Genomic DNA, 144,179 nt, shown 5'->3' on the forward strand with positions numbered 1-144,179 from the left:
TGTGAGTCACCAGTGAAAGTCTTATGATGAGTCTTATGATGGGAGGCAACCAATTCTACATGAGACAAACATCACATCAATTAAAAACTAGGGTACGCAAATGCCGGCTGGCAGTCACGATCCCAAATCCTTGATCTCTACCCACATTGATGCCATACAGCACCAGTTTGATTGGAGCAACACAAAAATCATCGGCCACGCTATCACCCACCATGCTCATGAGTTCATGAAACCTGGCACTCCACAAGCAATTCCATCAACAGACACATTGACCTACAACCAGCCTACGAACCCCACCATAAGACCCTCATGGGGTCAGATATGAGGTTGATACACCCACACCTGGCCCATCACAAGACCATGACTGAGGGGATCCTCACCTGATGTGACCTCACCATCACATGAAGCCTTTATAAACAGAAGAACACTGACACTGACATCTGCTGAAGATGTTACCTAGACTGGTAATGAAACATTCAGAAACTAACCTGATTGAAAATCAATCAGAAGCTACAGTTAATCCAAAATGCAATGATGGGTGCACCATTACTATGTAGGATAAGTGGTTGTTTTTTTCTTCCTTCTTGTGAGACAGGTCTATCCCAAATATGGGATGGAACATACTGCTTCCGCTTTTGCTTTTCAGCTCCAATCCAAGAAGCCTTCACAGGCAGCCGCTTTCGCGACAAACTATTTTTGTGTTGAGTTTATATTTACTGACAAAGAAATAGCAATAGCACTTAGACTTATATACCACTTCACAGTGCTTCATAGCCCTCTCTAAGCAGTTTTACAGAGTCAGCATATTGCCCCCAACAATCTGGGTCCTCATTTTACTGACCTTGGAAGGATGGAAGGCCGAGTCAACCTTGAGACTGGTGAGATTCAGTCTGCCAAACTGCTGGCAGCCGATGATCAGCAGAAGTAGCCTGCAGGACTGCACTCTAACCTCTGTGCCACCACGGCTCTAAATAAAGGGAGACTACCATAGTATAGATCTATTTCAAACTATTTAGCTCTCATCAAACCTTCTGGGTTTGGCTAGCTGATGAGAGCTAAATAGCTTGAAATAGATCTATACTAGTATCCCTTTATTTATTTTTTTTATCAGTAAATATAAACTCAACACTATGTAGGATAGTTGCTAGTGGATTTTCAGGTGAAATTCAAATACTGGTAGTAGTCTATTAAGCTGTTCATGCCACAAGGCTTACAAATTTGTGGGGCCATCTATCCAATTAACTCTACTAATCCAAATAAATCTCACAAGCATGGTCTGGGCACCAACAATTAATTAGCAATAAATAATGGTATCCAGGAAGTGTTCTTCTTCTGTTGAGACTCTGGCCCTCAGAATAACAAACCTCCCAAAATTGGGGTGACTTGACCCTGCATATAACTACAAAGGCCTTGAAGATCTGGTTTTTTTTCTACAAATATTAGGACAGATGTTAGGAGAGTTCATTTGTGTGTGTTTGTGTGTCACATAACCTTTTGGCCATGTTTCTATTGTAATCATGTCTGATTGTGAATATGATTACAAATTACTCCTGGCTATTTAAATCATTATATATACTGAGTAAATAGCAAACTATTCTATGAAGCCATGGTTTGCAAACTATATATGTAATACTAAATCATATATCAGAGCTGGAAAATCTGCTGGTATCTAAGGATACATTTAATTTGCTTTGGATGGGTGAAAGCCTACTTATTATGCAAAATAGGCAGTCTCACCATAAACAGGGAAAATGTCAAAATGTCCCATTTGTAGAAAGGACAACTATATACTAAGCTAATTTTGCAACTCACGGAACATTATTTTTCCTTTCCAATTTAAAAATATCAGAAAAGAGATTACTGATTTTCACACAGAGGACTCTGGGAGATTTTGAACCCAGCTCTAGATAAATAAGCATGCAGGTTTAGACTCAGTATGCATTGAGATCATGGGCAAAAGTGAAGATTTTTTGAGAGGGAGGTACCAAGTATGAGTGGCACAATTAGGATACTGTGGTTGCAGAAAAAATGCTTTTTGGTAGCTGTGGGAAGAACCTCTTCCCTTCCCTTCCCTTCCCTTCCCTTCCCTTCCCTTCCCTTCCCTTCCCTGTAAATACAATCAACTTTCTTTTATAAAGGACTTGAACCATAAATGCTGGAAACTCACACAATTGGAGAACAATTTATAGCAATGATCTAGCATTAGAATATTGCATTATGATTTCTGTGCCACATCTGATCCAGCGCTAAGCCTACTTTTATTTCAAGAAACTTGTTTCTTTTTCCCGTGAGAGATAAGGAAGGAAAATAGTATTGGTTTGCCTTCATTAAATAGCAGAACAATTCAGTGAAAAGCCAACCATTTCTTGTAGTCAGTACAACCTGCATTAAACCATGACCAGAAATTTTTGTTTTTGTTTGATTCGGTTGCACATGGGTGCGCATATGTGTTTGGTCTAAGAGCAGGAGAAATGTCAGCACTGAAATGTAAATTTACAGTCATATTTTGACACACAGGGGAAGCATCATTATTTTCCCATTTGTTCTTCACATAATTTCCAAAAATTCTTGCCTGTGGTAAAAGTAGTGAATTCTAGATGGGAAGGCTATGAAATTAAATTCTATATTTTGGCTGTTCTCACAAACATAAAGGGTATGTTTAACTTTCTAACTGGAAGAAGATGACCCAGGGAGCATACTGCTTAGAGAAATGGAAATTCTTATCGACTTATGTTCCACCAAATTTCTAACTAAAATGGTTTAAGCCAGTGATGCAAAATAGGGTTGCCTTCTTTGGATTATGTGACATTGATATAGCTAATGCCTACATCTGTGATTATTTTTATCAGCAGTAACAGCACTACTTAATGCCTTGGGACTAGAAGCCTGGGCAATGACTCCATTTTAATAGTACGTTGGAAGACTGTGAAATAAAGCAACTGTTTTAAGTTTAATGCTGGAGGGACAAATTTGAACATGTGTGTAAGGGAAATTGGGTGGGCAAAATTGGGAGTAATTTGCAAGCGCTTGATTGATGTTGAATGCAATGCATTTGGCAAAGAGGAAGGAGAGAGGAGGGAAGAGTTTATGGCAAAGCCAAATTGCATGGATTACAGGTTGATATGTGCAATTAAACACTAACCCAAAGGAAGTTTTCCCCTTTTTTGGCATATTTCATCCCATTTGGTCAGGAAATAAAAGAGTACTGATAGAAGAAAAGAAGATTAAATTGTAGCTCAGGGTTGGAATTCTCTAAGCTTGGTAGTTTTCTTGCAAATGTTTAGTTACCAAATTAGGTAACATGATCAAAGCTGAGCATTAGTGTTAGGCATACTGATCAGTAGTGGGTTTCAAAAATTTTTACTACCTGTTCTATGGGTGTGGCTTGGTGGGCGTGGCATGGCATGGCTTGGTGGGCATGGCCTGGTGGGCGTGGCAGGGGAAGGCTACTGTAAAATCTCCATTCCCTCCCCAATCCAGGGGAAGGTTACTGCAAAATCCCCATATCCTCCCGATCAGCTGGGAATTGGGAGGCAGAGAATAGATGGGGGAGGGGCCAGACAGAATTTTTACTACCGGTTCTCCGAACTACTCAAAATTTCCGCTACCGGTTCTCCAGAACTGGTCAGAATCTGTTGAAACCCACCTCTGATACTGATGTCTAACACTAATGCCCAGCTTTGATCATGTTACCTAATCTAGCTAGCACTGATGAGTTTACCAATTTTGGTAATGAATCATCTGCAAGAAAACCACCAAACTCAGATAGCAACAAGAACCCCAGAAATAAAAGAGCAATTGACACATTTAAAATCAATTTCAAAAGCATGCAGTTCAAATACTGCATTTATTTTGGGAAGGTGTGGTGGGTTCTCACATTCTATTTACTTATGGCTTTCAAACTTTTTGTAGATTTTATTCATTTCAGGGTGAAAAATGTCAATATATTTCAGCTGCCTGAGCTTCCCATCATAGTCACGGAAGACAAAGATCTAGAACCACACTGGCTCTCAAAATAAATCCCATCTCATTAAGCTTCTAGAATATTCAGTTAGAATTAACAAGTATCTCAGTTGGGTGATCAAACATTCATTTAGATTTTTATAGCTAAAGAACTCAGTGTAATAATCTGTTGCATTGTTTCTTAAACTGTAATCCATGGACCCCTGGAGGGCTATGTTGACAACACAGGAGGTCTGCAAAGACTTGAAGAAATGTTATGATTTAAATCTTGAGTTAGGTCTTGGTGGGTCCATGGCCCATGATCCATGGCCACAAAAGGTATTTAAATGGGGTCCATGGTGAAGAAAAGGTTCTATAGCAGAGGTCTTCAAACATGGCAGCTTTAAGACTTCTGGACTTCAACTCCCAGAATTCTCCAGCCAGCATAGCTGGCTGGAGAATTCTGGGAGTTGAAGTCCACAAGTCTTAAAGCTGCCACGTTTAAGGACTCCTGTTCTATAATATTCCTTGTGATTTGATAATTATTAAAGCAATATCAATATCAATTAGATTTATATACTGCTTCATAGTGCTTTACAGCCCTCTCTAAGTGGTTTACAGAGCCAGCATATTGCCTCCAACAATCTGGGTCCTCATTTTACTGACCTAGGAAGGATGGAAGCAGTGGTGGGTTTCACATTTTGTTACTACTGGTTTGCCATCCCCCCGCACTCAGTTTGCACGTGTGCCAGCCTCCGCACATGCACCTAGTCTTCTGTGCATGTGCTTTGCTGACACCTGTGCCTTCCGCGCATGCATCCAGCCTCAAAAATGTATCTAAATAGGACAGCATAGAGCCAGGGCAGGTGGGTGGGTGGGACCCACAATTTCCACTACCGATTCACCTGAACCGATCTGAACTGGCTGAGTACCACCTCTGGATGGATGGCTGAGTCAACCTTGAGCCTGGTTGATTCGAACTGCCAAATTGCAGTCAGCCGGCAGTCAGCAGAAGTAGCCTACATTACTGCGCATTAACCTCTGCATCACCACGGCTCTTAAAGGACTTATTATGGAATGAATTTTCATGAACCCCACCCCTTAGGGAGATTTATTCTGACAAAGATTTATGCCATATAAATTTGGAATTAAACAAGTATGGAGTGGTGATATCATCATTAGAAACAGAATCCCAATTTTAGATATAAATTGTAAAACTGAGTGGGTGGTGATTAACCAAGAAAAGGAACTTCTGTCTCTGCCAAAGAATTTAATTAAAAGATTGGCCTGGGATGAAGCACTGTGAAAAAGCCAAACTTTAGGGAGTTCATTAGTAAAGGAATGAGAAAGAAAACCATTCATAAAATAATGATTTTGCGCTAACTGTTGATATGGGCCATTTTGCAAGTGTGAAGTCTCCAGAATGATACTGCAGAGCTGGAAAAAAACCAAGCAGTTTATCCAAATGATCAATTGAGGAAGCAACTTCCTAGCTGAAGAGAGAGTGAACATTTGGGATATATATTAGCTTAGGGTGGAAGAAAGCAAATAAAATTTGGGGCCTGATAAAGATAATGGTAATAATATAGAGCAAATAGTTATATTCAATATGTTCAAACTGAGTCTGGGGATTCAGGATAAAAGAAAGCATGTGCTTTTGCATACACTACATTATTGAATGATGGAATTTGTCTACGCAGAATGAAATGACAGCTCTCAGCTTGTTCTCAGCTCTCAGATGTAGAATATTGATGGCGTTAAAACGGTACATGCCTGCGGGCATCTGAAGCTTTGACCAAAGAGGATGATTGGAGTTCTTTTACAGTCCCATAGATATATATGGTGTGTGTGTGTGCATGTGTGTGCACGCAATGGCTCAGCAGATAAAGATACTGAGCTTGTCATCTGACAGCCCTGGTTCGAGACCTGAGTGCTGTGCAATGGCATGAGTTCTTGTTACTTGCCCACCTCACATTCCAAAGCACGCAAATGCGAGTAGATAAATAGGTACCACTTCAGTGGGAAGATAACAGTATTCCATGTGCCTCAGCATATACAGTAGCCATGCTGGGTGTATGACCATGGAAATGTCTTTGGGCAATTCTGGCTCCCTCAGCTATGAAATGGAAATGAGCACCACCCCTTAGAATTGAAAATGACTGGAGAAGGGAAATCTTTACCTTTTAGTTATAAACAAAGATTTTTAGTTGAAACACAATATTAGAAAATTTAATATTTTGCATACATGTATTCCCAGTAATAGTATTAATGTCACAAAGCTAAGGCCAGATTAATTTTGCCACATAATATAGTATATGGTGCTCTGGTTTTTGCAAAAATTACATCATTACAATGTCTGGAAGTACAGAGTTATAGTTTATTCTTTCCGTCTGAATTTTCACAGCCTATGCCAGGAAACACAATGCTACAGAAGAAAAGGAAGAAGTAATTCTAACATAATGAATGTAAACAAATAAAGTTGTCAAAAGATCACTTCCAGATGTAAGTAGGACTCTTTTGAACCTACTCTAATAGTCTGAAACATAGACAGATGTTCATCAGGAGATCCGATTGTGGAAAAGAATTCAGTGCAAAGACTAATCAGATCCTGAGAAGGATTCTGGAAATCAGCCTGGACTTTTCTTGACACCAAGAAAAGAGAAATTAATCTTGCTTTGAACATTGTCTAATAATGTCTTATCCCGATGGAAACTTAATGACCACAGCTCTTCTTAGTCCCACCTCTGAAATCATTCTTGTCATTCTGATTATTCAGAATTAATGACAGTTGGGCTGGTTCTTTAGGGTTGTAAGGATTATTATTTATTTCTACCTGTAGCGTATGAGTGCAAGTAAAGAAAAAGTAATCATTATGAGGAGTAGATATTCCAGTGATGCATAAGTGAGAATTAGAAATAAGAAAGAGGAACCACAACCTCACAGACATTTATAAACTGGAGACACCCATAATCTCTGAACCCTTGATATGGGCCCTTGCAAAATGGCCCATATTAATAGTGCAAAGTCATTATTTTATGCATTGTTTTCTTACTCATTCTTTCTAAGAGCTATGGTGGCGCAATGGTTAGAATGCAACATTGCAGGTTAATTCTGCCTACAGCCAGGAGTTCAATCCCAACTGGCTCAGGATTGACCATATTAAGCTACAGTGAGGCAGCTGCCTTGATTCCAATTCTGCTAAAATTTCACGATCTTGGTTTTGTGATATAATGATCCAAAGGCAGATATAGGATTGTAGCTTGTTCCTCTCAGTGGCCAATTATTTATTTATTTATTTATTTATTTATTTATTTATTTATTTATTTATTTATTTATTTATTTATTTATTTATTTATTTATTTATTTATTTATTTATTTTATTCAATTTGTATACCGCCCTTCTCCTAGTGGACTCAGGGAACCAAAGGGTGGAAGTTTTACAACATCTAAACTTGAAATAAGAAATAATTTTATGGTTATGAGAGCCATTAAGCAGTGAAACAGCCTCCCCTCTTGAAAAATGGATGTTCTGTTCCTGTGGGTTTTCAAATAAAGATTGGACAACTATTGTTCTGACATAGCATGAAGGTTTCTGCTTTGTACAGAATCTCTCTTTCAAGCCTTTGATTCCAAGGGTTAGCTTGGCTTTCTGCCATATTTCCTGCTGACCACATCTGAGTCTGATCTGGTTAGATAGAAGAAAGGCTGCTAAATTGTTGTTTTAATATATATGTAAAATGGTGAATCTGCCTTATTGTTAACTCATATGAATGAATTTTTGAGATCTGTACAATATGCAGAAAGCATTAACTCAGCCCGAGTACTATCCCCATAGATATACTTCAATTGAAAGGGACACAGTGGCTCAGTGGCTAAGATGCAGAGCTTGTCAATTGAAAGGTCGGCAGTTCAGCAGTTCAAATCCCTAGTGCCGCATAATGGGGTGAGCTCCCGTTATTTGTCCCAGCTTTTGCCAACCTAGCAGTTCGAAAGCATGTAAAAAATACAAGTAGAAAATTAGGGACCGCCTTTGGTGGAAAGGTAACAGGTTCTGTGCGCCTTTGGTGTTTAGTCATGCTGGCTACATGACCATGGAGACGTCTTCGGACAGCGTTGGCTTTTCGGCTTTGAAACAGAGATGAGCACCATCCCCTAGAGTTGGGAATGACTAGCACATATGTGCAAGGAGAACCTTTACCTTTACCTTTTTATACTTCAATTAGCTCAATCATCCAACTATTGCTGAAAATTCTAGAAACAGAATCTATCCAGTTGGGATGTCCTGAAGTTGGAGAAAGATCTCTGACTGTTTATAATTTATTCCAAAAGTAGAATATACTGGCACAATTCAATCAAGAATGTTCATGCTTTAATATTTTGCACTCACTTTTACTTAACATTTTAAGACACTGTTTATTCCATTGTTTTTAGTGGCTGCCAGGGGGATTCCATCTGTAAGAAGAATAAAAGTTGCAAGGTCTGAGGGCAGCCTTTTTCTTCAATTGTTAAACAGCCGTGTATAAAATATTTATACATAAAAAGGAGGGAAGTCTTTGAAGGGAAGATTTGAGAAATGCTTCCAAAGAAATAAAACCAAAATAAATGAAAGAAAGAAAACAGCAGAGTACAAAAGAATATTTAATTGAATTCTTATCTCAAAGATTCACTCAGCCATTTCTGGCAGTATCCACTTTCATGCGCTACTTTAAAATTCTTGGCCGTAACCATGATACCACACCTGCAGAATGAGACAGGAGTACCCTTGCTTTTTAATTAGTAGTTTAAGCTGGCAAATTTATATGAGCATGGTTGTGAGATCCAAATTGTGAAAACAAGCCTGTGAGCTTGAAAGAGCAATAACTTCACACAATATTAATCTTGCAGATATTTTTTGTTTGTTTGTTTGATTGTAATATTTTCCATTCTACAACTTGACTTTTAACCTTCACGGAAATAAAAGCAAATGCAGTTTGCTTCTCTGACTGTAGCACTGTTTATATGCTTGTATTCACCCTGGAAAAATATTTACACCTAGAAATGCCATCAGTGGAGAGAGAACTATTTGTCAAGTTTAGATTTTAACTTTTAGATACCAACGTTAAATTCGGCCGTTACCGGAAAATCCCTTATGACAAAAGAACATGTATATGTGGGGCAAATGTCATGGAGGATATGGCGCATATAATATTTGAATGTAGGCTGTATGAGGAAGTAAGAAAACAATATCTGTCCCCAATTATAAATAAATTTGCCCACTGGAATGTAAGGCATAAATTAACATTTCTATTGAAGGCAGACTCTCCTCCCCTGGTAAGGGCTATCACTCGCAATACAGTGAGACAGCAATACGAGCCAGTTATATTGAAAAGAATTTCATTGATTGTAAGAAAGACGAGCTGAGTTAGAGAGGAGCTATCTTATTTGGGTTATCTAGTTTTGGAAATTTAGTTATTGAACTTTGATATTGTTAAATTTTAATGCCATATATCATATATTTTTACACTGTTATTTCTGTAACTGTTTGCTTTATCTTTCTCTCTCTCTTTTTTTTTCTTAAAGGCCTTTGGGCTATTCAATAAAAATACACATAAAAATATGCTTGTATATGTTTAATTCTTAGTTATGCAAGTATTAGTAATTTTATGTTTCTGATGCAAAAACCTCATGCTGTTATAAAGCCTTCGTAAGACCACTATTAGAATACTGCATCCAGATTTGGTCACCATATTATAAAAAGATGTAGAGATGTAGGGGAAATACAGAAAAGAGCAACAAAGATGATTAGGGGGCTGGAAACTAAAGCATATGAAGAACGGTTACAGGAATTGGGTTTTTAAAGTCTAGTGAAAAGATGGGCTAGGGGTGACCTGATAGCAATGTTCCAATATTTGAGTGACTGCCACAAATATTGCCACAGAAGTGGGGGTCAACCTATTTTTCAAAGCACCTGATGGCAAGATAAGAAACAATGGATGGAAACTAATCAAGGAGAAAAGCAGCCTACAACTAAGGAGAAATTTCCTTACAGTGAGGACAATTAACCAGTGGAAGGACTTGCCTTCTGAAGTTGTGTGTCTACCATGGACCATTTTGTCCTTTAAACTGAATACATTTTTTCAATAAAGTCACAACTAATTTATTCTATTTGATATTAGTGGGAATTAATTTAATTTCAGTTAATCTGGCTCTGTCTCATTATGTTTAAATTCACAAGATGTCTGCATTCAGCTGTTCTGTTTTTCCCTTAATTAATTTCTATGCTTTTTGATGTAAAATTTCTGAAATGAATTAAATATAGTTTGGTTGCTGTCTTCAGTTTCACTTTTTCAGTACCACATGATATGCTCTAGTTAAGGACTTGGAGTTATTTTATAACATATTTCATCGGAAAAAAACATTGTAAATGTGAATGCACTCTAACTATAATGTGCAATGGCACTTTAGATTTTATATTGTGATTTGAAAGGTTTATATTTTTAACTGTGAAAGCACTATTTCAAATTTCAATGATAAAGAAAAGGATTGCTTGCAAATATTGAAGAAAGACCTAAATATTTAGGCAGAGACAAAATATTGTATATACCTAGTTTTAAAGCTAGGTGTATGGTCCAAGATAAAACATTAGACAGATATAGGAGCAAAGGACCACTATTGTATGATGTTAAACTAAATATTACAAATTTGTATGTTGAACAGCATAGTTATACAAATACAGTCAAGGTAGTATCATGAGTATCTCAAGGATATAGCTTGAAATATGTATAAATCAGTGGCAAATGCTAGTAATAACACACATTTTTATGTAGCCCTACCCTTAGTGTTTGAAGTATTTCTTATACACGTCTTGCAAACTATATAGCCAAAGTAAAGTATCCAATTCAAATGGTGTGACTAAGAGAATTGGAATCAGCACATGTACAGATTTAATCACATTTTTTTTTCTTTTGAACTTTCATTTTATTTTAATGTACAATTCAATGAAAAATGAGATATTCTTTATCTGAGTAGGCAGATTAATAAAAATTCAACTAGGAGCAGATGTTAAATCCATAATGAGAAGAAGAACCAACAGCATTAAATAAATTCCTAGGTTCAAGCAATATATCTTGACTATAAACTATTTGAGAAATATGTGGAACGTGGAGTATAATTGGGCATCTTTTTAAGGGAACATAAAATCCCACTAATCAGCTGTTTGACAGGACAGTGAGGAGGCAGAATGAGCAAATAACTCTAGACATCCTCACAGACATCCAAGCAAATAAAATATTCAGTCATTGCTCAGTACTAAAACATGGATTTCATGTATGAACTTTTGTATTTATTTTTCATTTCTCCAATTTAAAGTATACTTACGGGGGGAAACACCCCCCCCCTGAATTTTAGAGAAGTCTGAACTTAGCTGAACAGACTACTGGATTAACTTTAAATGGCAATGTTCATTACCATCAACCCTGGTATCTTTTGGAATCTACTTAGACTGTTGAGTATGAGTTTGTTGTGGCCTGTTGGCTGCCAACCCCTCCAGCAGTCGAATCAGTGGAAGAGGAGGCGTGGGAGTCAGGGTCAGCATCAAGGCAACCTGAGAGCTCCGAGGGGGAAGAGGGAATGGAGCTGTCAGAGAGAGAGAGACAGAGGCAGAGCCTGGGCCATCTGTCAGCCCTCAGATGGTGAGTCAACAGACTCCAGGTCTGGAAGTGGCTGATGAGGAATAGGAGAAACAGCTGGGTCCAGTGCCTGATGCACGGATGTGCAGAAGGCAGAGAAGAGGAGAACAGTGGAAATCTATGGGCTGGTCCTTGGGATGGAAGAGCCACTGCTGCTAGCGAGGCGCCACCCTAGCTCTAGGGATAAAAGGCAGGGGGTGGAGATGAAAAGATGTGGAAGACAACTATTCATCTTCTGGCTGGATGGACTTGTTAGCCTGTGGCTTCAAGACAGAAAAGTGTTGCTTGTGCTCCTGGCACTCCTAATAAAGGAATCTTTGAGTTAACTTCAGAAGGTTTGTCACGTTTGGGGAGCTGGGTCAGAACAGAGTTGCACAGTTCTGTACTAGTTCACATCCTTCCACCAAAGCTGTTCCCAATCAGCATTGCTCCTGTTTTTTGGGGTGCCACAGGGCTCAATGCTTTCTCTGCTTCTTTTTAACATCTACATGAAACTGTGGGGTGAGATCATCCAGCACCATACTGATGATACCCAACTCTATATTTCCATCCCGGGTAAAGTGGAGGCTATATGGGTCTGGATGGGACAATAGACTTTACCTAAACCTTGGTAAGTTGTGGGGCCCTCTGCATCTGGGAAGTTATCATCTTTGCTCTTGAATAGGATTGCACTATCCCAAACAAATCCGGTGTGGAATCCGGGGATCATCCTGAACTGAGGGCCCCTGCTCAAAAAGCAGGTGGCAGTCATGACTAGAAAGACTTTTGCTCAATTTTGTGTTGTGCACCAGATACACCCTTTCCTCTATAGGGGGGCTCTCTGCTTGGTCACTTCATATTCAGGAGTCCTAGGGAGGGCCTTTTCTATGATGCTTTCTTGGGTTACAGTTCTGTTCCAGAATCAGGTTTATGTCCCTCTTTAGGTTTGTACTAGTGTAAGGTACACATTAAAAGGGGGCAAGGCTGATTGACAAGTATTGTTCTGATTCTGACACTTCACCCCTGTACATATTTCTGAGAAATTTATGAAGAGTAGAGTTTAACCTGCTAAATTAAATGATGCATATCACAAGGAATTGGAGGATAATTACACAATTTTAATGCATTTGCATAATCAATCATGCAAACCATTGATTTAATATGTGCATGTTCAGTAAGCTTGGTTGTACATTGGGTGGAAACAATATTTTCCATTTAAAACTATCCTTGTGATTGCTTTGAACTTTCGATTCCTGTCTCTCCCAGCCATTGTTTCCTATAGTTTTCATTCCCAATGTCATGTATTACTTTTTGGATTATTTACTGTAACCCCAGTGGAAAACTAATTCTGCAAGAGTTATGATAAGCGGAAATATTCACTTTTAAAGCTTATTTTTATCTAAAGTTGAATTTTTAAGGAAAAAAGAAAAACAAGGATTAGGGTGACCTGTGGCTCCAGAAAAAGTTCACCTTTAGAAGACATCAAAATTGAATCCTATTTTGTACCGGTTCTATGAAGTAAGGACTGAAAATATCAAAGAGTATTCCAAATTACTATATGCAGTGCATTTCATCAATGAAAAAATAGAGCCATAAGGGCAGGAATTTGTATACTTTGTTTCCAGTCTTTACAGCAATTTTCCAATTGTTGCATCTGGCTGGGGGCGTGGGTTGGCATCCTTGAGAACCAAGCATTGTGATTCATGGCCAGGATTTCCTTCCAAGGGTATAGGAAGCATTAAAACAGGGGTTCTCAAACTTTTTAAACAGGGGCCAAGTCACGGTTCCTCAAACAGTTGGGAGACCGGATCAGCTGGGTGGGCATGACTAGGTGGGCATGTGACTGGATGGGCATGGCCAATTTAGCAGTCCATTAAACAATACATACAAATTAAACTTTGTTATTCTCCTGGGGGTGGAAAGGTGGTTAGTGAAGGGATGTGGCTGCCTTGGGGGGGGGACTTCTGTTTGTTTGTGTGTGTGTGTGTGTGTGTCTCCCTCCCTCCCTCCCTCCCTCTCTCTCTGTCTCTCTCTGTAGGCTGGGGAGGCCAGAAACGGGCCTGTTTTTCCCGAGGCCTCCATGCATCCTGTTTTTGGCCTCGGCTTCCAGAAAGCGGGTAGGGACTGGTGGGTAGGTGGGGCAATGTGGGTGGGGCAACCTTGTGGGCTGGATTAATGGCTTCAGTAGGCCGTATCCAGCCCTCGGGCTGTAGTTTGAGGACCCCTGCATTAAAAGATATTTTCTCTTTCTTTTTTAGTGTGGAAAAGTTAACCAGCAAAGTAAAAACTCTAGCTATTGCCCAATTTTGTTTCTTTGACATTACAATCAGTATCTAACAATCAACTTTTCCTCATTGAATCAAAGAAAATTTCAAAAGACTACTTTTGATCTGAGACAAACCTTTTCACTCTCTGCTAACATGTTAATTTTGGATAAGACTTTTATTCATCTTCCATTTCTTTCCATTCTCTAAACAACGAGATGACCTTTTCTAATGTTAGCGTGAATTAAATAATGCAGCAGCAATAATTCCCAAAACTCTTCATGACAGACAGATATTTTGTTTTCCCCAAGGAAATGATAACTGATTGTCTTCTGGCATTTTGCAAGGAATCGACCAAAGTTGTATCCTTGTATAACATGACATTTTTTTTAATGAAATGATGTTGTGAAATTAGCATTTGTGTATTTTCAGCTCATTAAAAATAACAAGGAGACAAATCTTTGGTCTCAGCCTAAAATCTTAACCATGAAGATTAAGAGACCACTCCTTAAAATCAGAATTTTTTTTTTTTTACAGTAAGTCTTTGGTTACTTTTACTAGCATTATTCTTTCCCTAGATGAATTTTTTTCTGTATTTTTACCATTATTTTAATTACTATTTCTTTTGGAAAAAGTGGGCAATTAGACTCTAGATCTTAGTTCCATCTTTAGCTATTTTAAGGCAAAAAGTCATGAAGTTTTCTTTAAAAATAAGTAATAATTGCCTTCCCTATTTATTGAGGGGCTAAACTTATTCATGTCATAAACAACTTTATGTAGTATTATTCCTGAACTGCAAAAACAATAAATCTAGACACGACTTACATGATAGTACAGTCTGTATTGCTTTTCTATAACGGAGACCAAATATATTCAGCCTGAATAAAGTATGCCTAAAAGTTTATCTAAGCCATTAACTAGGAATTACATAGAGATTTATATAATTTAACATGGACAGATTTCTTGGGGAAAAAAAGCAAAGAAAGTGTTATAGTACAAGTGTAGTACTTAAGAGAGTTATAAAGCATATAATGCTTCAAAATGCATCTCCAGAATGTGCTCTCAAGAGCTTAGGACATCAACTATAATCTCTGTCTGCAATACCTTAAACCAGACAGGAATTCTTATTTATTTTTATTTTATTTTTTGTCCTAAGATCAAGAGACCATTACACAGGAAAAGATATGATTCTCTTAAAATAGACAAATTCTTACAGGCTCAAGGCACTTTTGGAAAGCTGAATCCAGACACTTGGAAGCTCTACAAATTAATTATCTTCCCGATGATTAAGGTGTAGAATATGTTGGCACCATTTTATATTCAGAAGCTTGTTTTAACATTGGCGATGGAAATAGAACAGCAGCTTTCACCTTAGGTGTTATAACGTGAAAGGGTAATTTCTGCTTGACTCTCACCAAGATCATTGGCTGTGCATGAGCATTTCCCAGAACAACATGACAAACTTGAACTCTGGGCCCTAAAATGAAATTCAGTGTAGAGAAAAGTAAAGTCTTACACTTAGGCAAGAAAAACCAAAATTACAGCTACAGATTGGGTGAAACTTGGCTCAATAACAGTAACCGAGAGAGGGATCTTGGAGTCCTAGTGGACAATCATCTAATATGAGAAAACGGTATGCAGTATCAATCAAAGAAGCCAATGCAATCCTTGGCTGCATTAACAGAGGGATAGAATCCATATCATGTGAAGTACTATTACCATTTTACAAAGCCTTAGTAAGATCACACACTTGGAGTAATGCATCCAACTTTGGTCACATGGTTATAGAAAAGATGTTGAGACTCTGGAAAGAGTGCAGAGAAGAGCAACAAAGATTATTAGGGTTTGGAGGCTAAAACATATGAAGAATGTTTGCAAGAATTGGATATGGCTAGTCTTGTGAAAACAAGGATCAGGAGTGACATGATAGCAGTTTCCAATATATGAGGGGCTGTCACAAAGAAGAGAAGATCAACCTATTTTCCAAAGCACCAGATGGCAGGACAAGAAACAATGGATGGAAACTAATCAAGGAGAGAAGCAACCTAGAACCAAGGAGAAATTTACTGACAGTGAGAACAATTAACCAGTGGAACAGCTTGCCTTCTAATATGGTGGTTGCTCCATCATTGAAGGCTTTCACGAAGAGACTAGACAACCACTTCTCAGAAATGGTATAGGGTCTCCTGTGTGAGCAAGAGTTTGAACTAGAAGATCTCCAAGGTCCGCTTGAACTCTGTGATTTCTCTATTCTGATAGTACCTAGGTAATCACCTTTTTAGAAAGAGGAAGGAGGTGAAAAGTATTAAGGGAAATGAGAACAGCAGTTCAGGAGAACTGTTGGTTACTGAAGGAATACTGTTTGTGAAGCCATCAACATGGTGACAGGAAGGAAGGGAGGGAGGGAGGGAGGAAAGAAGGACATCATAAAGTTCAAGTCTCAGAGAAAGAGGATAAATGGTGAACTGAAGGAAGGAAAGTGCTATTGGGAATGAAGTGGAGATTTAACCAAAATTAAACTAAGGAAGAAGAAAATCTTCTAGGGAAGAGCAGTCAATCTTGTCATTTCCTTAATCCTTTGTCAAATATTAAGAGTGGTGGAAGCTGCTAAAACTGGAGAAAGAAAAAACTGGAAAACAGCTGTGTGGATTCCACAAAGATTTAAGAAAAGGAAAAGCAAGCCAGCACAAGAAAATCTCTATTCACTTAAAGACTGTTAGAGACATGGTTAATAACTGAAGTCTAACTACAAGAATTACCGGTAAATTAAAAGATGGAAAACATCAACTCCTAAATATATAATTTGACAAATTTACATTAGAGTACAACTTAAAACTGCTGCCTTTTAGCATGGAAAAATTCAGATTGTACAAAAGCAATCTAAAACACATAGGCTTATTATACACTGTGGTAGATAATACAATAGGTTGCTTTTTTGAGATCTCACTTAAATCCCCAAATATCAGCTTTTGCTGATACCTATAACAACTGACTAGTGATAGTAGTAAGATAGTAAGACCAGTGCTAAATGGCTTTGTCCTTGGTTCTGTGCGGAATATAAAACTTTTGTAGATTAATTTACAGAAATTTCACTGGTTGTTCATATCATTGGCCTTTGTAAATGTAAATTGCTGCCAATTTGACCTTTGGTAACAATATCTGTAGACTTTTGGTTTATCAAGAGAAGCTGACTGAATATTGCTTCAAACATTAGCAGTCTTATCATGGGTGGCTGCCATTATGGCTTAGCTATCTGCTATATTTGGCTTTGAGCTGGTCTTTCTTTTCATCAGCACATTTTAATGATATCACATGACTGTCATTTAGTTAAGCATTTAGAACAGAGAGAAGCTGTGACTGCAATGTAAAGCACATTGGCTGAGGGCTGAATTTCTTTCAGTTGATTATAAGATTTTTCTACATTTTTTTCTCCACAGACTGTATAGGACAGGGCTGTCAAAGTCGCGGTCTGGGGGCCAGATGCATCACACGCTGGCCACGTCCATGTCCAGTTTAGCGAAGGGAAGAAAGTCACATGATGACGCCATTACGACATGAGTTTGACACCCCTGGTATAGGATAAGACTTCAATAAACTGCTCCTATTTAGCAACCCCAGTCCTTCCATTGGATTTGTCATTAAGAAAAAATGTTATTAAGCAAAATTGTGATGATCACAGAGAGAGACAAGCTTCTCCTTCATAAACGGCTTTTCTCCACATCTCTAAAAAACATGTTAAACATACATTAACAAGTTTAGCTCTCTAGCCTTAATTTGTTGACTTGAACTCTCTGACATATTGATGCTGGTCCCTGAAATTGACCAGATCTTAATCAGTTTCACATTGATTAGGATGCTAGTTGTCGGGTATATGAAATTAGATAACAAATATACACACTGGTTGGAAAATGTTTTTTTTTATTATTATTACTGTCACATTTGTGATCACTAACCAATCTAGTTGCTAAATGAGGACTGACTGTGTTTGCATGCACCTCCCTCCCAAATTATACCACGGGATTAAGACTTAATATCATTGGTCTCAAAAACCAACTACCGTATTTTTCGGAGTATAAAATGCACTTCCCCCCTCCTAAAAGAGGATGAAAATTTGGGTATGTCTTATACACCGAATATAGCCCCATCCACCCACCAGCCTCCACCCTTCAGCCATTTTTGGCCTCTGCACACTGTTTTAGACTTTTTCCAGGCTGTGGGGACTGCCACAGACCATCGCCGCCTCCGTGCCTCGTGTTTTTGGCCTCTGTGTCTCACATTTTTTGCCTCCGCACATTGTGTTTTTGGCCTCTGAATGCTCTGTTTTAGATCTGTTCCAGGCTGTGGGGACCACCACAAAACATTGCCGCTGATCGCCACCTCCGCACATTATGTTTTCAGCCTCCATGTGTCGCATTTTCAGCCTCCAAAACCCCGTTTTTGGCCTCCATACGTCACATTTTCGGGCAGTTTCAGGCGGTGGGGCTGAGACGATAAATGACAGAAAATAGACAGATAAGTATGTAGATAGATGAAATGAGGGTAGCCTTATCATACTTTTCATAATATCTGCTCTGGATTTCTTTGGGAAAAAATATATTCGTTTAAATATTGTTTTATGCACTAAACTACAATCCAGTCCACTTTCCATTTAATTTAATTTCTGATGAGTTTTAGATAATTTCATCCTATTCTTCTGAAATTACTATCTATCTTACTCAGCTATATTTAAACAGTTGATTTAGCCTAACATCCTTCTTACATAAGAACTACTAGAGTTTTAACATGATGTTGACACCCAGTGTTCTTCCTCTTCTTCAGCTTTCGCAAGAACATGCAATTTATTTCTTCTTATTTTAGCTGAAAAAAAAATCAATAGAAAATATTCTGGTTCCTAGTTACTTTGCAAACTAAAATTGCATTATGTAGGCTTTATGTGTCAGAGAAATGAGGAAGAGCAATAAAGATAAGCTTGGGAACCAAGTTATATCGTTTACATTATGATATTAGTGTGATGGAGTGCCAGTAACAGGTTCACTTGTTAATTTAATATAATATAAGAAGTATGAGCTGTAATAAATATAATCCATTTCAGTTTCCAGAATGTTGTTAAGAGAGAAGAAATAATTTTCCATGTTATTGTTTGGAACAATAGCATCTTCCCAATATATTGCAGATCCCAATCAAAAAGCTATAAGAAACAGCGAGGAACATCACGATTCATATTTTCTTATTTAATAAAGTTAATATATTCAGTTACTCTTCTATGATTGCTTCTTTCATCTTTTACAACCTACTCCTTCCAAGAGATAATAGCATATGATGTGCTGAACTAATCAGAGAATAGTTAGGTCAGCGAGCAACTATGTCTCCTTCCTTCTTTCTTTCTCTCCCTTCCTGTCTCTTATTAGATAGATAGATAGATAGATAGATAGATAGATAGATAGATAGATAGATAGATAGATAGATAGATAGGACAGGACAGGACAGGACAGGACAAGACAGACAGACAGACAGACAGACAGACAGACAGACAGACAGAATTCTTTATTGGCCAAGTGTGATTGGACACACAAGAAATTTGTCTTTGGTGTATACTGTATGCTCTCAGTGTACATAAAAAGACAAGATTCATCAAGAATCATAAGATACAACACTTAATGATAGTCATAGGGTACAAATAAGCAATCAAATCATACTAGGAAACAATATAAATTGTAAGGATACAAGCAACAAAGTTACAGTCATATAGTCGTAAGTTGGAGGAAATGGATGATAGGAACAATGAGAAGATTAATAATAATAGTATTGCAGTCTAATGTGAATAGTTTGACAGTGTTGAGGGAATTATTCGGTTAGCAGAATGATGGCATTTGGGAAAAAACTGTTCTTGTGTCTAGTTGTCTTGGTGTGCAGTGCTCTATAGCGTCGTTTTGAGGGTAGGAGTTGAAACAATTTATGTCCAGGATGCAAGGGGTCTGTAAATATTTTCACAGCCTTCTTTTTGACTTGTGCAGTATACAGATCCTCAATGGAAGGCAGGTTGGTAGCAATTGTTTTTTCTGCAGTTCTAATTATCCTCTTAGCCACTTGCTTTAGCCCAGATCTGTTCTTGAATAAAGTTTGGATCTTTTTTCCATAATGCATAATGCATTTTGCAATTATTTATAGAGATCAATATCTATTGAAAGGTATGAAATATAAAATGGACTAAAAAGCCAAGAAGTGTTTACTAACATGTAAAATTAAGCCCTTCCATGAATGCCTTAGAAGCTGGAACTTAGTTTAATGTCCAGCTAATTTTTTTACAGAGGCAGTAGTATTGATTTCCTGCAACAAAACAACAAGACTGGTGACATTGTAAAGAAACACACCTATTGTAAGTTTTCTTAGATGACCCCTCTATTAAAGTAAGGATTTAAAGCCTTTTCCCTAAACGGAAGAAGAATGGTAAAAACTGCAGAAGAACTTACAAAATAGGCAGTTTTTCTTATTTTCTTAATATTTTCTACTTTAAATGTTTACACACTGGATGAAATGGACAGTTAGTGTAACAGCTGTATAATTATAGTAATTAGGTATATAATTATATGATGCATCTAAATAAAAATTAATACAGTCCTTGCTAAAAAGCAAGTAAAATATAATTTTAAGAGTCAAAGGCAAATGAAATTAACCAGAGAGGACATAAATAAGATTAATGTGCATTCCCTAGATGCACGAGGAGGTATAGGTCAGTTTTAGATTACTAAACTGTATAGCATGAATGACCTATTATTGATATTTGCTAACTTCTATTTCCTGAAGAACCTTGCTAGGTTTCTATTAAAAAAATAATAATTTGAAACCAAAATATTGTGCCTTCTCTACCAAATTTGAAGAATTTAAATAAATATGCATATCATTTAACAAAGATCAGAGAATTCTGCAAAGACCACATAATGCCTCTCAGTGCTTTGATGGAAAATCACACAATAGGGGATCAGATAATCTAGATCAGGGGTATCCAACATTTTGGCTTGCCTGGCCTGTGATGAATGAAGAAGAACTGTCTTGAGCTGCATATGAAATATATAATATAATATACTTAATGTATGTAAATAGCAAATTTCCCTTTTTAATATTTTTATTCTATCATTGTGGGACTGCAGGGTTGCATGCTATCGGTTGGACACAGCTGATCTAGGATGAGTTTGAGTTCCCAAGTAGAACATACCTAAAAGGTAAATTGGGAAAATTCAAAGGCAGAAGAGCCTTTATTATTGTTGTTATTGTTGTTATTATTATTATTTTTTACTTTATTCATTAAAAATGAAACTCAGTCAACTGAAAATTCAAAAATGCATCACAAATACCATTGACTGGTGCTAATGGTTGATACGGTTTGCTGCCAGCATCCTAGGTATCAACCAAGTACCTTCTTAAGATGTAGGATGTTCCAAGTAATGCAGTTTTTTGCAGTTCTGCTGATGTTATTGCAGGAAGCTGCAATTTGTTGATGTATCTTATAAAATTCTTGGACATGGTACCAAGTGCTCTGATGACAATGGGTATCACTGTTACATGTTTCATCCATAGCCATGTAGTTTCAATGGCCAGGTCACAGCATTTCACGATTTTTTCCAGTTCTTTTTCTCTGACTCTGGCGTCTCCTGGTACAGCGATGTCAATAAATTGTACATTTTGGTTTTCAACAACTGTGATATCTAGCGTGTTGTGTGTCCAAGTGACGATCCATCTGTATTCGAAAGTCCCACAAGATCTTCACCTTCTCATTTTCTATAACTTTTTCCACTTTATGTTCCCATGACTTTTTGGATACAGGAAAGTCGTATTTTTTACATAATGACCAGTAGATTAATTTAGCAACTCGGTCGTGTCTAGCTTTGTAATCAGTTTGTGCAATTTTGCCGCATTCACACATTAAATGTGAAACAGTTTCGACTTTGTTGTTGCAAAGTTGGCATTATATATTATATAATAATATCATTTATTATTATTATTATTATTATTATTATTATTATTATTATTATTATTATGCGTTTGATTCAGTTCCCCATAGCTGGATCAAGAAATGCCTTGAAATCTTTGGCATCAGCAGCAACATACAAAAATTCATGGAATCTTCAATGAACCTCTGGAAAACGAAACTTATGGCTAATGAAGAAGAACTGGATGAAGTTGAAATTAAACGAGGCATTTTCCAGGGTGATTCCCTTTCACCCCTACTTTTTATACTCTCAATGCTATCACTGACAATCATTTTGAAGAAGATGAAGTGTGAATACGAACTTGCAAAAAAAGGACTGAAAATCTCGCACTTGATGTACATGGATGATTTGAAGCTCTTTGGTAAAACAAAAGCTGAACTGAATTTATTAATTGAAAACACAAAAGAATTCAGCCAAGATATCGGTATGCAGTTTGGAATTGACAAATGTGCAACAATAGCAACCAAAGCAGGCAAGATCATAGAAGAGGATGAAATAGAACTAGAGAATGAAGAAATGATAAAGGCAGTAAAATCAGAAGAAGGCTACAAGTACTTGGGGATTTTAGAAATCTCTGACTTAATCATAATAAAGTCAAGGAATTAACTTCAGCCAAGTACATTCGGCGAATTCATAAGATATTAATGTCCAAATTGAGTGGAGGAAACATCATAAAAGCCATAAATATCTCGGCTATACCTGTGATTCGATACTCTGCAGGAATAATTGACTAGACCCAGATGGAGTTAGACAATTTGGACAGAAAAACAAGGAAGCTTATGACAATGAATCATGCCTTGCACCCTAAAAGTGATGTTGACCGATTATATTTACCAAGAGCAGAGGGTGGTCGAGGACTCCTACAAGTAAAGCAGACTGTGGAAGAAGAAAAATGCAGCTTGAATGATTACATCCAGAAAAGTGAAGAACCAATAATTAAGGAAGTAAATAAAGGAGGCATAAAGGAGTTGTCTTTAAAAAGACAACTAAAACAAAAGCAGAATATAAGAAAGAAGTAATTGAACAGCGAGCTGAAAATTGGAAAAGCAAAGCTCTGCATGGCCAATACTTGAAAACTATTGAAGGCAAAGCTGACCAGAAACTAACTTGGAACTGGTTAAGATCAGGAGTACTGAAAAAAGAAACAGAAAGCTTTATTTTGGCAGCTCAAGAATAAGCCCTAGCCACAAACTGCATGAAGGCAAAAATTCAACATGTTACCATCAACAACAAATGCCGCCTCTGCAATGAGAAAGATGAGACAGTCGACCACCTGATCAGTGGGTGCAGCAAAATTTCACAAACTGACTACCTACAACGCCATGACTGCGTTGCTAAGATCATTCACTGGAAATTGTGCCAGAAGTTTGGATTTGAGTACAGCAAAAACCACTGGGAACATCAGGTTGAGAAAGTTTTAGAGAATGAGAAACTCAAGATCTTGTGGGACTTTAGGATTCAGACTGACAGGCACTTGGTCCACAACACACCTGACATAACAATAGTTGAAAAGAAAAAAGTATGGTTCATTGACATTGCAATACCTGGTGATGCACGGATTGAAGATAAGCAGCAAGAAAAGATCACAAAGTACCGGGACTTGCAAATTGAAGTTGAGCGACTGTGGAAAAAGAAATTGTGTGTTGTCCCAATTGTAATTGGAGCCCTTGGAGCAATACCCAAAGGGCTACCCCACTATTTAGAAATTCTAAATTTACCGGACTTGAACATTTTGACTCTATAAAAAACCACTTTACTCAAAACAGCTTACATCCTCCGACGATACCTTAACAGTTCCTAGGTCCTTGGTTAGGACTCGAGCTGCTGAGCTATTAACCAACCTCAAAGGCTGTGAATCTCACTAAAGATTAAATAATAATAATAATAATAATAATAATAATAATAATAATAACTTTTATTCATTAAACATGAAACTCAATTTCTGAGTTTACTGAGAGAATGATGATGATGATGATGATGATGATGATGATGATGATGATGATAATGATGATTAAGCCAGTAAAAAGAACTAAACTCATAGATTTTGTATGCTAGTGCCTATATTATTCCCTTTGATCAAGGGTAATGCAGGAACCAGGAGACTAAATATCTGAACATTTGTCTGTTTGGCCAGAAAGATCTGGTGCTACTATATACTTCAGATAGTAACAAATAGTATTGTATGATTTCTATCTAGTCTTGCTCTGAAACACCTTCCTGTCTCACACTGTCATTATATCTCTTTCCCCCTTTTAGATGGAAAATAATTTAAACATAGCAAAAACCATATCTTATTACTTCTCTTATATATTTCCTGTATAAAAAAATATCCCTTCTGAAATGGCCTCTTTTATATTTCTATCCAGCATTTTCTCCTTTATGTTAATTGAAAGCAACTAAGAGTAATTTATACATTTAATTCCATTCAAATTATAAATTGGACAACCTGAGGCTACCAGAATTCCTATGGTATCTATCAGCCCCAAGGGGTGGGGGTCAGCCCTCAGGGATGGGCTGCTGGGGGTTCACAGGGATTCGATAAAACCTCTAGCTAAGATTCTATGCAGTTTGGAGAACCCCCCCAAATCCCACTCCTAACTGGCCCCGCCTACCCCACCCCACCCTGCCCTGCCTCTCCCAAGAGTCCGCATGCAGCCTGTTTTGCAGGGTGCAGGGTGCAGGATGTGCATGAAGTTCGGGGAAGGTGAAAAACAGACCTACCAGAAGTTAAGGAAGGCCAGAAATGGGCCTATTTATGGCCTCCAGAGGGCCTCTGGAGCTTGGGAAGGCTGTTTTTGCCCTCCTGGAGGCTCGAGGAAAGCCTCTGGAGCCTGGGGAGGGCAAAAATGCCCCCTTTGCCATAGCTATCTAAGTGGATCAGAATGAGATGTCCGTATTTTAGAATCCTCAAAGTGACAAACAGCTAACCCAGATGATATGAGTTTAGATGACAATCAATGGTTATGCAATGATATGAATTTGTCACAGTGTCACATACCACAGCATGAAAACAAAACTTTCATTACTGAATGTTTAAAAATAACTGTTACAGACTGTTCAGAAAACACTGGACTGGTCTCATTTTAGAATTGTGTCATAAGCAAGCAGATGCTTACTTGAGGAAGTTAATAAATTTATGTGGGTCAACATTACCGAAAATATCTGTAATATCACAGTGGCTTTTTTTTTTAAAGTGACATATATATTAGGCATAGCTGCTCAGTTTTCAGATCTGGGCTTAATTGTTATTCAGGAGGTCAGGTAAAATAGTATTTGTTCCAAGCTTTATAACTGCTTCCAGATTTCTGATATGTTACCACAAAATGAGGAAATCCTTATTTTGGGGGGTTGTTCTCCTTTTTTTTTTTAAAGCATTGTGCTTCCTCTATTTAGCTTCACATATTTTAAATTCACATAAATCATTATATCATTAGTATAAGAATAACCCTGATTAGGATGATTTTGATGAAAGAAAGTTATTTTCTTTTGCAGCTCATTTTATTTTCTTAAAAATTGGCATAAGTTGAAGTTTTGTTTCTTAACATAATAATAAAAAAATCTTGTGGGATTCTCACTGTCAGGGTTCCGACAGATGCCCTAATTAAATCATGAGTCTTGAGCCAAGCTTCAAAAGAAATCCAGTCATTTATTAGGAGTTTCATGTCGGCACATTCCCAAGTGAAGCCAGCTCTGACCCTATGTAATCTATGCTACAATTATGACCCTGTTTCCCCCTTCCCCACCAGGCTATGTCATCAATAACATTCGCCAATGGAGTAATTTCATGGGTGGTATAGGTCACTTCCCTTCGACTACTGAAGGTATCCCTGGGATACAGCCTCGAGGGAGATAAGTGTGCAATGTGCAACTGTTTTTGGCTGCTGTGCAGTTTCGCCAGTTTCCCACCCCCCATCCCCCACTGGCCTATGGCAACTCGAGAGCAGGCCAGGGATGCTTTGCGAGTTGACACTAACTTTAGGGAAACAAATGAAAAATTTACTCCTTGGATCTGAGTTAGATTATGACTCCTATATACTTCCACTATTCCAAAAGAAATAGAAGGATATATTTTTAAAAAAGTATGTCAGTAAAAAGTATGTGTGGTATCTTTTTTGTCCCTCTTCCATTTAATCATGCCCAATTTTAAGAAACTGTCTGGACAAGTCCCTGAAGTTTTCTTTGCAAGATTTTTCAGAAGTGCTTTACCATTGCTTTCTTCTTAGAGCTAAGGGATAGTGACTGGCCCAAGATCATCAAGCTGATTTCAAAGCCAAGGAGGAACTAGAACTCATGGTCTCCTAGTTTCTAGCCTGATGTCTTAACCACTACAGCAATCTGACTCTTGGTATATATTTAAGCCATCGTAAAGTTTTAACTTTTGGCTTGTAAATTAAACCAAAACGGTAGTTCATCTGATCACTTTCAAAAAATGTTTTAGCTTTATTGGGGGATCAGGATGGATTGGAATCATACAAAACTTTTCATGTAGGTTGGCTAAAGAAAACATAATTCAAGAAATCCTACTAAAATTATAATATACAAATTATTGGCTTATATATCGTTGAAGCAAATTGAGCTTGCGTGCATCCCTTAAACTCCTCTGGCCAGAATTCTCCGAACTCAACCGCACATTTCCCAATTTTTCTGAAGCAGAACAAACAAATGAAAATCCCCAAAGCAACACAAAATAAAGACACAGAGATATACTAGGAATGACATCATTATAGAGAAGTCAAGTTCGATTTCTGATGACCGTGTGAAGTATTGTTTTCTGTAACAGTAGAGAATTGTTTTGCTATTGTTTCCTTTGAGGATGTTTTTGACTTTACAGATTAATCAAAATCCCTGGGATTTCCTGGTTATCTCTCATCCAAGTACTAAGTAGATCTGGTCTGATTTAGATTTTTAATATCTGTCAAGGTTGGTTTGGTTTTGGCTTCTGCTATAAGCTAAATTTCTCTTTAAATGGAAGTTGACTCATGGGGGCAACATCAGGGGTGCTATTCAGCAGGTTCTGACAGGTTCTGGAGAACCAGTAGTGGAAATTTTGAGTAGTTTGGAGAACCGGCAAATACCACCTCTAGCTGGCCTTAGAGTGGGCTGGGAATGGAGATTTTGCAGTATCCTTCCCCCAGGAGTGGGGAGGGAATGGGGATTTTGCAGTATCCTTCCCCTGGTGTGGGGTGGGAATGGAGATTTTGCAGTATCCTTTCCCCAGGAGTGGGGAGGGAATGGAGATTTTGCAGTATCCTTCCTGCCTTGCCCACTAAGCCATGCCCACCAAGCCACGCCACACCCACCAAGCCACGCCCACAGAACTGGTGCCCACCACTGGGCAACATGAATATCTACATGTGGTTTTCTTGACAACTGTATGGATGTAGCTTGCTACTGTTTTTTTCTGGAATGTATATGTAAATACCTTTGTTTGCCTGTCTACTTGCCTACCCACCTTTCCAATACACCTGGGATTGTCTAGTAGTTTAAAAGATGGCAAGATTTTAGCTAGATGTCATTCTGCTTATATATTTTTTTTAACATCAGACCAAGTCAGCCTGATGACACAACCTGCAGTGACATAACAGAATGTATTAACCCTAAACCTCTCTCATGCCAAATACATGAATTGTTCTTGCTGCTGTTTTAACCATGTAGTCTGGGTCTGATTCTTGGTGACTTTATAGGCAAGTGCTTTCCATGCTGCCCTATCAAGCACAGCTTCTTTCAGTTGTTGGATGTTCCTCTTTGTATCAGTTTCAATGCTATCTAGCTTTGGTGGCCCCATCTTCTTGTTCCACTAACCATTCCCAGCACCACTGCCTTTTCCAATGAATTTGCACATATGATATGGCCAAATTAGATCAAGTGTAGTCTTATAATTTTAACTTCTAGTGATGCGTCTGTTTTTATACGGTCTAACACCTCTCTGTTACTTACTCTGGCTGTCCATGTTATGCACAATAATATATGCCAGCAGCACAGTTCAAAGACATCAATTTTTCTTTAAACAGCCTTTCTTAGCGTCCCACTTTAAATACATGGATACAGTGTTTCAACTTGTATTTATTTATTATTTATTTATTTAATTTGTATACCGCTTGTAACTTGTAATTCTTTTGCTTCCGTGTCTTCCTGAGTCACTGGATATAATTTCTCCAGGATTACCTGTTAGCACCTTTTTAAAAAACTTTCTTTTAAACTCATAATGTTGTTACCAGAGGTAATATCTAGTTATCGTCTGCTAGCCTCTAATCCAGGGCTGTCAAACTCACAACAACATATCGTCACATGATGTAGCACAATTTTTTTCCCCTTCGCTAAACTGGGGGTGGGCGTGGTCAGCACATGACGCATCCAGCCGCGGTCCACGAGTTTGTCACCCCTGCTCTAATTAAAACATCAATAATCTCATAAGAGCCTTGGTGGCGCGGTGGTTAGAGTGCAGTACCGCAGGCTATTTCTGCTGACTACCAGCTGCTTGCAATTTGGCAGTTCAAATCCCACCAGGCTCAAGGTTGACTCATCCTTCCATCCTTCCGAGATGGGTAAAATGAGGAGCCAAATTGTTGGGGGCAATATGTTGACTCTGTAAACCACTTAGAGAAGGCTGTAAAGCACTGTAAAGTGGTATGTAAGTCTAAGTGCTATTGCTATTGTTATCTAGTTTCTAGATGATATGATGCATTGAAATATGACATTCCTCTGATACAAAGAGATCTCTTCTAGGCCATTTTAGTTCATTTATTTTCTCTTTGTTAGGGACCGTAGCTGATTTCTTGGTTCCTGTCTCTACTTTTACTTGTTCCTTCATTTCTGTTAACTCACTGGAGGCAGAAGAAAGAAAGGTAACCTGTTCATAGCTCCACATGTCACCCTGGCCATCTGCCACTTGTATTCTAATCACAGGTTATGCTTTCAATCTAGTTTGGCCCTGATTCATGTCTCAGCTGTTTAGCCAGCTGCTCTCATGCATAGCAAGGCCAGATTCTTAGCAAAAGCCAATAGGTGTCAATATTGCACTATATCCATTTTCTTTGTCCGTTTTTTCTTTGATGATCAAGTTGCATTTAGAAATGCAAAAGTCGCCATTGCTTTTTTTTAGTCTCATTTTTTTTTCCTCAGATTGCCTCAATTGTAACTCAGCATAAGAAGAAAAGAAAATACTGTACTGCCTAATGTACTTGACTATTGAAAATGGGCCCATGAAATCCGACCTTTGCCTGCGGAATGTAAAGAGTATAGAGTTTTCTTCCGCTGCCAGAGAAACTCACCTGATACATTGTGCGAGAATTGTCATGTAGTTGTACTGTGAAATCCCAATTCTATAGCACTAATCTCAGTTTGCACAGTATGCTCTAAGAAGATTTACTCAGTGCTACAGTAAAACTAATACTTCTTTATGGTTACATTTTTTTAAAGATCAAAAGTGTTTTTAAAAGGTATGAATTGCAAAATAGTTTTTAAACAGAGGCATTTGAATGCTGAGTTCTTGTGGCATCCAACCGCTTGAATTTTAAATTCAAAATCAAGTTTGAGATTTATTTTATTTTATTTTATTTTATTTTGAATTTGTATACCGCCCTTCTCCCTGAGGACTCAGGGCGGTGAACAGCCAAGTAAAAACATCAAATACAAATATTAAAATACAATTAAAAATATATAAACCGGTACAATTTTTTTTAAAAAAATCTGTACTGACAGCAATAATGCATTACACAAATATGTATATTTATGCTGTCAAATAAGCAGTTTTGAACGTTGCATAACTACTAATCAATTTATAGCTCACACACAGTGAAATTAAATTATAAACAATAATGGAAAGATCAATGAAAGCAACATTAAGAGGCAATTGGACATGCACACACACACACACACACAAATAATATGAAAAAACCTACCGTATTTTTCGGAGTATAAGATGCACTCTTTTCCCCCCAAAAAAAGGGTGAAAATCTGGGTGCATTTAATACTCCTAATGTAGCCCCGCCCAGCTTCTCAAACGGAGGTTTCAGAGGCTGAAAAAAACATCAGAAACGAAGCTTCAGAAAAGCCCCCAAACAGAGCTTCAGAAAAAAAGCCCCCAAACAGAGCTTCAGAGACTTTTTTTCTGAAGCTCTATTTTGGAGGCTTTCAGAAGCAGGAAAAAAAGTTTTTTTTTCTGAAACAGAAGTTTTCATAAGTTTCAGAGGCAGAAAAAAAAAAAAAAGCAAGACACAGAGCTCACAACCAAGGAACCTGTTGCTAAAATTCACCTTTGGGAACAGCTGATTGGGGGTATTCCGGGAGGCCGATCCACCTGCCAATCAGTTTTTTTTCTTATTTTCCTCCCCAAAAACTAAGGTGTGTCTTATACTCCGGTGCGTCTTATACTCTGAAAAATATGTTTAGTAGATCCGAGATATAAACAAGATGCATGTAGTGTCATATACTCCTAGGAAAATAAATGACTGACAAAATAGAAGTTCATAAATATTGTGTGCAATAAACTGGCTTTGTCTTTCACTATTTTTAGTTTGCTTACTCAGTAAATACAAAAGAGGTCATGGAGCATTAGAATTTCATTTCATGCATTCAGAATATATTGCTTCCAAGGTCAAGTATTAGTAGAACAAGATAAATCCACACCACTGTTCACTTTAAAGAAGAACTTTCTTATGTCAGAAGTTTCTGGACTGTCATGACTATGATTATTTAAAATACATGATCCATACTGTATATGTTTTGCTACCTGTGTTTTCCCAAAAATAAGACCCTGTCTTATATTTTTTTGAATCCCAAAATAAGCACTTGGCCTTATTTTCGGGGAGGTCTTATTATTTTTGGGTGTGTAGAGCAAGATGGGGTTTCTCTTGCCATCTTACCAGATTTCCAGCTCTGAGTTTAAATATTTTTGGGGAGGGCTAATTTTCAGGGAGAGGCTTATTTTAGCGCATGCACTCAAAAGCCCAATTGGGCTTATTATCAGGGATGTCTTATTTTTGGGGAAACAGGGTATTACATTTCATGGACTATTTTTGTATAAAAAGTTTTTTTAAAGGGAAACATCGATTTCAAAATTAATTTTTGGAATATTCAAAATTAAATCAGGGAATTTTGATTATTCATGATAAGATAAAAAGAGAGAGAAATATATTATAGACTTACCAATATTGGAGATAAAAGACAATTCTCAGATTGCTGGAACAATTTTGTCCAAATACTCTTTGGCCCAGTGCTAATTGGGACTGATATTGAAGCTATTAAAAAGCTAGAAAATCATCATCATCACTACCACCAACATCATCATCATGTATGATGATGTTCCTTGTTCAGTGTTCATGAATAATCAGAATAAACTACAATGAAAGTTTATGTTAAAATTCTGCTTTGCTAATTATAAGTTCTATTGTTACTATATCAGTGTTCAATGCCTGTTGCTGAGTTTGGGTACCTAAAACAGTACAGGGAATGTTCTTTAACTTGGGTGATTAGACATTATTCTTCATGAGATAGTAGGATAGATACTTGAAGTCCTCAACAACATTGAGCTTGCACTGTCAAAGATACTCCCTTGATCTGTTTCAGTTAATATTTGGCCCCACATAAAGCAGAATACATACTAACTTTGGTTTCTGTTCAAGGGCAGTTAATTGGGGATGGGAAACATTTATTATTAGAAACAAATGATCCTCAGTTATAAATGGGAAGCTAGCACCAATTTCTGTTATAATGAAAGACTGTCCACTATATAGTCCTGTCCAGAGATCTGATGTTTCCAAAGGGTTCCTAGTACTTAGAACTTCCAAATTCTTTCTGTAAGTAATTGAAGCCCTGGCTGGTCTAAGGAATACTGAGATAGTGAGGGCAGATGATAGACTTCTCTAAGTTCAAGTGGGATGAGAGACTTTGAGAAAGAAACTAGGGCAGGAAGAATAACTTCTGGCAGGTGTATGTGATTTATCGACTGATTAACCAAAGTTTTCTACCTATTTTATTGATTGGGCTATCTTATTTTAATCTGGTGGGAGATTTTTGGTTGTTGTTTACCATGAGGAACTATTTTAACCCATAACCATAGACCTGTGGTCATAGTGACCACAACAGTTTTCCAAAATGTTCGGAACACCCCTAGTTTTAGAAATAGACCATTCTGGTTGCAAATAGCTTTTGTTTTCCCACCAATAAGAATGTATGCAACATCACACTTGAGTCAGTTATTTGGTGTTTTCTGTAGCGGCATTTGAATTTGAGTTTTGGTCATTTTGACCGCAGATCTTTGTTAACGTATTTTTTTTTTAATAATGTCAGGGCCAGGTTTTCTGCCAAAAAGAGTGTGATTTGGTGATCCAGATTTCAAAGAAACTGTTCTAAAATGGTATGGAGAAGCAGAGAGTGATTGAGTAAAGTGGAATCGGATTGTGATGAAAATTTTGTATGATGAGGAAGCTGCTGCTGCCGCTTCTGACATCAATGATGATGAAGCTCCCAATGAAATTGATGACCAGGTACAATCTATGTTGTGCAATAATTTATATGGCAAGAACAAATTCAAATGGTCTTCTGCACTTTTTGGAAGCGATAGATCCAGAACCGCTAATCACCATATTGTTGTGCAATTACCTGGATTGCGGCCAGCAGCTAGAAATCTCGGAAATTCACCTACTCCCCTAGAGATTTGGAAATTATTATTTTATAAAGAAATTATTAGTTCCATCATTCAGTGGACCAATGTAAAAATTAGAGAAGAAAGATTGAAGTTCAAGGATGGAGAAACAAAAAGTGACCTGCATGATGTGGATTTGATAGAGATCAATACATTTTTTGGTTTACTGCTCTATACATCGATTTTTAGATCCAACCATGAAAACATCAAATGTCTTTTTGCTACTGAGGTCATTATGACCTCATGTTTGTAATAGCATAGCCGAAATAATACGCCTGTGGTTAAGGGTTAAAAATCCATTCCAGTTTCCCTTCACCTTCTCTTGAAAAATATTGATCTGTACTAAGATTGCTTGAGTCATGAGGTGGTGTAGTGAGTATGATCTTGATGGAAAGGGAGAAGATCCAGTCCCAATAGGACAATCAGATAATTGAGACTTGATCTCCCTCCCCTGCCTTAATTCACTTGAAGCTGAAAGAGAGAGAAAGGGAAGCACATTCGGACTTGCAAGAATGGTGTTAGCCTGATAAAGTAGACTTAAATCTATTTTTATTAGAACAGTTATATAAATAGGAACAAAATCTTGCAAGTCTCCTTCTTGAGCAGGGAGTTGGAGTAGAAGACCTCCAAGGTCCCTTCCAACTCTGTTATTCTGTTAAGTCTGAATGAGCTTCTTTTCCTCCCTCTTTTATCAAATTGGGGGAGGGTGTCTCTGGCAATTTTCTAAACCATTTTCTTGTTCTTGGATCAAGCCTCATTTCTCTGATTTTTGTCTTGACAATAGATATTCCCTTTTTACTTCAAGGCCATCCTTAATTCCCACTATGGATGAATCCATTTATATTAGTGTGTTGCGTCTTAGTTATGTAAGTTGGTAAGAATGATTCCTGATATAAAGATTTCATACATTTGATATTTTCTTTGGCATCCAGATGGATTGATAACTTTTTGGTGCCCAACGTATTCCTTGGATACTGAAGGAAGACAACTACGACTAGAGTAGCCTATAGTATAACTTAGAGAGGGCTGTGAAAATATTTACAGACCCCTCACATCCGGGACATAAATTGTTTCAACTCCTACCCTCAAAATGACACTATAGAATACTGCACACCAAAACAACTAGACACAAGAACAGTTTTTTCCCGAACGCCATCACTCTGCTAAACAAATAATTCCCTCAGCACTGTCAAACTATTCACTAAGTCTGCATTGCTATTATTATTAGTCTTCTCATCATTCCTATCACCCATCTCCTCCCACTTATGACTGCATGACTATAACTTTGTTTCTGGTATCCTTACGATTTATATTGATATTGATTGTTTCCTAGCATGATTTGATTGCTTATTTGTACCCTATGACTATCATTAAGTGTTGTACTTATGATTCTTGATGAATGTATCTTGTCTTTTTATGTACACTGAGAGCATATGCACCAAAGACAAATTCCTTGTGTGTCCAATCACACTTGGCCAATAAAGAATTCTATTCTATTCTATTCTATTCTATTCTATTCTATTCTATTCTATTCTAGGAAGGTTACTATTACAGGTAGTCCTCGATGTACGACCACAATTGAGCCCAAAATTTCTGTTGTTAAATGAGACACTTGTTTGCCACTTTTATGACTTTTCTTGCCAGAGTTGTTAAGTGATTCACTGCAGTGCTTAAGTTAGTAACACGGTTGTGAGATGAATCTGGCTTCCCGATTGACTTGGCTTGTCAGAAGGTTGCAAAAGATGAGTACATGACCCTGGGACACTGCAACTGTCATAAATATGAGTCAGTTGCCAAGCAGCTGGATTTTGATCACGTGACCCTGGGGATGCTGAAATGGTCGCAAGTGTGAAAAACGGTCATAAGTCACTTTTTTCAGTGTTGTTGTAACTTCAAACGGTCACTAAATGAACTGTTGTATATTAAGGACTACCTGTACTACTACTAGAGTAGCTTATAGTAATGGCTATAGTATGTCAGTGCAATGGGAACAAATGAACCTTTTTATTGTGTACATAAGATTTACAGAAATTCAAGTCTGATACAAGTCTGAGGAAGCCAAATCAACAAAATACGTACCAGAAGTGGTATTCAGCAGGTTCTGACCAGTTCTGGAAAACCGGTAATGGAAATTTTGAGTAGTTCGGAGAACCAGTAAATACCACCTCTGACTGCCCCCCCCCCCCATCTATTCTCTGCCTTCCAAGTCCCAGCTGATCAGGAAGAAATGGGGATTTTGCAGTAACCTTCCCCTGGAGTGGGGGAGGGAATGGAGATTTTACAGTATCCTTCCCCTGCCACGCCCACAAAGCCACGCCCACAAAGCCACACCCACCAAGCCATGTCATGCCCACAAAGCCACGCCCACAGAACCGGTAGTAAAAAAGACTTTGAATCCCACCACTGATACATACATAGAGACCTTTCAAAATCATAAAACTTTGGAAAACACATCATGATATACCTAACACAGTTTTCATCACATCATCATGAGATCCTTCTTGACTGTTTTGACTGTATCCTGAGATCACAACTGCCTTCACACCAACCAGAACTATAACATGAATCACTTTCTCTTGCTCTAATTTTTTAATATTTATTTTAGTCATACATTTTTTTTAACATATATAAGTGCTTAGTAAACAGTGTATTATCTGAGTCAATTTACCTATACAATTTCTAATTTCTATCTCTATTGTCTAATCATTGATAAAACAAATCCCATGTTAAAAAAAAGTATTTTGTATCTTCTTTATCCTTTATCTTTAAGGTCAACCTATCCATTTCTGCACAATCTAGTATTTTTTTAAATTATGTTTTCTTCTGTAGGTGTTCCCTCATTTTTCCAGTGTTGTGCAAATTCTCGCTGCTGTCAAGACATGTAATATAGAATATACATTTCCTTTATCATATTTTTTTCTGGTAAAATGCCTAACAAAAATATTTCTGGCTTTAAATCTATATGTTGCTTTTAACATCTTCTCTAACCATGTATGTATTTTTGTCCATTATTTTCCTGTTTTTGAGCATGTCCACCACAGTGGTCTTCCGGGTGCGCTTCAAGGTTTTGGTTACTATCTTTAGAGCGCTCCATGGCTCAGGACCAGGGTACTTACGAGACCGCCTCCTGCCACCAATAGCCTCTCACCAACCAGTTCGCTCCCATAGGGAGGGACTCCTCAGGGTGCCGTCGGCCAAACAATGTCGACTGACGGCCCCCAGGGGGAGAGCCTTTTCTGTGGGGGCACCTACCATCTGGAACGGGCTTCCCCCGGAGTTACGAAACATCCAAGACTTACGCATATTCCGCCATGCCCTGAAAACATTTCTATTCCAACAAGCTGGTCTGGCCTAACTCTCCCTTTTTAATTGGCTTTTAAACTGGCTTTTAAATTGGGTTTTAAACCTCTTTAGATAAATTTGGATGTTTTTAATCTTTGAGCCTAAATTATTTAATCTGTTTCTTAATAGTTTTTAACTTCTATATGTATTTGTATTTATTATGGCTGTTCACCGCCCTGAGTCCTTCGGGAGTAGGGCGGTATACAAATATGAAAAATAAATAAATAAAAATAAAATATGGTAGCAAGAGCGTGGTGTCTGGTTGCATTTCCAACATCTGGTGGACATGTTTTTAAACATCTTTGCTAGCCTTGCCGGTGGCACTCTTGCTCTAATTTTTAAGCAGCAGTAAAATTGGGGACACTGGTAAAGAATACATTGCAGTGACAGATAATTTGTTTAAGTGTCCTATATTACGGACGAAGAAAAAAAGGAAAGTAGAAAAAATGGTTCTTCATTAAATTTATCCCACACTATCAGCTCTTTTCTCAAAACAAAATTTCATAAAAGTTATTATATTGGGAATAGGCTTACAGTACATCTCCACCTTGCGTGGCAATTCTTTTATTTATTTATTTTAACGTTAGCTGGATTTACATCTTCCTTCTCTTTTTATAAGTGGTAGCCACTCATACTGCACTTTTTGTAGATAGTTAGGGATTCTAGTACGCATTTGAGGATTGCACATTATGAAGTAGGCATAATTTTTTACATGCTATATCTTTTCCTGGCCAGGATATCTTAAAACCTTACTCAGCAACATGGTCCATTATAACATTAAATTCTGACGAAGGACAAGTTTTTAAAGTTTACTTTTCAGTTAAAAATACCTCAATCTTCTTGTGATAGAAACATTCATTAGATCTTTGGGCTCTTTTACTAAATAAAACAGAAACCATTTTTCATATTCGTTCATTCATTCATTCATTCATTCATTCATTCATTCATTGGGTACGTATTAGATAATATATATATATATATATATATATATATATATATATATATATATATATATATGCATGAATTGAATACATAAAATGATTACAAATAAAGGGAACATTAGGACAGGGACGGTAGGCACGCTGGTGCTCTTATGCACGCCCCTTACAGACCTCTTAGGAATGGGATGAGGTCAACAGTAGCCAGTCTACGGTTAAAATTTTTGGGGTTTTGGGATGAAACCACACAGTCAGGTAGTGCATTCCAGGCATTGACCACTCTGTTGCTGAAGTCATATTTTCTGCAATCGAGTTTGGAGCGGTTCACTTTAAGTTTGTATCTATTGTGTGCTCATGTATTGTTGTGGTTGAAGCTGAAGTAGTCATTGACAGGTAGGACATTGTAGCAGATGACTTTATGAGCTATGCTTAGATCATGCCGAAGGCAGCATAGTTCTACATTTTCTAAGCCCAAAATTTCAAGTCCGGTGGCATAAGGTATTTTGTTGTGAGTGGAGGACTCTTCTTGTGAAATATTTCTGGACATGTTTTTAATAGTATGCTTATTTTTTTCCCTTAAAGGTGCTTGCAGTGCTGGACAGATTTGCAATTTTGGGAATAGGAGAAAGGAAGACATGTAAGGAATGTAAAAGGAGGGAAGAAGGGTAGTGGGTCTAGTGGAATGTGGAACATTGGACAAATAGAGGTGGAAGGACAACCTGCAGAGAAACCATGACAACTTCTGTGTTTTCTTCACACACATCCTTCCTTTCCAAGATCCACAATCCTTGCAACAGAGAGCAGCAAGATGGAGAGAGGTGCTTATGCTCTCTTGCACAAGGTAACAATATCTCTTGCAAGGGTGGATAGAGGCAGGTGTGGGCTTCAAAAATTTTAGCAAGGGGTTCTCTGCTTGGTTGCTGGGTGGGCATGGCCATGATGGGCATGGCCTAGTCAGCCTCCTACACCATAGCAGGGGGAGCATTTTTGCTTTCCCCAGGCTCCAGAGGCTTTCCTCGAGCCTTCAGGAGGGCGAAAATGGCCTCCCCAGGCTCTGGAGGCCGGAAATGGGCCCATTTCTGGCCTTCCCAAACTTCTGGTAGGCCCGTTTTTCACCCTCCTGATCTTCTGCATGCACCCTCCACTTACCTGCATCCAAAACGGGCCACGGGGGGACTCCTGGGAGGGGCAGGGTGAGGTTGGCGGGACTAGTGAGGAATAGAATTTAGGGGTTCTCCGAACTGCACAGAATCTTAGCTAGAGGGTCTCCCAAACCCCTGTGAACCCTCAGCAGCCCACCCCTGGAGAGAGGTTAGAATTGTTAAACACGCTGAAGAACAAGAATTATTCAGAATGCCTCTTTGCAATTGGCGATTGCTCTTCTCCTTTCTTGCCTGTATACCAGACTCTCCATTTAAATTTGGGCCTCTAATTTTCTTTTATTTCATCTTCTGGTGTGCCTTGATTTTACTACAGCCGCTGGCTTTGGTGCGATCTTCCCAGAAAGGAGCAATAAGTATGGGAGTTGTGATGTTCTCTACAGCTTTCCAGTTTTTGTATACACATTCTGACAATGAGCCAGCATGTAGAAATAAACCCTGGGAAAACTGATAGTCTGTCCACTTGAAGGTGGATGGCTGCCAAACCTTTCCAGTCTGCTTGGGCAGGCTGTCAGCTTTGGAAGCCATATTAGGCCGGAAGCTTCCATGCTGCCACCTTCTTATGTGTGGGAAAGTAGGAGGGGGGATTTAGTAGAAGGGATTTCTTTAGTCATAGTAGCATTCTTCCTGTCGGCCAAGGTCAGATGATCTTGCATCTGGAGAAGGAGTGATCAGAGTGCTGTCTCGAGATGGAATGGATGGTGATTGGAGCATGTGATCGACTGAGGAGTGAGGGAATGGTTTACTGAGGGAAAACCCGGACCTCTCAGATTCAGGTTTTCCCAGATGTGCCAGTTTACCTATTCTAGTAAATAGAACTTTGAAAAATGCTTGCTTCAGAGTTTTTACTTGGAGTTGGGTTTTTTTCTGGAACACTGACACAGGCTGTCAATGGGACCAAGTTCTGATAGGCTTTTTGTGCAGAAAGTGAGTGAAAAAATGGGATTAGAAGCTTAACTCATAGTTAGCCCATTGTACCAGTGAGCAGGATCTCAATAGTATTATGGGTGGGGGAAGACACACATATACATTTATTTATCATTTTGGACCCTCATGGTAGTACAGTGTTGGGAAGTCCTACAGTGTGTTGTGAGAGAGAGAAAGGAGGGGGGAGGGAGAGGAGAAAATATTGCATCCTTTTCGTGCCAAACGTTTAATGCAAAATTTTGCTGATTTCTGCCTAAAATAAGGATTAAATCAATCTGCAGTCTTCCTAATTTCTATATAAGAAATTGTTCAGCCACTTGGAAGAACATATTATTTTCCTTGCTGTTTGGGAAGAAAGAGAGAGATAGAAAGCGGGGGTAGGGGTGGGTGGGAGAGCCTGAAAAAAAATAAGGCTGTAGGAATTAATTTGAACAATTTTCCTACTAAATGCCCATCAGCTATGCTTTTGCCCCCAAATTCCAGTTTAGAAAAGATATTTATGATATATTTGTTTATGTTTTATTTATTCATCCCTTTTATATACTGGGCTGGTTTCAAAACCCATCACTACCGGTTTGCTCGTGGGTGTGTGCACGCTTGCATACACGCTGCTTCTGCACAGAAGCATCCGGTGCATGGGCGGAGCTTCCCACCGCTGCCGCTATCGGTTCTCCTGAACCGGAGTGAACCAGTAGCAACCCACCACTGTACGTAATCAAATATAGCAAGAAGAACAGATGGCAGGTGGACCAAGAAAGTCATAGATGGATCCCACTTGATAAAAAGCATCCACTAAAGAAACCTAAAACAAGATGGACCAATGACATCAGTAAGTATTGCACGCCCAACTGGCAAAAGAAAACTCAGGACTATATTGGTTGGAAGCATGCAGGCCTTCATCCTGCAGTGGATGGACAATGGCTAAAATGATGATGAAAAATGTTTATAGTTTCCAGCCAATATATATCTATATATCGATATCTATATAGAATAAATAAGAGATGGAACAAACCTAACCAATGAACAATAATTAATGCATACTACTTCTACTACTATTATTACTACTGCTAAAGATGGTAATAACATTTTTTTTTCTAGGTAATGCTCATTATTTTAGAAGAAACTGCCTGGAATAACAACTTTCAAGCACTTAAAGAGAACTTGGTTTGGCTTATCTTGTCATGGTGAGTTAAAGGATGATAATGCAATAACACCAAACACTTCCACAGAATTATATTTCATTAAAAATTCTGGAAAAAAAAAGTATTTTGGAAAAACTAATATCTATTTTACAAACCAGGGGTGAAATGCTCCCGGATCGGACCGGACCGCCCGATCCGGTAGCAATTTTTCTCTGTGGTTTGGTCATCGCTGCCCGGGTGTCATTACTTCCTGGTTTTAACCAGGAAGTAATGTTTTTTAACCTTCTGCACATGCGCAGAAGGTTTTGCGCATGTTCAGAAGGTGTGTGCACGCACATGATGTGCATGCTTCTGAACCGGTAAGGAAGGTAAGTAGATTTCACCCCTGTTATAAACAGAATATCTATTTTTACAGGCTGACTTTGAAAATGTGTACCTATTTATTTGAGAACAGAACCATTGAATTAAATTGAATGCCTAAAACAATGTTCTCAACATTTTTCGCTTTATGGATACTCAGCGGGGTTCCAAAATTGAAGGGAAAAAACTAGTTTAGGCATTTATCTTTCTCAATATTCAGCAAATCTGAATTTACTAACATACCCTCTAGACAATGACATCCTTTGCTCCAAAGTATCATTTTTTTTTTCAAAATAGTAAAATATAATCCCCTCTAAAGGCTTACTTATTAAAGTAAATCACAAACAAATGACGGTTTGTAATTAATCAAAACAATAAAAAGCTTCCAATTGTATTCCTTTAAAAATAAAAGAACAGCTTTAACTGATATAGGTTATGAGAAGCAAATATTCTATCAGAGTAATTTTTTAGTCTCCTTATGGCTGAGCTGAACACGCACCACTGGGTTTCAAATCTGCTAAAGCATTCATCAGATCATCAAGAGTCCTTAGCTGCAACAGAGATGTCAGCAGGAAATGTGTAAGAACAATTTATGATTTTGGCAACTGGAAAAGTAATACATTAAGATTCACTTGGTAGGTAATATAAATAGTCTTGATTATGATTCACAACTTTTATGCACCGCTACTTATGGACAAGTCATGCCCTTTGGGTCAACATTTCAGAAATATTTCCTTAGCTAAACAGAGAAGCAGATTCACGGTGGGTGGGCAAAAATGAAGTGGGATTGAGAGTGACTTCCAATTTCCTACTGGCTTTCCCATTGTTTGTTTGTTTGTTTGTGTTTTCTTGTGAGAAGCTAGCAGAGAGCATCAGAAATCTTCCTTCTTTCCTCCCTTGAATTTATGATGACTTCTCCACATACTTTGTGGGAGAAAGTGAATGGGGAAGCCAGTAAAAAGTTCAACTCCAAGGCCACCAATCAGTTAAATTGCTGTTCTCGGAGGGAAGGAGCAAAGAATATGTAAGGGTTCACATTAGAAATGGTACATGGGGGATGCAGGAGAGTTTCTGTGTGGATTGGAAAGGCTCCATAGGTGTGTGCAAAAGATGTTCTTTGTCAGAGAAATCATGACTGGCAGAGACATGGTAACAAGATCAGTCAATGAATAGGCATAGTAACTAAGTCAGCCAATGAGGACTGTTTAGAAACTGAAACTGGAAGGAGCCTGGGTGTGGCTCTGTAGCTGAGTCTGTGCAAAAAGGAACAAAACTAGTCTATCTGCTCTCTGAATTGAAAATTGAAAACTCTTCTCTCCTCTGCTGTTGGTATTGTATATTTACTGCATGTGTTATATTATGTATAAAGAGAAGTTAATGGATCTTGATGAATCAGTTACTTGTGTGTGCTTTCTGAATTTGATTTCTGCAACAAACTCTGAGATTCATCATATTGGGGAAGGCACATATGGAGATGGCACCGGTCAAGGGAGCGTGCAGGAAGCGGCATGGAATGGGAAGGATAAAATGGGGTTCCTTCTTGCCTTCCCTTCTTTTCCCTTTCCTTTCCCTTCCCACTAGGTAGTTATGGGGTTGCTGTTGGGTGGGGGAGAGACTAGGTTGAAAACTGTCACTGAGCATCATATGACCTTTCCCAAATTTCATTCCATTGGGAATCATGAGTCCTGGATTTAAACATAATTTACACATTCTGTAAAGTAGCCCATTGGAAGAACCTTGGTTCAAAAATTCTTGTTCTATAATACACCCAGTTAAAGGTGGCCGGAATGTGATTTTTAGTGGCATATAGATTTGAATGAATGCAACCATATATTTGGATTCTCTGACAGTAACTGAGAAGTCATTGGGATTCACAATTGCAGAAAGGTAACCTTAATTATATGAATTTCTTGATATATTTTTTTTAAGAAACATTATTCTCCCTAAAATTCTTTTACAATATTGTCTGAGAAACACAGGAAGCTCTGGGGTTTGTTCTTTTACCAGAGCCTATGAAAAAAATCAGATGTTCTATTTTATCTAATGAGAATATTCTATTATGTCTGTCTGTCTGTCTGTCTGTCTGTCTGTCTGTCGTCTGTCTGTCTGTCTACGTACCTACCTACCTACCAACCTACCTACCTACCTACCTATGTATCATCTATCATCTATCATTTATCTATCATCTATCTATCTATCTATCTATCTATCTATCTATCTATCTATCTATCTATCTATCTATCTATCTATCATCTCTATTTCAGAAATTTTATATTTTATATCTCTATTTCAGAAATTTTATTATCCTGCCTGACAACAATAATCAGTCAATCAAATAAACCATTTGATGATTTCATTCCACTCTGGGCACGGCAAAATTAGTACTAAAGAATACAGATTCTCGGTTTTTAATATATTTTTATTAACAGTACAGGGGTGAAATGCTCCCGGATTGGACCGGATCGCCCAATCCGGTAGCAATTTTTCTCTGTGGTTCAGCAATCTGGTAGCAATCGCTGCCTGGGTGTAAAAAAACACCTGGGTTTTTTACCTTCTGCGCATGCACAGAAGGTTTTGGGCATGCACAGAAAGTGTGCGTGCACATGTGATGCACACACACGGAGCATGCGCTTCTGAACCGGTAAGGAAGGTAAGTAGATTTTACCCCATAACATCATATATACATATGGTAATGAATGTATGTCTGTTCCAGAAAATACTCTATTCAGGGAGTGTATTTTCTTTATGAAAAGCACCAAATGTTCTGTTCTATGAGAATTATACACCCACTACCCCTGAAATTGTAGTTAGAGAGAAAGAGGGGAAAAGAGGGAGAGGGAGAGAGGGAGGGAGGGAGGGAGGGAGGGAGGCAGAGAGAGAGAGAGAGAGAGAGAGAGAGAGAGAGAGAGAGAGAGAGAGAGAAGAAAGAAAGAAAGAAAGAAAGAAAGAAAGAAAGAAAGAAAGAAAGAAAGAAAGAAAGAAAGAAAGAAAGAAAGATCTCAGAAATCTTGAAGAAAAGCATAGGAGGGGGTATGTTATTTAGTTCTTACAATACAGTATTAACTATTTCTAAGAAATCCTCTGAGAGAGATTATATTTCTATAGTCTTGATTAAATATTAAGCCTTTAAAGTACTACATGACAGTTGTCTTTGCATTATTGTCCCTAAAATAAAAGCTTTCTTTTTGCATTATTTTGAGATATGATTTGTTTCTTTTATATTTAATCCCAGTTGTTACCTGGTACCCTTTGACAATTCCCTTGGTGATATAACCTTGAACTACCTATTTTTAACAAAACAAAGGTACATTTGCTATTAGAGATGATATATTAATTGTAGTGTCTGGAGAGATCTGAGCAATAGCAGTAAAAATATTGTTCAGACAGACTAAAGCAAATTTGCTAGGTAATACATTCTCTGGAAGGGGGGGGGAATAAAAATCTCATATATTAATGGTCTTTAAAGAGTAAGTAAGACTTTTAGAAACAGATCCTTCCTATATGATCAACTACTGTTAGAGAAAGAGAGGAGGGAGGGAGGGATATAGAGGGAGAGGGAGAGGGAGAGGGAGGGGGAGAGGGAGAGAGAGGGAGGGAGAGAGAGAGAGAGAGAGAGAGAGAGAGAGAGAGAGAGAGAGAGAGAGAGAGAGAGAGAGAGAGAGATTTTCAAAATAAATACTGCTATGAAATTTCTGAAACTTGAAGTCCCAAATAACTACCTTTAGCTTTCTAGGTGTTGACTACAGAACTCCAGTCTGTAATCTAGAAAACTCCAAATTAAAAATAATTGTTTTACAGCTTCAGACATTCTATCATCATATTTTGGTTTTGTGTGTGTGTGTGTGTGTGTGTGTGTTGACTTTTTAGCAAGTTATCTTTTCATTCAAAGGTCTGTCTATGTCTCCAGTTGAAATAGAAAATCATTCTGAACATTGAAATAGAAACAGTAGAAAACAGTGCTGAAAAATGATTGTATGAATGCATTGTATGAATATTTCTCTTCTCTCAGATATATTGATAGACATATATACCAATAGAAAATAATATTTGTAGTGTAGGGTTGAACTGTGAGGTCCTTGGTGCTCTCTGACTTTGGTTGTTTTCTTGTAGATGTTTTGTTACCCAATTAGGTAACATCATCTTTGCTAGGATGAAGTGGGGTTTCCTTCCTTCCTTCCTTCCTTCCTTCCTTCCTTCCTTCCTTCCTTCCTTCCTTCCTTCCTTCCTCCCTCCCTAACCCTTCCTTCCAAACACACACAAACACACACACTGTTTATATACAAATGGTTCTGCTTGTGATAACAGATTTTCTACATACATAATACATACATAATACATACATACATACATGCATACATACATACATACTTACATACATACACACACACACACACACACACACACACACACACACATAGTGTGCAATATCATCTTCAGGTATCCACCAGTTTATTTTCTTAGTGTGTGCAATATCATCTTACTTGCAAAATTTAAAGAATGGAGGGTGGGGAAAGCAAGTAGGTCAAAGGGAGGGTGATTCTTACTCTCCAGAACTATACTGAAGGAAATCACGTTCTTGTTTAACATGGATGCTTTTAGCAAAGCAAGAACATATCATTGTTAGTGCAGAACATACTACTTGAGAATAGAACCTGGAATCATTTATATATATATATATATATATTTCTGTAAGAAAACAAATTGCTCATGTTTTAAAGAAAATATAATCTTCTATTCTGGACCTTTTTTTTTACCAGCAAATTTATAAAGGGATTAAAATATATGTGAAAAATCACAGTAAGACAGAAGAGAATGGTTTTTAAAGAAATTGTGTATTATATGCTATTTAAAGTGATGATTAACAGTGGGCACAAATTCACAGTTTTCATACAGATAAAGGATTGCTATAATATTAACTTAGCTTACTTCCAATAATGCCTGACACCTTATCTTTAGCTACCATCTTTCACCGTGAAAAAAAAAATGTTTGCTTTATATATCATTTACTACATTTTGCACTGTAGGAAGTTAGCACCCACCCCTCTCCTAGAAAAATAAAATATTCTAGGAAATATTAAAAAGGCAGAATATTATATTTCCCTGGGTGAGAAATGGAGAAACATGTTTTTTTAGGCAGGAAGCAGACTCACTCTTAATAGCAGTTAAGCATTTAAGAGATAAAGGGATAGCTAGGTCTATTCATAGGCAAATGCCCTCGCCCAAGATCCAACAAAGGTAGGATTAGCCCTTTACCCATCTAGCAACAGAACTCACCACATGGCACCTGGGGAGATTACATCACCCAGCAAGACTAAACCAAGCTTGGGACTCAGGACAGCCTACAGAGTTGCCCCTGCATAGCCCCATGGGAGTCTGACAACCAATCAGTATACAAGCTCAAATTCAAAGCCCAACAGAGGACATAAAACCAAGACACTCTCAGCATCTCTGCCCTTTTCTGCTCAGGAATTCAAGCATGTGATCCTGTTCATCAATAAACCTTCTTTCCAAGAAATTTCCATGAATCCAGTGTCTTTTTCCCCACTTGGAACTGAACCCAGAAGGATATTTCTTCCAACAGCACTTTGCAAATAAATAAATAAAATCACCACTAAAGTGCATTAATCCTTTAGCAAGAATTTGATAATTTAAAATAGAAGCAAGAAAATTACTCCTCTATGTCAGTACCTGGGAGATTTGAGAAAATTTCCAAGAAAAGTCCTTCCCCTTTGCTAATAATATCCTTCTCCCCTTCCCCTTTCAGCTTCCTTATAGCAATAGCACTTAGACTTACTGTACATACCGCTTCATAGTGCTTTAAGCCCTCTCTAAGCAGTTTGCAGAGTCAGCATAATGCCCCCAACAATCTGGGTCCTCATTTTACCAACCTATTGCTCTCAAAGATCACCGCAGATAGGGACTGCAGCCAAGAAATTAAAAAATGCTTGCTCCTGGGAAGGAAAGCTATGGCAAATCTAGACAGTGTACTAAAAAGCAGAGACATCACCCTGCCAACAAAAGTGCAGATAGTCAAGGCTATGGTTTTCCCAGTTGCAATGTCTAGCTGTGAAAGTTGGACCATAAGAAAGGCTGAGCACCAAAGAATTGAGGCCTTTGAACTATGGTGCTGGAGAAGACTCCTGCAAGTCCCTTGGACTGCAAGGCGATCAAACAAGTCAGTCCTAGAGGAGATCAACCCTGACTGCTCTTTAGAAGGCCAGATCCTGAAGATGAAACTCAAATACTTTGGCCACTTAATGAGAAGGAAGGACTCACTGGAGAAGAGCCTAATGCTGGGAAAGATTGAGGGCAAAAGAAGAACGGGATGGCAGAGAATGAGGTGGCTGGATGGAGTCACTGAAGCAGTCGCCGTGAGCTTAAATGGACTCCAGAGGATGGTAGAGGACAAGAAGGCCTGGAGGAACGTTCTCCATAGGGTCACGATGGGCCGGACATGACTTCACAACTAACAAGGACAAATTGCTCTAAAAATAATTTTGCCCCCTGTTTCTGATTGCAATCAGACAGGAGCAGCAGTTCTCCAAAGCACCAGAAAGCAGGAACAAGGAGCAATGGATGGAAACTAATCAAGCAGAGTTCCAATCTAGAACTAAAGAGAAATTTCCTGACAAAACAATTAACCAGTGGAACTGGTTGCCTTCCAAAGTTGCAGGTGCTCCATCACTGGAGGTATTTAAGATAGTGGACAGACATTTCTCCTGCTTGTGAGGGGATTGGACTAGAAGACCTCCAAGGTCCCTTCCAACTCTGTTATTCTGTTATTTTCAGTTCTGAACTTTGGAGTACAGCCAGTCCTAAATATTGACAGAGCTTTGCAAGTGGAGAAGTAACAGTGATGAGTATCACTTTTTACAGTTGAGAGCTGACATAGTGGATAATGAATAGAATTAAACAGCCATCTCAGGATAGAGAATGCTGCAGTTGTTATGTTGCCTATGTTGGAAGATAGAGTCTTATGAGCTTCCAACATACCCTATAGCTCCTTCAATTTAGCCTTCTGACCTTAGATATGATGAAAAACTATTTTCGGTTGCCATTGTTAAAATACGATTCAGTGTCCAATTTGCTTTTGGTGTGGGCTGAAGAGGGAAAGATTATACCTTCATATACCCTGCTTTTGAAAGTAGTGTAGTGGCAAAGTTTTGGAACATACAATACTGAGAACTAGACAGAAGAGTATTGCTTATTAAAAAGACAACACTTGAATGGAAGCAATCCAGAGATTTTTCCAAAGTGGATGAGAATCCTTCTAAATGCTAATATACTATTGGCCAAAGATACAAGTTTCATTTGGAAATCCTCAGCAAGCTGAAACATGATTCTTTATGTGTTGTGGCCCGCCGGTAGCCAGCAGAACTGGCAGCAGAGTCAGACAGTGAGGAAGTTGGGGAGGAACATGGGCAAACTCGGACGAGGGCTCTGCATTGGAGGCAGAGAGGGAGCTAGACAGCAGTGAGGCAGAGGAATAGCTGGAGCCTGTTCCCAGTGTGTGCATGTGCAGAGCTGCCAGAAGACAAGAATAACTAAGAAAGCAGGGTCGATTTAGGAGTAAAACCACACCTTGGAGGTGATTGGCCCCTCCCATAGGAAACAAAAGAGGAGCGAACGGGGAGTGGGCTTTTGCAGGAAACAATTTGTTCGTTCGATTGTTTCAAGAGTGGGAAGATCGGTCCGTGACTCTGTACCAAGTTTGACCTTGCACTGCGTTTGGAAACTATTGACATGGCAGCTTTCCAAGTGAGATAAGGTCTGTGTTGATAAATATTCCTCTGAAAGACTATTTGCCAGGCCTTGCTGACTGTGAATGAAAGGAATTCACAATTGTGTGAATAAAAGAGGTTTTGCCAGGACCAAGACTCCGCTTCCTGCTTTTTAAGGAAGCCTAGGTCAGAACATTATGTTATTTTTGTTTGATTTTGTAGGAACACATTCTCAATGAGAAGATTATAATAGGTAGGGCTGAAAAACTACCATGCCAACAATATGGGTAGGAAAATGTTACCGCTAAGATTTAAAATTTAAAATATTTAATATTTAAAATCATGAAATAGTTTTCTGGTATTGTGGGGGAAAGAGAAGAACAATTAATGGAAGTGTCTTAAATGCCTATCAGTGCATTCTGCATACCTCCCACTTGATGAGATACATATGTTGTCCTGTTTATCTTTAGAGATCAAAGCTTGCATTAAATAGTATGACCATGCTGGCTATAAAACTAAGCCCAAACTGTACACAATGTATCCTTCAATTAACAAGGAGCATTGCAAGAGTCATTGCTATGTCACTACCTCCTTAATGTCTACTTTGGGTCTACATGGCTACAGAGAAAAATCAGGAAGAAGGTGTGATTTTAAAGAAACTGCTGACAGGTACAGCAAACGCTCCAAGGCTCAAGGTTGACTCAGCCTTCCATCCTTTCTAAGGTAGGTTAAATGAGGACCCAGTTTGTGGGGGCAATAAGCTGACTTTGTATAAATATACAAAAGTATGAAGGCTATTGCTTAACGCACTGTAAGCCGCCCTGAGTCTCCGGAGAAGGGCGGCATATAAATCAAATTAAAAAAAAAAAAAAAAACACACCTAGGTTAAATCAGTTGTTCCCTTCTGCTTCAGATCTCAATAGTTGCCCGTACTGAACTAGGACTAAAGCTGGTAATCTACTTTGACATTTCTTTAGCTTAGTAAGTTATGTAAAAGCCTCACTTGACCCAAATCACAGCGGATGGGGAAGATCAATATTTATGGGCCGTGCCGGTGATTATCATGTCACTCACCTTCCCATGTCTCTTAACAATATCCCTGGAGATTTTGCATTCACTCCTGTTACCTTTCCTTGGACTAATGGAAGAATAATTCCTACAACTGTCAGGCACAGATGCAGCTTTCAAGCACAGGTTAAACCATACATGCAGAGATTCCATAAGTAAACTACAGTAGTGGCCAAAATTGTGGAACCTTTTGGAAAAAGTGTATTTTCCAAACCAACTAATAACACCACTTTTTTTTGGAGTAGTACCATAAAATTATATATCAATGGAAAGATAATTCAATCAAGAATGTAATGCAATAACTTTTATGAAGGATTTGCTATTAGAATAGCAGTTACAGTATAAAGAAGAAAAGTGAAGTACGTAGAAAAAATGAGATATACAAAAATTATCACCATAGAAAAAACGAGATATACAAAAATTATCACTATGACAGTTAATAGTTGGGTAATCTTTAGCATGAATTATGGCCTTACAATGTCTTCCCATGGAGTGAACCAAGTCTTTTAGTTCTGCAGCTGTTATAATGTGAAACCAAGATTGAAGGATTGCTTCTATTAACTGGGTTTTATTGCTGGGTCTCTTCTGAGGAACAAATTTCTTTAGTCAGCTCCATAGATTTTCAATTGGGTTAAGGTCTGGGCTCTTCCCAGGCCCAGCAGTGGAATATGATGATCTTGAAACTCCAAACAAAAGTGGTGTTATTAGCTATCAAACCTCAACAATACACTTTTCCCAAAAGGTTTCCACAATTTTGGCCACTACTATATGTTGCTATTTTAAACATTTTTTAATAAACTCTATAAAGTAATATCAGCGTAAGTCAAAGTTTAAATCAAGAATTAAATCTATATATCATTCTTCTTCAATATTCTATTAAGTTTTTCAGCAGGCATGTTATTTTATATATTTTCCTTTTCTTCCCTGCCTCTTTTGCTTCATTATTCCAAGTATTCTTTTATTTTATTTTTTTGTACTTTATGCTAGTCATAGTATAATTGTAGACTTTTTTTTCTGAGATTTCATAACACAATTCTTTTCATTCAGTTCCAAACAGCTTCCACATATTATTTTCTTTTACATTTTTCACTTATTCTCAAGGGATAATTTTTTTCTTATAATAATTTTAATTGTAGTATTAATATTTCCTCTTTCACATTTTCTTTACTGTCCCTTCTTCACCCATCCTAAGAATCATTTTTCAAATTACCAAAAACAAAAATAAAGATTAAAAAATATATCACCTTTGTACTTTTTATCAATTCTCTTTTTTTATCATCATCAAATAAATATGTTCTTTGGCATCTATACATGGTCATATAGTAATCAACTTATTTGAAATGAAATGAACAGATAATTTCATCCACTTTTGAGTTTTGAATGTCCCCAAAACATTTTCTGTATTTGCTTGTCAATTTCCCACCCAACTTTTTATATCACGTAACATATTAAGTCTTTCCCTGGATCACATTTATGCAGAATATAGACTTTTTTCATGAAACTCCTATTATTATCTACTACATATTACCATACTATACTACTACAGCAAATTGATTCCTATTCACCAATATAAACAGAACAACATATAATTTGTGTGTGTGTGTGTGTGTGTGTGTGTGTGTGTGTGTGTGTGTAAAGAAAGAAGCAGAGATTCTGCGAGCTCCGGAACTTATAATTTTAAAATAATTTAAAAAAAATATTCTACTAAACTTTCATCAGCCATCTGCTGACATCATCAGAGTATTAAACTACCATTACCGAGACCTTTATATGCCATTAATCAATTCGGCCATGTCGGCCGAAGAGGTTATAAAAAAATGCTTTTAAAAGAAAAAAAAGCCTCTGACAATCCCAGCTGAGTTGCCTGATCATCAAAGTTTTTAAAAGCATTTTTTTACAACCTCTTTGGCTGAAGAGGTGTAGAAAAAATGTTTTTAAAAGAAAAAAAAAAGGCTCTGACGATCAGGCAACTCAGCTGGGATCGTCAGAGGCTTTTAAAAGCATTTTTTACAACCTCTTTGGCCGAAGAGGTTGTAGAAAAAAATGGTTTTAAAAGTAAAAAAAAAAAAAGTTGGCCATGCCCACACAGTCACATCCCCCCCCCCCAAGCCACGTTCACAGAACCGGTAGTAGCAAATTTTACATTTCATCACATTTCACCAATTTTACATTTCACCACATGTATGTGTGTGTGTGTGTGTGTGTGTGTGTGTGTATAATGTATGTGTATTATATGTATTTAGCCCTTTCATTCATAATTTAATGTATTAATTCCCTATACATTACAACTTTACACTTGTATAAAATAATTAATGAACTTCTACTAATGCACATGTGTATTTATTACCCACAAAACTTTTATGTAGAATTAATAAGGAGTTGCTACAAATACACAATTTGTACAAATTATTGATCACAGTTACCAGCATATTCTTATACCCAAACATTTTAATAAGGTGAGAAAGTATTATGCTCCCTTAGAACTTAGAGAGGTTGTTTAATTCAACCTTGTGTATTCTGATAAATAGATCTGCTTTTTCTGTAGAACCCTGGCAATTATTTTCAAAAAGCCAAGGAGCAATTAGAGAACTGAAAGGATATAAATATTCCCAATTCGCTTAGCAAGGTCTTTTTTCTTGAATTTTCATAATTCTTATTAGAATTTTAACACACAGCTGGTTTTCAACTTTCTTTCACTCAAGGCGCACATACAAACACACACTCACAAGCACATACCTATGATACTTTTCTCTTTCAAGTTGCAAAACATAGAGTAAGAAATAGTAAACAAAAGAAATTAAACATATTTCTAGAGCAGCAAGGCAAAATTTTACTACATCATTGCTGGAAGATAGGAAATAATTTGGTGGTCATCTCCCCCTGGGAATTCTTTTATATTAATAAGAATTAATATATTAATTAACATCAATAACTACTGTAGACAGTCTATTGAAATCAGGCAGTGTAAATGCTCTGTAATGCTTATTAAGGATTGGGAATCATCAGCTAGCTTGATGGTAAGCCAATCTCCAAGACTTATGTAGCCTTAGTGCTAAACTGAGATCTTGGTTCCATCTCTTATGAAGGATCCAATACTTGATCTTGACAGCGGACAAGAAACTTTTTCCTCTAAAATTGCTTGCCAGCAATTTAAAGACACATTCCTTCCAATTCAATACAGACAACGCTTGGCATTGTTATCACGATTGCTATGATTGAGATTTGTATCATTCCTATATAATTCTGGATAGCTCGCAAGAAAAATCATTAAGAACAATAACAAAATAAAATAATAAAAAAAGATGACAAGGGTGACAAAAACCAAACAGTAACAAAAACAGGGAAACTACACAATCCATAGGGCCTTTATGCACCCTTTCCAAAGGCCTGGGTCCGTGGTGGGATTCAAATTTTTTTACTACCGGTTCTGTGGGCATGGCTTGGTGGGCATGACAGGAGAAGGATACTGTAAAATCTCCATTCCCTCCCCACTCCAGGGGGAAGTTACTGCAAAATCCCCAATTCCTCCCGATCAGCTGGGACTCAGGAGGCAGAGAATAGATGGGGGCGGGGCCAGTTAGAATTTTTACTACTGGTTCTCCGAACTACTCAAAATTTCTGCTAACGGTTCTCCAGAACTGGTCAGAACCTGCAGAATACCACATCCGGCCTGGGTGAAAACACAGGTCTTTATGGTTCTTTGAAACTCTAGCAGAATGGCTTCATCTGGATCTCAGTGGGCACTTCATTCAAGAGACACTGGTACAGAGTAGGCACTTTTCTGGATTCCCAAAACATGGCATTGTTTAATGGAAAGAATCTATACCATACCAATCCTGCCACTTTGAATGGGGGGAGGGGGAGATGGAGAGTTTTAAAGAAAACTCTTTAAAAGTTTTTTTTTTTTTTTTTTTAAATAGAGGAATGGAGGGAAGTGTCAAATAGCTGATTGTGGGGAGTATATTTTAAAGGCAGGGATCTTGTTTGCCATTTTTATTTCTTCAGGCTATTTGTGTATGTGAGCAGATTGAATGTTAAAAGGAGTTTCTTTTTCTTAATTTTATTTCTTTTTTTTTCCCTCTTCTGATTTGTGTTTTTCTTTCTTAGCGCTTTTTATTCTTTCCATTTTTTCTTTTTCTGAGATTAATTTCTATTTGCTTTTACTATTGTATTTAAAAATCTTTAATAAAATAAAATAAAATTCAAATTATAGGTAAAATATTTTTATACCTCCCCCCCCAAATGCTTTTAACCTCAAAGCAACCTTTTTGAGATTTTCAGAATTAAGATATATGAACTCCAAGTTTTCTATTCTGAAATTGGAATAAAATCAGGGGTGCTATCCAGCAGGTTCTGACAAGTTCTGGAAAACCGGTAGCGGAAATTTTGAGTAGTTTGGAGAACTGGCAAATACCACCTCTGGCTGGCCACACAGTGGGGTGGGAATGGAGATTTTGCAATATCTTTCCCCCAGGAGTGGGATGGGAATGGAGATTTTGCAATATCCTTCCCCTACCACACCCACCAAGCCACACCCACCAAGCCACACCATGCCCACAGAACTGGTAGTAAAATAATTTGAATTCCACCACTGAACAAAACAATTTTTTTCAGTATGGTTATTTCAAGATTTCTAGTCATCGCCACAAAATGTCGTTTCAACATTAAAATGGGACCTTTGGAACATGCCATGCCATGCCATGAGACTTTTATTTTTAGAATACAATTTTTAAACCATTTTCAGCTAACCTGGACTTTCAAAAATTGATTTTGCTTTGAGCTCAGAATAAAATATATTTGCTTTTTGCCTTACCTTAACAACAAATCTTTTAAAAAGACTTTGTTTTTATATATTTAAGCCAAGATAGGTAGCAACATATGGATTTTCTTTTTCTTTTTATGACTCTGTAATCCCTTTTATTTGCTTGGAGTTGGGGCAACTGAATAGAGCTGAGTGTTTACTGGCTGGATGCCCTTCCTGACACCTAGCTGAGTTTGCAGCAGATATTTTCTCTTTGAGCTCTGATAGAGAAACATCTGTCGTTGCCTAGGATTGAACTCTCAACTTTCCATGTGGTAGGTGAGGGTTTTCACCTCTAGGTCATCGCACCACTCATAGCAACATATGGAATACTGTGATGATAATCATAACATAGAGAAGCTTAATCTAGAAATAGAATAAGAATGAGCCTAGGAACCTCCCCGACACTGTTTAGTATCTTCTAAAATAACTTTGTAGTTGTGAAATAATGTTTATGCAAAAGGATTTTTTTTTAGGTTAAAGAAATGTTAGCAATTTCTTTTTTGTTTGCTATATCAGAAATGTATACATTTTTAACAAGTGTTAATCCACAAGTTATTAGTATAACTGTCACATATTTAGCTCAGTAAATAACTGCTTCACTACTGAAGTGTGAAGACAACTGCAAGGGGACAGTTAATTAGATCATTTATAACTCATTAAGTAGCAAACGACTCTACGGCTGTTGGTTACTGTTAATGGAAGTGGGAGGAGATAAAGAAGAGTAAACATTGATTCTGACATTAAATTAAGTTTACATAATTGAAACCGATAGTGAGAGCTGGTCCATTTGTTTTAATCATATCTCTTCCCAATCAGTCAAATTTACCTTGAAGTTGTGCGTAGGAAAAACTTAGTCCAGGCAAAAAATGTTCTTTTATCATCAATTATTAAAATGCATTTTGTAGGCAATTATGCGATAATGTTCAATTCTGATTGCCTACTGTTATGTGAAAGTCTAGATAGGAAACCAATGATGTCAGAAACTTGGTAGATTTGAAAAGAAAGCTTAAGATTTCATCCTGGCAAAGAGGAGGATGTAATTAAGGGAAATGTGTTCATGTGTTTATCTTTTGAGATTTGCCAATAAAAAAAAATCAGGGTTTATTTGGGGCATATATTTAAGCCAGCTATGGCACGTAAATAGGATGAGTGCTAAGAGATATTGTTTGCCTCCTAAAACAGAAATAAAACAGCAACATCCCTTCATTCATCCAAAGAAGACGATAGTGAATTATTGGGTAGAAGCATGTTCTAATCATATTGATACTGTTTAACACTACCTGACATCTGCTATCTGAGTAGCTGCCTCTCTCTCTGTCTAATGGCTGGATTAGCCATATGTAATAAATAATGGAATATTCAGATTCCCATCTGGTTTGCCCTCGGTCTCATAAAGTAAAACCATTTGAAGTGATATTTCTGAAAGCTGATTCACTTTTAATTTCTACTGTTTCTTCTTTCTTAAACTCTAGCACCTGTCTAATTCTCCTCTTTCAATCATCTTTGCAGGATGTAGTTTTCCCCAAAAAGCTGCAATCTTTTTGGGGAAAAAGGGAGAAAATATACCTGGGTATAAAGCAGATGGGAAATCCCTAGAAGGTTCCTGAACTATGACTTTACTTGCAAAAATTGGGAGGGGTGGGGGACAATCCCAGAAGAAAAGGGGTAAAAAAGCACTTTATATAAAAACCACATTAATGTATCCATAAAGTCATCAGGGATTCATCTTAACCTGATCCCAAAGTAGATTGTACCTTTTAAAATGTTCAGCAATTTTACATTTGCTCCTTAAATTAATATTTATTATGAAGCTTTTTAGATGTTTATGTTCTGCATATCCGTCCTACCTTTCCTACCATTAACAGCATGCATTTCTTCTTCATTGTACACGGAAGGATGACAATTCTAAATTTAGATCCCAAAGTCTTATAATTACTATTTAAAATAGATTCCAAACACAGCTGCTATTCTGATGGTCCTTTTGCCATAGAACTAATTGAATGGAACAACACTGAGAGAAGAAAGGTTTACAATGATACTGTAGATACCTGTAGATGAAGAATTACATCTCATCAAATTTTGGTTGAGGACTAAGCCTCAAGTAGCATCTCCTAAAGCAACACATCAACATCAACAAGCAACGTCTGGTTAAAACAAAAACAAAAAACACTATATCTGCAAATTTCATCTCTCCTGAGAAATTAGCTGCCTTTCCCAATCACGATAAAACATTCTAATAGCAAAGAAAGCTAGAAAGAATCAAACTAGTGCCATTATTGAAGAGCATGGGGCCTTGAGTGCTGCCCCCAAATGTCAGTTTCTATCAAGCTACCTAACCTAATTACTGATATAAGCAGGATATTTAGAGACTTTTTCATGGTGCAACATTGGGACAAATGATAGACAGATAGACTTAGATAGATAGATAGATGATTGATAGATAGATAGATAGATATATAGATAGATAGATGTTTAGTTGTCCTATAGATGATAAATAGATAGATAAGATAGATAGATAGATAGATAGATAGATAGATAGATAGATAGATAGATAGATAGATGTTTAGTTGTCCTATAGATGATAAATAGATAGATAAGATAGATAGATAGATAGATAGATAGATAGATAGATAGATAGATAGATAGGCAGGCAGGCAGGCAGGCAGACAGATAGTAAAGAGATAGGTGCTTCAAAGTTCCTAGCAGAGGTTTATCACAAAGATCTCATCTTTCAAAGTGGCAGATTAATGCTTTATAGCTAGCTAGCTAGATGATAGAGAGACAATAAAGAAATAGGTGCAAAAGCTTAGAAGCATAGCTATAGGAATTTGTGTTAGGCCCTTTCATTTAAATAAACAGGCCTTCATTTGGAGGGCACTTCACTGCACTGTAAAACAGTGACGGGAAGAATAGGAACTGAGGCCTGATCTCTCACATTTCACTTACTGTACATAACCATAACCTTTCGCCAGCATAACATGATGAGTTCTCAGATCTTCTTGAAGTTCAGTTTTCCCATGGCCAGTCTGTTCCACATGAACAAGCATTTTAGTTACGGCACCCCTTCTTACAGTTTGACATCATACAGCCTAGACATCAGTTTATCAGTGGAGAGGAAATCTGGCCTGAATTCTCACATGTAGAGTGAAAAAATAATTCAACCGTAGCCATCACTGGAGGTGAGATAAAATAATCAATTAGAGCTGAGTTGTAAATTGTATTTGGACTTCACAGTGGCTTCAAAGTTCCTGGCACAAGGTTATCACAAAGATCTCATCTATCATCCTGGCAGATTGATGCTTTATTTCCCGTGAAAAATATGATGACATTTCCAGCCAAGGTATACTGAATGAAATCACACTTCCATATCCAAGAATTTAATTCATTTTGCCCTGACGTAACAGGCAAAAGAGATAGAAATTCATAGTAAGGTTGTATGCACTATTAGGAGAAGAAACATGTATTAGAAATATTGCTTTCATGAAATTATTGGTGGCAACCTATATCTAAGGTCCATGATATGCTGAAAATTACCAAACAAATTCCCTGGAGATTACAGAGGAAAAATGTTATTAGTGTGAAACTAATAAATAAACTAGTGCTTAGTTCCAAAATTTTTGAACTGCATACCACAATCCTATATTTTTTCCCTACCAAAATCTTCCCTCCCTCCCTCCCTCCCTCTCTCCCTCTCTCCCTCTCTCTCTCCCTTCCTTCCTTCTTTCCTTGAATGATTAATAAGTTGTGGTAACCCTTTGTCAAAAACATCCTTCTTTTATGAAGCTTCAGCTCTTTAGATGTCTTTTTAAAGGGAATCTTCAAATAATATATTTTTTCTTTGCTTATAAATGATCTGAGTTTGTTTCTCATTTGAACTGGAACTTGCAAAAAAAAACACTCAGTTTATGGAAGAAATGAGTTGTATAAGGTCACACACTTTCTCAAGAAAGATATAGAAATCTTTCTTGTATATGCAGTAACTTGATGGAAACCAACAATCTAATCTGCACAACCTTTTCCACATTTTTTTTCTCATTGTCATTTTTTCAATCTCAATTCTGTCAAACTCTTTGTCAGAATGTTAAATGCTAATAATAATTAGGATGATTAAAGAAAATGCTTATAAATTACATGTCTGGGTATGCTGTATTTCATTTCATTTAATTTTGGGTATGCTGGATTTCATTTGAATTTATATGCCCTAGAGTTGATAGCACACAAGTAAGATTCCATTATTAACCAATTTAAAGGGGTGGGGGGAATGTCATATTTGTCACCAGAGTTGTTAACAGCAACACAGTGCATATCTATGGGGAAGTGCATGGTATAAAACACAGATTTATGAATTCATGAAAAACATCCTATTGTCAACTGTCTTACTAGAAATAAGTTTGCAATCTGTGATACTCTTTCAGATTAGCTGACAGAAAATGACAAAGGGAAAGATTTGCAAAGTGTTAGTTGAATTTCCCAAGTTTGTATCAGAGTCTCTGAAATAACACGTTTAGTTGGGAGTGTCTTGTGCAGTCAGAAAATCTGGAGATTGTTCCAAGTTTCCCATGCATGATTGCATAAAGTTAAGGACCTGTAACATGCCTTCCTGTTCTGGTGGGTTGGGTAGATATAACTGGGGAAATATGTCCCTTCAAATTACCTGGCCCCAGGCCATGTAGGGCTTTAAAGGTGACAACCAGGACCTTGAACTACATGGGGCTCCCCCTGAAGAGCATCCAGAAGCTTCAGTTGGTGCAAAATGCAGTGGCCCACATGGTTTTGTGTAGACCTCGATGTGCACGTTTCACCTCTCCTGCGGAAACTGCATTGGATGCCAATTTACTCCTGGGTGAAATTCAAGGTGTTGGTTGTCACCTTTAAAGCCCTTCATGGCTTGGGTCCAGGTTCTCTGAGGGACTATCTCTTGATGGTCACATCTATCTGACCCACTAGAGCGGGAAGGCAAGGAATGTTGCAGGTCCCATCCCCTAGTCAGATGCATCTGGCGGGGCCCAGAAGAAGGGCCTTCTCTGTGGTGGCTCCCCCTCTCTGGAACATCATTCCCTCAGAGATTAGAATGGCCTCCACTCTAACACTCTTCCGGAAGGCACTGAAGATATGGTTCTGCCAGCGGGCCTGGGGAACCCAGAGTGGGATGGAGCCCATTAAATGGCTCGTATAAATATGTGATGTCAGTGGGATGGGGGTGGGTGGGTGGGTATTATTTTATTATTTTTATTATTTTCTTTTATTATTCTTATTTTTATATGATGTTTTTATATTTGTGTAAGCCACTTTGAGTCACCATCTAGGTGGCAAGATACATTTTAGAAATAATAAATAATAAATAATAAATAATAAATAATAAATAATAAATAATAAATAATAAATAATAAATAATAAATAATAAATAATAAATAATAATAAACAAACAAAGAAACTAGACCTGGAAGCAAATTAGCAGTCAATGCAACTTCCGCAAGAGAAGTGACACTGCAAATCTAGATTTGCAATGTACCATGCAGCCCACTGTATTTTGAACTACTTGGAGCTTCCAAAGGTAGCCCCATGTAGAGCGCATTGCATTGCATTGCAAAAATGTGTCTCTAAAACTAGGAAATAGAATGTCATTAGTCTTAATATGAGTGACATAAAACTGATATTCCAAGGCCAAAATAAGTAAAATGTAAAATATTTATGTGTACACTTATTCAGAATTATTCAAGGGTTGGCCATAGTTGTGCTGCATTAAGAGAAGTCAACTTGAATCTAATCTTATTGGTGGCATAAAAGATTGGCAATGGAGGTAGAGTCCATTTGATTTGAAAGAAGAGAATAAGAAAGAATAACACAATTCTAATATTCCCTACAAAAAAAGAGAATACAATAAATTGCGTACAAGAGATTCTATGGTGCTGGTATCTCATGGACATAATTGGGCAGGACGTGGATTTCTGAGTCACGGTGGTGCAGTGGTCAGAGTACAGTACTGCAAGCTACTTGCAATTTGGCAGTTCAAATCTCATCAGGCTCAAGGTTGATTCAGCCTTCCATCCTTCCGAGGTGGGTAAAATGATGACCCAGATTGTTGGGGGCAATAGGCTGACTCTGTAAACTGCTTAGAGAGGGTTGTAAAGCACTGTAAAGGGGTATATAAGTTTAAGTGCTATTGTTCTGCTCCAGCTACGGATCCCAAAGAACACAGCACACACAAACTCTGAACAAAACTTAGTTTACTCAAATAACGCAGTTTTAGCAAATGCCGGCTGTTAATAAAGCATTCTTAACAGCCTGCCAGAGTTCCACAGATAAGATATTCAGAGTCTTATTGGAGTTGGCAGAAAGCCCAAAAACAAGGTTTGCAGAGACATCCCAACGCGATAATTAGCGAACTAAAGTTGTTTCCTGCAGCTTGTTACCAGCTGTGTACTTTCTTAAATAGGCTAAGGAAGTGGCCAATTAGCCCCAAGCCTTACTCTGGAGGAGACCTTCTCCTGAGGAACCACTCCTGCCTTTTGGCAGCTCTGCATGCCCGTGCATTGAGAAGAGGCTCCTCCTCTTCATCCTCTTCACTTAAAGGAGTCTCTGGAGGTTCTGAAGGCCCTGACTGAATCCCTGCCTCTGGCACCACCTTCAGCCTCCTCGCTGTCTGACTCGAGTGCCGGCTGCACAGGCTGCTGGCACAGCACCACACCAGCCTCCTCGTTGTTGGGATCAGCAACAATCTGTGCAGGCCGCTGGTGGGCCACAACAGCTATTGCAATTTTTTTTCTATCTGTTTTTCAGAATAGCTGAAGGTTGGGCCATCAAACTGAACCAATGCTAGACCACTAGCTCAGGAAAAAAAAAAATTAGAAGAGATATTGTAGTCTTTTCATGTCCAGAACATATAGTGTCAGAATTCCTTTGACTTATTCATATCCTAAAGAGAAGAGAGCCTTCTATGAAAAGCCATAGAGGTTTGTTTAAAAGTTATATTTTCCATCCAGCATTAAAATTATCTGCTTGTTAATTAACTTCAACCAATCCGTCAAAAATCATTGATCAGGTTTTTAGTTCACTCTTAATTGATCCCACTTTGCAGCAGGCAACCACGTTAGAGATGCTGGGTGGTACCTGGGGAATATCTCTGAAGAATTTGAAGATAAGAAATGTTTAGGGAAAAGAGAAAAATCCCCCAAGCATGAGAACATAAGGCCCTGCATTCTTCCATAACAGAATTTTAATTTTGAATATGACAAAGGGGGAAATGATGAAATACCTAGGGAATAACCATAGCAATTGTTACAAATTGATCTTATTCATTTGTTTGTTTGTTTATTCAAGCCACCCATTACTTTGAATTGGACATGGCTATTTTTTTGGAGTATGGCTGCTGCCCAGACACTTCTTGCACTTCTCTCCCAAAAAGTGGGGAGGTCACTATCTAAACGGAAAAATCATTAAAAGCAAGATATAGTTTTGAGAACTCAGCAGTCTACACTGGATGGAATACAGTGTTCTGTTCCTTTTGACTAAAAAGATTCATCTCACCTTTTTACAAAGAGCTGCTGATTCAGTTCTACAGAGGAATTATGGAGTCTGTCATCTGCACCTCTATAACTGTCTGGTTTGGCTCTGCAACCCAACAAGACAGACACAGACTTCAGAGGGTAATTAGAACTGCAGAAAAAACTATTACTACCAATCTGCCTTCCATTGAGGACCTGTATACTGCACGAATCAAAAAGAGGGCTGTGAAAATATCTACAGACCCCTCACATCCTGGACATAAATTGTTTCAACTTCTACCCTCAAAATGATGCTATAGGGTGAACTTTTTCAGCACCGAGTGCCAAAACGGGAACTGGGGAACACTAAAAACCAGAAGAGCAGCTCCCTGGCACACAGACAGGTGTGCCTGGATAGCTCAACAGACAGAGCTCTGTAATTTAAGACCAGCTGTCTGCAATTAAAGTAAGATCGAATCCCGCCGGGCTCAAGGTTGACTCAGCCTTCCATCCTTTCTAAGGTAGGTAAATTGAGGACCCAGTTTGTGGGGGCAATAAGCTGACTTTGTATAAATATACAAAAGTATGAGGGCTATTGCTTAACGCATTGCAAGCCGCCCTGAGTCTCCGGAGAAGGGCGGCATATAAATCAAATAAAAAAAAAAAACATGCGGGAGCACCAGAAACTGGAAGAGCAGTTTCTCAGCATGCATGTATGTGCCGGGAAGCTGAGCTTCCAGTTTCCAGCATGCGCATGCATGTTGGTCACCTGGTCTTCTAGTTTCTGGCACACCTGTGTGTGCAAAGACCAGTTGGCTGGTGCATATGCATATGCATGCATGCCAGGGAGCTGCTTTTCTGGGTTCCAGTGCTCCTGCTCATATGAAGACCAGCTGGCTGGTGTGCATGTGTGTGCCGGACACTGGAAGAGCAACAGGCGATGGCTGGCGTGTCTGGAGAAATGGCTCTGTGTGCCACTTCTAGTATGCATAGGTTTGCCATCATGGCTGTAGGGCACTGCACACCAGAATAACTAGACACAAGTTTTTTCCCAAATGCCATCTCTGTTAAACAACTAATTCCTATACACTATCAAACTATTTACTAAGACTGTATTACTATTATTCTTTTCATCCTTTCTATTACCTATTTTCCACCCACTTATGACTATAACCAACCAACCAACCAATCAATCAATCAATTAATCTAGAATTGACAGCTAGAACAATTAATCAGGGGAACAATTCACCTCCGGAGGTTGTGGGTGCTCCCACACTGGAGTTTTTAAGTAGGCATTGGACAACTATTTGTCTAATATGGTACAGGGTTTCCTGCTTTAGGAAGGGATTGAACTAGAAGACTTCCAAGTTCCCAACTCTTCTTCTGTAGTATTTTTGAAGGGGTTCTATATATCTAGATAAGAGTTTGTGAGTCCATTTCCCCATATTAAGGAACTGATTCCTCACTAAATCTCTTGTCTTTGAGCTTCAGTTTCGGTTTGGTTTGGTTTTGATTTTACAGAAAAAGGACTATCTGATTTTGTTTTCAGATATGCTTCTAGAATTTATCAACTGCTGGGGTTTGTTTATTTGTTGTGTGTGTGTGTGTATTGCACTGAATATAAACTATGGATGTGGTAGTTGCTGGGAATTCATTTGATTTCCCTTTTGTATGGAATAAAAGTGATGAATACTACAGAATGTGATGAGCTTAGAATAATTGGAAAAAAAAAGTATGGCCAATTGAAAAAAAAGATACAATTGAAACCAAGTTAATGCATTTCTGGGGATGTTCAAGGATTGTAGCCTTGTCAGGAAGATTGGTAGATAAGAGTATCAAGTACTGTACAGATGTAATAGCTTTAATACTGTGAAAAATCTGCTGGCTCAAAATTTCATTTACTAACCCTGAAAATGTTGAGCAACTTCCCAGAAACTTGCTTGAAAGAGAACATCAAGTTAAGCATGGTGACTTAAATTCTGAAAGGACAAAACTTTCAGATATTTTAGGCAAAAAAAAAAAAGAAATAGTGAAAAGGGGTGGCATTTATTTATTTATTTGTTGTTGTTGTTTTGAATTTATAAAGCTGCCCATCTCATTTATATCTGGCTCCAGTCAGTTTTCAAATAATTATATCTACTATTAAAACAACCACCACAACAACAAAAGAATAATCCACAAAAATGTCAGAAATATATTTTAAAGATTATAACATACCCGTGTTTCCGCAAAAATAAGACCCTTATATTTTTTTTGAACTCCAAAATAAGCGATTGGCCTTATTTTCAGGGAGGTCTTATTATTTTGGGATGCATGGAGTGAGACGGGGATCTTCTTGCCATATTACCAGCTCTGTCTCCCTAACCCTAACCAGAGGAAATAGCGGGGACTGGCTGCGTGTGCGTTTAAATATTTTTGGGGAGGGCTTATTTTTGGGGAGGGCTTATTTTTGGGGGAGGGCTTATTTTCAGGGGGATGTTTATTTTCAGGGGAGGACTTATTTTGGGGGGACGGCTTATTTTCGGGGAAACATGGTACATAAAACTTACCATCAAGACAATCCCATTGTCAAAACAACTAGTGCACTGGCTCCATCAAACTACCAAATCCCCAATGGCAAAACCTTTAGGGCCTTGGAAAAACCCGACAATTTCCGGGCTAATCTGATCTTCAGGGAGATGATACTCCACAGGGCAGGCTTCCTCATTGACTTTGCTTGTGAGAAAGTCACAAAAAGGTGATCATGTGACCCTAGGATACTGCAACCATCATAAATATGTCAGTTGCCAAGTGTCTGAATTTTGATCATATGACCATGGAGAATCTGCAATGGTCACAAGTGTGAATAATGGTCATAAATCACTTTTTTCAGTGCCATCGTAACTTTGAATGTTCTGAAATGAACTGTTTTAAGTTGAGGACTACCTGTATTCAAATAGTTCCCAGCTCAATCCTCTTCCCCAAAATTCTTTCCTTTAATTCACTAGTTAATTTCTCCTACAGTTTGAATATATATAGGTGTGGCTAACTGATGAGGATTTATAAGTCCGAAATAGATCTATCTTAGTCTCTTTAGTCTCCCAATATATATATATATATATATACCTTGTTCTTCATCTTTCTTTTAATAGAGTCGACCTCCAAAATTAATGATCCCAAAGCTGGAATTTTATATACTTTATACAATTTTGAATAATTAATTGAAACTAAATGTTAATGAGCTTGACACTGACTTCCTAATTAAGTGAGGCTTTCACATTCAGGTAATTTCCTTATCAAATAATTTTTAAAGCTTTTATTGTAAGACAAAAAGAAAAAGATAAGAAGACAAAAAGTTAAAAAGAATACTTTGATTTACAGAACATTTAAAAAATGCATAGTAAGCTAAAAGATGTTAAAGGGAAAACAAAACAGCTTCACCATTATTTGTACAAGTAACATTGAATTACAGCAATTATGTATGTATCAATTAATTTGACTTATAACTCTCATTAATTTGGCTATTTACATCAATTTCTGGTGTGTACATACACACACATACACACATACTAGAAACTGATAAACAGCCAAGATAATGAGAATTACCAGTCAAATTAATAATTAATTGATTAATAAGAACCTAGTAGATTAATTACTATTATAAAATTATTTATAATTACTGTTATAAAATAGGAATTAATCTGTATATTATTTGTAAATAATATAACAGCTTTCTCTGATATCACAGAAAATATAATATTCACAGTGAATTTTATATTTGCGTTCCACTGATATTGCTATAGTCTCAAACCAGCAATATTTTAATCCATTAATCATGCAATCCTTCATTTGTTCTATTTCTGAATCCTGCTTCGGTATCAATTTATATTTATAACCTCAAACAGATAATTTGTCTTTGGGTTATAAGCATTCCAAGTTGGGTCAGATCTCTAAAAATGGCAGTGTATTTGTAGTTGCTTCTGAATGATGCTGCTTATTTGAAGATATTGAAACCAATAAGCCCTTTCTGACTATTCTGAGGATCTTGAAAGATTTCATTTTTGTTTTATTAAGCATTATATTTTGCAGTTGGTATGAATCATGATCTCTTCGCTGATAATTTTTTACCATGCTCGCCTTCATGAAAGTAAATATTAAATACTGAAGCAAGAGGTGATAAATCTGGATTTATTATTCGTTTCTATTTAGCCCATACTTATCCCCTTAAATTGGCGATAATTGAATAATGTGTTATGCACCAAACGCTTCTATTTGCATCCCCAAATGATTCAGTCGGCTTTTTAAAATTCCTGCTCCTTTCACAGAAATAAACATGCCATTTGATAATATAAACCTGTTTGTGAATAGGTAAAATAGATTGCTTGATTGTATAGTCCCAAGGGTGTGTTGTTGTTTTTTTTGCAAAAAGCAACTGGACATGCTTGGTTTTTCTTTGAAAATGTTTCACTTCTCATCCAAGAAACTTCTTCAGTTTCTCAGCTGCTTGGATGAGAAGTGAAAAGTTTTCAAAGTAAAAAAATAACAATAAAGATCAGTTGCCTTTTGCAAAAAAAAAAAGAAAAAACCCTTTGGGACAACCATGACCTGGATGATTGAGAATCTCCATAGACACTTGATAGTATAACTTAAAATTTAGGAGAGCCAATTGAACTCATTCCTTTGTATCCTGGAGAATTATGAGTTGCAGCCTGGGTTTTTTTTTTTAATTATTATTATTATTTATTTTATTCATTAAACATGAATATCAGTCAACTGAACATTAAAAAATGCATCACAAATAACATTGACTGGTGCTAATGGTTGATATGGGTTGCTGCCAGCATCCTAGGTATCAACCAAGTACCTTCTTAAGGTGTATGATGTTCCAAGTAGCGCAGTTATTTGCAGTTCTGCTGGTGTTATTGCAGGAAGCTGCAATTTGTTGATGTATCCTATAAAATTCTTGGACACGGTACCAAGTGCCCTAATTACTATGGGTATCACTGTTATATGTTTCATCCATAGCCATGTAGTTTCGATGGCCAGGTCACCATATTTCATGATTTTTCCAGTTCTTTTTCTTTGACTCTGGTATCTTCTGGTACTGCAATGTCAATAAATTGTACATTTCAGTTTTCGACAACTGTGATATCTAGCGTATTGTGTGTCCAAGTGACAATCCATCTGTATTCAAAAGTCCTACAAGATCTTCAACTTTTCATTTTCTATAACTTTTTCCACTTTATGTTCCCATGACTTTTTGGATATAGGTAAGTTGTATTTTTTACATAATGACCAGAGGATTAATTTAGCAACTGGGTCGTGTCTAGCTTTGAAATAAGTTTGTCTGATTTTGCTGCATTCACATATTAATGTGAAACACTTTTGACTTTGTTGTTGCAAAGTTGGCGGTTTGGATTGTTGGTGGATTTTTGTATCTTTCCTTTCATGTCATTAGTTTGTAGTGCTTGTTCTTGAGCAGTGAGTATTAAACCTTCTGTTTCTTTCTTGATTGTTCCCATCTTAAACCATGCCCATGTAAAGTTGTCATCATATTTTCTTTCAAAGTTTTTCAAGTGCTGTCCATGCAAAGCTTTGGTTTTCCATCTATTTAATCTATCATCCAGCTGTTTTTCCTTATATTCTGTCTTTGTTTCTGTTGTTTTTTTTTAATGTTCTCTGTTTTCACAGCCTGCAGCAATTTTTCTGTACTTTGGTTCACATAATCATTCAAACTTCGTTTTTTTCTTCTACAGTTTGATGGATTTGCAATAGTCCTCTGCCCCCTATTTTTCTTGGCAGGTACAACCTGTCAATGTCACTTCATGGATGTAAAGTGTGGTACATATTTAAAAGTTTGCACATTTTCCGGTCCAAGTTTTCCAGTTCAGCCAAAGTACAGTTGATGATTCCAGCTGAGTAGCGTATCACTGGAACTGCCCATGTATTAATGGCTTTAATTATGTTTCCAGCATTCAGCTTTGATTTTAATATTTTGCGGACCTTCCTGATGTATTCCTTTTGTGTTGACTCTTTGATTTTTCCATTCAAGATGTTATCTGCTTCCAATATGCCTAGGTATTTGTAACCATCATCCTTTGCTAATGCTTTTACTATATTATTATTATTATTATTATTATTATTATTATTATTACTACTACTGTTGTTGTTGTTATTATTATTATTATCATCATCATCATCATCATCATCATCATCATCATCATCATTATTTACTTTATTCATTAAACTCAGTCAACTGAACATTCAAAAATGCATCACAAATACCATTGACTGGTGCTAATGGTTGATATGGGTTGCTGCCAGCGTCCTAGGTATCAACCCAGTACCTTCTTAAAGATGTATAATGTTCCGAATAGTGCAGTTTTTTGCAATTGAGCTGGTGTTATTGCAGGAAGCTGCAATTTGTTGATGTATCTTATAAAATTCTTGGACATGGTACCAAGTGCCCTGATGACAATGGGTATCACTATTTCATGTTTCATCCACAGCCATGTAGTTTCAATGGCCAGGTCACGATATTTCAAAAAATTTTCCAGTTCTTTTTCTCTGACTCTGGCGTCTCCTGATACCACAATGTCAATAAATTGTACGTTTCAGTTTTCAACAACTGTGATATCTGGCATGTTGTATTCCAAGTGATGATCCATCTGTATTCAAAAGTCCTACAAGATCTTCACCTTCTCATTTTCTATAACTTTTTCCACTTTATGTTCCCATGACTTTTTGGATACAGGTAAGTCGTATTTTTTACATAATGACCAGTGGATTAATTTAGCAACTATTACTTATTTCTTTATTATAACAATGTAGATGTGAAGAGAAATGAAAGTGCAACTTTCTCTTTTTGCAATCTGACATGGAAGAGTCTAGATATCTTGCTTATGTAGTTACAGCTAATTAACAAGTTATCTATTAATTATATATAAGGTGCATATTCTTTTTTTAGCTTCTATATGGTTGGACTAGATGATCTTCGTTTCCAAATGATGATTTTCCTCTAGGGAACTATAAGCATGATCCAAAATTGCATCAACATTTTCAGGATTATGATACCCCAACGTACTGTTCAATTTACATCAGAATTTCTTGTATATTTGATAGCACTTAATGTAATCTTTTGGGATGTCAGACATAAAAATTTTAACAAATTTCCACTAAGCACATTGTTGCTAAATCAGTTTCCACTTTAAGGAAGTGCTAATGGCAAGCGTATCCCAAATGATTACAATTACTTCAAATAAAAAAAAAAAACCCTAATCTATCTAATGCCTTATAAAAGAAACATAACTTTCTCTTAGCTAGCTGATTAGTTAAATGCCACTATTTAATAGCCTTGTTTAACCTATCAATGTAACACTGAAATGTAAATATGAAGTCTGTACGAAGTTATATAACACCTGCAGTTACTGCAGAGCTTCATATGATGTCTGAATAGAAATGTATGTTTGTGTGTGAAGATTTTAAATGAATATTTTAATGCCCTTTCAAGCATCTCTAATTTTATCACTACCGATAATTTAAAACCACAGATGTGGCCACTGCAAGCACTTTCCTCCATGAATTTATTTAGTCCTTTTAAAAACATCTAAATTGTTCACCATTAGTGACATATATCTACATTTTAACTAGAGGTTGTTCCCGCGGCCAAAAAAAAAAAACTGGTTTATCAGTCTTGAATGAGTCCTGAAACACTTGGATAACTGCAAATTTTAATCATGTGAGTTTTGGTTAAGAACTTCTTAAATTTCTCACACCAGTAATGTTGTGGCCCGTCAGTGGCCTGTGCGGATTGTAGCTGATTCCGACAACGAGGAGGCTGGTGTGGTGTGTGGCAGCAGCCTGTGCAGCTGGTGCTCAAGTCGGATAGTGAGGAGGCTGAAGAAGATGAGGTGCCAGAGGCTGGGACCTTCAAAACCTCCAGAAGCTCCTTTAAGTGAAGAGGATGAAGAGGAGGAACCTCTTCTCAATGCACAGGCACTCAGAGGTGTCAAAAGGCAGGAGTGGCTTCTCAGGAGGAGGTCTCCTTGAGAGTAAGGCTTGGGGCTAATTGGCCACTCCCTTAGCCTATTTAAGGAGGAACACCGATTGCAGCAAGCTGTAGGGAACAACTTTAGTTCACTCTCCTTCACGTCTGGAAGCTCTGCAAAATTGCTTCTGGGCTTTCTGCCAACTCTAGTAAGATTGTGATTTCCTTATCTTAGAATGCTTGTAGGCTGTTAAGGAAGTTTATTAACAGCCTTTGGTTGAAAAAGACTGGGTTATTTGAGTAAAATAAGCTTTGCATAGATTTTGTGTGTGCTGCGTTCTTTGGGGTCTGTAGCTGGGGCAGAACAAGTAATGGTTTATCACTATTATGCCCATGCGACTTTTAAGTAAGGAAAGAAATATTAAACATTGCATATTTATATAGCCCAGGATCATATATAAGGAGTATATCAGTATTTTCATGATGGCTGACATGACATGGCATCATAAACCAAGCCCTGTGCTTTTTATATGTACCTAAAGTAAACATGAGAACAGAGCTTGGCTCAAGATACCATGCTCATTATTTTGTAGATTTTTTGACACAGCTGGGCAAGAGACTGTGTCAGGCCTGGAAGCCATCTTTTTCATTGGATCTTCAGGTCTACCACATTTACTACTGTGGGAAACTGGGAGTGGGGAATTGTGTGGAGCCAGGATGATATATAGTCATAATAACATTCCTTTCTCAGAGAGTCAAGGACATCTTGCCCTGCACCTGGAAGGCTGGAACTGGGAGGCATCTCCAGTTGGGATGGTGCTTTGATTGGACCATGTGACGGACTTGTGGGTGTTGGGCAGGGACTTGAACTTTCCTTTGGGTGGGGAAAACCTGGAAACTTTCAGATTCACGATTTCCCAGATGTGCCAATATGACATCTCTAATAAAATGGAAGTTTGAGGAACTTCAAGCCTCGGGGTGTTATTTCATTGGGGGTGTTACTTGGAACCCTGGCAGACTGCCCATCTTTGCCCAAAGTGAATCTAAGTTCTGATGAGTAGGAGGATCTACTTTAGGAGGATCTATGGCCACTCTTTCTATGTCATTGCAGCATAGGAATGTAATTCCCATCTAAACCTATAAGTCTGAAGATGACTCCATTGCAGCTCCTCCTATCCTTCAGATATATCATGGAACTGGAAAAGCAGACAACTGTGCCTTATCTTTAGCTTCCTCTAGTGCACCAATTCCTCTTTAGATTCCTCTAGTGCACCAATTGTGCCTATTCCTAGATTAGGAGACATTTCAGACCATTCTTCAGAGAATAGTCATATCAGGAATGTACTATAGTAATGTGGTGTATACTGGACTGATCTTCAAGACCAAATGGAAGCTGCAGCTGCTCCAGAATGTGATGGTGCTGGTAATACTGGCTATGCCATGTATGTCCAAATGTCACTGCTGCTCTGTAAGCTGCCCTTGGCTTCTCCATAAACTTTAATGTGCTATAAAACTTTTTTTGGGGGGAAAGGGTTGGTTATTTGAAGGACTAGTTCCTCCAAAATTTTCTACCTATGCAATTACATTTGGCAGAGAATGTACCCTCCATGCCCCTTTGATTAAGCTATTGGGACCTAGGAGGCACAGTTCTGTTTTTGCACCTGCCTGCTAGAACAGCTTTCAGATAGCTTCTGCCTTGATGTTCCAAATATCCTTCAAAACTCAGTTATCCTTCCAGGACAATTATCACATTCATCTTCCTTCAGATCTTAGTAAGACCACAGCTAGAATACTGCATCCAGTTTTGGTCACCACACTATAAAAAAGATGTTGAGACTCTAGAAAGAGTGCAGAGAAGAGTAACCAAGATGATTAGGGGACTGGAGACTAAAACATAGGATGATCCGTTGCAAGAACTGGGCATGGCTAGTCTAGTGAAGAGAAGGACCAGGGGAAACATGACAGCATGTTCCAATATTTGAGGGGCTGCCACAGAGAGGAGTGGTCCAGCTATTTTCAAAAGCACCTGAAAGCCAGACAAGGAATAATGGATGGAAACTGAACAAGGAGAGATTCAACCTGGAAATAAAGAGAAATTTTCTGACAGTGAGAGTAATCAACCTATGGAACAGCTTGCCTTCAGAAGTTGTGGGAGCTTCATCACTGGAAGCTTACAAGAAGAGACTGGACTGCCATCTGTCAGAAATGGTGTAGGGTCTGCTAGGGCAATGGGTTGGACTAGATGACCTTCAAAGTCTCTTCCAAATCTGTTAATTGATTGGTCCCCTCACTTTGTTCACTTTCATAAAACAAGCCTTACATTAGTTTTGAACTCGGCCATTGCTTTTTCTTGAATTCTTTCATAAATCCAGCTGATTGGTCTACTATGAATTTAGACTTAACCACTTACTAACCATGTGGTTAATAAAGGTGGTTAACAAGACCTAACCACTCTTGTTGCTAACAAGATGCTTCATGTCAGAACCGATGTGGAAACATAGATTATTTTGATCTATCTGAAGTAGATGTTCAGAACACATCTTTAAAAAAAATGTTAAATGAATTTGCAAAACAAAATTAACATAGTGGAAGAATAATTATGACTAATAATTATATAGTTATTTTTTACAAAACAAATTTCAAAATGTAAAAATAAATCTGCTTACTATATTCCAACTTCAAAAGAGCCGAGGTGATGCAGTGGTTAGAGTGCAGTACTGCAGGCTACTTCAGCTGACTGCTAGCTGCAGTTCAGCAGATCGAATCTCACCAGCTCAAGGTTGATTCAGCCTTCTATCCTTCCGAGGTGGGTAAAATGAAGACCCAGATTGTCGGGGGCAATATGCTGACTCTGTAAACTGCTTAGAGAGGGCTGTAAAGCACTGTGAAGTGGTATATAAGTCTAAGTGCTACTGCTATTGCTAGTATGTTTAGTCCTAACTTTAATCACAGAATATTTTGTTTCTTTAAGATTAAGACTAGAGCTGCTTACTGCCATTATTTCAAAGGATTCTGGATGCACCAGACAACATGAATGGGGAATAGTGTTTAATTCAACACAATCAAATAATGTCTAATATGAGATTCAATACCCAATAAACCATCAGCCTGAACATCATGGATTCCGGAGGCCAGACGGCAGCTGTAGTCCAATAGCATAAGGCGATATGTATTGCCAAGTCTATTGATATATAATTGCTGGTTATAATACTGTTAAAAGAGAATAAACAAATTTAACAATAAAAACAGATGTAGATAATTAGAGGAAACTAATATTTCTTACTGATTTCTTTCCTTAGGGCTGCTTATTTGAAGAACTAGTTCCTCCAAAATTTTCTACCTATGCAATTACATTTGGGACTAGGAATTTAAGGAGAGAACAAGAAGATTTCTTTTGTTTTGGGGGGCTTAATTAAATTGAATTTTGTTAAACCAATCAACAACACAAATAGTAATGCAGAATAAAAATACACTTGATAAACATGACATTTTTTAACAAAAGAAAGAAAAAATATCTAGGGAGTCTGGTAATTATGTGAGCTCTATTTATAAATCAAACAATTGTTAGAAACTGTAACCATATTGCTCAAAAACTTTCTTGATTGTTCGAGAAAAAAGCTAATTTAAATGTTGAAAAACAACACATGTAAGTTCTCTATTTCTGCAAAGCAGTTATAAAGTTCTCTTCTCTTTTACTCATGCCAAAAAAATCCACAATCCTTGATTAAAGGTAAAAGTTTCCCGAGTTGTGGGGAACTCTTGTTTCTTAGGTGAGTGAATCAGTGGTGTCTGAAGATATTTCTGTGGTTATATGGTCAGCATGACTACCATATTTTTCACACTATAAGACATACTTCCCCTCCCCCCCCAAAAAAAAAGTCTGTGCATCTTATAGAGTGAATATTGGAAGAGGGGTTGTCACCGCTGCTGCTGTTTGCCACCGCCGTGGAACTCTAGACCCTTTGCTGCTGAGCAGCTGATTGGTGGTTGGATCAGCTATTCTAGGTGGCAGGGATCGCCGTTTACCACCACCGTTCACTACCGCAAATCTCCACTATTTGGTGATGGCGGCGATCGGCGGTGATAGGTGATGGCAGCGATATGCAGTGGTGGCGATCCCCACTGCTTAGAACAGCTGATTAGCAGTATTCCGGGAGGCCAATCCAACTGCCAATCAGCTGCTCGGCAGCAAAGGATCCAACGTTCCCTGATGGCAGCAGTAGCTCAGCTCAGTTGACTGGTGGTGGGTGCAATGGAGCGGAGCTCTGACAAGCCACGTGCTGTGATAATGTGCTGAAGGTGACCAGTCTGCTTCCTGTTTGCTGCAAGGATGCTAGCCAGATGAATACCAGATGGATGCTGGGAGGCAGAGGCACATTTTTTCCTTGTTTTTTTTCTTGTTTGCAGACCCCCATGCACTGTTTTGGGCCTAGTAGGCCTCCCTGCAGCCTCCTGGGAGTGAAAACAGACCATAGGGAGGGCCCTGCCGCCCCCTGAACCCAATTTTGGGCCTAGTAGGCCTCCCTGCACTTACCTGGGAGCCAAAATGGGGCACATGGAGATTCCTAGAAGGGGCAGGGCCAGCCAGAAATTTAACTACCAATTTACCCAAACTGGCCCAAATCGGCAAAATCCCACCATTGGATGGATTAAATTGTACCTGAGAGGCTTGACAGGAGAGTTCAGAGTGTATGTTTTATTTCACTGTGTTTGTTAAGGCAGGAGAATGATAATAGAACTTAGTAAAAAGAAGGCAGAAACATAGAGTATATACATACATACATACATACATACATACATACATACATATGCATATGCATATGCATATGCATATACATATACATATACATATACATATACATATACATATACATATACATATACATATACATATACACCAGAGGTGGGTTTCAGCAGGTTCTGACCAGTTCTGGAGAATCGGTAACGGAAATTTTATTTATTATTATTATTATTTAATTAATTAATTGGATTTGTATCCTGCCCTTCTCCCGAAGGACTCAGGGCGGCTCACAACAATAAGAAACAGAGAATACAAAAGTTAAAAGACAAATTAAAACAGAATATCCAATAAATAAGGTTAAACGTGGGAATACCAATTCAAATTTAAGATTTAAGAATTTTGAGTAGTTCAGAGAACCAGTTGTAAAAATTCTGACTGGCCCCACTCCCATTTATTCTCTGCCTCCCAAGTCCCAGCTGATCAGGAGGAAATGGGGATTTTGCAGTAACCTTCCCCTGGATTGGGGAGGGAATGGAGATTTTACAGTATCCTTCCCACCAAGCCATGCCCACCAAGCCATGCCATGCCACGCCCACCAAGCCACACCCACAGAACTGGTAGTAAAAAATTTTGAAACCCACCACTGATATACATATACATTTACACATACATACATACACATACACACACACATATATACATGTTTCAACACTGATAATTGTTCGAAACTAAAAAAAAATATCTCAGGGAAGATCTCATTAACTACTAACCACTCAACCTGACATCAGTATTTAGGAATATCATAAAAATCACTCAAATCATCTATACAGAACTACAAGCACTTCAAAAAGAGTACATCAATTACCCAAACTGATCAGTAACTCATTTATTTATTCAGGTACAATAATTCACTAACACATTATTGCAAGTCCATTAAATTAAAATTATCACTTTCCTTTGACAATCATACATTATCTTCCAGATTGATGTCAGGACCAACAGAAGACACCAAGAGGAGACTGAAGAAAGCAATCTTCTCCAGCAGGAACAAGTCAATTCTTTACATTCGCTTTTACCATTTTCCTGCCTCTGTTAATGCAGTCAAATAAAACACACACTCCAAACTCTCTTGTCAAGCATCTCCGATCCAGCCATGATTCAAATGTCACCAAATCATATAAGCCCCCATTCCCACCAACCCAGATGCATAGCTAAAATAGCTAAAGGGCTAGAATCTGCTAGACAAATTTATATATTCACTATTAATGCATTCATCCCAAAGCATTTCCTCCTTGCCTTACTCATAGAACTCTAGTTTAAGACAGCTTCCCAACTGAGAACCAATGACAGCATGTCAGGCCTAGCAATGTTGAATGTAATGGTATGTGACTATTCATTCCTCATCTTTTCATACTGTTTGTGGTAGAAGAGCCTATGGGCTATTGGGGAGCTGGGATGAAAGCTTTGTGTATGTGATGCCTGGATTAGTAAGAAAATAATACACTTCTGCACTTGAAACATAACATAACAAAAAAAAATAGAAAGTTTGTGGAAATAATAACAACAACAATCCTCAAAGGATGGAGGAAGGGGCTTACCTCCTCTAAGGAATTGGAGAGTTGTGCTGTAGGGTCATCTATATTGGATAAACCTCAAATGAAAAGCCAGACCAAAAGCATCTATCCACAATAACAAGGGGGGGGTTGTATTGAGTCAGTCATTGCCTGAGTCAACAAGGACCAATGCCAACAAATGAATTTTCAAATACCTGGAACTTACTAATGTGGAAATCTTGGAAATGGAGTTTCAATACCTTAAGGACATTGGAGGGAAATAAAGGAAGACCAAGCAAGTTCCTCTTGAGCTCAATAAATCTGATTAAAATAATTTAAAAAATGGAACTCTTGATAAAATAAGAGAGTTGGAAGGAACTTTGGAGGTCTTCTAGTCCAAGCTCAAGCAGAAGATCCTATATCATTCTGAACAAACAGCTGTCTAATCTCTTTTTAAAATCCTCCAGTTTTGAATCACCCACAACCTCGCATGTGCAGAAACTTCCTGATGACGTCCAGGTCGGTGGGCGGAGCCTGTGAACCGGTCCAAACCAGGGGCAACCCACCACTGATCCAGTCAACAGAACTTGATGGAGATTTGAGGATAGATATCTCAAATCCTGTATTTTTTAATATATATAACTAAATCGATCAATCTATCAGTCAATCTATCTATCATCCATCCAGATTGGAAGACTTCCTAATATTTATATATGTATAAACTGCCTGATAATTACAATTGTCTACTAATGCAGGCAATAAACTTATTTTATATGAATTCATCCAGCTTTGCCTGTATGTCTGAGTGAGCTTTTTTTCAATTTGTGAATCCATTTGTACCTGAATCTAACAGAAAACTACACACCATTTTTTCCTAGTTTGTTAAAGCAAATTATTTTAGTTATTCCTTTGCTTGTTTTTTCATCATACTGATTTTGGTGCTAGTCCTCAGCCATAAATGTTCCAAGAAAGTTGATATGCAATCAGTAAATTTGCTTCAGAGGAGATTTTTACAAGACTGCAGAGTTAACACTCTACTGTAAAAGGAAAGGGGAAATAAAGAGGTGTTGGAAATAAATTTGACTTGGTATCAATAACCAAGACTGCTTATCTCACCTACTTAAAACACCTGGGAAGGGAGACCCTGCCAACACATTTTAGATTCATTCACTTTCCACCCCTCCATGTTAGACCTCCCAAAGGAAAAACTAATCCAAAATAAGAAGCCAAGGAAACTATATTTTGTTTAATTCAGTTTAAGAACTGTGGAACAAAATTTTAACTGGACGACAGACATTAAGCTGCCAATAAGTCAGCAAATGAGTAATTATTAATGTCTTGGCATTTAATAAAAATAACTTGGAGGAAGAAAGAAGATTTTAAAGAAGATGGGGAGAAAGAGGAAGCTTTTAGCTGTACTAATATCAAACTGTTATACTCCTCTCCTGGTGCTAAACCTGAAAAAAACAATATTCAAATTTTAGGAATATGTATTAATGGCATAAGCCATAATGGACAAAGGATCTGTGGTCATCTGAAAATAGTATAAATATGGCACCAATGTATCTTGTAATGAAATGAAGAACATGTAGAATACTCTTGTTCTGTCCCTGTCGCACACACACACACACACAAACAGACAGCCAGGAGTTAATGAATCAAACAGTCAGGAATTCCTTTAAGATAACAGTCTTGGCAGCGACCCATGAACTGCCTGCCAAGAGATTTTACTCACTAAGGGAGGTTTTTTTCTCCTCAGTCCGATATACCAAATTAATTCCACAAAGCAAAGAATTGTCAAAGTCCAGGCTGAAGAAATTCAAAAAGAGATTCTAACAGGGTTCTAGAAACAGGATGACTTCAGAGCTTTTCAATTTCTTCCTTTCTGCCTTCCTGCCTTCCTGCCTTCCTTTTCCTCCCACTTGATCTGTAGGAAGACAGCAGTATTCTTTTGGTTCTTACAAGGTCACACTGATTAACAGAAGATGGAAATTTAAATTTTTAAGATTTGCTTTGTTTTTGATTCAGAAGCAAATTTGTGTGTGGGTGAAATAACTTTTATTCTCAATTTCCTTCTTAGTCAGGGGAAACTTGGTTTAATTGAATCATGTCCTGAATCATAGCATCAGACTTCAAGAAGATGTGTAATTAAATATTTACAGGGCATATATCTTGCCACAGTCATTTCACAGCCTTAAACATTTTGACTTCAAATGATAACTCTTAAATATTTCAGCTCTTGATCAGGAACAAAAGATGAATATAATCTCTCTCTCTCTCTCTCTCTCTCTCTCTCTCTCTCTCTCTCTCTCCCTCTCCCTCCTTCTCTCCCCCCTCATACACACACACACACACACATACACTGTTTTCATCAGATTGTATGGGAAATGACATTTGTGTATAGCAATAAAATCAAAGGGTTGAGTAAAGCCAAAAGCTTTAAGCCTCACCCAGCTGCAATTCAGGGATCAACTGATGCACTAAATATGAAACTCATTTTATTTTAGAACAATATGCACATATATTTTATCCTTTCATGGAGAGCTGGACATTAGTAAAATAATGGAATAGCAGCAGGGGTCGGCTTCAAAATTTTTAGCAAGGGGTTCTCTGCCTGGTTGCTGGGTGGGCGTAGCCATGGTGGGCGTGGCTAGTTGGCCTCCTGCACCACGGTGTGTGGGGGGGTGTTTTTGCCTTCCCCGGATTCCAGTGGTTTTCCTTGAGCCTATGAGAGGGCAAAAATGGCCACCCCAGGCTCCGGAGGCCCTCTGGAGGCCAGAAGCGGGCCTGTTTCCGGCCTTTCTGAACTTCCAGTAGGCCTGATTTTCACCCTCCCCGAACCTCCGTGCGCACTCTGCACTTACCTACATCCAAAACAGGCCGCATGGGAACTCCTGGGAGGGGCAGGGTGAGGTGGGCAGGGCCAGACAGGAGTGGGATCTTAGCTAGAGGTTCTCCTGAACCCCTGCGAACGCCCAGCAGCCCACCCCTGAACAGCAGCCTGAATTCAACAACCTAAACTTTTAGCAAGACTTTCATGTTGAATGTGAAATAGATACTATAGAATAAAGAAAATTGAGGGCCACACAAGATGGACTTTCTAGTATCACACAACATGGACATTATAATATTGCTATACTTGCTAAAAAACATAGTTACTTTTTTAAAATTTTCATTTGACTTATTTTTCTCTTTTTTAAATGATCAAAGCATTCCTCCTGAACATCTTAAATTTTGTGCCCTTGTTTTCTCCAGACCTCATTTAAATAGACATACACGTAACATGTTTGACTGCATGTAACTGATCTCCTATGCAAAGGGGAAGTCACAATTGTCCTGTCCAATCAGCTTTGCTCTTGTGATTTTCTTTGATGACTTAACCATAAAAGGGAATGTAAGATTGATCTCATGGTTCCCTCTTTGAATAAGAGGAATCCTTTTTAATGAGAACTTTCTAAATAAATTGTAATTAAATGATCTTCCTGTCTCAGTGCCTTATTAGAGTCTGGGCGTAGTGGGGTCAGAGAGTAGGGCCATATTTCGTTAACAGAATTCTCAACAGATGAGAATTAGGAAGACAAAACTCTCTTTCTCTCCCTCTCCCTGTCTCTCCCTCTCTCTCCCCCTCTCTCTCTAGCATCACTCATATATGATTTGCTGTCATCCCCCACCCTTCCTCAATAGATGCCCGTGGATTCACAATGGATCATTGTACAGTTCTTTCTGCTTTTATTTCTAGAAATTAGACTTGCTTGTACAGAATTATAAACATGTAAATTAAGTCAATGAGAGAAAGCCTATCAATTACAATAACAAACATGTCAATAACTGTTCTCAAAATATTTAGGGTTTCTCCTTCTTATCAAGGTTTGAATTTATTGCACATTCCAACAATTTAAACCAGAAACGCACAATATGTCATTGTCGCAATTTTGATACCAGTAGTGGGTTTCAAAACCTGTTACTACCGGTTTGCTCATGGGCGCTTGTGCAATGCTTCTGCGCATGCATCCGAGTGAGTGAACGCAGAAGCATCCGAGTGAGTGAACGGAGCCTCCCGCTGCCGCTACCAGTTTGCCTGATCCATGGCAAACTGGTAGCAACCGACCACTGGTTGCTATAATACTCATAATCCTTGATCAATACTGAAGTAGGTTGTAGCTGATGGACATTTATTTCTAACATCATGTGGAGAACCCAAAATTTTGTCACTCTTAGCTACAATTTAAACTGTGATCAGATATGTGGAACAGTTTACCTTCAGAAGTTATGGGTTCTCCATCACTGGAAGCTTTTAAGAAGAGACTGGACAACCATTTGTTTAGGGTCTCTAGGAATGGGGGATAGACTAGAAGACCTCCAAAGTCCCTTCCAACTCTGTTATTCTAATATTTTGTTATTCTGTGATGTTTATATGCTTATGGCATTTGTGTTAGGAGGAAACACATCCAATCAGTCTTTTCAAGACTGCCCTTTTCTTTAAAAAATAAAAATTGCAAGCATGCCAAAAAATAATAGATTAGTCATAGGTTCTTATTTATAAATTGCTGAAGTTATTCTATCATGAAAACTGTGTTTACTGACACGGAATGAGGAAGATAATATATCAAACCTCTGCAATAATTTCCCTTACAGATCTATGGAAGGAACCTCTCACGTAGATTATGGAATTACCTTACTGCAGATATGAATTTCATGGACCTCATTTCAAATAGGGCACTAAATGTAAATTATAGCCTTGACATAGCAAAAAATATTGACTTTTCATTTAAGGGAGCCATTAAAATGGTTGTGCCCAATCAGCTTCTCTAACATGTAATAAAGTAGAGATTTGCACTGAAATAATCAATAAACATAAATCTACTATTAGTCTTTTGTCATGTGTATAACTACAACTAATGCTATTATAGTCTGATTGTGAGGAAACCAAGATGGTACTTTTCAGCTTACCCTATATTCATGTTAAATTGCCTTTGCTATTCATGTAAAGGTTTAAAACAACAGAAAGAAAAAGGGGAAATTGTTTCATTTGAAGCTTGAGTCAATTTGTTCCTTTTAGATTGGGCTAGTTAGTGTCTACCCTCTGACAATTGTAGTTTTGTGCTTATATCTTTGGGCAAAGCATAAGAAGAGAAAAAAGTCATTAATTTAAATTTCCTTTAAAAGCAAAATTTTAGCAGTGGATTCCTGTTAAATAAAGATGAAGAGATGGAGTCAGCTTGTACAGATTACCAGAGATCTCAGTATAATACCATGTTTTCCTGAAAATAAGACATTGTCTTATATTTTTTTGAACCCTGAAATAAGCGCTTGGCCTTATTGCCATGTGCTCAAAAGCCCAACTGGGCTTATTATCAGGGGATGTCTTATTTTTGGGAAAACAGTGTAGCAGTACCCACATTTCTAATTATTTTAGTTCTATTCTATTGAGCTATCCACCTGTTTTGGCAGAGCAGGGACCCCAACAAAACTTCATTGGCAGGAACAACGGTGCAACAGCCAATGCTGACAATCTAAGAGAAGCTAGACCAATGTTCTCTCTGAGTACCGTTTCCCATGTGTCTTAACTGTTGTGAGATTTTTCTGGACAGGCGTGAAGCAGGAAAGGCAAGAAATAGCATTAAAATTGAAAGCTCCTCATATACATATTTATTCAAATGTCTAAAGAGAGTTTCCAAGCACATACCGAATGGCTGCTTACAAATGGTCCAGTGCAAAGATCTTTTAATGGATTGAACTAATAAAATCATGAATGTGTATTAGAAATATATTCATAGGATTGGAGGAGACCTTGGAGGTCTTCTAGTCCAGCCCGCCGCCCAAGGAAGGAGACCTTATTACATTCCAGACAAATGGTTGTCCGGTCTTTTCTAGAACAAAGCAAAGTCTTTTCTAGCAACCAAGAACTAAGGTGAAATTTACTCATGTGGGAACAATCAACCAATGGAACAGCTTGCCTTCAGACATTGTGGGTGCTTCATCCCTGGAGGCTTTCAAACAGAGACTGGACAACCATTTATCTGAAATGGTATAGAGCCAGGATGTTCTAAAGCCGAGGTGGCGCAGTGGTTAGGGTGCAGTACTGCAGCTACTTCAGCTGACTGCTAGTTCAGCAGATCAGCGGATCAAATCTCACCGGCTCAAGGTTGACTCAGCCTTCCATCCTTCCGAGGTGGGTAAAATGAGGACCCAGATTGTTAGGGGGCAATATGCTATTTAGTATACTGTCTTTGGTGTAAGCTACCCAGAGTCCTTGGAGAGTGGGCGGCATAGAAATATGACTAATAAAAATAAAATAATAAATATCAAACTCAAGGGCCGCAGGCCAAATCTGGCCCACGCGGTGCTTAAATCTGGCCCGTGGGGCCAGCCAGGAAATAGCAAAGGACTAGCCTGTGATGCCTCTGTTGGCCAAAACAGGGAGGGTTTGTGTGTGGGCATTTTGGGCCCATTTTTGGCCCCCACAGCCTCCTACAGCAGTCTGGCAGCCGAAAACAGGCCACTGGGGGGGGGTGTCACACATGTTTTCTATGTTTCTTTCTCAGCTCCATGCACTCTCTTCCTTCCTTTGCTTCCTGGCTACTTTACACATGATTCTTGGTTACATCCAGTTAAAAATATGGAACAGGCCTAATCCAAAAAGTTTGCTCACTTAGCTGTAATGGCTGTAATGTAATTTGCTTGGTTTTGACTTACAAATGGATTGCGTTATCTCCCCCATAATGGTTTGTAAACAATATAGTGAGCCTAAACACTTAAAATACAGAACATGATTGGATGTAGGATGTGGTACTTTGCACAAGCTATAAGATTTTTTTTAAAATGCAGTATGTCATGTGAAAACATCCAGTGGTTATTTCTAAATTGTGATTTACTGTGTAAAGCACAAATGACTGAATTTACAGAACACAGAGAGTCAAAATCGGATCATATTATGACTGGATGTGCAAATCTGGCAGATAGAAAGCAGTTTTTGTCAGGTATGCATAAAACTTAGTGAAGTCAGTGAAATTTAATTGTGTATCCAGTTGTAGTCCAAATGGATCTGGAAATGTTTCCACACAGCATGCATATTTTCTGAATCTTTCTAGACATTTAGCAATATATTGTGATGGTTTTGTTGTGTTGTACAGTGTTCCTCTTTACAATAGATATCTGGAATAAAATGTTAATGTTTTCAAAGAACTCTATTAAAAATGAAAAATGGGAGGGTCAGCTAAAGTATTCTACATAGAGTTAGTTAATATTTCAAAGATCAGATTCAACAGGAAAAAGGGAAATCTGAATTGGTATTGCCCAAGCAATAACAAAGAGTGTACAATTTTGTTATTTGAGAAATGCCATAAATAAGGCAGATGGATTAATCCATGAAGAAGACAAAAAGGAGATATGGATGAATTAAAGAGAAATGAATTGTTTTGTTTAAAAGTATTTTAAGGTTCTAAATGTTAATTTATCATTCAATCCAGTAAGTATAAATATAATACCCTGGATGTTTTTTTAGGTTGTCTTGATTCACATTAGGCTTTTGAACATCTCTGTTCTGACAATATTATGCACATATTCAGATCTGCTCCTATACAAAAGAGTCAAGCCCCATAGCAGCTGGGGACTCTACATGTCTTTAATCTTTCCATTATGGAATTGAGACTATTTGTGCCAGAAAGTAAATCTCCCTTTGTCTGGAATAGCTGTTTTGAATGCAAAGGGGGAAAAAATGCATCTTGATCCTAGGTCAAACGCCCACCATGGCTACACCCACCCCAAACATGCCCACCCCGGCCCTCTGAGGTCAAACACAACCCAGATGTGGCCCTCAATGAAATTGAGTTTGACATCCCTGGTATAGCATCTCCTGCTTGAGTAGGGGGTTGGAGTAGAAGACCTCCAAGGTCCCTTCCAACTCTATTATTCTATGTTCTATTTATTTCTAAAATTGTGTACATAGATTCCTTTTTTTTTTTTTTTTGCCAAGTTTCCAGATAGATCCTACCTCTGTTTAAAAGTTTTTGGGAAAATACATTAATGTGTCACTGAACCAGGGGTGAAATGCTACTGGTTCGGACCGGTTCAGCTGAACTGGTAGCGATGACAGCAGGTGGTTCGGAGAACCGGTAGCGATAGCGGTGTGAGGCTCCACCTACCTGCCCGGTAGTCATTACTTCCTGGTTTTAACCGGCAAGTAACCTGTATTTTACCCTCTGTGCATGCGCAGAAGGGTTTGTGCATGCGCAGAGGGTCCAAGCGTGCACGTGATGTGCACGCGCGAGCGGAGCAAGCACACACGCACGGTGCATGCACTTCCGAACCAGTAGGGAAGGTAAGTAGATTTCACCCCTGCACTGAACCTAAAGCAGAAATATTTGTTTGACATTGTCCCACATTGTCCCATATGGCTATTTTTATTTTATTTTATTTTATTTTATTTTATTTTATTTTATTTTATTTTATTTTATTTTATTTTATTTTATTTCAAATTCTGACAATGTTGTTGACCATCAGCTGAAAGTCGGGCATGGTTTGGGGGTAAAACAGAGTGCATCTTAATCACTGGAAGGCCAAAAGGCTAATTAAACTCACTGACAAGGAATTAGCATAGCTCAGGCAGGGGAGTAGGTAGGACTTTACTGGGGGGAAAAAAAATCCTGCCATCGGATCAGAGCTTAAAGGGGCAAGCCATTAAAATGTATAGGACCTTTCAGAAGGAACTGAAATGAAACTAAATGGCATTTTAATTGCTGCTTCAGACTTTAAGGTCTTATTTTAGTTTAGTTTATTTCTCTCCCACACAAAAAAAAGAGGTTACCTTGGATGCTAGAGCACTGCAAGGAAAAGTATTCCACTTTGTTTGGTTGTAATGTGAAACCGTCTACATTAATATCTTCTCATTATTCAGTTACATCCAACTTGTCATTCTTTGTGGCTGCTTTTGCAGGAGAGATATGAAGATTCCAGCTAAATTCTTCAGAGTTGCTGCAGATGTTCACCCAACTCACTGCCTTGTGTAGAGATAATGACCCTATTTGATGTTTGTCAAGGACCATTTTTGCAAAGAGAGGATTGAATTCATTGAGTTAAAGACTTTATAGGGGAAACAAAAAACAATTCTGGTCAGGCAGGTAAGTTATTCTGCAACTCTTGAAGGGACCTGCTGAGAATGATTTGTAGAGCTACAGTGAGGGAAAAGGGGAAGATTCAGAAATTTAATTCTCAGATTGAAAGTGAAGAAGTCACTCTTTATGGTGAAATGGGTGGAATGTAAATTTAATAAATAAATTGAATTAAATTTGGTGCAGGGAAGAGAAAGAGGGAACAAATATGAGAGAGAGAGAGAGATTTCTCTAAGATACTTGGAATGGTAACCTACTGCTTGAAACAGGATGATATAACAATAGCTTGCAACAGGATAATTGTAACTTGGAATGTGCCCTCCATTTTCTTTCTCTTTGTGGCTTATTTTGCCTACCTTTCAATGTGTGGATGAAATTTAAGATCAGGGAAGTCAAGAAGTAGATTCTCGAATAATCTATGAATATTTTTTTAAATCAAAATCTCTTGGTTTTTAAAGAGCCATGGAGCTCTTTGTTCAGTAGAGGAGATGATGAAATTAGGAATCTGTGTCTCATATTATAAACAAATATAATGGATTAAAAGTTACCTGCTAGTAAGTAGGGTTGGTTTTTGTTTTGTTTTTGTCATTATGGGGTCCTTCCACAACATATAACAGTTGTTCCTTTCTTGGAATGTTATTCTTTAGAAATTTTAGATTACCTTTGGTTGAAAAGTTACATTTGCTGTTCTTATGTTCTCATCTTTCTATTCCTTTTTCCTTTAAATACTAAATATTTTCTAGTAGTATGTGTGTGTGTATGTCAGTGGTGGGATTCAAAATTTTTTACTACCGGTTCTGTGGGCGTAAAATTAGGGTTGCAAGGTGTCCACTATTTGAGCGGACAGTCCACTTTTTTCACATTATGTTCACTATTTTTTTTCACAAAATAGTGGACATTTTTTTTATTCAAAAGCTTTATGATGAAATGGTATGAAATCTAAAGCTGTACAGTCTAAGAGAAGAAGGATAGGAGAATCGTGTTTTGTCTTTTTTTTCATAAGTTAGAATGAGACAAAGATCGAATATCCATTGAACTCAATTCTTTGAAAAAATTAATGATGAGATTAAAATAAAAATATATTATCAAATTATGTACAGTTCACATTTTTAAAATGTATTGTAGCTTGTGTCGACTGACCTAAAATGGCGTGTTAAAATGTTTGTAAGAAAATATATAATTTAATTGTAATTTTTTTTATTTTTTTACTACTTAACATCCCCCCCCCCGTTTGTCCGCTATTTTTTGGAAGCAGACCTGGCAACCCTAGGCGTGATTTGGTCGGCATGGCATGTCTTGGTGGGCGTGGCAGGGGAAGGATACTGTAAAATCTCCATGCCCACCCCACTCCAGGGGAAGGTTACTGAAAAATCCCCATTTCCTCCCAATCAGCTGGGACCCAGGAGGCAGAGAATAGATGGGGGCGGGGCCAGTCAGAGGTGGTATTTACCAGTTCTCTGAACTACTCAAAATGTCTGCTACTGGAACTGGTCCAGAACTGGTCAGAACTTGATGAATACCACCTCTGGTGTGTTTGTGTGTGTGTGAAAAAATCACCCATCTATGTAAACTGTAGGTGGCAAAATACTACAAAGGCAAAACTACCCTCTCTGCTGGGGCCTGTCAAAATGTATCCAAAAAAGTTACAAAAAAGTAGTTCTTATATAAAGCTATATTGCTGAGAGGAAAATAGCATAAAATGTGGCTGCTTTAAAATATTGGAGTGATCATATTCTACTTCTAGTTTCCCTTCACAGAATAGAGATGGTACCAGAACTGCCAATCATCATCTCAAGAGTATCTTTGGTGACAGATGTGATATCCCAGTGCTGGATCTTGCTCCCTGTGAAGGAAACAGCACATCCAGTGCTGTCTGTTGTCAGATAGTTGCTTTTAAAAATATAACTTTGCTGCCTCAGAAAGAAAACTGAGTGAGGTAGGTTTGCACGCCTACTATGAAATATTCACCCTTCAACACAGAACTTCTAAAATTATTTCACGCCATTTCATATTATGGTACATTGCACACTCAGTCAGATGTTTAGACTGGGTTTACCATTTTTATCCACCTATCAAGTCCTTCGCAAGAACCCAAGATAGGCTGATGCTGCTGTTGGATGATGATAAAGATATTGTCGCAGGATGTAAGCTGTTCCAAGTAAAGCTGCCTTTTGCAATTGAATGATGGTGATTATTTTCAATGTCAGTGTTTTGAAATTGCACCCAAGGAGCCTATTACTATTGGTACTATTTTGGCTTTCTTTTGCCATGGTCATTCTATTTCTATTTGCAGAGCTTTGTATTTTGTGATTCTCTCCCCAATTTTTTTTTTCCTAGTCTGCTGACTCCAGATATTGCACTGTCTACAATTTATATATTTTTCTCTTTTTTTAATCAACAATTGTTATGTCTGGAGTGTTATGTGGTGGATGATTATCTGTTTGAATTCTAAGGCTGATTATCTGCGATGGTACAGTGGTTAGAATGTAGTCTTGCAGGCTAACTCTGCTGACTGCAAGCAGTTCGATCCTGACTCGCTCAAAGTTGACTCAGCCTTCCATCCTTCTGAGGTTGGTTAAATGAGGACCCAGCTTGGTGGGAGTAATATGCTGACTCTCTAAACTTCTCAGAGAGGGCTGTGAAGCACTGTGGAGTGGTATTTAAACCTAAATGCTATTGCTATTGCTATTGCTAAAATCCCAGAGGACTGTAGCTTCTTGATTTTCTATTATGTTTGCTTGCAGGCAAATGGTATGGCCTAGGTGTTGATTGCTTTGATGATATTCTACCATACAATTTTGTCTTTAGTGATTTTCTAACTCTCTGAATGTATTCTTTATTAATCACATTTTTAAACTTGTCCATGCTCGATGTTATCCAACTGTCAAATGATCAGATATCTTTAGAGTTCATCCTGATGACTCCTGATGATTTGGCCATTTAGGCACTTCAATTCCATTACTTTCTGGAATTTTATCCCAATTTATTGCTACTCTAGGCCAAATCCTATTCCTATATCTTTACTACTATCTTTACTAAAAACCTCTACATTGCTTGTTAGGGACTGGATTTTGATTTCTGATTTTCCATGAAGTTTTCTATGCAGTTTCAGGACACCCGTGTAAAAGTAAGGTGAGATTTTATTCACATATTTTGCTGTATGATAGACAATATTTGTTTTCTTCAAATTCACTGGAAGTGAATCTAGAGCAATGTCAAATAATAAGGGTGATAATGAGTTACCTTGCAAGCTGCTTCACCTTATATTGACAAGCTCATTTTTCTTTCATTTCCATTTAATTCTTTCTTCTACTGCTTCATTATTTTTTCTATAAATATTCTGTATTTACTGACACCACTTGTTTCCAAACATTTGATGATCCAATTATGTAATGATCCAAAGATTATACTTTTAATACCCAGTTTTTCTGTAATGACTACTGCTGTACTTTAGGCAAGCTGATTTGTCTATTTTATAGATGCTATTTTAATCCTTGCAAATACTTTATTCATATCCTTCATTATAGGTTATCTGATCTTTCCTTTGCTGACAGTCTGGTAATAGAATATATGCTATAATTTTCTCTTTTATTTTATTTTATTTTATTTTTCCAATGGGGGAGAATCAACTCATAGGTTGCTTCAGTTTTGGCCTGTGCAGATTCTGTTGTTATTTCTTCGAAGTTATCTTTTCTGTAGTTCATTTTGACTATTTGCAATTGTTGTTATCTAAATTTCTTCTAGTATTGTTTTTGGGTCTGCATCAGAGGTGGTATTCAGCAGATTCTGACCAGTTCTGGAGAACCGGTAGTGGAAATTTTGAGTAGTTCGGAGAACCGGTAAATATCACCTCTGACTAGCCCTGACCCGTCTATTCTCTGCCTCCCGAGTCCCAGCTGATCAGGAGGAAATGGGAATTTTGCAGTAACCTTCCCCTGGAGTGGGGAGGGAATGGAAATTTTACAGTATCTTTCCCCTGCCATGCCCACCAAGCCATGTTCACCAAGAACACGCCCACAGAACCAGTAGTAAAAAATTTTGAATCCCACCACTGTGCATCTGTGAATATTTTATTTTTAATCATGAATCTTCTTTGATCGCTAATCATTGTTCAACAATATTTGACACTGGATAATCTCCCCCCCCCCAATATTCATAGATTCATTTTAAGTATCTCTACTTTGTTGGTTCTTATTTATAGTAATACCCATTATAGTGCAATTTTCAAACATAGTTTTCTGTGGTCATTGTTCTTCCAGTAATTCCAACAATTCTACAGGATTAGGCCCTGGTTGCCCAGCCATAACCGCTGAGTTCTGTTGCATATATGGGGCTGTATTTTTTTATTATTTATTTCTAAAAAAAGATTGCCTCTAAAGAGGCAGTAATAATGAAAGCACATTTCTCATTTCTTGTTCAATAATCACTTCCTTCAAGAAGTTATAATTGCTCCATTAAAACAATACTCTGAACTTTGTGGTTAATGCAAATTATGCATTCATTTGCATTCTCTTATGTTAGGTTTTGCAAATAATTCCATTCTAATGATATAGTTGCATTTTAATTAGAAACAAGAAATATTCAGGTAAATTAAGTGAAGAGCATTCAGAGGGTGGAAAACAGGAAAGAATTAAACAGAAACAAGGGACAAGGCTAGGAACTATTTATCTTTTTCCATATACAATATAGCAGCCATATCAAATAATTTCTCTGCAAGATGGAGAGTTGTGTCAGCTTTATACTTATTTGTAATCCAAATGTTTCATGCACATACTTTCTTCACATGTCCTTGTTCCATCTATTGGGAAATGGGTTTTCTTTTCTTTTCTTTTTTTAAAAACATTTTCTGCATTCTTGCTTTCCTGTCTTGTGAATTCTCATGTTACACTGACAGCAGACACAGCTGTGTCAGCTGTTAGTTGGGATCAAAGAGATCATCTGAGATTTATCTTACTGATGAATCCAGGGCAGGGGTGAAATACTACCGGTTCACTCCGGTTTGGGCGAATCGGTACTGATAAAAACTACCGGTTTGGACAAACCAGTAGCTTTTTTAACTACCAGTAAACCGGTAGTTAAAAAAGCTAGTGGTTCATCCAAACCGATATTTCTGACATTCAGCTGTGCCGTGCGGTTTAGCTTTGCTAGAAAGCAGGAAATCCTGTTTTCTAGAGAAGCTAAATCGCGCAGCATAGCTGTTCCCCCGTCACTGTTCTACTTACCTAGTGAAATCTTCTTTTTCCGCATGAAACTCACGTTTGGCATGCACTGTGCATGCATGTGTAGCGTGCTTTTGGCACTCACCGCATCTGCGCAGGCAGCAAACCGGTGGCAATCCGAGGAGGATTTCACCACTGATCCAGGGCACCTCCTAGACAACAGTAAAGTACAAATTTAAGTTATGTACTTTAATTTGAAGTTTCAGTGAAATAGTGCTGGATATTAATAGCATGTTTAATTATATTTGATCCATATTTCCTAATGATCACCAGTGGCTTCCTAAGTATATTAAATGGTACTGGTGACCTATTGGTATCTTGAACAATCTTAAAAGCTGTATAACCATGGAGATTCTCAGTTATCCAGGTCATGGTTGTCCAAAAGGTTCTTTTTCAAGCAGTAGCTGAACTTTCTTCATTTTTCCTTGAACACATTTCATTTCTCATGCCCTCGTCACTTCCTGCCTGGACTACTGCAACACTCTCTACATGGGGCTCCCCTTGAGGAGCACTCGGAGGCTCTAACTGGAGAAATACACATAAAGGCCTATGAAAAGAAAAGAAAAGAAATTATATATATATATATATATATATATATATATATATATATATATATATATATATATATATATATATAAATCTTTTTTAATTTAAAAGGAAAAGAAAGGGGGAAATCATGGTGACCTATGTCTCTCTCACATTATATTTCTCCCTATTCTCTTCAAGGATTGTTTGAACAAGTGTTCAGCAGCCTGAATTAGATAATTTCCTCAATTATGAATAAGAGAAAAAGAGGGACAAAGTGAATTCATTGCTCAAAATGAGGACACTGGCTTGCCAAAAATATGGATATGTTGTAATTTATGGGAAGAAATAAAAAGGTAATGGGCAAAATGCCAATGCACATCCATTTTAAAAACAGGATTTTTTTTTTCTTTCTTCCTCAACATAATTTTCCCCAGCAGGAGGGACATGGCCCCAGCAGAATTCTTTCTCCCATGAGTGGGTACAGAAGAAAGGACAATGTTTCTCCAGGCATTTTGCTTATTAAAGCAGCACTGCAGAGGAGAGGAGGGGAGGGGAGGGGAGGAAGAGAGAAGAAGAGAGGAAAGAAGGAAAGGAAAGGGAAGGGAAGGGAAGGGAAGGGAAGGGAAGGGAAGGGAAGGAAAGGAAAGGAAAGGAAAGGAAAGGAAAGGAAAGGAAAGGAAAGGAAAGGAAAGGAAAGGAAAGGAAAGGAAAGGAAAGTCCAGCCTATTTAAACTGAATACAGTTATATCAATGCTGAGTTTTCATTCCTACTTGTTTCCTTCTGGATTAAAGAAGAGGCATTTGTGCCAGCTTCAGTCCTTTTGTATCTGTCTAGTACTATGCATGCATTGTAATTGAAGGGCGGAATTTGTATCACAAAGTTGAGATGCTCAATTCATCATTTTGATGAAATTATCAGTTCTACGGATGCCTCTGCTTGACATTGTCCCAAACGTTCAGCTTCATAGACTCAGAAGTGAAGGAAAGAAACTGTGAAAGGGGTGTTTCAGAGGTGATAATTTTAAGCAGCAGAGTGTTGAAAGCATCTTTCCTCTCCCCCGTGATTTTTGACACACAAATAAATCAAATCTTTAGAACAGCCCTTGGGCCAAAAAGCATAACAATAAAATGCATGAACCAGTAATTATTATTTTAAAAAAAACGCAATAAAGTTATATAAGTGCATTATTATACTAATTATAGTACAGACAGCGGTGGCAAACAGCAGATTTAAATTACATCCATAGGAAGGACAGATACAGCAAATGATAGCAACAAAATTGGGCAACCTGGAAATATCTGTCCTAGTCAGATAGAAGCAGTAACAGACAGATTGCGCTCTCCAACAGTCATCCTTTAAAATGAGATAAATATATATCTTCCTTGATTCCCCATAGAGAGAGAGACAAAGAAGCTTATGGCTAAAAGATACCACAGAGCCATCTTCACACGGACAAAGCACTGCTGAGATGTTTTTATATCATCCCACAGAACTGAAGAGGATAATTCATCCAACCTGCTCAAGGTAAAAACCTTACAACATTTCAGAATTAGTATTGAAGAGATATAAAATGAAGGCACATATTGTACCCGTTGCAGAGTAATCCATAATCCATGTGTAGAGTTGAATACTACAGTAGGCTTAAACTGGGATTTGAATATCAATATCCCAGATAGACTATTTAAGATGATTCCTGGCATTTTCAATTCCTAATGGAGAGATATTTTGCAATATCTATGCAGATTCTCAATCATCCAGATCATAGTTGTCCCAAAGCAGGGGTGAAATCTAAAATTTGTTACTACCGGTTCTGTGGGCGTGGCTTGGGGGGGGTAATGTGACTGGGTGGGCGTGGCCATTTTTTTTTTTTTACTTTTAAAAGCATTTTTTCTACAACCTTGCAGAAAAAAATGCTTTTAGAAGCCTCTGATAATCAGGCAAGTCAGCTGGGATCACCAGAGGCTTTTAAAGGCATTTTTTTTCCTACAACCTCTTCGGCCAAAGGGGTTGCAGAAAAAAATGCTTTGAAAAGCCTCTGACGATCCCAGCTGAGCTGCGTGATCATCAGAGGCTTTTTTTTTTTTTTTTACTTTTAAAAGCATTTTTTTGGCCGAAGAGGTTGTAGAAAAAATGTTTTTAAAAGTAAAAAAAAAAACAGCCTCTGATGATCGCGTGGCTCAGCTGGGTTATGAGGGGGGGGCAGGGATTTTTGCTACCAGTTCTCCGAACCACCCACTGCCATCGCTACCGGATTGGGCGATCCAGTCCAAACCGGGAGCATTTCACCTCTGTCCCAAAGGTTCTTTTTTCCCCAAAAAGGCAACTGGACTTCATTGTTTTTTTCTTTGAAAACATTTCACTTCTCATCCAAGAAGCTTCTTCAGTTCTAACACATTCATTTAGAACTGAAGAAGCTTCTTGGATGAGAAGCGAAACATTTTGAAAGAAAAAAACACCCCAAGAAAGTCCAGTTGCCTTTTGGGTAAAAAAAGTATCTTTGGGACTCTTAGTATTGGAGTTGTCTGTTAGCTTTCATTAGCCAGGTTGATTTAAAATAGCTTCTGAGAAATAGTGGACCAGACCAGGGATGGGTTTTACTTACCTTTGCTACCGCTTCGCTTATGCAGATTGTATTTGATGATGTCCAAGTGGGTGGGCGGAGCCTCCCGCTGCCATCTGAACCGGAGAGAACCAGTAGCAACCCACCACTGGACCAGATCCTCCAGAAAAAAATAAATAAGCAGAAATTAAAGAGATAGAACCAGCTGCTGGCATCCATAGAAACCAAATCAGTATGTAAATCATAAAACAGTGTTGTGACTGAAACTTGGAACTGTGAGTATTGTTGTTATAGATTTGGACTCAAAATTTCTCACAATAAAAGCCATAGGCTTGTATGCAAGGCACCCAGTGACAAAATGTACCTCATCATGTTCTCGCATACGTGTCATCATTTTTCTGTTATCAAGACTACCTATAGATATTTAAGCTTTAGATATGTTGTCAATGTGTACATTTTTCATAGCATATTTTGCAGTATCTCATGACTATCTGGATATTTAAAAAAATATCCCCTCATCCCCTTTTTTTCTTGTTTATATCAAAGTGATGATTTCTGCGAAGACTTTTCAAAGCTCTGTTCTGAGATCGATTATATTTACATAATTATCTCATTTACACCCACTCCACTTCCTGACTTGATTCTTTTTGACTCAATTAAATGGCTTTCAAGAAGATAGCGACAAATTCTCACTATCAGTTTTCCCCATGTTTTTATTGCTGATGTCACTTGAAGAAGATGGATAATTCTAGGTGTAATACAGGGTTCTAGGGTCTTTGGGGGGAATTTCAATAGTTTTTTCCCCTAACAGATTGTTATTTTGAATCCTACTGTTGGAAGAAATGTCCATCTGGGTTCAGTTCCAAATTGAGAGAAAGACACTGGAAACATGGAGGTTGCTTGGAAGGATGGTTTAATGGTGAGGCAGAACCACCAAGCATGTATGATTCTTGGTAGCTGAACACATGGAGTGGAGAGAGAGATATATTTACACCCTGTCTTGGGCTTTGCCCTAGAGCTTCCTGTTCCTGTGCAAGAAATGTATCCTATTGGTTGTCAGAATCCCAGGGCCCTATATGGCAGTATTAGCTAACTTTGTTGGCTATCTGTGTCCCAAGCTTGGTTGGATCTTGCTGGGTGATGATGTAATGAAGAGGCTTGTGTTCTGAAAGGGTGTTAGAAAATTTCTATTATGGCTTAATGGCTTTGTCCTAGTTTGGCCTTGTCCTGGTCTTTGAGTGAGGACTAATCCTATCACCCTGGAGTTGAAGGCCTTTTGTCTTATAGATAAGATGGCCCAGTCTTTCTGGGGCTATTAACAAAGGTGGGGTTGCTTTCCCAGAGCATGTTTCTCCTTTTCTCATCCAGGGAAATTTAATATTCTGCCTTTTTAATATTTCCTAAAACATTTCATTCTTCTAGGAGGGGGGTGGGTGCTAACTTTCTTCACTACCATAAATGCTCTTATCTAGAACCATCACAAAATGTCCTTTAGCTGGTTCCATAGTAAGCATTCCTCTCCTTATAGACTCATTATATATCAGTCCAAGCAAGACCATAAAAAGATTACAGCAAATGGAATTATTTGGAAGATTACCAATAGGGCTTCTGCAGAGAGAGGGAGTGAGGGTCAACAATATTAAAATCCAACAGGAAAATCCAAGCTGCAAGCTTTTTAACTTGTGTTGCACGTACATAAAAAGTACAGGACTTTGATTAACCTAACTGCACTCATAAGATTGTCCTCATGTCCTGGACATAAACTGTTTCTAGTTCAGGAGGCTGCTATAGGGCATAGCAGGCCAAAACAACTAGACACAAATAATTTTTTACCACAATGCCATCACTCCACTAAGCACCTAACTCCCACATCCCTGTGTTATGCCTAAAAATATTTACCCATGTAATAGGGCTGTATTACTATTATCCTTCTCATCTTGACTATTACGTTCTCCTATTTGTATTTTATGATTGTACCACCTTGTTGTTTGTATGTATACTGAGAGTTTCTGCACCAGAGACAAATTCTATTCTATTCTAACTACACTCATCAGTCTGACACTGTTGACTCCCATGTGGATACATTGAGGAAACGAATAAAAATGCAAATGACAAAAATGCCAAGTATTTATAAAAATGATTGTGGGATTCTTCGTGAATAAAATGATATTACGAAATGAAAAGAAATGGCTATAAACAGGTAGTCAGGGTTCATAATCCTTGGGGATTATGTGATTTTTAAAACCCCAAGATCCATAAACTACACCCAAATGCAAATTAGAGTTGGGAAGAGTGGGATCCACAAAATGGAGGTTCCAGAAGCAAAGTTTATTACAGAATTTATATATCCCATAACCTTGCATGTACAACAGTAGATCTTCTTAAATATTATAGAGGAATTTAATACAAAATTTTAAACAAGGCAGTAGGTTACATAAAGATTTAATGGATAGTCATGGTTTATAGGTGGAAAATACAAGTGCTGAGTGGTTAGTATATAATCAAGGATTGCACAAATTTTTGTTAGCCCTATAAATAAAAACAAAAAAAAGTAACAACAACAGCAGTAACAGAATAACACAATAACATAAAGGTTATAAACTTTGAAAATCTACAATAATAGATTTTGTAGACTTTAGAATACAATACAATAGAGTGTAGAATAAAATCTACACTCAGAGATTAATCAACGATCATGTTCAAATGCCTTTTGCTGATTCCTCATTTACTATTTCTGTTGTCCCATTTGTATAGACAGAGCTTGCATTTCATTTAGAATGTTAAGCTTATAATATACTTGTATTTGTGGCATTAAGTAGTTCACTATAATATTCTGAACATTGAACCATGAACTAATAATTGTGATAAATGTATGTCCTGAGTTCTATTGCTTGATTTAGTATTTGACACTCATTGTGGGAATAAAATGTATAGTTCTGAAAGAGTATTAGTTAAGCTTTCCTATAAAAAGGTAAAGGTTCCCCTCACACATATGTGCTAGTCATTCCTGACTCTAGGGGGCAGTGCTCATCTCTGTTTCAAACTCGAAGTGCCAGCGCTCTCCGAAGATGTCTCCATGGTCAAGTGGCCAGCACAACTAAACACCAAAGGCACACGGAACCCTGTTACCTTCCCACCAAAGGTGGTCCCTATTTTTCTACTTGCATTTTGTATGTGCTTTAGAACTGCTAGGTTGGCAGAAACTGGAACAGTAACAGCAGCTCACCCGTTACGCAGTACTAGGGATTCAAACCGCTGAACTGCCAACCTTTCGATCGACAAGCTCAACGTGTTAGCCACTGAGCCACCATGTCCCTTTTAAGCTTTCCTATACAGATCTTATATTGTAGACTACTGTCTAGGTGTCCTCCACTGAATCTAATTAATTGGCCTGATAATGACAGAATGGCAGATAATAATAATAATAATAATAATAATAATAATAATAATAATAATAACAACAACAACAACAACAACAACAACAACAGCAATAGATAGATGATATAGAGATAGATAGATAGATAGATAGATAGATAGATAGATAGATGAGATAGAGAAGAGATAGAGATAGATAGATTGATAGATAGATAGATAGATGATAGATGATAGATGATAGATGATAGATGATAGATGATAGAGATAGATAGATAGATAGATAGATGATATAGAGATAAAGATAGAGATAAAGATAGAGATAAAGATAGAGATAGATAGATAGATTGATAGATAGATAGATGATAGATAGATAGATAGATAGATAGATAGATAGATAGATAGATAGATGATAGAGATAGAGATAGCTAGCTAGCTAGATAACTAGAGAGCTAACTAGATAAATAAATAGATGAGCTAGCGAGAGAGAGAGAGAGAGAGAGAGAGAGACATAGGCATAGGCATAGACATATATATATATATATATATATATATATATATATATATATATATATATATATATATATATATAAGTTAATATCTCGGGTGTTTTCCCGCGTCATTAAAAGTCTGTTAGTTGAAATACTTAAAATCCTGGCTAAAATCCCAGCTTATTTACATAAATACTTATATACATACATACATACATACATACATACATACATACATACATACATACATATAAATTCAAGTAGTTTCCTCTGAAATTTTTGATATTGTTTTACTCTGTTGTATCGGTACAGTTAAGCAATTCTTCTTTCAACCATGTTTTTGAAGTCATGCATCATGTCTTGTATGCTCTAAACAGAGGTCTTTGGTGGTCTCTGAGCTTGATTGTTTTCTTGCAGCCAATTTGGGTAATGAAATGTCTGTAAGAAAACAACCAAGCTCAGAAAGCGCCAAGGACCCCTCATTTCAACCCCACAAATATTCTCCTTTATGTTTCAATCACTTTGTAATTACCTTTTTCATTCCCTTCTGGGATCTGTATTCGCCTGTTATTTTTTCATCAACAATTGTTATATCTTATTGGCATAGGGATCTAAGCCCTTGAGGAACTTGAAAAGTTCCTTCACTGTTACTTTCCCTCTCTTCACATTATACTCTAGTGCCAAATAATTTAGCATATTGAGGCGCTCAGCTGAGAAAATGATCGCTGGCAGAGAATCTGCTCTCAAAGAATAAGAAGAGCACATTAGCTGATAATTTGAAGAGCAACTGCTAACATAAAGTTGAATCATTATCAATCATTTGCCTCCATTTTTCCTGTTGTGCATAGTTTGCAAAAGTACACCAAGTTTAGAAGTTTAAAGTACAGAACAAGCCAGGTATTACAGTGCTCATTTTGTTCCATAGTTCACCATCTAACAAAGACAGAAAGGTCTTTGTCGTACTCAGTGAGAATAAGTTAACAGATACGACCACACTTCTAACATCATGTACTCTTGTTCATTTATCTTTGCGACTTCCCTAAAAGCAAGAACAAATGAATAAAAAGGGAATGGTATTTGAGTAAATGCACATAAGAGCCAGCTATAAATTGCCTACATTAGTAGGGATAATACACTTACTTGTAGTTGAAGTATTTATGAAGGTTTTTTTTCCCTTGAGAACTGAAGCTGCATTATGTAGATGGTTCCCATATTTTTAATCCCTATAATAAAACCCTATATAATAAGTTTATCAGGCTGAAAGAGAAAGTAGTGGGACTAAAATCACATAGGGAATTCTTGTTCATGTGGAATAAACATTGTTTTTTTCCCCAGTCCAACCCTTAATATTTTGATTTACAATACAATCCATGTCCAATATTCACTTGTATCACACTTTATCTGTAGTATTTCTCCTTGTAGGAAAAGTTTAACATGGCAAATTTAGGATTGCAGATTTTTAGGTTTAGCATTGTACCTTATAAGCAATAGCACTTAGACTTATATACCGCTTCACAATGCTTTACAGCCCTCTCTAAGAAGTTTACAGAGTCAGCATATTGCCCTCAACAATCTGGGTCTTCATTTTACTCACCTCGGAAGGATGGAAGGCTGATTCAACCTTGAGCCTGGTGAGATTCGATCTGCCAAATTGCAGGCAGCCGGAAGTCGACAGAGGTAGCCTGCAGTACTGCATTCTAACCACTGCACCACCAGAGCTTAATGGAAGTTATGTGATATGCAGTCACCCCGCTTAGGTATTGAAATGCATGCTTGAAAATAAATCTGGAATATGCAGCTGGCAAAACAAGGAAGTTCAGGAAAAAGTGATGTTTATTCTAAATAGGTAAATTTAACATTTGAAAAGAAGATATTTAGGTTTCAATCAGATGCTTTGCATGATAGACTGTAGGATGGCATTTATCGTGGCCCTAGATCTCATAGGTTTACTTTCATTCCAGCCACCATGGCTATATCTCCACTTTAGATTTCCATCTGAAGCTGAGACACCTGTATATGTTACTGCTCATCTTCAGATAATTTGTATGTGTGAGCAACAATGTCTCCCATAATCTGTTCCCCTATAATGACCTTTGCCTAACCAAATACCATATTTTCACATTGTGCTTGGATAGGGAAAGTGCTTCTAAACAGTTTTAAACAGCATACATCTGTTCTTAGAATCAGTCCTTCTGGAATATTAATGTTTGGGGAAATGGAACTCAAAGTGTGCTATAGAGCAAAATTATTTCATCACAATAAAGTTCTACTATTAGTCCATTGATACATAGCATGCTGTCAATCTGATCAGAGATTAATCTATCATCATAACAATTAGAACAAATCATGAATAATATTCTGAGGGTTTAGTTTAGATTGAGTAGAAGCAAACACTTGCTGAAGTGCAACTGTCATTCCTTGCTTATTTGGTACTAATAAGTATCTAAGACATGGAAACAATTCTGATTCATTTCTAAATGTTCTTTATAGCTCCGTCTTTCATCTATCTAGCCATGATGGCACAGTGGTTAGAGTGCAATACTGCAAGCTACTTCTGCTGATCACTGGCTGCCAGCAGTTTGGCAGATCGAATCTCACCAGGCTCAAGGTTGACTCAGTCGTCCATCCTTCCGAGGTGGGTAAAATGAGGACCCAGATTGTTGGGGGCAAGAGGCTGACTTTGTAAACTGCTTAGAGAGGGCTATAAAGCACTGTGAAGCGGTATATAAGTCTAAGTGCCAATGCTGTCTGTCTGTCTATTTTCTATCTACCTACCTATCTATCTTCTTTCTATCTATCATCTATCTATCTATCTATCATCTATCTATCTATCTATCTATCTATCTATCTATCTATCTATCTATCTATCTTCTATCTATATCATCTATCTATCTTTCTGTCTGTCTGTCTATCTATCTATCTAGCTAGCTAGCTATTTACATCTAACTATCTATTTATCTATCTATCTTCTATCTATATCTATCATCTATCTATCTTTCTGTCTCTCTATCTATCTATCTATCTATCTATCTATCTATCTATCTATCTATCTAGATGATAGCTAGCTAGCTAGCTATCATCTAGCTATCATCTAGCTATCTGCATAAACTTCCAGTACGGTTAATTCCTGAGAGTTCTGGCATATATTGTCTGGATTTCTGGTATATACAGTGTCTGAAATTGCTCACCTCTTGTCTAACATGTTATTAATTTCTTGATAATGAAACTAGGAATACAAAAGGGCAGCTGGCAAGGGAGGACTCAGGTCACACCCAAGCAGGCAGGCCATTGTGGAAGAAACTGAACTAGCTTAGAATAGATTTGCAGATACTTAGCACATTGATGCTTTCTTTTCAACCTGCAGAGTGCTCCTATTAAAAAAAGAAAAAAAAAAGCACGATAGGCAGCAAATCTGTTCCATTCAAAAGGTTTATCCACATTTTAGCAATTTTTGTACTTCAAAATTGCATTTCTTGTAGGTTAGAAGCCCCGAATGAATGGGGGGGAAATGCTATGTCTCTTGTTTCCACTCTTTCTGTTGCTTAGCAATGCCCACATAATGAACTCAGATAGTTTGACATGAAGGGCGATTCCCATAGACTGAAGCCATGTGAGTGATAGACAGCAAAATATAATTGTGAGGATGTAACCTCTCCCACTATGTATAAAACATATAATACAAAAGAATGCTTACATGCTAAGGAGGTAGAGCTCATTTGAAGTAGTGCTACACAAAATACTGTAGCATGAATAAAGTGCCTTTTTTTGAATTGCTGAGGCAATAACAAACTTGACAAGGTTTGATCTAGCTTACTGTCTTTCAAACCTGACAACTTTAAGATGTGTGGACTTCAGTTCCCAGAATTTCCCAGCCAGCACGCTGGCTGGGAATTCTAGGACATGAAGTCCACATAGCTTACAGTTGCCAAGTTTGAAAAACATTGATCTAGCTGCTTCAAGGGTTTTTCCCAGGTTGTTTGCTTATGCAAATGCTTGAGGTTTTCGATGGATTCATGAGTACAAACAGACTCAACAAGCTTCAAAGGGGATTTTGGTTCTGAGTTTTCTTCCAAGCCTAATCCTGCCTCAGGATAGAGTATGAAAATATATTAGCTTAGAAAACAATTTCTGTCCTAGGTTTAATGGTTTTCTTTATTTCCTCTCTTCACCAACCCAACTCTGTTTTTTTTTTCCCCCAAAGCGGATATTAAACAATTGACTTCTATGAATTGTTTTAAATTGAAGATGGGGAGCAATTAATTTGCCATGGCATAATGTCAAGCACTTCCTCATGCCTCATCAGACCAAGCTTGTCAGGAAAAGCTTATGCTTTTATCTATTAACAATTGCTAAAATTAATTAGAGACTCTTAATTAGCACCATCTAATCATCTGCTGTCTATAGATAAGAATGAAAAAGAAAACATGCAAGTGAAAATATGTTATTTTACCTCTGCATTGATATCTTTATGTAAAATGTGTTACTGATCTAAATATAGACAATCTTAACACAACAAAATTCTTGCTGGCTTAGACCAAAGGAGTATCTGGTCCAGATATTTTACTTCTCATAGTGATACTTCAAAAGCTTAAACAGTGGAAGATCGTGTTCCATATCTCACTGTTGTTTCCTCACAGCTATTACTCAAAGGCAAATTATGTCTTAATCCGGATTTTTCATAATGAAAACAAAAGCTGTAATGCCAAGAAAATGAAAAGACAAATATATTTTTCTTATATACTATAAATCATTATGCAAGTGGGGATAGTTACACTGGAGATAAAGTTTGGTGCAAACCTTCTGAGTTTCTGAGGAAGATTTGTGGGAAGAGCAAATGTCTGCGAGGAGGAAGAGGAAGGAGGAGGAGGGTGAAGAAGAAGAAGGAGGAGGAGGAAGAGGAGAAGGGGAAGGAGGAGAAGAAGAAGAAGAAGAAGAAGAGGAAGAAGAAGAAGAAGAAGAAGAAGAAGAAGAAGAAGAAGAAGAAGAAGAAGAAGAAGAAGAAGAAGAAGAAGAAGAAGAAGAAGAAGAAACAGGATTTTCAGATATGCTAAAATAAATCAAATACTGAAATTAAGAAAGATTAGCAGTTGAAAGCCAAGGAAGAATATTAATATCAAAGATTAATGTGTGGGTTTCTTGAAGAACAATGAAGCAGAAGTTGTCCTTGAAGATTAGAAAAGGTATGAAAACCATCATAGAGGAGGAAGGGCTATTGATAAGTAACCAAGAAGTAAAAGGGAGATAGCTGGAGGGTTTTTTTTACCCCTGCAGCAATCTGTCCAGCAAGAAGATCTAACAAAGAAAGAGAGACAAGCTGAGGTTGCAAGGCAATAGGGACCATTATTGGGCAATGCTCAAATATTCTGTGTTGGGAGTGGGCGGGCTGACTGGTAATAAGTCTCTCTCTCTTTCTCTCTCTCTCTCTCTCTCTCTCTGTGTGTGTGTGTGTGTGTGTGTGTGTGTGTGTGTGTGTGTGTGTGTTTCCAGCAGGACTATCTGCAGGACATGTCAATATTCATAGCAATATTCATTGATGCTGTTTAAAAATATTATTTTATTCATGTGGTTTTATTTTTATACTCAGTGTAGCTGTTGCTTTTCCAGTGGAACTGTTATTGTTCATCGATAACCAGACAATTTGTCAAAAATGGTGTAGGGTCTGTCTGGGCGGAGGGGGAGGGGGGTTGGACTAGATGACCTACAAGGTCCCTTCCAACTCTGCTAATCTGTTAATCTGACTTTGCAAAGGATGAGGGAAGAAAGTTGTCCCGTAGAGTTGTCTACATGACTAGTTGTCATGTTTTGGACAGGATTATAAAAAAAGCTGGAGCAACTGGATTTAGGAGAACTCATAATTACTGTGTAAAGATAGCTGGGGGAAAAAACCCTACACAATTGGAAGAAAAGTGGAGGAGAAGGGGAAATCATATTCACCTTATGAAGAATGTTATTTGTGTAGTTGCTGGGTAACATTTTTATCTCAGAATGAATAACCCGTGGATAGGCATGGTTGAAAAGAATGCATCATTTATCAGTTATTTGTTCATTTTTAGCACATTCTTTATTTATGAACTTGTTTTTAATTGCAGAGAAACAGAATGAGTTCTTCCTACCCATTTCCTACTTACTCATTTCACTGGATAAATTATTCTATTCAGTGAAAGACAAAACAGATGGGATATGTATGCATGCATAAATAGGCAGAAGACAACGGAAAGGCTAAAGTCAAGCCCATCTTCAACCTTCATTTCATAACCCAGTTATACCAGCTGGATTAATATAAATAAAACAAAAAAAAAGTATTTGTAAGTGGGCAGATAGGATTAATAAACTCCAAATAACATGTTTCTTTTTAATGGTAATTTTTAATCAGCTTTCTGTCTTAATAAATATGTTCTTGATTATTATCCACCGAGTATTTTTTAATGCTTTTAGCGTGATTCACCTACTTTTTTAAAAATGAATTTCCCTTTAAAATAATTATACTTAAATTTATCCTACCTTTTCCATTTCAGTAAAAATAGAAACTGCATTTGCAAGTGCTGATTTAGCATTGTTAGAATTCATTGAGAAACTTTGGTTATGCTGGATCAGGCTATGAGTCTAGGACAGTGTTCAACCTGCAATTTAAGATGTGTGGCCCTCTATTCCCAGAATTGTTGATTGCAGAATTCTGGGAGTTTAAATCCACACAACCTAAAGTTCCCAAGTTTTTTTTTAAAAAAAAAAAAAAAAAAAAAACCTTGACATAGGTAAACACTTTTAACTTTCACTCATAGTGGATGCCCATGCAATTAGGAATTTTCCCCCCATCTTCTGCTAAATGATGCTTTAAAAAAACTGACAGCATAAACTCTTTGATATATTTTGGGTATACATTAATTGTACCCAAGTCATTTTGCAATATTTCAGAAGAGAAGAAGAAGAAGAAGAAGCATGGACAATAACTTTGATTTCTTACACAAAGTGTAAGCCAAAGTGTAAGTCAGAGTGAGCCATCTCAGTTTAGCACAAAAATGAAATATCAGCATTGGTTGTTTTTTTGTTTTTGCTTTTGTTTTGTTGTTGTTGTTTAAATCTAATTAATCTGAGAGACAGGGACAGGGACCGGGACGTCTTGCGCACGGTCACTCACGCCCTTGTCACCTCCCGGCTGGACTATTGTAATGCTCTCTACATGGGGCTCCCCTTGAAGAGCACTCGGAGGCTCCAGCTGGTCCAGAATGCGGCCGCGTGGGTGGTTATGGGCGCAACCCGTCGTGCCCACGTGACACCCCTCCTGCGCGAGCTGCACTGGCTCCCAGTGGTCTTCCGGGTGCGATTCAAGGTGTTGGTTACCACCTTTAAAGCGCTCCATGGCATAGGACCAGGGTACCTTCGAGACCGACTTCTGCCACCAGTAGCCTCCCACTGACCAGTCCGCTCCCACAGAGAGGGTCTCCTCAGGGTGCCATCAGCCAAGTTATGTCGGCTGGTGACACCCAGGGGGAGGGCCTTCTCTGTGGGAGCCCCAGCCCTGTGGAATGAACTGCCTCCGGAAATACCTAAGATCTCCGACCTCTGGGTGTTTCGCTGCGCACTGAAGACCCTGTTGTTCCGCCAGGCCGGGCTATCAACATGATAATTTTAAATTGGGGTATTTTAAATTTCTGGGATTTTAATTGGAGCCTAATCTATTTAATGATTTTAAATTTTAATCGTTGTTTTGTTTTGTGTTTTTAAATAGGCTGTACACCACCCTGAGTCCTTCGGGAGAAGGGCGGTATAGAAATAAAATTATAATTATTATTATTATTATTATTATTATTATTATTATTATTATTATTATTATCATTATTATCATTATTATTATTATTATTATTATTATTGTCTTCCTCATCTATTACAATTCTATTATTTAAGCATTAAGATATACAGATTGCTTTAAAAGAGGGCAAACAAATTTATTGAGGAAAATGCTAAATGAGTACTATACATTATCTAAGATATCCAAGAGAAAGGAATATATCTACAGCACACAGTCACACACAAATACACACACACAGAGAGAGAGAGAGACATAAAAGAATGTACTAGAAAAAGCTCTCTTTTAGACAATGATAGATACAGCAGTTCCTAATGCAGAAGATGGTTGCCCGAAAGGTGTTTTTTCAAGAGGCAACTGGACTTTCTTGTTTTTCTTTGAAGACGTTTCGCTTTTTCAACTCTTCAGTTCAGACTCAGAACTGACTGAGAACTGAAGAAGCTTCTTGGATGAGAAGGAAAACATCTTAAAGGAAAAACAAAGAAAGCCCGTTTGCCTCTTGAAAAATCAACTTTGGGACAACTGTGACCTGGGTGATTGAAAATCTCCATAAACAGAAGATAGTTGCCTTGAGCTATATTTGAAAAGAAGATACTGTGTTTACCAGCAACATTTTCTGTAACCCAGTTCTACAGCGAGAGTCAAAGAATATCTGCTATTCTTCTTACTGCTGAACTGTATCATTCAATTGTGGCTGAAAATGTTCTGTAATGTTGCCGTCCACTCATCAAATATTTCTGGAAAATAAAGCAATTGAGTAGCAAAAAAAATATAAAAATGAAGCAGTGAAATGCTCACATAAAGCTAAAGATTATTAAATAACTTAGAGCAAAATCCTTATTTGTCTTCAGTAGATGGCAAAGTAGTTTTCATTACAGTTGCCAATTAAATTACTCAGCAACCCAATGACACAGAGAGGGACTCAAAAGAGAGAAGGCACACTTATGAACCTAGTATTTATTAAATAAACGGTGCAAAGAATGAAAACATGATCCAGACACTAAATTTGCCACAGTAAAAGGGAAAGTACCACAATCTTGATGTTACGTATGTCCAAATGATCAATCTGTTCAAATTACTGCTCCATTTTTTTTTCATATGACAAAATTACATTGACTATATTGGCTATTATGATAGTGCTTCATTAAATTTGCAATCATTCTATTTATCCTCCTCCTCCTTCCCCCGAAAATGACATTGAATGTAATTTTATCAAACTCTTGTGAAAGCGAAGAGAAGAAAGGGAAAAAAAAATATGCTTCTTTTACCATATTTCCACCTAATACAAATGATCTGCCCCATTTTAAATTCAAGAAGACTTTAAAAAAAGGCTTTCAGGAAAATGCATTATTGCATTTTGAATCCAAATTTTGTTCAGTTAGTTCTTGACTTACCAACATTTCTGCTACTAAGCAAAACATTGTTAAGTAAATTTTACTCCATTTTATGAGCTTTCTTGCCACAGTTGTTAAGTGAGTCACTGCAGCTATTAAGTTAGTGGCACAGTTGTTAAGTGAATCTGGCTCCCTCATGGACTTTGTTTGTCGGAAGGTTGCAAAAGGTGATCATTTGACCCAGGACACTGCAACTGTCATAAATATGAGTCCATTGCTAAATGTCTGAATTTTAATCATGTGACCCTGGGGAGCAGGAGTGAAATATAAAATGTGTTACTACCGGTTCTGTGGGCGTGGCTTGGTGGGGGGATAATGTGACTGGTGGGCGTGGCCAACTTTTTTTTTTAACTTTTCAAAACATTTTTTCTAATGTTTGAAAAGCCTCTGGCAATCAGGCAACTCAGCTGGAATCGTCAGAGACTTTTCAAAGCAATTTTTTTACCACCTCTTCGGCCAAGAGGTTGCAGGAAAAAATGCTTTGAAAAGCCTCTGACAATCCCAGCTGAGCTGCACGATCATCAGAGGCTTTTTTTTTTACTTTTAAAAGCATTTTTTTCGTCGGAAAAGGTTGTAGAAAAATGCTTTTGAAAGTAAAAAAGCCTCTGATGATTGTGCGACTCAGCTGAGCATGGTGTGTGTGTGTGTGGGGGGGGAGGCACAGGGATTTTTGCTACTGATTCTCCGAACCACCCGCCACCATTGCTACCGGATCGGGTGATCTGGTCCGAACCGGGAGCATTTCACCCCTGCTGGGGAGTGCTGCAATAGTCATACGTGTGAAAAACAGTCATAAGTCACTTATTCGGTGTCGTCATAACTTTGAACCATCACTAAATGAACAGTGATTAAATCAAGAATACCTGTAGTTTTAATTTAGATAATTGATTCATATTTATAATAGACTATTATCATTTTAGACTATGATCATAGTCGTTCCAGCCCAGAGTTGGGAATGACTAGCACATATGTGCGAGGGGAACCTTTATCTTATGATCATTTATTTATTGAAATACATATATCTATCCTTCCTCTTCGCCCATCAAATGTTCCTAATTTGCCCATTCAATGTTACTTTTTTTTAAAAAAAAAATCAACATAATTTTAAAATATCTACTACAAGACTAAATTGTTCCTTGATATTGGAAGGAAAAAAATCTGTCATGGATTTTTTTTTTTAATGGAAATGATATCTTCCGAATAAAATCTGTTACAGAATGAATGAAGACATTATTCACAGAATTTATTCCCTTGATTCTTGTTTTGCTTTATTTACAAACCATATTATACATTTTGTAAAGCTTACATTAAAATAGATAAATATATTCCAGAAGATTAATAGAAGTGCATAAAATGGATCAGACTGTTAAACATTACAAATACTATCCTACAAATACTTAAAAGAAATTCTCTACATCATAAAACTACTTTGTGAATAAAAATGCAGCCATTCTAACATACTGGGTTACTAAGCTACTAAGTGAGTATGTGCATATGCTTCATTGTAATCGGTGACAAATGAAATATAACAAAAAAAGATAAAAGCATAAAACATCATCGAAAGGTTAAAAAAGGTTGCAGAGTCCCAAAATTAAAAGGGGCATTTTTCAACTGCAAAGCAGTGGCAGCTGAAATAAATCTTGCAAATCTCCTAGAAATGTTATTGGGCTGGCCCAAAGCTAAGAGTAAATGAGAACATGTTCAGAATAGAGGAAACTTCTGCTAGCAAGCAAAATTATAAGGATAGGGCAGAAGTTGTTGCAGAAAGCATATGGGCTCATATTTTTCCAAGTTCACTCTGTAAAAGGAGTTGTCAGCGTCCCAGCACTGACATAGAAAAGGGAGGAGAAGCCTGAACTTTTGCCTGCTAAATCCCTTTGAAGATTCGGTCTCCTCGGAGATGGGGAGGGGGGAGACATTCCTGTGACCTGACGAAGAAGGAATCAGGAAAGTGACTTGGAAGATAGCCAATGAGAAGCAGAGAATTGGGGATCGGAGAGGGAGGGATTGGGGGACAAAGGTCAGTACTGACCGCGAAAAGAGTCAGGATCAGATTGCTGTGCTCGAATAAAGAGAAAATTTCCTTAAAGATCGGCAGTTTGGAAGTTCATTTATTTTGAGATAGCGTCGAAACCTGACAGGAGTGTAGTTATAAGAACCGTGGTGGCACAGTGGTTAGAATGCAGTATTGCTGGCTAATTCTGCCCACTGCCAGGTGTTCGATCCTGAGTAACTCAAGGTTGACTCAGCCTTCCAAGGTCAGTAAAATGAGGACCCAGATTGTTGGGGCCAATTTGCTGGCTCTGTAAACCGCTTAGAGAGGGACTGTAAAGCACTATGAAGTGGTAACTAAGTCTAACTGCTATTGTTATATCTTTTCTCCAGTATTGCAGAGGGCAAGACATTTAGTAGGTTAAATAAAAGGTTCCGATCAGTAATATTGAAGAGGTAGTGCTGATATGAAGGGTTTCCTGCCCATGTTCTGCCAGAATTTATTGCCTACTCTGCTATGTCAAATTCAACATATATTTCAGATGAAGGAGCTTTGAAGGACATGCAGAAAGATACCATATGTTACAGAGAAATATGTCTTGCCAAATACAGCCAGTCTTGATTTGCAACCATTCCTTTAGTGACCACTTGAAGTTATGACGACAGTGAAAAAAAAGTGACTTATTACCATTCTTTACACTTACAAACTGGTGCAGCATCCCCATGGTCACATGATCAAAATTTGGATGCGTGGCAATTGGTTATATTTATGATGGTCATAGTGTACCAAAGTCATGTGATCACCTCTCCTGACAAGCAAAGTCAGTGGGAAAGCCAGATTCATTTAACAACTGTATTACTCATTTAACAATGGTAGTGATTCACTTAACAAGAAAGGTCATAAAATGAGGCAAAACTCACGATCTCACTTAGCAACAGGCTGCATAAACAGAGGGGATAGAATCAAGATCACCTGAAGTGTTAATACCACTTTATAATGCCTTGGTAAGGCCACACTTGGAATACTGCATCCAGTTTTGGTCGCCATGATGTAAAAAAGGTGTGGAGACTCTAGAAAGAGTGCAGAGAAGAGCAACAAAGATGACTAGAGGACTGAAGATTAAAACATATGAAGAACAGTTGCAGGAACTGGGTATGTTTAGTTTAATGAAAAAAAGGACTAGGGGAGACATGATAGCAGTATTCCAATATCTCAGGGGCTGCCACAAGAAGAGGGAGTCAAGCTATTCTCCAAAACACCTGAGGGCAGGACAAGAAGCAATAGATGGAAACTAATCAAGGAGAGAAGCAACTTAGAACTAAGGAGAAATTTCCTAACAGTGAGAACAATTAATCAGTGGAACAACTTGCCCCCAAAAGTTGTGAATGCTCCAACACTGGAAATTTTTAAGAAGATGTTGGATAACCATTTGTCTAAAGTGGTGTAGGGTTTCCTGCCTAAGCAGGGTGTCGGACTAGAAAACCTCCAAGGTCCCTTCCAACTCTGTTATTCTATTCTATTCTAACAGAAACTTTGGGCTCAATTTTGGTGGTAAGTCAAAGTGTAAGTGTATTTGAAAAATCACGAGTACATATTTTACAAGTTACAGTATGCATACTGTATATCAGTGATGGTGAACTTTTTAGACACCGAGTGTCCAAACTCCACGTGAGCGCATGCGAAAAGTGTGAACATGCGCATGCAAGCACACATGCGTGGACATGTGCAGCAGAGACCCGAAGACCAGCTGGCCGGCAGGAGGCGGGGCACCCCAACACCGGCAGTGCAGCAAGAGGTAAGATCTTTTTCTTTTGTGAACTTCTGTTTCATTGTTTGCAGGGAAACAGAAGCTCACAAATGAAACGCCATGGAGAGCTGGCCTGAAGCAATGGTGCGCGTGCCAGCAGAGAAGGTTCTGCGTGCCACCTCTGGCGCGCGTGCCATAGGTTCACCACCACGGCTGTGTATGATGCATATACTGTTTTCTTCTCAACAAATTCCAGTATATCGCCATTCTCTTCCTACACACCAATTCTCATGAGACCAGATGAAGACCAGGAAAATCTCCATGATGTTCTGGACCAGATTATTTGAAAAATTCCTTCTAACACTTGGGGCAGGGAAGGGACAGACAATGAAAAAAACAACAACAACAACAACTTATGAAGCGAATGAAATTTATGCAACGGTTGACAGAACCTGCTGGCAAGCCCTTTGCTATGAAACCTCCTCCAACTTTGAAAATAGACGCTGCCAAAAACTGATAGAAAACCATAAACTGTGTCTTAGTTGGTAGCTCACAGTTACTACAACAATGAGATTTCAATGCCCCCATTCTGCTAGACTCTGTGTGCTTCCAAATTGAGACAGAAAAGCCATCTCCATGTCCAGAGATGAACTGCAGAAAAGTGTGTCTTCTTCAAACCCAAAGGACTTCCATGAAAGCAAATGTAGAATTTCTTGTTTGCTTTTTTGATTTATAGAACTGTATTGAACAGGAACAGACATATATAAATCCCCAAAAAATAATAAAGAGGGAAGAGAGGGAAAGAAAGTGGGGGAGGGAAGAAGGGGTGATAGGGATGGAGACACATGGAGAGAGAGAGAGAGAGAGAGAGAGAGAGAGAGAGAGAGAGAGAGAGAGAGAGAGAGAGAGAGATGCTGAAGGAAAAAAATGAAGGGTATATATGACAGAGAAGGATTGTTCTGTCCTTGCAGTTGTTCATATTATATCACATGCAACGTAGAAAAGAGACTGGTGAGTTATTTCTTAATGCAAAAGTGATACTGTGGTTGACATTTTAAAATACAAACATTGAAAAATATGATAAAAAATAAACTAGTTTGTTCTACTGTGGAGAGTATCTAATGGACTCTCACTGTGATTCTGTGTGCGTGAAAAAGGAGAAAGAGTTAGATTGGATGGTTATTTTAAAAATTACAAAGAAACAAAGATCATTCTTGGAACATGGATGCATTGGAAGAACTAACAAATGAAAAACCTTAATTTACTGTACAGGTCACAAGCATAGTCAATTACTTTACTGTTTCTAATCATGTTTTTTTTTTCACCCAATGATTTCTAGAACCTGCGCTGAACTTGCAAAATGTGGGCAAATTACTACTGTAGAATAATAAGAGTAAAAACAACAATATGCTTTTATTGCAAAACATTTATATATTTTTTTTATTTATTTATTTTTTTTAATTTGATTTATATGCCGCCCTTCTCCGGAGACTCAGGGCGGCTTACAATACTTTTTAAGCAATAGCCTTCATTCTTTTGTATATTTTATACAAAGTCAGCTTATTGCCCCCACAAACTGGGTCCTCATTTCACCTACCTTAGAAAGGATGGAAGGCTGAGTCAACCTTGAGCCTTGGAGAGATTCGAACCAGCAGAAATTGCAGGCAGCTGTGTTAATAACAGGGTGCACTAAACCCTTGTACTATCAAGGCTCTTTCTGCCTATCAAGGCCTATTTCTGCCTGCATAATTCATAGCTATACGTGCAGATCAAGGAGGGAGAAAAAAATGCTGTACATGTTTGAGAAAAATAATTTCAGTAATGTATGACTTATTCTATTCCCAGGAGAAGGGAAGAGCAGCATCAAATTTCGAGATGGCTTTAAAGGAGCTGTTATATTATTATTTCTTGTTTTTATTTATACCTTTTTTCTGTCCTATTTCAAACTTGTTAGCCCACAGGATTTTATAGAATGTTACAACTAGCGATGGAATATCTGACATCCAGTTTCTGTCTTCCTCAGGGGCAGAGCTAAAATGTATGTATAATGTTAGAATGGAAATCTCTTCCCCTTTCTGGATTACTGAGAAATTATAAAGTTGCCAGATTTGTCCATGCAAAAGTATTTAGGAGAAATTGGAATATAGTTTTCTAAGGAATATTGTTTTTTTTTTTTGTTTTTGTTTTTTTGGAAAAAAGAACTGCAGAAGTTCCCACAAAAAAAAAGACATTAAAATGAAAATGGACACGATTAAACATAAAATGGGATTACCAGAGAAAGAAGAGCTAGCACAAAAAATCAGGAACGCTAAACAGAAATATTTTGAAGATGCTAATAAACCAGGCAGATGGCTAGCATATAAATTGAAAAAAGAAAGGAACTCAAGGAAAATAACACAGTTAATAGATGATCAAGGACAAATTAGATTTGAAAATGAGGAGAACATTGTACAAGACTATTATAAAAAGCTATATGAAAAAGAAAAGATAGAAGAGGAACATATTAAACAATATTTACATAAGGCGAATTTACCTCAGATTCCAAAAGATGTTGAGATGATGTTAGAAGGGAATATAACAATGATGGAGTTGACAGAAAGGAATATTGTTTTCTACCACTTCTGCCTTAAGGTGGGGAGACAGTGATATCATATAGAATCAATAAGAATGGAAAAAATCTTTGCTGAAAAGACGGAATAGGGGAGATATGATAGCAGTCTTCCAATATTTGAGGGGCTGCTACAAAGATGAGGGGGACTATTTCCCAAAGCACTAGAAGGCAAGACAAGAACCAATAGACAGAACTTAATTAAAGAGAGAAGGAACCTAGAGCTAAGGAGAAATTTCCTAATGATGACCACAATCAATCAGTTGAATGGCTTGCCCCCAGAAGTTGTGGGTGTCCCAAACTGGAGGCTTTTAAGAAGGGACTGGACAGCCAAAAACTCTCCTGTTTGAGCAGAGGGTTGGACTAGGTTTCTTCCAACTCTTGTTATTTTATGAAACTTCTATGAAACCATTACTAAAATAGTTTATTCATGGAGCAAAGTGAAACTCAGACATGATTTCACAATATTTTTTAAAAAGTGTAGGGCGGGATGGAACCAATACCTTAGAGAGGCATAATGAGAGGTGAATTGAATATCTTTCAACAAAAGGAGGAAGAAATAGTTATTTAAACCAGTCCCTTAAAACTGATTTTGTAGCTTGTCTCATGAGGCCTCCAAATCATCAAATGATTATCTTTGAATCTGTATCTGTAAATTAGATTGTGGATTGGGGTGGAGTATTTGTTCCACTTCTCCTGTATTGACTGTAATAAAATGCAGTGAAAAGAAAATTAGGTTCTAAGTTTTTACAAAGTGGATTCATAAATGTCAACCATCCATTTTTATATAGCAGTCCATTGTATGAACATAAAACTCTGATATCATCTTCTAAATAAGTCCTCTGAAGATGAATGTTCCTCTAATCCAGTCATGGAAAGATTCAGCTTTGTTCTAGTCTAGATCAGTGGTGAGATTGTTATTATTTTTTTACTACCGGTTCTGTGGGCATGGCTTGGTGGGTGTGGCTTGGTGGACATGGCTTGGTGGGCGTGGCAAGGGAAGGATTCTGCAAAATCCCCATTTCCTCCCAATCAGCTGGGACTCAGGAGGCAGAAAATAGATAGGGGCAGGACCAATCAGAGGTGGTATTTGCCAGTTCTCCGAACTACTCAAAATTTCTGCTACCCGTTCTCCAGAACTGGTCAGAACTTGCTGAATACCACCTCTGGTCTAGATGTGTCCACAAAAGCAGAAGATTGAAATTGATTTCAAGCAAAGCAACATAGCTATCATATTGAAATCATTGAGACTTGACATGAAGTACACTAACTAATGTGTTCATTGATTTTTTTCTGGCTTAAACACACATGCATTTAGAGGATTGGCTGTGCCTTGAACTTGAATAGGTGGGAAATGTTTGTTTATAATAGCAATAGCAAAAGCATTTATACTTATATACCACTTCACAATGCTTTACATCCCCCACTAAGCAGTTTACAGTGTCAGCATATTGCCCCCAACAATCTGGATCTTCATTTTACCAATTTAGGAAGGATGGAAGGCTGAGTCAACCTTGAGCCGGTGAGACTCAAACTGCTGAACTCCTGGCAACTGGCAGTCAGCAGAAGCAGCCTGCAATACTGCATTCTATCCACTGTGCCACCATGGCTCTTACAACACATTTAGGTGCCAGGCAACACTAGCTGTCTCTGGGTGGCTCCCAGTAAAAGAGCCCATAAAAAAATCCAATATGAAAGAGAACAAGATGAAATCTGGTCATTCTGCACCATACTCAATTATATAAAGAAAGACAGATCCAACAAGGGGCCCCTTTCATCTCAATTAAAGATATGTATTATCTATTCTAATCTATCTATCTATCTATCTATCTATCTATCTATCTATCTATCTATCTATCTATCCATCCACCCACCCACCCACCACCTACCTACCTACCCACCTATCATCTATCTATCTATCATCTATCATCTAAGTGAGCACTCTGCAAAGCCAGAGCTGCAAATGCTGCAACAATGGTGCCCACACATGTCTGCCCGACATGTGGCAGAACATTTTGTGCCCATATAGGCCTTACCAGCCACCTGTGGATACATCGTGGATCACCCACAACCATTTAGATGTCAAGGTCCTCTTTGAACATGATGGATGAACATTATCATCATCATCATCTCCCTCCCTCCCTCCCTCCCTCCCTCCCTCCGTTTCTCTCTCTCAATTTCCACTGTTATTTCTTTTTTATAAATAAGCGCCTCAGAGGGAGACCACAGCTGTGATATAAGGATATCTGCAAGAGGGACCTAAAGGCCCTGGGAATGGACATTAACAACTGGGAAACCTTGACCTCCGATCATTCACCATGGAGGCTAAAGACACAGCATGGCCTTCTCCAATTCGAAGAGACACTTGTTTGGCAGGCTGACGCAAAGAGGCAGTCCCGGAACCAATGAAATTTGGGGGCTGGAATGGGGACAGAATGTATCTGCCCTCAGTGTGGAAGGGATTGCCACTCTCGAATTGGCCTTTTTTAGTCACACTAGATGCTGTTTTAGGACCTCTTTCCAGAGTACGATACCATAGTCTTTTGAGACTGAAGGTTGCCAATGAAATAACTCCAGGTGATGAACAAACCTAAAATTCCTTCTATTTTCCCCAACCCCCCTGAGAGGTGATTTTATCTCAGAGACTGGCCCAAAGTCACCCAGTCAGCTTTCATGTCTAAGGTAAGACTAGAACTCAGTCTCCTGGTTTCTTGTCTGATGCCTTAACCACCAAACCAAACTGGCAACATATGGGAGAACAACCAGGTCTTTGGGGCTTTACAGAATGCCAGCAGTGTGAGGGCCATGTGAATTTTAGAAAGGCTCTCATTCCAGAAGCCAGGTGCTATGACAGAGGAAGTATACTTCTTCTCACTTGATAGAAAGCACTGTTTAATTGAAGGGACCTGGAGCACACGTAATCTGTTAGCCCAGCAAAAGTAGACAGGCAAAACCTATGGGAGATTCCTCAAAAAACTTGTTCCTGTGTCATGCAGACCTTAACTGGTGCCTTGAACCACACCTTGGAACAACTTATGTTGTAAGCTGCCCAGTGATGGGCAGCAAATAAAATTTATAAATAAACAGTCTGGCAACTAGTGCAGCTCTTTGAGCAGAGATATCATGTGGACATTCAAAAGGATGCTGCATTCTAGAGCAGAAGAAGCTTCTGAATAATTTTCAAAGACAGCCTCATGAGGAGCACTTTGCTGTAGCTGAACCTTGAAGTGACTTGGATGTGAGTAACATTCCCAATTGCTAATGTTTAAAAAAATGCCTGGTGGAAAATACAGCACTATTTGTTTTGGGGAGCAGGTATACATAGGAATGTGCTAATTCTAATTGTTACAGATGGAAAAAAAATAGAACACTAAATAGAAAGCATATGGAAGTTCTTTAAATAGCTTAGTATCGTTATGTCACCTATTTCCCAGTGGATTTTTATCAGAAATTCCTAATAACAATCCCATGACTTCAGGTTATTTCTAGATTAGGAGTTGAAAATCTTAATATAAAGACATAAAATGAGAGTATCCGCTTTCATATTTCTATTAACTATGTTAAAAGTGAGGTAAAAGGTTCTGGAATTAAAGTGTCATGATTTTGTATGACATATCTTCAAAAACTCCATATGCTTAAATGAGTTGTCTAACTCATAACATGTAATCATTCTGTTTTTAAGGGTGAATACAATTTTCACTCAGCAAAAACCACTTTATTATGCGTGACCTTAATACTGAACATTGTATACAATTTATTTCTGTCAGAAAACTGCAACTGAACAAAGATGATTAATTATTCCATTGAAAGACAGGATGTCTTTGGAATCCGTCATAACAGTCCTCCTATTGTTGTCATTGATTGTTTTGAATCCTGTCATGCAAATACAGTTTCATATTCCTTTCCAAGCAGAAGCTGATTGTTTCCTTCTTTTCTATGCAACCTATAAAGATGTATGCATGCTGTAATGATGTGCAATGCTAAAGAATAATCTTCTGTAACTACATAATTTCTTCATGTAGAAAGCTGGCATGTCAAAGAAAAGCAATGCTATCTTTGTTTTCTATGTACTGTCTTTCTTTCTTTCTTTCTTTCTTTCTTTCTTTCTTTCTTTCTTTCTTATTTAGTTAGTTAGTTTGTCAAACATGTACGAGATAACAGGAATAAACATGGATATTAATAGAGGAAATGGGTACAAATGCTTATGCACGCCCCTTACAGACCTCTTAGGAATGGGGTGAGGTCAATAGTAGACAGTTATGGGGTGTTAAGGATGTAACAACAGAGTCAGGTAGTGCATTCCAGGCATTGACCACTCTGTTGCTGAAGTCGTATTTTCTGCAATTGAGTTTGGAGTGGTTTACCTTGAGTTTGTATCTATTGTGTGCTCATTTATTATTGTGGTTGAAGCTGAAGTAGTCATTGACAGGTAGAATGTTGTAGCAGATAATTTTGTGTACTACACTTAGGTCAGACCGTAGGCGGCATAGTTCTAGGTTGTCCAAGCCTAAAATTTCAAGCCTGGTAGCATAAGGTATTTTGTTGCAAGCAGAGGAGTGGAGTACTCTTCTCGTGAAATACCTCTGGACTCGCTCAATTGTATTAATGTCCGATATACAATGTGGATTCCAATTACTCTAAGATTACTTTAAGCCAAGTATTGTTTCTGTACATGAATCTAAATATGGTTGAACATACAGTTTTCCTTTTTCAAATACTGAATGTGGTTCAGTGCAGATAGGAAGAACATAGAACATAAGAATTGGAAGGGACCTTGGAGGTCTTCTAGAAAAAGAAAATATTTATTTCTGAATGCAGATAAGGAAAAAAAAAACCCTTATTTATTTACAATCAGTATTCTATGTTTATCCCTCAGTTATCATTTAAGAAGCTTAATGGGGAAAGTAAGCAACACCAATTCTTCTTCTGCTTCTTCTACTTTTAAGCTGATAAGAGAAAGTATATGTGCAAGTCAAGTGATGGAAGCAGAGGACTAGAAAGATTAGACTTGCAGTTGAGAATTTCAGGAGGAGAAATAGACAGAGCAGCTGGTAGAAATTTTGTCCCTAAGAAAGTCAATCTTGCTTAAATCTCACCAAAGCTATCTTTCACATTGGGATCACGCCAATTTGGGAACACTAACTTGTCATCTCACTACTTTAAAAAAAGAAATAGAAACTGGCTCTTTGGAAATTGAATTTGAATTAAACAGTATAATAGCATAAATGATGGGATGTATACAGTTTTGATATCACACCTTGCCTTTTGTTTTGTTTTTAAAGAACATGATAGATGTTGTAGAATAGGAAAAGACCACTTTTATGGACTGAAATATGTACTACTAATTCAATAAAGTAAAGCCCAATGGATTCACATTACTCAAAATTAGTATCTGAAAATGTATATGTACTTCCAGGTCCTATTCTGGACACACAGCATTTTGTACATATTTGATTTGAGATGTTGATTGCACTAAACGATTAGCAATTACAGCAAGGAAGCCACCTCATAAAACAGAAAGGAGCAGATGACATGTGAAGAAGGAAGATGAACTTTAAGGAAAGGGCGATTGCTATTCCTTCCTACTCTCTCTTTTTAAAATAAACAACAGAAGGAGAGGAACTAAGCAGATTGTGGAAGCAGCATAAATGTGGTATGATTGATGGCTTTGGCAGAACATATGTCCCAAATGATTATGCTAAAAATTGCTGAGTCCAGAACAATGTACTTGGTTGCATAATCTACATTGGCAAATATTGGCCCTATTCCTATTTTGGATGAGGATGAGGATGAATGCTATAAATGCTAGCTTTATGTAAGCCCAAGTCACTTCTGTAAGATTTTTTTTTGTATTGATTTTTATCTTGTTTCCCCCACCCTCACCCACCTTAACTAGAATTTCTTTTTGTTTCTTATCTCTGGGAGTCTATAAAACATGTAATCCAAATGTGAACGAGATATAAAAGGGGATGTTTTTAAATGCACTGCCTGATACATGTGGGTTCCTTTGAAAATTAAACATTCCTGATGCTTAACTGAACTGAACTGCAGAAAAAACAATTGCTACCAACCTGCCTTCCATTGAGGACCTGTATACTGCATGAGTCAAAAAGAGGGCTGTGAAAATATTCAGAGACCCCTCACATCCTGGACATAAACTGTTTCAACTCATACCCTCAAAACGACGCTATAGAGCACTGCACACCAGAACAATTAGACACAAGACAAGTTTTTTCCTGAATGCCATCACTCTCCTAAACAAATAATTCCCTCAACACTGTCAAACTATTTACTAAGTCTGCACTATTGTTAATCTTCTCATCGTTCCCACCACCCATCTCCTTCCATTTATGACTGTATGACTGTAATTTTGCTACTTGTATCCTTACGATTTATATTGATATTATTTCCTGATTGCTTATTTGTACCCTATGACTATCATTAAGTGTTGTACCTTATGATTTCTGATGAACGCATCTTTTCTTTTATGTACACTGAGAGCATATGCACCAACAAATTCCTTGTGTGTCCAATCACACTTGGCCAATAAAAAATTCTATTCTATTCTATTCTATTCTATTCTATTCTATTCTATTCTATTCTATTCTATTCTGTTCTATTCTATTCTATTCTTACTCTTAATTTCATCTTCAAAGTGACTGAAATGTTTTTAAACAACATTTGCAACACCCTATGTACACTGCATTCCCACTGTTGCAGTCTGACAAGTGCAAAGAATTGGAAGTTTTATCTCAACTTTTTTGCAAATTTAGATGCCTATAAACATTTGAAGAATATTTTTAAAGTGCCTCGTTCCAGCAAATAAAACTGAAGTGGGTTTTAGCTTACATAAATGAAGATTTCTTTTCTATTCCATATACTACTATAAAAAAAGATAAATAAAAGATTTGTTTTCCTCCACAACTCCATATATACAGTTAGTGTTTTCCTGCAGCCTAAGCAATTATGGTAATTATTTCAATTTTTTATATAATAGGCATAGTCGGTGGAGGAAAATGACAACAGCGTAGGCAGAATGTTGACCAAGTTCAACTTAAAAGTGCTCTGAGAATGTAATTCCGTTTGTTCTGGCAAATTGATGGGAACGGAAGAGCAAACAGATCTGCCTCTTTTCAAGTGGACACTGATTTTTCAGGACTTATCTTAATTATGTGTGTATGGAGCATAGCTCATACAATGTAGATTAATTGTTCTTGAGCTTCATCGCGTAAACCCTGTTAGCGGATGGGTGATTACCATTTTGTTTAGTATGTGACCCTTGATTGCCTAGCATGTGACTGATGCAACTAATTTAGAAAAGATAACAACTACTTAGCCAGAAAGTTAAATGATAGCAGCACAAGTACAAGCGCAATGATGCCAAGGGAACAATGACACTGAATCTAGTTTTGGAAGAGGAGAGAAATCACATTTCACTCTCTGCTCCTTAAAAAACTAGCCCAGAAAAATAGTTGTTTGGAGAATAAAACTTAGAACAGATATTTGGTACAGAGTCAGTGCTAATTCACAGTGTAAATGGACAATTGATCGGATTCCTAACAATGCTTATTTAGAATAGAATAGAATAACAGAGTTGGAAGGGACCTTGGAGGTCTTCTAGTCCAACCCCCTGCTTAGGCAGGATACCCTACACCACTCCAGACAAATGGTTATCCAACATCTTCTTAAAAATTTCCAGTATTGGAGCATTCACAACTTCTGGAGGCAAGTTGTTTCTCTTATTAATTGTTCTAACTGTCAGGAAATTTCTCCTTAGTTCTAAATTCTAAGGACCCGGATTGTGGGGGCAATAAGCTGACTTTGTATAAATATACAAAAGTATGAAGGCTATTGCTTAAAGCATTGTAAGCCGCCCTGAGTCTCCGGAGAAGGGCGGCATATAAATTGAACCAATAAATAAATAAATAAATTGCTTCTCTCTATATATTTGTTAATATTGTTTTGCTTTCAGTTTACTTTCTTCTACCTGAACACTTCATTACAAAAGCACATACATGATAGACTTTACACCTTCATCCCAGATTGTATTATAAGGTTTTGTGTCCATAAAACTCTCCTGTTTCAGTTTGCCATGGCTAGGAGAGCATCTTGTGATGGTCAAGAAAAGAGATGTAGCCCGTGAGATTAGAAATTTACTGCCTGTAAAATCTAACACTTCTCATTGTTTGTCCTTTTTCCATCCATGTAGGCACCCTTCCTGTCAGGTCCAGCAGTCATTCAGAGACAGAAGACTGTTACTTAGTCCCTCCCTCCCTCCAACCCATTATGGACCAATCATTTTTCCAGTCTTCTTCTGGTATTTTTACATTTTTAAATCAATCAGATCTAAGCAAAGAAAAGTACATTTACAGCTCTTACTTCCTTTTTTGTGCCTTACATAATGTGGCATAGTCCAAAATAGAATAGCATGATGGATATGCATTTATATATGTACATATATTTTCAAAGTGAATACATAATGTAGGTATTAGCTATCTATTATTATTATTGGTTAATCTTTAGTGAGATTCACAGCCTTTGAGGCAGCTCGAGTCCTAACCAAGGACCTAGGAACTGTTAAGGTATCGTCGGAGGATGTAAGCTGTTCTGAGTAAGGTGGTTTTTTCTAGAGTCAAAATGTTCAAGTCCAGTAAATTTAGAATTTCTAAATAGCGGGGTAGCCCTTTGTGTATTGCTCCAAGGGTTCCAATTACAATCGGGATAACACATGTTTTCTTTTTCCACAGTAATAATAAGTTGTTGTTGTTGTTGTTGTTGTTGTTGTTGTTATTATTATTATTATTATTATTATTATTATTATTATTATTATTATTACTATTAATCATCACACAGATGTTCAGACTGGATTTGGCATTTTTGTGTACCTGTTCTGCCCCAGCTATGGACCCCAAAGAACACAGCACACACAAAGTCTGTACAAACCTTAGTTTACTAATTAAATCAGGGTTTTTTTTTCAAACAAAGGCAGTTAATTAACTTTCTTAACAGCCTATAAGAATCCAAAGAATAAATAATCGTAATCTTACTATTGTTGGCAGAAAGTCCAGAAGCAATTTGCAGAGAACTAAGATCAAGACGCGAAGGAGAGTGAACTAAGTTGTTCCCTGCAAATTGCTTCAGTCGTCGTCCTTCCTTAAATAGGCTAAGGGAGTGGCCAATTAGCTCCAAGCCTTACTCTCAAGGAGACCTCCTCCTGAGGAGCCACTCCTGCCTTTTGGCAGCTCTGCGTGCCCATGTCTAGCCCGTGTCGGTCATGTCTAGCTTTGTAATCTGTTTGTACAATTTTGCTGCATTCACATATTAAATGTGAAACAATTTTGAATTATTATTATTATTATTATTATTATTATTATTATTATTATTATTATTGTTATTGTTATTAGTCTATCCAAGTCTTTTGAAGTCTTTTGTCTGAGTTCCACCTTAAACTCCACTGTCAGATGATTGAAGCAGGTAGGTTTAAGCCATAACATTCTCTCCTTGGAATATGCTCCTCATGATGCTTATATTAAGATTTTTTTGGTCTTCAGCATTTTATTTCCCCAGGCATTTTAAGAACTGCTTTCTTTTCTTCTTTTTATTATTATTTCTTTTTCTTTCTAACTTGAAGAATTCTGTACTGTTTATTTTGCTTCTTGTTTTACTGAACTTTTATGAGCCTCGTTGTTTTCCTTCTTACTGTTAGCTTTATCTACATTTTACTATGTGGTGTTCATCATTGCTTTATTGCTTTGTATTTTATACTTTTAATTTACCTGTGCAGCAAACAGAGTAAGCCAGTTTTTGGTGTTTTTTTTAAAGAGTGGAATAGAAATATGAGGGGAGGGAAAAAGTCTATGCCATACAATGTATAAGTCTCTGCAGCAATACACATGCACTAAGAGATGGGATTTGGGACACAATATATTCTTGGTTATGATATTTAAGATGACTCAGATAAGAAAGTGAAAATATGTATGTATGTTTGTGTGTGTGAAAGAAAAAATCAATAAAACTCAACTCAAAAGAAAGAAAGAAAGAAAGAAAGAAAGAAAGAAAGAAAGAAAGAAAGAAAATAAACTGAAACAGGCTAGTTCCTCTATATTATTATGATTCTTCCCACATAGCATATTCACTGAGATACTATGGGTTAAAGTGTTGAACCCCAAAATACACCAAGACAGAAGCTTGTCCACCCCAAGGATAAAACACCCAGACACAAACTGAGCAATAGTGATATATGCAGTACAATTCAGTGACACATGTACAGATCTGTACATTGGAGAAACAAAACAACCACTTCACAAACACATGGCACAACATGGGAGAACAAACCTATCAGGACAAGATTCAGCAGTCCATCTGCATTTGAAAGTCAAAGGTCATTCTTTGGAAAACAGCAAAGTCCACATTTTGGACAGAAAGGACTGCTGGTTTCAAAGAGGGGTCAAAGAGACCATCTGCATTAAGATTGAACAGCCCTGTCTCAACAGAGGGGGTGGGATATGGCATCACCTATCTCTTGTTTCAATACAGTCCTTTCAGCAGTTCCAAGAAGGTTCCATGCCCATTTGCATTATTAAGATGACCCTGAGTGCACAGATAAACCTCCAAGTGGCCTCAACAACTCTAAGAAAGAGTGCTAATGACCAGATGACTGCAAGGAATATAAATCCTTCCATCCTCCACCATTTAGTCAGAATTGAAGAAGCTTCTTAGATGAGAAGTCCAGTTGCCTTTTGAAAAAGCAACTTTGGTATACTCTAAGAGTTCTATTCAATGTCCATCTTAAAAAGAATGAGGAGACTAAACTTATCCAGAAACAGGCATAATGTTGCCTTTAAAAAAATCTTTGATAAGTAGATAGAGGAGATCAGCAACAACTGAGCATACCAAATCTATAGAACAAACTAAGCATGGTTTTTAAATTGAACTATTGATATCACCTACTAATTTAGGTGGCATCAGGACAGGACTTTATCCCCTCAGCATCTTCACTTTCAACACCATCTGCTTATCCATAAGGAGGAAACCAGGAATTTTTTTTTTCTCTTCCTGCCCTGATAAAGCTGGTCTGCGCAAAATAAATTGAAAAAGCTTCACACTATTGGTTTCTTTGTTTGTTTTAATGCAGGAGTAAATGATGAGCAATCATGAACCATGGTGGCACAGTGATTAAAGTGCAGTACTTCAAGCTATTTCTGCTGGCTGCTGGCTGCCTGCAATTTGGCAGATCGAATCTCACCACGCTCAAGGTTGACTCAGCCTTCCATCCTTCTGAGGTTGGTTAAATGAGGACCCAGATTGTTGGGGGCAATATGCTGACTCTGCAAACCACTTAGAGAGGGCTGTAAAGCACTGTAAAGCGGTATACAAGTCTAAGCGCTATAGCTAAGTGCTATTCCACCCGCCCTTCTGTTTGGTAAATAGTGGAGCCTCACTTATCAGTATTCTATTCGATGCCTACATGTGTCCAACAATTGTGAGTTTTGACTGCCCCATTACAGTCTCTACACTTCAAATAAAGTAGCTATAAGCAGGTCTCACACATCGAAAGAGGCAATGGTTTGGAGGGCAATGGACTTAATCAAGGTGCTAAGTGAAAGAGGAAACAAAGATGGAAAGACCAAAAAGCCTACAAAGCTCTTATAAATCATCCAAAGCCAAGTCAAAGAAAAACATTGGAGAAGGCAAATAGGGAAACCTGAATAGATCTGATGTTCAAAACCAATCAGCGCAGTCTAACCAGAAACTGATGGAGATTAATACAATTCCGGGCAAAGAGGCTGCATGTCACAATGAGTAATAATTCCCAATAGAAATAAAAATGCTTATTTTGTGTTTTAATTTTTAAATGGGACTTGACTGTGTTCTCTTCAATTACACTGCTGTGAAATCTTTTAAACCACATTTCACTGTTCCTTGGAGTTGGGGGCATATACTGTAGTACTTCATTTCTGCAGGGATTTGACTAAGGCTTTTAATCTTTACATTAACCTATAGTAATTGGGCATTTCCCATGCATACATTGTCTTTCCTGAGCTCCCTCCCTCCCTCCCCCACTTATCTTTTTTAGATAAGTCTATATAATACTATTGTCAGATATTGATGCATCACAAACACAGGGATTAAAAGCAGAGAAATTTTCGAATTTGTCCATATTTCTTTTTTATTAACTTCCCATCTGAAACATACTATTCTAATTGTTGATGGTTATAGTTGTACATTACACTGCACGGATTTCCCATTCAAATTATAATAGCTATTTGAAACATGAACCAGTTGATGCTTGGTTAGCGGCCCATTATATTAACTAAAATTTTCAATCTAAAAAGACATCACAACTGTATAAAAACTGACAATCTTGTGAAAAGAGGGGCATGGTAATTATTAACTTGATGAGGTAACAAGAATCACCAACTCAAGATCCATTTCTGATTTTCTTTTAAATATGGGCATTTTCTAGAATGCAGGAAATCCTCATTCCTTTATTCCATAGTTTAGTAAAAGGGTTTGAAAGCTGGAAATAAGGTTTAGAAAGATATGCTGAGAGGGATCCGAATTTCCCAGCACGAATCTGTACCCAAACTTTCATCTCTGACATACAAGTATTAAAAATGTGGGACCTGGGAAATGAGATTGCATATAAATATCTCATATTAAGTCTAACATGTAAACCTAGTTGAGCCTTGGTGGCGCAGTGGTTAGAGTGCAGTACTGCAGGCTACTTCTGCTGACTGTCAGCTGCCTGCAATTTGGCAGTTCAAATCTCATCAGCTCAAAGTTGACTCATCCTTCCATCCTTCCAAGGTGGGTAAAATGTGGGCCCAAATTGTTGGGGGCAATAGGCTGACTCTGTAAACCATTTAGAGAGGGCTGTAAAGCACTGTAAAGTGGTATATAAGTCTAACAGAGGTGGGTTTCAGCAGGTTCTGTCCAGTTCTGGAGAACCAGTAGTGGAGGTTTTGAGTAGTTTGGAGAACCGGTAGTAAAAATTCTGACTGGCCCTGCTCCCATCTATTCTCTGCCTCTCGAGTCCTGGATTGGGAGGGAATGGAGATTTTACAGTATTCTTACCCTGCTACACCCACCAAGCCATGCCACGCCCACCAAGCCATGCCATGCCCACCAAGCCACACCCACAGAACTGGTACTAAAAAAAAATTGAAACCCATCACTGAAGTCTAAGCCCTATTGCTATTGCTAGTTCTGTGTGGAGGTTATGTAATTTTAGTCTTTACTCACAAGGGCAATGTTGTTGTGCATAACATGAGAATATTCTCCATACTTGCTGTAAAACATGGAGTAGTCATGAAAAGTATTAAAACATAGGATCCAATTGCTATGCACATTCACAGTGCATGCCTAGCAGAACCTACACTATACCTAACAGATGAAAGTGTGCATAGTTTTGAAGGCATACTTCATTTCAGTGAAGTTTCAACTAAAGCACCCCTGTCTCGCAGCCCAAATCATAAAGTTGTTCCTTGCTATTAAGGTTGATGGTTACTTCAATTAAACAGGTTCAGACGTGTAGTGAATTCATGTCCTTTCAAGGACAGCTTGAATGTGACAGCCGGGCAACAGAGTCAACAATTTTAGCAAAACTGAAACACATTAAAATATGGATTGTAAAGAGCTTCCACCAGGTTGCTGTCACTCAATCAAAACAGAGCTGGAAGGGACCTTGTAGGTCTTCTGGTCCAACCCCCTGCTCAATCAGGAGGCCCTATACCATTTCAGATAGATGGCTGTCCAATCTTTCCTTTCCTAAAAAGCTCCAGTGATGAAGCACCTACGACTTCTGAAGGCAAACTGTTCCACTGGTCAATTGTCTTCACTGTTAGGAAATGTATCCTTAATTCTAGGTTGCTTCTCTCCTTGATTAGTTTCCATCCATTGTTTCTTGTCTTGCCTTTGGGTGCTTTGGAAAATAAGTTGACCCCCTTTTCTTTGTGGCAGCCCCTCAAATACCGGAAGACTGTTATCATGTCACCCCTAGTCCTTCTTTTCTATAGACTGTCCATACCCAATTCCTGCAACTGTTCTTTATATGCTTTTGTCTCCAGGCCCTTAATCATCTTTGTTCCTCTGCCTTGCACTTTTTCCAGAATCTCAACATCTTTTTTGTAATGTGGGGACCAAAACAGTGTTCCAAGGGTGGTCTTGCTAAGAATTTGTAAAGTGGTACTAATACTTCACGTGATTTTGATTCATTCAGTAACCAGTGAGATTCTACTGAAAAGTACATAGGAATAAAACATCTACCATCAATATCCATTCAGATGAAAATTAGTGAAAACAAAACTTTTGAACTATTGCCATTATATACAGCAGACCATTACATTTTAATTGAAAAAGTGTTTGTGTAGTGAAACCGGTCTATCAGGGCTACCTGGTCTACCCAAATATGGGACGGAGCCGGCGGTGAAATCCGCTTACCTTCGCTACCGGTTCAGGAATGAGAGCACACAGGAGTGCATGCGCAGATGGTAAAAAAACGGGATGTAATGACGTCCTGGCGGGTGGGCAGAGCCTCCTGCCAACGGCGCTACCGGTTCAGTGAGCTGGATAGAATTGGGGGGGATTTCACCGCTGGACGGAGCATACTGCTTCTGCTTTCACCTTTCAGCCCCAATCTAGGAGCCTTTGCAGGCAGTCGCTTCTGCAACAAACTATTTTCTGTTAAATTTAAATTTACCGGCAAAGAAATCAAGGGAGACTAGTATAGCTATTTCTCTCTCATCAGCTAGCCATATCCTTCTGGGATTCAAACCCAGGCTGCTGGCATATTAGGCAGATGTATTAACTCTAGGCCACAGGCTCTCCTCCCTTTGTTGGCTGTACCAGGGGGTAGATTTAGTGTTTTTCCAATAAGACCAGTCTATCAGGGCAACCTGATCTACCCAAATATGGGACGGAGCATGCTGCTTCCACTTTCGCCTTTCATTTTTATTTTTATTTTATTTATTTGTCAAACATGTGTAAGATAACAGATATAAGTATAAACATGATTATGAATACAGGATAAGGATATGAATAAATGGGGACAGTAGGACAGGGACGGTAGGCACGTTGGTGTGCTTATGCATGCCCCTTATGCAGCCTCTTATGCAGCCCCAATCCAGGAGACTTTGTAGGCAGTTGTTTCCACAACAAACTCTTTTCAGTTAAATTTAAATTTACTGACAAAGAAATAAAGGTAGATTAGTATAGCTATTGCAAGCTGTTTAGCTCTCATCGAAGGCTCTTGGATTGGGGCTGAGAGGCAAAAGTGGAAGCAGTATGTTCCGTCCCATATTTGGGTAGACCAGGTTACCCTGACAGACCATTCTCACTGGAAAAACACTTAATCACCACCCCCTGGTAAACCCAACAAAGCAAGGAGAGCCTGTGGCCTAGAGGTTAATACATCTGCCTAATATGCAAGTGGCCTAGGGTTTGAATCCCAGAAGGGTATGGCTAGCTGATGAGAGTTAAATAGCTATACTAGTCTCCCTTTATTCCTTTGCGGGTAAATTTAAATTTAACATTTTAATTGAAAGCTTTGTAGTCCCACACAGAAGCCAAGGATTTTAAAAACTGCCACTGAGAACCATGATGAGTGGTTTTTTCTTTTTCTTTTTTTTTAGTCATACCTGGAAATGGCAGGAAAAAAACCTGGGATTAATTACATTTCTTTTTACTATTTTTTGCATGCAAGACATAGTGGCTGCCAATGAGTTTAATTCTCTTGCCTCCCTGTAGCTCTTTGCAATACTCTCTTAAGAGCTATAGGAAATTTGAGACTTATATGATATATTTTGGCCAGCAGTCTATTTGTGAAATAGTGTGTACTTTATATTTAAGTCTACGTGTAAATCAGTGGTAAAATCCAATTTTTTTTACTACCAGTTCTGTGGGCGTGGTTTGGTGGGCGTGGCAAGGGAAGGATACTGCAAAATCTCCATTCCCACCCCACTCTAGGGGAAGGATACTGCAAAATCCCCATTCCCACCCCACTCATGGGGGAAGGATATTGCAAAATCTCCATTCCCACTCTACTCTGGGTCCAGCCGGAGGTGGTATTTGCCAGTTCTCCGAACTGCTGAAAATTTCCGCTACCAGTTCTCCAGAACCTGTCAGAACCTGCTGGATTTCACCCCTGGTATAAATCTTTGTTTCCAGAAAATAAAACAGGATTCATAAATAGGTCGCCCTTCGCTACTATAGATTTGTAGGTGGAAAAATAATAATCTAATAATTTTCCTTTGTTTACATTTAAAACGTGGAGCTTTTGTCATGGACAATGAAAACTTCTGTCTCTGTGATAATCTTTTTAAGAAAACACATTTAAACATGCTAATATTTCTATATTTCTGTGCTGGCAGACAGAGGCCCCAAGTTTCAAATAGGAATTAGGAGTTTTTTTAACATTCTTAAAGATGAAATATTTGGGTTCAAATTATATAATGAACCACAATCTCAGATCTTTCCTTTACATCCTTGGTTTATAAACAACTCATACAAAAATATTGCTTTTACATAATTTTTAAACATATCATTTCCCTGTAAGAACAAATTTAAATGGTAAAAACAGATAATGCCAACATGTTGCAAGATGAGTTTCAAGAGTTGGAAAGAAATGATATCATTTCTCATTTTTAGTAATATGGTTGGGTTATTTTTGTGCAACAGCAGCTCAATAATTTTAAAAAGGTTCTGCATTTTTTTCCCAAATAGCAAGCTATTTGAAGTTCTACCCTGTTTGCACTGCATATTTTTCTATAAAAATGTCTTGAAGCTCCATTGGAGAAATGCAAACCATTTATTCAAAATTACCCCATACAAGAATCTGAATACTGGAGAGAATATTAGATCATATGAGTATGAATATATTTTCCTAATTAGAATTATTTCAGCAAGAGCAACCATTTCTAGAAAGAAGTACCTATTAAAGAGTTGAATATTTCAAGTTTGTTTTCCTGTTATGTACTTTAACCCTTTCTTGTAAAAGTGGAAAATAGAGGACTGGCCACACCATATTCTGAAACTTGACTGTCTACTTTATAATTTTAGATGCATATGCACAGATACTTTCTATCACTAGCAGTTGGGTGTACCTGCTCTGTACTTTTATATACATGCATATAGTATATAAATTCCACAGAATCATGAACAAAAATAACTATCAATATATTCTAGGTACATATATTTCTTCACATATATGCCAAAAGGAATTTTAAGAATAACTTGTTAGCTGCATACCTGAAAACATTCATGTAATTATGAATTATATTTTAAGGGAACAAATATCTTTGCTAATGTGAAAGAAATATTCCAAGTAAGTAAATAAGTAAGTAAGTAAGTAAGTAAGTAAGTAAGTAAGTAAGTAAGTAAGTAAGTAAGTAAAGAGAGAGAGGGAGGGAGGGAGGGAGGGAGAGAGAGAGAGAGAGAGTGAGAGAGAGAGAGAGAGAGAGAGGGAAAGAAAATTAATAAACATGAAATACTGCCTTACTGAAATGAGCACAACGTTTGTGCAACATATTATAAATCTACCATTTATAATCTACCATCTATAATTTACCAAAGTAATGGTAAATTGTTAACTTCTTTTCATGACATTTAATTGTCTGTGGTGCAAAAGGACCCAAGCTTCAAAGTGTAGCAAGCAATAGACATTTTGTCTTTGAAAATATGTTTTTAAAAGTTTATTTTTTAAAAAACTTCTGCTATCAATAATGTGAAGTTATAACCTTTTTTAAGACAGCAAACTGAAATAAAGTAATATATTTGCCAACTTCATTCTTTAAAATAGAATTTTATTTAGAGATGGATTAATTAATCCTAAGAATTTCTCACAAAGAAATAGGTAAACTGTGGGGGTCTATAGGTTTTGAAACTGCACGTGTACTCCTTATAAACACTGATTATGTTACTAGTTTGGGTAATGAAACATCTGCAAGAAAACAAGCAAGCTCAGAGAGCACCAAGGATCCCTCTTTCTCTCTGCTGCTGCTCTTGCTGGGAGGCATCTTGTGCAGCACAGTAAAATTTAGCAGCTGTGAGCCACCGCTTTGGGTCCTGTGGGTTCCATCCAGAAAGAGCTGCGGGCCTGCGGCAGAGAGAAACAGCGTTCAACCTGGCTGCTTCTCTCTGCCGCAGTGCTTTCCGGATGGGACTTAGAGGAAAGTGGTGGCTCACGGTTTCTAAATTTTACTGTGCTGCGCAAGGCGCTCTCCGAGCACCACAAGGGCTACAAGAAGTGGCCATGAGATCAAGCAACATCTTGATGGGTGGGAGGCCTGAGAGAAAATTCCTCCCCCAAGGGCTGCCTGCCCGGAGTGCCGCAGTGGCCATTCTGGAGCTCGCCGTCGGGACAGATCAGTAAGTTATTGCTTTGCTTCCTTGGAAGGGCTCCGTCATGGAGGGCTGTGTGCCCAAACCAAGTGCTTTCTCTCCAGCCTCCTACCTGTGGTGGCAGGAGGAGGAAGTGTATGGCGGGGAAGGCTGTCTGCAGTTCTTGCAGCCAAAGCTGGGGTGTCTGTGAACTTGCATATGTATGAGGTCTTCTGCCTTGAGCAGAAGGTTGAACTATAAAACCTCCAAGTTACCTTCTAGTCTGTGATTCTAAAGTCTCCAAAACAAGGGAATTTGCTTAAATTGAGTGTGTGTGAGAGAGAGGGGTGGGGAGGAGAGGGAGAGGGAGAGGGAGAGATGTGGCTTCTCTAGGGGTGCATTTTGGAGAAATATCAAGAGAAATGCTAAAAAGGGCAATCAGTTTGGGATTAAATTCCAAATGAAATTGGGTCTTCAGAGTAAGGAGACATAAAAACTTTCAACTGCAGGTTTCTAAAAATCTTATTAAAATGAATGTCTAGAGGCAGCTCTTTAACTCATTAGTCCAGAGGGAGCAAAAGGGATAGGCTATTTCTTAGGCAAAGAAGCAACTTCGAGTTGGCCACTCCAACCCAGTCACATGACCACCCAGCCACACCCACCCAGCCAGTCATTAGGGCAGAGAACCGGTTATTAAAAAAACAACACAATTTAGGAAGTGCTGGGGATATTTTCTTACCCGCCTATATTAGAATATAGGCTAGGAAATGTAAGAAATATGTTCAAACAAACTGTCATTCATGTAACAACATAATCTTTCTTTTTTAGTATTAAAATACATCGCATGGCAAAATTGTTTCATCTTTTCCAATTTCTCCATCACTTTGCTTCTCTTAACCAATTACTTTCAGGTCATAGAACATCAAATGTTGCAGACAAGTAAAAATTAAGAAGAGAAATCCACCCAACCTATATTTTTGTTATAGCTCAAACAAATGTCATAATACAAGCATTGACTTCTGGCATGAATACTGAAAAAAAATATTGAGCACAATAAGAATTTTATCATTAATATCAGCCAAGTATTGTACTTTAGTGCCCTTACTGCCACTTAAAAAGCTTTGTCGGTGTTCTATAGCTAATATTTTCTTGATGTTTTGTATGGAACCATGCTACTTTGGAAGGTTATCCAAGTTGTTTTACTTCAGTGGACTATTTAGCTTAGCAATATTAGGACTAATTTCCTTGCCCAGGTTTAGTGTATGTCATATACTGTTGATCTAGATCTCCATAAGTTTCATAATTTAATATAATTTAGTATACTTCAGTCTAGTAACATTGAATACTATTTCAGTTTCAATCAAAGCCTAATGGAGAAATTTCCTAACAATGAGACCAGTGGACCAGTGGAACAACTTGCCTTCAGAAGTTGTGGGTGATCCATCACTGGAGGCTTTTAAGAAGAAACTGGACAGCCACTTGTCTGGATAGATATAGAGTCTCCTGCTTGATAGGGGGTTGGAATAGAAGACCTCCAACGTCCCTTCCAACTCTGTGAATCTGGTCTGTGAAATCTTTAAATAGCTGGAAGAAAAGGAGAAAAATCAAGACATTAGCGTGGCTGATGGAAAACTTTGAAAGGGAGAAAATATAGGTGTGATAGAAACGAAAATTATACCAGACAGATGCAAAATGCATGTTAACACCTTGACTGTACTTATATGGAAAGCTGGTATCTAGGAAATGGCTACAAGGACAAACTGGTGATTGATGACTTGTAAAGCTCTAATCTGCAGTACACAGATATTGCTGTTCTTATCTCTGATGCAGACAGTGGCCTACTGAATCTCATGTCAAGATCAATTATAACAAGCATCTGTTTCAACATCTAAATTTATACTCAATGGTGGAAAATGTCAACATTGCAGGGATGCCAGGTAATGAGGGAACTGGGTGAATTTTTCTTATTTGCTTCGAGCTAGAAAAATCTAGAGCAGAGGTGTCAAACTCAAGGCCCGTGGGCCCGATTTGGTCCATGGGGTGCTTAGATCTGGCTGGCAGGGCCAGCCTGGGAACAGCATAGGACTGGCCTGCAGTGCCTCTAACAGTGAAAACAGAGCTGTGCCCCGTTTTCAGCTGCACTGGCCTCCTGCAGCCCTCTGCCAGCAAAAGCAGAGGTTGGAGGCTCTGTTTTTGTTGGCAGAGGGCTATCAAAACAAACTAAAAACAAAACAAAAGGAGAAATGTTTCTCCTTTTGCATTTGAGCATAGGACAGGAGGAAGGGACAGGAAAGGACAAAGGGAAAGAAGAAAGACAAAGAAAAAGAAGGAAAATGAGAAGAGAGCAAGGAAAAACAATAAGAAAAGAGGGGAAAGGAGCAGAAAGGAGAAGGAAGAGGGAAAGAAGGAAGGAGATTATGGTGAGAGTGAGGGACGCATCAGGGAAGTCCTGCCTTAGCACTTGGCCACCACAGGTGCCCCCAACACAAGTCCTGTGTCATGCCCACCATGGTCATGCCCACGTCCCCAGCCCCCAGCCCTCTGAGGTCAACCACAACCCTGATGCAGCCCTCTATGAAATCGACATCCCAGAGTTAGACATCCCTGATCTAGAGGATATATGTATGTAATATATTATTGCTGGAAGGAAAAAAGAGAGAATAGACATGATATGTCTGTCTCTCTGTCTATCATCTATCTACACATCCATCCATCCATCCATCCATCCATCCATCCATCCATCCATATCTATCTGTCTGTCTATCATCTATCTATCTATCTATCTATCTATCTATCTATCTATCTATCTATCTATCTATCTATCCTTTAAAAAAAGAATGCAGCATAAATTACAGTCATTTTTCTCAATTAAAAAAAATCCACTGTACAAAGCCGATGATTACTTTCCAGGCTGACAAGTCAAATTGTTTTTGTAATTAGCAACTGATAATCTTTGACTTCTTACTAAAAAAGTAAGGAGGAGAAATCAACATGTTTTGATGTAGCTGCTTGCATAACCGAATCAGCGTATTAGCAGTAGAAATTTCAGGAGAGAAAATATATGTTCATGCTATGATAATTTAGGACTACAACCTTTCTTTGAGAAAAGGATACAACATGCCTCATTGATGCATTTAGATAGGACACCATCCTGTACCTTTTCCTATCCCTGTTCCAGGGGTGAAATCCAGCAGGTTCTGACAGGTTCTGGAGAACTGGTAGCGGAAATTTTGAGTAGTTTGGAGAACCGGCAAATACCACCTCTGGCTGGCCCCAGAGTGGGGTGGGAGTGGAGATTTTGCAATAACCTCCCCCCAGGAGTGGGGAGGGAATGGGGATTTTGCAGTATCCTTCCCCTGCCACACCCACCAAGCTACACCATGCACACCAAGCCATGCCCACAGAACCAGTAGTACAAAAATTTGAATTCCACCACTGCCCTGGTCTTACATTTGAGAGGGTAAAAGACAGCTGCAATTATGCCAGAATCAATTATGTAACTGGCATTTAGTAGAACTCTCTCAATAGTAAACAGGTACCTCGCCCTCCTGGATCTTCAACCAAAAATAGTTGCAGTTCCACATAAGGCATTATAGATATATTCTCCTTTTACCTTCAGTCAAAGGAAGTGGTGACCAAGCTGTGTTACCTTTGGCTATGGTCCCAGTTATTCACTATGTTGGCTTCATCTACTTCACAATTGTGCCCACTGTGCAGAACGCCTCCACTGTGCATTGCTTGAAGGAATCTATCCATCAGCCAAAGTCTAAGTTGGAAAAGCATGCAGTGCACAGGTCAAGCCCTAAGCAACTCCTTCCAACCAAGAAGGCAACGATTCTGACAGTCTTATTAAGCAGATTTATTGAAAGGAAATGGATGTTAGGCTGCAGTGTTCTATGTAAGGGATAGGTGTAATTTATGTCACTTGTGAGTAATCTCATTAAAGTAGGGATTATTTTATCTCCTTGCTTCTGCTTCCTGGGGTGATTGCTACCCAATTCTTGATACGAGAAGAATATGCAGAGATTTTATCCCTGTAATATTTTTGCAAAATACCATCCTATTTCCCATGCTCTAGGAAGTCCACTCCAGCTTAGTGTTGGATTTAGTCAGAATAGAGTTGGAAGGGACCTTGGAGGTCTTCTAGTCCAACCCAATGCTCAAGCAGGAGACCTTATACAGGGGTCCTCAAACTACGGCCCGTGGGCCAGATATGGCCCATGAAAGCTATTAATCTGGCCCACCTGGGACCACGAGACTGCCCGGTCCACATTGCCCCACCTACCTGCTGGCCCCCACGTGCCTTCTGTAGGCTAGGGACGCCAAAAACAGGCCTGTTTTTGGCCTCCCAGGAGATGGCCTCTGCACATCCCATTTTAGGCCTCCCTGGCCTCCAGAGAGAGAGAGAGAGAGAGAGAGAAAGAGAGAGAGAGGGAGGGAGGGAGGGAGGGAGGGAGAGAGAGAGAGAGAGAGAGAGTTAGAGTTCCTCATATGCACCCAAGGCAGCCATATCCCTTCACTAACCTGCTTTCCACCACCAGGAGCATAACAAATTAAAGTTTAATTTGTGTGTATTGTTTGGACTGCTAAGTTGCCACACCCACCCAGTCACATGACCACCTAACCACACCCACCCAATCAATGACCACCCAGCTGGTCTGGGAGGCCCCTAACAGTCTGAGGGACCATGAATTGGCCCCCTGTTTAAAAAGTTTGAGGACCCCTGTCCTATACCATTTCAGAAAAGTGGCTGTCCAATCTCTTTTTAAAAACCTCCAGTGATGAAGCTCCCACAACTTCCATAGGGAATTTGTTTCACTGGTTAGCAACAGCAATAACACTTAGACTTATATACCATTTTCTAGTGCTTTTACAGCCCTCTCCAAGTGGTTTACAGAATCAGCATATTGCTGGGTCCTCATTTTATCGACCTCGGAAGGATGGAAGGCTGAGTCACCCTTGAGCTGCTCATAATCAAACTTCTGGAGTGAGCAGTGAGCTAGCTTACACTACTGCATTCAAATCACCAATGTCCCATCACAGTTAATTTTCCTCACTGTTAGAAAGTTTCTCCTGAATTCCAGGTTGCTTCTCTCCTTCATTAGTTTCCATCCATTGTTTCCTGTCCTGCCCTCTAGTGCTTTGGAAAATAAGTTGATCCCCCACTTTTTCTTTGTGGCAGCCTGCCAAATACTGGAACACTGCTATCATGTCACCCCAGTCCTTTTTTTTTTCTAGACTAGCCCTATCCAAATCCTGCAACCGTTCTTCATATGTTTTAAGCTACAAGCCTTTAATCATTTTAGTTGCTCTGCACTTTTTCCAAAGTCTCAATGTCTTTCTTTTGTATCTACTGCCTATTTCTTCCTTGCCATCTTCTCTCTTTAGTGGGCCAACTGTTTCATTGACTTTTTTCTTCTTGGAATTCTTTTTTTCTTCTTGGAATTCTTCTTATCTTCTCACTCAATAATATTTCTGCTTAAGGGGCAGGAAGAAGTGGAGCTACTGTAGATGAGAGGACTCAAGATGATTCAATATTCCAAGCCACTGATGATGCACTTTCTCCTGTATTATCTATTCTCTGGAGTCCCCCAGCCAGATCTAGCCCATTTTTTGAGCTCAAGCTTTCTTTATCCATCATTCTCCCTTAGCAAAGTTTGCCCTGTTCTGTTTCGTTTTAAAGAATTACTTTGCAGAATGACAGAAAGACAGGGTTGCAATTTTCTTTACCTAATTTTCTTTCCAACTTTCTATTGTTTGGAGAGATCTCCTAACATTTCCCCATTCTCTTCCTTCCTTTTTTTCTCTCTCGTCTTTGATGATTCTCATGACTAAGTTGGTCAAACATTTCTGTTCTTTAGGTTCATTACGTGCATGGGGTGATTTAGAGGTATCAGTTACATAGGATGATTCATTTGTAGGTCCATGAAGAAAGTGCTGCTACAGTTACTCCTCTGAGAAGCATGGCCAATAGTTATGCTCGTTATGTTACAAAGAGATGCTATCAAAAAGCATTACTATGAGGCTCAGTGTGATCATATCTATATAGATTTCTCATTGTCCAGATTTGTGACTACCAGACTGTGAGGATGAATCATATACTGTATTTTATTCCATTTTATCCAGCAAAGGACATCGCACGGAAAGGATGTTTATTGAGGCAATCCTTTAGTAAATGTACCGCATCTTCTTTTCAGTGACGTTGCTTTTGAGAACAAGCATTTTGAGAGGAAAGATGTATGATGTGCAGATCTATATAATGAAGATACGGAGCTGCAGCATACATATTAATAATTCTTAGGGGTTTTTTTTAATGGTAAAAACAGATATGAATTATTTCAGATGGAATTCAAGGCTTCCCAGGATTTTGATTGTAGGAAATGTTTAGTGTGTCAGGGTTCCAAGTAACACCCTCAACGAAAGAAAACTCCGAGGCTTGAAGTTCCTCAAGGTTCCATTTTATTAGAGATGTCATATTGGGACATCTGGGAAAACCTGAATCTGATAGCTTCCAGGTTTTCCCCACCGAAAGGAAAGTTCAAGACCCTGCCCAGCACCCACATGTCCATCACATGGTCCAATCAAAGCACTGTTCCAACTGGAGATGCCTCCCAGCCACACCCCTCCAGGTGCAGGGCAAGATGTCCTTGACTCTCTGAGAAATGAATATTATTATGACTATATATCACCCATGCTCCATACAATTCCCACTACCAGTTTCCCACAGTAGTAAACATGGCAGGTCTGAAGGCCTAATACAAAAGATGACTTCCAGGCCTGGCATAGCGATTTCACACACCACTGATAGTAAGTAACTCTTATGTGATGTGAAGTGAGAAAATAAACCTACATAATTTATTTATTTATTTATTTATTTACTTACTTACTTACTTACTTACTTACTTACTTACTTACTTACTTACTTACTTACTTATTACATTTATTTGCCACCCATCTCACTATTCAAACTGACTCAGGGTGGCTTACAATATAAACCTTCTTGCTGTGTGTGATCTTATAACACATAGAAAAATGAGATATATGAAATCTGATTCTTGTCATAGTGTTATCTGTGGGTCCTTGTTGCTCTCTGAGGTTGACTGTTTTCTTGGAGACATTACCCAACTAGGTAACATCATCAGTGCTGTTAAGAATGAGAATTGGTAAACTTCTACTCCTTTCCTACTCCCCCTGGTAGAAGTTTCTTCTAGATTCGTAATACATCTATGAATGAAGGGGACACTGTGTTTTCAAAAGTGATGAGTCAGGTTGCTGGCTAGAGTTTTCAAAGAACAGTGTTAAACAAAGGAGCCCCTTCACATGTAGGAAAAACATCGGCATCACAGACAAGATCTTGTATGTTCCTAAACAGCCAAAAACACACAGATATTCCTTACCTGACTCATGAATTCTGAGAGGAAGATATAACAGCAATTCTTTCTACAACATATATAAGAAACCCTGTAGAAATAAATTAATTTTAATAATATTAATTTAATTAATGGAAGGATAGAATCAAGATTGTGTGAAGTGTTAGAACCACTTTATAAGACCTTGGTAAGATCACATTTGGAATACTGCATCCAATTTTGGTTGCCACAATATTAAAAAAAGAAAAAAGATGTTGAGACTCTGGGAAAAATGTAGAGAAGAGGAACAAAGATAATTAGGGGGCTGGAGGCTAAAAAATATGAAGAATGGGGTTGCAGGAGTTAGGTACGTCTAGTCTAGTGAAAAGAAGAATCAGGGATGACATGATAGCAGTGTTCCAATATTTGAGTGGTTCCCACAAAAAAAGAGAGGGACAACCTGTTTTCCAAAGCATCAGAAGGCAAGACAAAAAGAAATGGATGGAAACTAACCAAGGAAAGACACAATCTAGAACTAAGAAGGATTTTCCTAAGGATAAGAACTATCAACCAATAGAGCAGCTTGCCTTCAATCAAAGCCTGAAAGAGAAATTTCCTAAAAGTGAGAACCGTGAACCATGAACAGTGGAATGACTTGTGTTCAGAAGTTGTAGCTGCTCCACCACTGGAGGTTTTTAAGAAGATACTAGACAGCCAGTTGTCTAAAACGGTATAGGGTCTTCTGCTTGAGCAGGAGGTTGGACTAGAAGATCTCCAAGGTCCTCTCCAACGCCGATGTTCTATGTTTTATGTTCAGTGGGGCTTTTTATGCTGAGATAAATTAGTAGAGGCTACATTAGGAAGTAAGCCAATTGAACTAAACTTTGTGGATGTTGCACGGTGAGGGATTGTATCATTTCCTTTTTGATTTTGATTTTTCCTTCTGAAATTCTACATTTAGTATGCAGAAGCAAGAAAACCTAATTAGAGCATAATACACCACAAGGCTGGAAAAAATTCTCTTTCGGACAACTTTATTCTTTGAGTCTGCTGTGCGTGTTGCAGTTAAACTTAAATACATTTTCACCACAAATCCCTTTCACCCTTGAGAATGATTTCCTTTCTTGCCCATTGTCTCATCTTACTCTTTAATGGACGCCTAAATCAATACTCTTGTCGAGCTGTCTAAGACAGATTTCTGCATCACCTATTACAACAATACAGTTTGAACCAAAAAAAGAGAACATTGCTAAGCATCATAACTGGGAAAAAATAATAGTAAGCAAAAGGCAGTTTGGTTTGCTTGGCTTTGCTTTGTTCTCACTCTTTTCAAAAATAAACAAATGCTAAATGAATAGGGAAAATTAGGGAATTAAGGAAAAATGTTTTTAGTAAAAGTGGGAGCCTTTGTTGTTCAAAATTTTCTTCTTGTAGTTGAGTTAACCTGATCTTTGATTATGATCTCAACTTTACAAACCAGTTCCAGAGGTTTCCATGATACATCTCCTGATGTGCTCTGTTCAGTAGAATCTGTCAGTGTATAAGAATTTATGAATTGGAATAGCTATAACAACAAGTCAGCCAATGGGAACTGTTTGGTGACTGAGACACAGGATTTGTTGTGAGCCATGTGAGACGGCTCGGAGACTGGGCATGGCTTAGCTTAACCATTCTGTGTATATAAGAGTTTGTTTGTCTTTGCTTGAGATTCCTTGCTTCTTATCCTTGTCCTTGCTACTTCTTCTCTCTACCATGTTGCAAGAGCTGCATGGGTATTGTATATATGCATCATGTTTTATATTATTGTATATAAAGATGTTTCTTCTATAAATGAATCCTGCTGACAGAATCTTGTTATTCTTCTGATGGAGCAAGATAGTACTTTGGTTCCTCATTTATTTGGAGTTTTTTTCCCCCCAGAAAATTAAAAAGTAGAAGTAGAAAGAATTTATTGTTTATGATGTGTACTACATACATTTTCCACTGCCAACTCTATACATCTTCACTAGGAAGGAAGATAAATTGATCCAGTCCTCACGTCAATGTCAACTTACCCATTTCACATTTTTCAAGCCTTAATGAAAACAAGATTGCAGTTATAAGTTAAAATCCACTCTTGGCTGAATTTTGACTGCTGATGTAGAAAAAAAAAACACACACACCATATAATACTTTGAAAGATGAACACACAAACACACACACACACAAAATAGTTGTTCAAAAGCCATTCTGCTGCTCAGTGGCAAATCCAGTTGTTTTATAAGTCTTTGTCCAGCTCGTATCCTCTTTTCACAGATTTTGCAAGGGTTTGTAATTCTTAATTTTATTGTTTTTCTTGCAAAGTCATCTTGATCAGCAACAACAGAAGAACAAGAAAAAAAATCTCATTTAAAGTTTCTTTTTCAGTGTCAATATATCAAACTGCATCAAAGGCCAATTCCACACATCAGCTAAGTTGCTTGTCTTTTGTGCTGTTTTTAGCTTTTCCTTATGCTGACTTCAACAGTTTTTTTTTTTCCTGGGTTCTGTGGCTGTCTGGGGAGCAGGCCAGATTGCTATTCAATCTAGAGTATGGCCAACTGATTGGTCATTCTCTTCAGTGCATTCAAGAAAGGCAAATGTTTTCTGTCCAGTTTCTGCTTTTAAAGATTGCTCCCTCCTTCCCAATTTAATCTTATGCCTCTCCAGATGTTTCATAGAGGGATGTCTACCCATGGCTTTCAGTGTTCTTTCAGTTGAAACCACAATAATCTCTATATTTTCCTTCCTATATATTTCCTTTCTTGAACCATCATATCTATGAAAGTGTCATAACTGCAAGCAAATGAGATATTATGGTGTTGAGAAACAGCAGAGGAAAACACCCCTGGGTATTTGTAATGTCTTCAAAGTAGAGGACAGTATCATCCATTCTTGCACTGGAGAAAAAAAGAAAAGTTCCCTCAGAGAGTCTATTGTTCAACATATTTTATTAATGAATCAACTTCAGATACAGATGACTTGACAATAATAGTAAAAAAAATTGACTCCTCCTCCTCCTCCTCCTCCTCCTCCTCCTCCTCCTCCTCCTCCTCCTCCTCCTCCTCCTCCTCCTCCTCCTCCTCCTCCTCCTCCTCCTCTTCTTCTTCTTCTTCTTCTTCTTCTTCTTCTTCTTCTTCTTCTTCTTCTTCTTCTTCTTCTTCTTCTTCTTCTTCTTCTTCTTCTTCTTCTTCTTCTTCTTCTTCTCCTTCTCCTTCTCCTTCTCCTTCTCCTTCTCTCCTCCCCCATCCCCTCTCCTCATAATATATGAACTTCAGACAGAAAAGTCATAACTATTTAAGAAATTTAGTGATTCAAAATCATTTGGGCCTGACAAACAGAAATATTGTTTACAGAGCTCAAAATATTGGCTCTTGGTACAAAGTTTAATATGTCTTTTTAAAAAAATACTGTAGGAAAACTGGCTATGTTAATCTGTAACTCTACATTTTGATGACTTATATTCAAATATGGGCAGGATGATGGGGTGTGTTTTATTTCAAAGCTATACTTTATATATTCCATTTTTTTTAAAAAAAAAAGTTTGGTTCTTTAGTTGTAATTTAATGCTAAACACCCATTGGCATCAATAAAGATTTTTCCCCCATCTAAAACTTCAAGTTGTGAGGGAGTGAGGGAAGGTTTCTTCATTAGAAAACAAATAGAGCAAAAATATATCCTTAATACATGTATCCAAATAATAAAACATTAAAAAAATCTCTCTGATATTAATTCATCAAAAACCTCTAATATGTAGCTTAATGAGCAGAACAAAAGTGTTAAGAGTAGCTTTGTTCTTAATTTCTCAAGGACTTGTTTTGGAGAACAGCAGGGAGAAATATAGTTTATATGAGGTGAGGTCAACTCTTCCGTACTTGGGTATCAGATTCTTCTTAGAAAGAATTCCTCAAAAGCAGGAAGCTTGAAAGACATTACATTAGCATCCATTTCCATTATTTGCCAATGTTGATGCAGTCTTTTTAAGAAATATGGTGTACAAATGTGTCAAAGAGAATGAAATAAATGTTCCGGCCTGGAACTTTTTTCTCACTGCAAACTCACTGTAATATACACAATTAGGCACTTACACTATATTTGGTGTAGGGCAGGTGTCAGCAACCTGTGGCTCTGGAGCTGCATGCGGCTCTTTGGGCCCTCTGCTGTGGCTCCCTATCGGGTGATCCCACCACTGGCTGGCCCTGCCCCTCGCCCTCCCCTCCCAATCATTCCTCGCCTGGCCTGAGAAGGTAAGGGCGACGGTGGGGGATGGAGAAGTGGCCAGGGCAGAGACAGAGAGATACAGAGAGAGGGGGAGAGAGAGAGACATAGAGAGATACAGAGAGAGGGGGGGAGGGAGGGGGGAGGGAGGGAGAGATGTCAAAAGAGTTTTGTGGTTCCCGGTGTTTTTTAACAACTGGTTCTCTGCCCTAATGACCAGCTGGATAGGAGTGGCTAGGGGGGTGTCATGTGACTGGTGGAAGTGAGTGACGTCGAGTTGGCCATGCCCACACAGGTTTTGTGGCTCCCGGTGTTTTCTTTTCTATGGAAAACGGGTCCAAATGGCTCTTTGAGTGTTTAAGGGTGCAGACCCCTGGAGTAGGGTTTCCTGCCTAAGCAGGGCTTTGGACTAGAAGACCTCGAAGGTCCCTTCCAAGTCTGTTATTCTGTTTTCTGTATTTAGCGACAATGAAGAGAAAGAAGAGTCATTCACAAAGGCATCCTCATCTAAACCCAAAGTCCCAAAGGTGATTTTTCAAGAGGCAACTGGACTTTCCTGTTTTTATTTCCTTGAAGGCATTTCACTTCTCATCCAAGAAGCTCCTTCTGTTCTGTTCTTGGATGAGAAGCAAAACATCAAGGATAAATGCAAGAAAGTCCAGTTGCCTCTTAAAAAAAGCATCTTTGGGACAACCATGACCTGGATGACTGAGAATCTCCATAGACAGTGAAAACCAGGTTATATTAACAAGTGGCAGTTGTTCATTTCGGTGACCCAGACAAGCACTGTAGCATATTAGGGTGGAAGCTATAAAACTTTACTTATATTAATTGATGTAACTGCTTAAAGAAGGTGTATTAATCTCATTCAGCTAGCAATTTATGATGGTTGCCAGAGGAAACATTTGCCACCTGTTTGGGAAAAGTCTCCTCCCCATGTACATATGTACTCCTTGTAATGGTTGTATTCTGCATCAGTATACTTGCTTCCAAAATGTGTTGGCTTTCTTTCTATCATATGGGCACCTAAGGCAACATACATTTTAATTTAAGGAAAGTCACATGAATTGAACATCTAAACTCTGAAAGTATAAAAACAAATGCTTGCATATAATATACCATAGCATACTGGAATCTCTCTCTCTCTCTCTCTCTTTCTTTCTTTCTTTCTTTCTTTCTTTCTTTCTTTCTTTCTTTCTTTCTTTCTTTCTTTCTTTCTTTCTTTCTTTCTCTCTTTCTCTCTCCCTCTCTCCCTCCCCTCCCCCTCCCTATCATTCTTTCCTCCCTCTCCCCCCTCACCTCTCTCCCTATCATTCTCTCTTCTCTCTCTCCCTCCCTCTTTCTCCTTATCCTTCTCTCCTCTCTCTCTCTCTCCCTCCTCTCTCCCTATCATTCTCTCCTCTCTCTTTCCCTCTCCCTCCTCTCTCCCTATCATTCTCTCCTCTCCCTCTCCCTCCCTCTCTCCCTCTCCCTAACATTCTCTCTCTCCCTATCATTCTCCACTCTCTCTCTCTCTCTTCCTCTCTCTCCCTATCATTCTCTCTCCTTTCTCTCTTCCTATCATTCTCTCCTCTCTCTCTTTCTCTCCCTCTTCATCTCCCTCTCTCTCAAACAAAGAGCTTCTTTCTTTTGAAATTGGATCATTGTGTTCCATTAGGTGTTCATTTTAGATCATAAACCAGCTAGTCTTTTCTCTCTTTCTCTAATCACTCCCTCCCTTCGTTCCTCCCTCCCTTCTCTTATATGAACAAATTCATT

Source organism: Pituophis catenifer, unplaced genomic scaffold (genome assembly GCF_029215685.1).
Source record: "Pituophis catenifer annectens isolate HBS135680 unplaced genomic scaffold, rPitCat1.0.hap2 SCAF_4, whole genome shotgun sequence".
In the NCBI taxonomy this organism is placed as follows: domain Eukaryota; kingdom Metazoa; phylum Chordata; class Lepidosauria; order Squamata; family Colubridae; genus Pituophis; species Pituophis catenifer.